Source organism: Scomber japonicus, chromosome 4 (genome assembly GCF_027409825.1).
Source record: "Scomber japonicus isolate fScoJap1 chromosome 4, fScoJap1.pri, whole genome shotgun sequence".
Lineage (NCBI taxonomy): Eukaryota > Metazoa > Chordata > Actinopteri > Scombriformes > Scombridae > Scomber > Scomber japonicus.
This window is the reverse complement of record NC_070581.1, coordinates 21190080-21334258: the sequence shown is the minus strand read 5'-3', so window position 1 is coordinate 21334258 and position 144179 is coordinate 21190080. Positions and strand designations below refer to the sequence as shown.

The window sequence follows — 144179 nt, the reverse complement described above, 5'->3', positions numbered from 1 at the left end:
TGTTTTGTACACACTAGGTTATTTTCTATGATCTGGGAACACAACAATATCACAAAAAATAAGCCCAATTTAGCAAAAAAGGCAACGATAGTCAGATGATCATGGGTTTTAAAGCTGAAATAATCATTTTTTTAATGTTAACAATGGTTCAAATTACTATATGTAATGTGAAAGGGGTCATGGGTACTGATGAAGCCATTACAGTTTGTCATCTGGCCCACAAGTCCCCTCTTATCAAGTTTGTTTTCAACGACAGCAGGTAGCTGTTTTTAGAGTAATGGTCTGACAAAACCACTGTATACCTGCTACTTGCTCAGCACAAAACTACAGACACAGTTAGTGACCTGCTGGTGAACATAGTTTGAGCTTTTAGCAGCTAAAAAGTAAGATATTTCTCCTGGGAGTTGATGGAGACCAAAACAGAGCTGAAATGGGGAGTGGAAATGTTGGACTGACATTCTTCAAGTGGCCATGAATACAATTTCAAATGAATGAGTTTCTCTAGCTGTGCTTGCTGGGTGTGTTAACAAGCAACTGTTTGTTATCTCATTGACCACCACAACTTAATGAGATTTTCATATTGTAATAATACATTTACAGCTGGTTCTACTACCCTAAGTAGCCAAAAACTCAAATACTGCAGCTTTAAAGCAAGCAGGAAGCTCCAGGTCTGGAAAAGTGAAGCCAAGGTGGAAGTGCATGGCACCTACATTTTCTCTAATGGCCATCAGGCAGTGACTCCACTTACTACAGAAAGAAGTGATGAGAAGTATGAGAAAATGATACTTCTCACTTGATTTATTACCTCAGTAAACAATTTCCTAAGTTTATGGTCTGAGTCGCTAGTTTCAAGTCTTCTTTAATACAGCATGATGTTCACTGTGTAAATTATGGTTTTAGAGTAAAATAAACAATAAAGCTGGGTATGCCTTAGGGTGTGGCTACCTTGTCACAAGTCACTATTATGGCAACAATGTTGGTTAAGTAACATATACTTGCATAAACCCTTATTCACAGAGTAGAACGCTATTTCACAGTGTATTTTCAGTTCATTGTAACATTGTGGTTGCCTCATAAGTCTTGTTCAGCATTTGGTTGTACTAAAACTCCCTCTAAGGAGTCAGATGTTCAGTTTTTCTATTTTGATGCAGTTTTGAGTTTTTTTTTTTCCTAATGACAATTAGCATCAGCATTATCCCAGTTAACTACAGACTATAAATTTACCAACCAAGCTAGCGGCTAGTTTTCCAAAAAATCCAAAATGGCGACGGTCAAAATGCCACACTTAAGGCTTCAACACAGGAGTCCACAAACCAATGAGTGATGTCACAGTAGCTATGTCCTTTTTTTTTTTTTTACAGTCTCTGCTTTAAACAAAGTCACATATTAGCCAACCTTTTCTATAAGAAAAAACAAAGTTCTATGGTATTATTATTTCTGAAACTGTCCATTGAAATTTTTCATCACAGTTTACTTCCTGATTCACACATTTTTCTCTTCAATAAGGTGTGATCACTTAAGATTTGAACTCCAAATAAAGTGGTTTAGACTATCATCATGTGTAACCTTGATGTAGCTCTGTCGCCACATTCTTAGAACCTAACAAATGTGTTGATTACAGTGTTGTAAAAGAAAGGATGGGCAAAAAACAAAAATGAGACTTAAGTAGTAATGAAGATTATTATAATTTAAGGCAACACAGCTTTAACCCTACGTAGATGGATTTAAAAAATGTGAGTGTTTGTGATTTTTCTGCATCTTGTGACTCATATTTAGATCTATGGGGGTGTAAATACTGTATGTGCATACATGTGCATGTTTGTGTGTGTGTGAGTGACAGGGTTCTCTCCGCTATTTTGTTCACTGTTGAGTGAGTGTGAGGCCGAGTGAGACGGCAGCATTGCTGGCCCTTACTGATAACTAGGCACAGGCAGAGCCCAGTGTTTCTATTCAAAACACACACGCACGCACACATACATGCACTCACACACAAATAACACGTTAATTAATCCAAAAACGAAGGGAAATAGAAAAAAAAACACTGTCTCCACTTTTAATTGGACTGACTGTCGTCCAACCATAAAGGGAAAACAAGCTCAATCATTCTCCTCCATCTTGTCGCTTGTTGAATTATTGATAGACGGCGCAAACTGCACTCGAAAATGAAATAGGGAAGGGGCACTGGGCTCGAGTGTGTTTGAACGTAGTGATAAAATTTGATTATTCATGTGTGATGCATGCTGTGTGGATTCTTGTAACAGAGTGAGGAGGAGTACTGAGTTTCTCCATGGTGACTGTAGAGAAACTGTATGTGCCAGACAAGCCAGCTGGTATCTTGTTGTCCAAGTACACAATGCTCTAGTAAGTAAGAAAGAAAGAAGAACTGATGTAGATGAAGTAGTTAGTCAGTAGACATTCATTATTCAGTCATATTTAAACCACTGTGTAAATGCTGAGTTACAAACCAGTACACATTATATTTCTGACCCACTCCATTTCTGCTCTGCACACACAGAATATCTGCCCTGTATAAACTCTCTCAGTATACTGTAATCATCATGCAATCATTTTCTGCACACTGAATTAATGGGTCCTGGTGAACAGCTTGGTACAGTAAATTCAATCAGATTGGCTTTTTTTCCCAACATTCACTCTGGGATTTTTTCAGAGATTTTGGCATGTGAGCTTTCTATTTGTCAAGGTATTTTCCTTCTTAGTGACAGGAACCAGTGGAGCCTTTCATCAATTTAACTGAACTGTAATGCCTCTTTAAAACCAAAATGTAGTTAAAGCCTGTTTAGAATTGGCAGCAAATTATATTATGTAGGTGATCTTTAATGTGGCACATTAGACATACCTTTATACTCACATTATTGATAATAATAGCCATATAAAATGAATAACTTCATACAGTTTCATGGCCTTTTTACTGCATAGTACCTTCAAGATGATTACATTTTTTGCTCTGTAATGTTTTGATAGCTCCACCAGATAGTGCGAATGGTGTTATCTCTGAATATTCTTCTATGCTTTGACAGTGAAAAAACATGTTCAACTTAAACTTCTAGAGGCCAAATAGAGACCTTGAAATATTCCCCTCATCAATTAATCTCCATTCAATGACACACTGCTTTACTAAGCCAACCATTCAGCCTCCTCTGGCTGCTATAATTGTCCCAGTTAATTGCTTTTCAACTCTCTTTGATTACAAGGTCGGCCCTGAATGGCTGGTGTACATGGCTCAAAGTTGGGTGCCGCTCGCTCTTCCCTTTGCCCTCCTCCCTTCGCATTCACTTCCTTATGGCCTCCCTCCCTTCAGTGACAACAGGTCGTACCTCTTCTCTCCTCTCCTCTCCTCTCCTGTCCTGTCCTCTCCTCTCCTCCTACCTTTCCCTGACCCACTAACTCAACTAATCAGTATTGCCCAAAATGTGATTTTCATGAACCTATTCATAACAGCAATATAAGTATAAAAATAGTGTCTGTTAACCTTGATATAAAGATATAAGGTTGCCTAAAGTAGAGCAGTATAAATGAACCCTGAGTTGCATGATGCAATTAGCCTATTACAGTAATAAAATAATAAATAATCTGCATGTTAATCGATAATAAAAATCATGGTTAGTTGCAGCCCTACACAGGAGAATTTAAACACGAATTTATGATGTGTAAACAGACTGTAAACAGGGTTTCAATGGCTCTACATATCAACAATGATAGTTTATTATACTCATTTTTTAGAATAAGCAAACTGTGAATAGGACAATGTGAAGAAATAAAGATATATTGCTATTGGCTTTTGAAAAGAGCAGAGCATGAATGTCCCTGATAATTTGTGATGTGTTGAGGTTGGTTAAGGAAGCAGAGTCCATGATTGAAAAGCAATGGAGGTTGGTGTATGTCTGTGTGTGTGTGTGTGTGTGTGTGTGTGTGTGTGTGTGTGTGTGTTGCTCCTGAGTGTCTCTCCTCTCCCTCCACAGCTCACACGGAGGCGACAGAGTCCCTCTCATTACTAAACAACACAGCCCCCAAACAAAGGCTCACGCACCGACAGTGTCGCGTGTTCAATACCGATAACTAGTATGGCCTCTCATCTGAATTAGTATGCCATACAGGCCTTGACACATATTCACAGCAAACACACACACACACACAGGCATGCATTCGAGTCCAAACAGACAAGAAAACACCACATACGTGCACACATGTTCAAAGGCACACCCTTATGTGCAATTGTTCAGCCATACACACACACACACACACACACACACACACACACACACACACACACATGCACACACACAAACACACAGACACACTCATTGAACAGATAGCGATTACCGGATTACTCTGCAGCAGCATCTCGAATATGCATTCAAGCTTTGCGTCGTCAGCATTGGCTTTTGTTCTCAATGTGGAGAAGAGCCGCACAAAGCCTTCTGACATCAAAGCCACAGAACAACAGGAATAGCAACTTGCAAAATACTAACTGTAGTTCTGAGGGACGCTGGCGGGTTGCTGCACAGAAGAACCATGCAAATAGGCAACACAGTGTTATTTCTGCTCCACTTGAATGTAGCTTTCTCCTCATCTGGCCTTGTGCATGTTTCACACCTGGCTGGTTAAATGTGCCACTGGGCCTGGAGATGTCTGCTGAGGGGTGAACAGCAATGAGGCTCCCAAACAGACACACACGCACCAGGCTGACCTTTGCTTTTTAGGTTCATTTTAGACTAAATCTTCATAGTGCAAAACGTTGTAAAATGCAGTGTAAGATAATCAGAAAATAATCATTTAAATAAATCAATTGTGGAGCTCAGTGGTATAGCTAAATAAATACCTCTCTCCTTTTGTAGAGACCATGTGGTAAAAGCAGGCTGCAGACACGTTACCACCTGTTGTGACAATTCTGCAATCTCCCTGTCTCTCTGTCACACACAATCACAATGGCTTGTTTATCCTGCTGTCATATTGCTTTGATGCAATGTCGCATTCTGCTGTGATTGGGCCAATGCTCCTTACATATAACTAGGTGCAATAACAGCGGGGAGGAAAATGGGGGGCTTTTAAAACATTTTACGTTCCTGTGGATGCTGCCATACACTTCAATAATTGTATATTTCTGCTGAGCACAGACGGCTTTGCCCCTATACACTGCACACTATCGATATTTCAAAGGACACTTCAACGCAGGTGGCAGTGACCCGTTTTGCAAATCAGTTCAGGGTTGAGGAATATTTACCGAACAGGCAGATAGCATGTCATTTCTCATGCTGATAATGAGGGGGAAATGTGAGGGAAGAAAACATAGAAGAGGAACGGAGGAAGAAAAGTGAGTGAGAGGTGGAGAGCAGGAAGGGAAGCCTAAAATATGCATGTCATCATGTGGATGACTGATAGCTTTCTGTGAAAGCTTCTCTTTATGCGCGCATGTGAGGCATGTCTCTAATTGAGCTCTGCTGCCAATCAAGTGCTCATAGTGTATGTGTGTTTACTTGCAGTGTAACATTTCCCTGCTGAAGCATTGAACGAACACACAATACACACACTCACACAAACACACACACACAACTCTGTGTCTTTGATCATCTGAGTGAGACTGTTCTCTCCATGTTCTAATTAGCTTGGTGTTAAATGTGAGAGAAAAGAGAGATCAAGAAGCAAACCCAACAGATGATCACTGCATAGTGACAATGTAACCATCACCCTAAACTATCAATACTGTTCTGCAGGACTCCATGGACTATGTTACGTTACTACAAAAAGATGCACTGGTGCATTCTGTTTTTTGTACCTTGTGCAAACATGCCAGTACTTTAAAGATGCAGGGTGTAGAATTGAGTGGCCTCTAGTGGAATAGACTTGGCAGAAACAAAATACAATATTTGTGTTTTAATTAGTGTATAATCCCCTGAAAAAAAAATTGTGTTCTATAACTACAGAGGGCATGTTGTACTGCCATATTTCTACAATATTTCTTTAGTTCTACAGTATTACTGTATTTCTACAGTGGCCCAGAATGGACAAAACAAACGTGGGCTCTAGGGAGGGTCTTTCATGTCTTCTGTAAGTTTCTTGGCCACAGCAGGTTGCATGGGAGAGGGAGAGGGAGGGGTACTCAGTCGGTTGCATTCTGCAACCTCACCTCTAGATGCCACTAAATCTTACACACTGGTCTTTTAACACATCATCAAAATAGCCTGATAAGTGCAGACAAACACACTCTGAAAATAAGAAAACAATTAAAGAAAATGTGAATGGTTTGTCATCTCTGAATGTAAAATTTAATTCATACAACAAACTACAGCAACCATTGTATGTGGATTTATGTATTTTAGCTCATAAAAAAAATGTAACAGGCACCTCAAACAAGCACAGCTTGCTCATCAGAGCTAGTTAGAAGTTAAATACCTGCAGTTAAACCTCAAGGCCTTACATCTTTTTTCTGATGAAAGCTATTAATATGAAGTAATACAATGCAGACATGTTTTAGCCATAATTCTCTTGACCTCTATTTGAAAAAAAAGTTTTTCCATTTGAATGACATACAACAGAATTATTCATTTTTCTGCACCTGCAGACCTCTGCTGTTCTTCATCCTGCACTTCCCCCTCTGCTGGTCTACAGTCTCAGCTCATACAGACACAAGCAGCTCACACAGGAGTAATATCAGTGTCTTCCACCTCCCCGCCATTCCTTTATTACCCCTCTTTTTCTTACTCTCTTTCTTTCTCTCCCTCATGAATAAACATCCCTTACATTCACTCAGTGCTGGCGTGAAATGGCCACACAGCCCCTGGCACACGCAGGAGTAATGCCGCAATCATTATTCCACTGCAGTGGTCCCACACAAGCATATTTCACCAATCATGTGGCTCTCTCCCCTGGCTTTTGTTTGGATGACTTAAACAAATGATGTGGCAGTGAGGAGGGCCTGCGTACCACAGCTCCCCCTGTTAACACGGCAACCGTTGACACGGACACAGCGAAATTTGCATAAGAGTACGCTTGAGTGGTACTGGCAATTCCAACAGGGGTCCAGAGATTTTTCCCTCTCTTTCTGTGAGAGGGTGGGGTTGAGGGTGGGGGTAAATGGGGCGGGTGGTGGTTTATTTTTGGTTCTCCCGCTTTTCTCCGTCCTTTCATCCTGTTCTCCCTCTCTCCTGCTCTCCTCTCCGACTGCCAACTCCTCTTTTCTCTGGGGTTTAGTGTTGAATTGGAAGTAATGAAAGATGCACACATGCCATGAGACTGACTGGGCATTCAGCAATAGAGATGGAGGAAGTCTATTTGGCAGTGCTGATAAACACATGCAAGACAATGGTGGCATCTAAGAATCAGCGCAGTTACAAATGAGTTTGATGGTAAATGTCACATATACCTAGCTGTTTAGGATCTGTAATACTGATGACTCAAACAGGCGGCTAGCTGTGTATGTATGAGTAGGAAGAAATAATTATTTTTAATTAAACACATCAGTAGTATGATTATATTGTGAGTCTTCTTGCAGCAATCACTGAAGCATTTCAGAATAATGGCTGTGCTAAAGATGATGATGAGAGAATGAGTAAAATGTGGAAGATGTTTAATATAGTCTGACATTTGAAGAGGGGGATGACAACTACTTTGACAATGAGGGCACTGTTACATTTAACAAGGACGGCACTGCTGATGAAGGTGAAGAAGAGGAGGAAAATCATGATAATGCTTATTTCTGTTTTGCCTTTTTGTCGATGTTAATATCTGAAAATAGAACTAGGAGTGCTGCATTCAGAGAAGTTAATCAAGCAGCCCGAAGGGCCACTGCTCTGTCCTTTTATGTGCCTATCTCTCTCTATATTTCCCCTATCTCTATCTCTTTCATTCTCCTTATCTCACCCTTCTTTAATCACGGCATATCAATGTGACTGATACATCTAAGAGATCACTTTGTGAGAAAGTTCTATTTGAATTCCATGAATTCACTCTCCCTTGACTTTCAGACTTCTCACAGTGAGAGAGCAGCTCACAAGAATACCAAACAATGAAAACAAGCAAAAATACCTTCCCAAATGTTTATGCAATGCATGTGTGATGCTTGGGGTGTGTGCATGTGTGTTTTAATGTGTGCGTATAGACACCAGTGACTCTGCTGAGTCCTTAAAGTGGGTGTGGCACGCTGCCGTGCAAAGGTTGTCTCCATGGTGATAGATGTGGGGTCATCTCCATGACGATGGATTGGAGGGGGTGTTGGCCACCAAGGTCGTGGACCAAGGACAAGGCAAGAGTGATTGCAGCCACCCAGACAGGAAATCGAAGAGGAGCACTCCAAGGGGGGGGGGGGGGGGGGGTGAGGGGGGGGTCGAGGAAAAAGGTGCAATTTCACAAGCCAAATTACTTCTGGGATGGAGGAGAGAAAAATATCACAGCAATAACGGCACCAGGGAAGAGAGGAGGGAAGGAGAGGGAGGTGGTGGGGAGGCAGCAGGAAGGAGGAAGGAGGAGGGAGGTCCCAAACAAAAGAAGCAGCTCAATTATCAAAGTCATCAAACATGTATGCTCACATAAGCAAACAGACTGACAGCCTATTAGCTTGATGCCACACAAACTTTCCATCTTCGTGTTACTAAGAGGAATTTTCACAAGTCTCTGCCAGAGTTCAGCTGTGTTTTTTTGTGTGGTTTACCAAGCATGGTTTATTTCTGAGACTGATGCTGGCTGTGACTAGAAAATATTGATTGGATTGTGCAACATGTTCCGCTGCAGCACTACTGATTTCTTTTTCTGTTCGCTCTCCTCGCTCCTCCTCCACTCTCTGGCTATTCCACAACATTAGTATGTGGAACAACAGCACATCAGTAAATTGTTTACTAGAACAGGCACAGTGAATAAATGACGACGACAACTTAAAATTTCTGCCTCGCTGGCTTGTTCTCCCCCCTGCCCAGGGTTTCCCCCATGCATTTTCTGTCTCACTCAGTATAGCCTCTATTCTTGTGTGTGTGAGTGTGTGTGCTCGTACACGAGTGTCTGTGTCGGCAAGCTGAGTGCATAGAATCATTAAGTCCACAGTGCCACTGTGCCCATTGCCTCATTGCACCTAATTAAGCCCCTTTTGTTTCCTATCAATTAACATTGTAATTAAAACTAGTCGTGCTTCTGTTTACCTAGAGTCTGCTGATTCAGGGGGAAATAACTCACTAACTAACAGTGATGTACAGGAATTCATCCAACAAATGCTTGCATCACACATGCATACAGTCCATACATGCACACATCAATACGAATACAAATATCAAGGAATGCACAGCACATACACACACTCTCCGTTACACTTCTGCAACATCGAAGCTCAACTGGGCCTCTCAATTCACCAGAGAGTGTGATAGAACAAGGGGTGCTGATGGAGCTGGGAAATGGGAGCAGGATCCTTTGGCGTGTGTGTTTTGTGTGTGCGTGTGTGTGTGTGTGAGTCGTTAAGAGAACCAAGGGATTCACCTCCAGATAATCTCACACTAATCACCTAATCCTCCCTCCCTCAGGTGAACAGACGGAAAAAAGAATTCTTGACATCAAGTGGAAACCTGTCAACAGGAAACTCACTCACACACACACACACACACACACACACACACACACACACACTCACACACACACACACACACACACATACACATACTCGCACATACACATACAGTGTATCTATGTGCATGTATGTGCACAGAGGAAACTCAAACAACTGAGTGCCACTCCATCCCAGAGTCTGTTTTGGAGGCCAGTCAGGACCCAGTGAATTTGGTGGCTGAGAGGAGAATGTTGGTCAAACTGCTGTCCATCATGAACAACGCTTCTATTCTATTTCATGACACGCTGGCCAAGCAGAGGAGCATGTTTAGACTTCTCCTGCCTCGGCACAGGAGGTCCTTCTTGTCCACTATGATCATACTCTTCAACTCACAGACAGACACACACCGTGCACTTGGATATTTGCTATTTTGCACATCCAGCTTTTTAATAGCCTTTGTGTATTTCCACATTTGTATATTTAAATCCTGTAGAATTGTTTGTTTATTTTTACTTTTATCATTATTCATTTCTAATTGATATTGCTGCTGTAACAAAGAACCCCCCCTCGCCTGTGCATTAATAAACATAACTACCTATGTAGCCCACTCCCCACCAGCCCAATCCTCCTTTACACGCCAATGTACATTTCACCAAAAAAATATACACCTTATCCTCTTGTTTCCATGACAACTGACCGTAGAGCTGTGGGTATATGAGGCAGTAGGCGGCAGGCGAAATCACTGGAGTGAGAGGCGTACCAGTCTGTCACCTCAGCCTCCCCAGAGACAACACATAATACTGTACTACTGTACTTTCTCCTGTACTCTTTCCTTCTCTCACTGCATCCATCGCTCTCATTTAGAAGAATACACAGATTTATCCTTTACATACATACACACCATCCTCCATGATGATGTTGCTCAGGGCAGATAGCACTGGTGAACCAAGGGCTTCAACACTAGACATTTGTGTGTAAAATATGTGTGATCTTCTTACTAAAATATCATCATGAACTGCCACCCAAACAAACACTGCTCATGCACTCTTGTCCTCCTTTCCTCACATTCTCTTTTGTCGTCAGGGGTGACTGCTGCTGTTGCTGCTGCTGCTGCTGGTGGAGGCCAACCTGTCCTTGGGTGCAGTAAAGGATTACAGCAGCACACACCATGTGACCTTAATTCCCCCTTGCCTGCTTCTGCCACGCTCAGCCAATCAGGAACAGAGATGAGTCCGGCATGTATATGTGTGTGTATGTTAGCATTTGCATATTTGTGAGAAGTGTCTTTGCATTCAGACTGCCATGTTTGCTTAGAGTATTTGTCTCTAGTGTATATGCACTAATAGATGGATTAAGTGGATAAGGGGGAATGTCGTGAGGTTTTATTGTGTGTGCATTTATGCATATGTGTGAGAGTGTGTGCGTGTGCCAGCTTGTGTTTTTAAAAGGGGGGGGGGTTGATAGTGTGAATCAGCAGCAGCAGCAGCCGCCCCGGCACGTGTCACACATTCAGACGACCTCATTCATCCCCAGCAACCCCAAAATCCCTCTGCTCCTTCCCCTCATCCACAAACAGACCTCCACCCCCACACAGCCGCCGCCGTCAGCAGGCTCAGCTGGTGGCTGTGGGAGGAGGAGGGGTGAGCAGAGAGATGGATGGTTGGATGGTTGGATGGATGGATGGATAGATGGAGGGCAGGTGCTCAGAAGACCATTTAGTAAACAGTCTTTCTATGTCATCGGTTGTGTTTTTTTCTGCAAAGATAGAGAAGCAGAGGAGAGTTGTGATGAAAAACATGGATGCAAGATGTAGACTGTGTGTTTGTGTGTGTGTATGTGTAGTGGGGGTAGAGGTCAATGTGTGTGTCGGGGGATGTCAATTAGATATGGAGATCAGACATAACATGAGCATTACATCAGGGGGGAGTCGTCTGGCTGTTATGTCGGCTTGCACCCGCCAGATAAGGCCCCTGAAGCTTTGTGTGTGCGTCTGCATGCGTGTGCCTTTGTGTCTGTGACGCAGCAGACTTAACAGACGCAGCACCTTGCCTCATAAGACACCCGCAGTTGTTGGTGACCTTTGACCTTAACCAAACCTTGACCCTAGCAGAAGGCAACTGATTTACTCAACAAAGACAGATGACACAGAGGACCATGAAGCCAGCGCTAAACTCTGACCCCCAACCCTGCAGCCTCGACCCAAACTCCATCTGAAGCCAAACACAACCTGCCTCGTCAACACATGCGCACACTTATACAATGAAGCAGGAGGAACATTGCACTCATCCATCAAAGCAGCAGAAAACCAATACCATCAAATAACATACATATGCAAGTGAAGCCATTATTATTATGCTAATTGATTTGCTCATTGTTAATGGCCTGAAATCAGACAATTTATTTTGTCTTTCACAGCTGAGGTTGCGGAGATCAAATTACAATTTTAACTGAAAATTTAACTGAACACTTTGGCACTTCAGTATATGAGCTTTGGTAAGTGTAAGACAAAGACAAAGTGTTAAGATAAAATACTATTTATTAATGTCTCTATTACTTTAAAAGCCTTGTGAAATCAAATATTTGATTCAGTTCACAATTAAAAATTCTTTATTCACTCCTAATGGGGGAAGCAAGTTTTCACAAAAACACACAATGTATGAAATGAAGGCATACAATCTAATAATGCAAACTATGATAATGTAAAAGAAAAAATTGAAATACACCAGGGTTACTATTTTGACAGTGGCCAACAATTTATGACACTGCAAATAAATGTGCATCTATACGTAAATTAACCATGTTTTAAAATCAAACTTTTCTCTTTTTGCTTTATATACAGTAGGGCTGCAACTAATGATTATTTTTAGAATTACTTGTTTAATAAAATAAAACATAAAAAAGACAGTAAAAAAATAGCTCTAAGATATGAACAATCTAATGCATTCCTGATGTCATTAGCTTTAAGGAGTCATAATGGACATGTGTGGCATCATTAATGATCTTAAATGCCTTTTTAATGACTTGTTGGACTTGACACTGTGTAATCTGGGAATAGAAATGAGCAAATAAGTGAAAAATTTAAAGTGCTTTCAGTAAGATAGGTATACAATGTGCAGTTTTATAGAGATTACTGGTAAGAGTCCAGGCTAATCAAAACTAATACATAGAGTTAATGTAATTCAGTCAAATAACGTAATAGCATTCACGCTACTGTAGCTAAAACAAAAAAATATCAGCGATGTTTCAAAGTAGTTCATTGATTTCCCTTTGATTTGAAAGTAGATGTATTTCATGTGTATAGAGTGTGTAGGCCTGACATGCATATTAACTACATATGGATTTTTTTTTCTGTCTGCGAGTCATGTGAAGTAAATGTCTGCCCCCTGCACTGTGCCTGTAACAGATGGTGTGTGTGTGTGTGTGTGTGTGTGTGTGTGTGTGTGCGTGTGTGTGTGTGCGTGTGCGTGTGCGTTTGTGTGTGTGTGTGTCCTGCAAAGTCTGCCAGAAGCACCTTGTCGCTCTGTGGTGAATCATGCCAACTGCTATCGGCCAACCGCACAGCACCTTCCAATCTACCGTGCTCTGTAATGACGAGGAAAAAGGATATTGTCTGATTGTTTGTTGCACTTGTTCAGTGATATTTCACAACTGTCCTCGTAGAGATGACTAAACAAGAGGTTTGACATTTCAGATTTTTCACACAGAACCGTGGTGAGAGATAGTAAGAGAAAACCAGCTTTTGACAGATAGATAGATAGATAGATAGATGGATAGAAGGATAGAAGGATAGAAGGATAGATAGATAGATAGATAGATAGATAGATAGATAGATAGATAGATAGATAGATAGATAGATAGATAGATAGATAGATAGATAGAAACAATCAACAAAGAAAGAAACACAAAAATCACATTTTTCTGGTAATCCAGAACAGATTGGGCCTCAAACTTATCTCAGCAAACTTTCTGGATTCATTGAAAATGTGATTGAAATGACAAAAAAGGGAACGAGGGGCGATGAGAGGAGAGCGTGCAAGAGAGACCCGTTCATGCCTCTGAAAATCTGTCAAAGTAGTTTGGAATTCATGAGTGCTCCTTGGGAAAGCCGTGCACATAGATTTCATTTCATAAAAGCAGAAAATGCAATACCCAGCTGACGAGCCACGGCGCTACAGAATTCTCTTTGGCAACGCTTTGGTACCATCAAGAGCTGACTACAAACAGCACAGAAACATTGATTTGACACGTGTCATGGGTGTTTTGTAAATGCTTTGGAAATTTTCCTCCCCCAACATTAGACTATGGCTGCCACCTATCACAGTGTTACTGCTGTGACAACAGTAGTATGATACTCCAAAGCCAACCTTTCTCACAGGTCAAGTGGAAAACATTTCCAAGGTTTGATACGGGCGTATGAATTTTCCATTGATTAATAAAGGCTGGATGAATTAGAAAATTATTATTTTCAGTGTACAAGGCAATAAAAGTACACAGCATGGAAAGGGAGTTGGTGTGAAGATAAGTAGGCCCACATCTTAGAGCATGTCTTCGTTCCTCTCTCTCTTTTTATCTCTCTCTCGTCTGTATTCAGAGTCCGTCTCAGGGTTCTCATGCCGTGCTGCTGCTACTGCTTGCTGTTGCTGCTCAGGGAGGCAGAGGTAAGCGTGGGGTGGGAGCAGCGGGGTGGGTGACAGGGCAGCATCCATGCCCGGACAGACACAACCTCTCCTGGGCTGATGCTACCAGCATTCCTTACTTCTGGAGACACGCACAGATGAGCCCTGTCTGAAACCCTGAAACCGCCACTGCAGCCACAGAGTGTCAATGTCATGAAGTGTGTGTGTGTGTGTGTGTGTGTGTGTGTGTGTGTGTGTGTGTGTGTGTGTGTGTGTGTTTGCTCTCCTGTGTGCTCATACTAGTGGTGGAAAGTAACTAAGTATATTTACTCATGTATTGTACATTAAAAACATTTCTGAGGTCCTTGTATCATACTTTTAGGTTTCTATTTTGTACAACTTCACACTTTACTTACTCTGTAGATTTAGATTAAACATAAAAACATATGATAAGTTAATGAAATACAGTGCCTACAGTAAATATTCACACCGTTTGGAAGTTTTATTGCTTTACTTCATTGAATCAAAGTAGATTTAGTGAGTCTTTTTTATAATGGTAAATAGAAAAAGACCCTTTAATGTCAAGGTGAAAACAGACATCTATACAATGTTCTTAATTCATTAGAAATTAGAGATACAACATATGTCTTTGCCTATGTAAATGTTCATCCTGTTTAATAGTTAATCCTCTCTGGTGCAGCCAAATGGTTTTAGAAGTCATACAATTCGCTAAATGTAAATCACATGTTCAGTCAAGGAGTTTCAATCGTTTGTAGTATAAAACACTTGTTTTACTTACTCTGGAGGTCTGACATTTGGTGAGTCAGTAGCAAAATTGCCATCATTCTTCATTCCCCATGAAAGCTGACAGAGCTCAAGCAGTTTTTGCAAAACAGAATGAGGAAAAATTATAGTGTTCAGGTCTGTAAGGCTGATAAAGACTTCTCTGCACACACTGAAGGCTTTAACTGCTGCCTGAAGTGCATTTACTAAATATTCATTTGGAGGAGGTGAATATAAAGATATAGTTATGTGTTTCATATGTAATTGTAGCCCTAACCCTAACCCTAACCCTAACCCTAACCCCAACAATATACTGTATTAAGTAGATCAACTAAGCTCCACTTCAACCAGCTAGGGTATAAAAGTGATGTTTACATGTTCATGCATCAATAAAAATAATCTGTTAATATAATATGCTGGATATAATAACATAACTGTCTGACATTCTGCATGATGAGTATATGTATGTTTACTTTACCACATTGTATTTCTATGTGGTATTACTACTTGTAAAGGAGCTGAGTACTTCTTACACCACTGGTCTGTAGATTAAGATTTTACATACAAACATACACAACACTGTATTAGGAACACCTGTGCAATCGAATGTCCCGTAGACAAAAAATTGGGAACGCTTTAAAATATAATCCACTGATTATATGAGATGTAGCATTGGATTGCATTCGATTGCACAAGTGTTCCTAATAAAGTGCTCGATTAGTGTATATCAGTATAAAAATGATTTCTCCTGTAGATTACAATATACAGTATAGACAAGTATATACCAATCTGCATAATAAGAGCTTTGGATATGTAAGGACATTATGCTGCTAATATGTCTGCAGAATTTTGAATGCAGCACTTTTGCTTGGAGTGGAGTATGTTTATATTGGAGCGAAAACTTTTCACCCCCTGCATGGCTACTGCATGCTCCTGTAGCTTCCATGTCAGCACAGCAGGACAGCTGAAACTCCAAGAAGCACTCAGTGAAGGCGTTTGTCCAAAATAGTCTGTTCATAAAGATAATCAACCTCTCCAGTGCATCTCTTTGCACATGAATGGTGGAACTGCATAGGTGAGGTGTTTGGGGTGAGTCGCAAAGAGGGTAGGAGAGCAGGGTCACAGTGAGGAAAGAAAAGATGGATACAGTGCCGCGGGGTCTTGGCATTGCCTCCTTATAACGACATTACAGTGGAAAGAACAAGCGCCAATGAGCGACACCATCATTAACCTCTGGCTGGGCTATAAATCAACAGCAGTTCACGCAAATTAGACCAATTCCCCTCGATCTGCCTCCGAAGGCCCTCGCTAGGACTACACTATTATAAATCACATACAGAGGGAGGAGGAGGGACACACACACGCACGCACACACAGATACAGGGAGAGAGCATGCAGACACTTATTGGTAGTGTTTTACAGTGAGTCATATAAGCTAAAAGAATTAAATTTCTCAGGCTTGCCCTTGGTGACTCATACATATTTTCATCATGGCTGCTTATTACAGATAGCTTTTGATTCTGTCTAGGGGCTCAAAGAAATTGAGGTTACTTGTACCCATGTTACAGGAGAGGATACGAGAGGAGCTGCTTTCAGTATGAAGATGGCATAGGTTATGCAATTTCAGATTATTATTCTGCACAGTGCAGCCCTGGGGATTTATTTGATGTAAATATGAAAGCATACAGCATCAATTTTTTCTCAAACAACAAAGAATGGCTTCAACAGAAACCAAAAATAAGTTTGGCTACAAATAGAATACTCTAATTTGTCACAAATATGCCCAAATTTTTCCTCTATTTTTCCCAATGATATGAGGTTTTGCTACAGCCATGATTTGACTCCAAACATGATCTTTTTCTCTATGGAAATTTTTTTGCTGAATTTGGATTGGGCTGCAGATGAACTGCGTGTTCCTCGCAGGGCGGTATGGGGAGAGGGATGGACAGCTGCCGTCTCTCTGTGGTCGTCTGCAGGAAAGAGTACATATTGCACGTCACTCGGAAAGGTAACAGATATGGCAGTGTGTCCCAGCCATCTGTCACTGGAGCTTCACACGTCCACACAGACAAGGGAGAGCCAGGCTGCCGAGACGGCAACAAGGCCTCAGACTGCTATTGTCCTTCAGGCTTGTGGGTGAATGTGGGGCCCCTTATCATCAGGGTCCACCGCCCGCCACACTGATGCAGCCTGGCTACAGCAGCATTGTTCCTCATACTCACCCAAGGGGCCAGACAGACGGAGGGCTTGTGAAATTATGATTTTGGGATACAATTCATTTCTAACATCTCACATTAGAGCCCCAAATCCAAGGTTTTATGTTTTATTAATCAATACAAACATTTAAAAAAATTGTAGTCAGTTTGACATCTTGTCCCTGATTCCCAACATTTGTGTTTGCCCTTTTTATCTCCTGAATAACCTCTCAGACACACTCCATCTAGTGCAGATCCCAATAGATAAGGCCCCGAGCTTAGTGGCCAGGGTCGATTTTCCATTATGGAATTTTATAATAAAGATAAACTGTCACTGCAATCAAAGCATCACTATCTTAAAGCAATGCCAGGACCTCTTTTTTCATCTGCAACCTCCACCCCATCCCCAAAAATAATCAGCCTCAATCCTCCCAAACACTGAAGACCTACCAACACTCCCATCTTTTCCTTTATCTCTTCGTCACAAGAAAGAAAAAACGGAGCGATGAGGAAGGTCAAGGATCTGTCAGAAGTAGATAAAGAAGGATAGATGAGAGAGGGGATCGATAGAAAAATCTTAAAACCCTCGCAGATTTTATATATTTTTTCCTGAAAAGAAAACAGGAAGATAAACTGCTGTCAGACTCTATATTCTCAAGTTTCTGGCTTTCTCATTATATGAGTTGAATTTTGACATTAAAATGCTTATCCCTTCAAATAAACTGTTTCAGTAACGTATGGTCAAATATGTATATCATATGTGGGATTTTGTGTATAAGTGTCTCTCTCTGTGTCTGGGTACAAACAGGGGAGAAAAAGCCTCACTCATTCCTTTTTTTTCGGGCAGCATCTTGGAGCAATGTGTGAGATGACACCACCTAATCCCTGTGTAATCTCTGTGTTCCTCTGCTGTAGAAGCTGCTTCGGCATGAAGGTCCAGTGGCTTTGCAAATCAGGTCTTAATACAGTAATGTAGAGTAGAGTGCAACAGAGTGGAGAGTAAGCAGATATCAGGGCAAAATAATAATTTCCAAGAAACTTGAAGTGTTCAAATTGCCAATGTAAACATGCTGCAATCCTCTAATGCTTTGTGGGGAAGGGAAAGGTGCAAATGAAGGGAACTGGCACCATGGAGGTCAAGGTCTGACCCCTCAGATCGCAGCTCACTGAGCACGAGAGCAGTTCCTCCATGTTTTGAACTCGGGGGTTTCCAATCAGACAGATTGGTGTTGGGGCCCCATTTGACACGAGGGGCCCCGTGTTGCTTCAAATCCTGGTGGGCCAACTGGCAGCCTCTCAGGAAACCTATTTCAATTACCATAAGAGCCTTGGCTTGTTTCCCTTCATCCTATTCTTTAATGGACTATGCATGTACCATCTCATGCAAATGACTTACTGCAAGGTCCTCTCCTTTTAGTGGCGTTGTGTACTTGGTGTATCTCTGGAAGTGTCTTCATGTACATATCTATACACCAGTTTGTTTTGGTGTGTGTGATTAACTAGAAAAGATATACCAGCCCTTATCCCTGGCGCATCTCTGACCCTGTGGCGGCAATGTTTTGGGAAAGTCGATGAAAACAAAGAACTCCAAAAACACATAATTTTCTCAGGCAGGCTGGGTTGACATGAACAGGAGCGATATCTATAAAGCGAGTGAAAAATTCAGTGGAGGCTGGAGATCAGACACAAGTCGTATCTGCTTTCTCTTCTGAGGCAAGGGGGGAGAGACCCAGCGAGAACGACAGCAGCAAGAGAAAAGAGGTGGGAGGAGGGTGTGTGAGTAATACAAAGTCAGTCAAAAGACAAGAGAGGAAAAAAAGTTGACTTCAAATAATAATCTGAGGAGTGCTTGCTTATGTTTGTGTGTACATGTTTGGCAGATAATAATACAGTGAATCTGGTCATCGCCCAATGTGATTTTCCAGCCTGCCTCCTCTTGTTTCATAACATCTTGTTCCTTGTGATAAAGGCTTCCTTATCCTTTACAGATGGTAATAGTAAAAAAAGGAATATTCTATTACTTTTGCCTCAGGACTGAAGTGAAACATGTTGATAAATGATGAAGATTTTACTGTTAATAGAACAGCTCACCTCCATGTTTTGAGAGAGAGGAGGCAACAAATGAGAAAACGTTCATCAGCCTTGCTGTACTAAAAAGGCACCATGACACAAAAGGGCTTTTTAATGGGGGGAACTTTGACTTGTCATCTCAGGAAAAGCATGTGTTACTAATAGCATTAATAATGACTCCGTTTTTATATTCAAGTGCCCCAGTAAGCTGTGACACTGTGACCATGAGGCAGTATTCAAAATACTAGGACCCTGAATCTGAAGCAGCTAAATGGAGTTCAGCCATTATTAATTGTGTTATTTACACCTGTGCTTTTCCTACTGTGACATGACAAAATGTCTAAAATAATAATCATCTCTGTTATCAAGCAACGTTATTACTGATGACATGACACATCATTTGGTGGTCATTTTATACAGTTCTTTATTCAACGCTATATAATAAAAAGTAAAGTGTAGAACAACATAAATAAAGCTAATTTTTTACCATGTTTACTACTTTAAAGATCCCTCCCAGCTGTGTCTTGAGACATCTAAACCAATACTAAAAAAAAGGCTTGAAGTTTTCACATCACACTTGTATAAATTGCATGCTTGACCACAGTTGGCTGCAAACTAGCTGTGATGTCAAAAATCATGCTCTTAGGAACACACCTTAAACTTTTCAGTTTCAGAGAACCCTAACCCTCCCTCGTCATATCAATTTGAAAACAGATTTCCAGCATCAAACTCACATACACATACATCATTCTGCACAGTGAAGTGCAAACATCACAGTCTAGTGATAATCAGAAAAACTAATTTTAGAGAGGAGGGGGAATTTAAGAGTATCACCATGCTAATTAGCACTAAACACAAATTACAGCTGAGGCTGATGAGAATGTCTTTACTTTGCAGGTATTTTGAAAACCAAAGTATTTAACAAATTGAATAACTCACCTGATCATGGAGCAATGAAATGTCCGGTGGTCAACAAAGTCATGGATGGGATGTCTATATCAAATGTTGTGCCAATCCTTAAAGTAGATGTGGAGAAAAACTTGACCTGCTTACGGCACATGGCTTATGGAAGAACAATAAGGGGATAAACAGAGTAATATATAATTAGACTACAGTAAAGAGGAATCTGATCTGAATCTGTTTGCTTGTGTTTCAGTTGCAACCATTAATTAGAGAGCCAGTCTAAAACATACCATATTCTCCATGGAGGGGATGAAGACAGTTGAACGTACATTCAAATAAACTCACAATTAATTATGTGTATGTAATCACTAAAAATACACGCTGGGACTGTACAGAATGCACGCAACACTCGTTACCTGTCTTGTGAAACAGGGCACTGTGTACATAGTTTAATCTTTGTTCGATGCAGAGGTGATAACTGAAGTGGAAGTAAACCTGAAAACAACTTTGGACTTGTGTGAGATCCAATTATGAGAGGTGGAGGGGAGCTTCCTGCTGCTCTCCCCAGGATAAAAGTTCATCTGCTGGGGATGAGCTGTGAGATTACCTGGCCCTGGGACTGGTTCCCAGGCCACAGGAAAAGTCCATTAGCAACTGGGTAATCTTCCCTCGATTTAAATCAGTGGACAGGAACATGTCGGAACAGAGTGCAACCCGTTCAGTGTTTATATATATGTGTGTGTCTGTGTGTGTCTGTGTGTGTCTGTGTGTGTGTGTGTGTGCGCGCATCCATCGAGTGTCTCTTATTAGTATGCTTGGGCCATGAGGCTACACTGACAGTGGGGCCTCTGAGAGCAGCAGCACCATGAATTCTTTAGCATGAGCTTGCATGTACCCTTGCTCTCATCACGCCTGAGAGGACAAGTCCAGTCAACGGGAGACAAGAAGACACACACACACACACACACACACACACACACACACACACACACACACACACACACACACACACACACACACACACACACACACACACACACACACACACAAACCTTCATTTGGCACACACATCTATGCCTGCCAGGCTACTCTGAGCTAACTGAAGGTTCCTCTGGCCTACATGCAACCGCAGTCTGCATTTAACCATCTCATCAGCACACTCAACACATTTCCTTCTGACTCACAGAAGTGGAGCCAAACATACACATGTCCACACACACACAAACACACACACAAACACACACACACACACACACACACACACACACACACACACACACACACAGAACAGAAACACAGGCATGTTCAAAAAAAAAATCTGAGGGAATTTTCAATCTCTTCTTCTCCCTTTCTCTCTCCCTCTGCCTGTGGAGAACACTGGCAGGAATCAAGGAGAAGAGCAGGGTTGCTAGGCGACAGGTTGTGGTTGCCATGGTGAATTTAAGTGGAACAGCTGGTCCAATCAGCATAAAGTGCGGGCAGGCGGGGGCAGAGCCAGGGAAGCTCATGCCAATACAGACAGACAGGAAGGAGAGGCTGCTGAGGCATGCAGGATGCAGGAAGAGAGGAGAGGAGAGGAGAGGAGAGGAGAGGAGAGGAGAGGAGAGGAGAGGAGAGGAGAGGAGGAGAGGAGAGGAGAGGAGGAGAGGAGAGGAGAGGAGAGGAGAGGAGAAAAGGAAACAGAAGAAGAGAAAGATAAAGTAGGCTAATGAGTGAAAAAGAATGATAAGAGGACACTAAAAAAGGAGGGATGAGGAAATAGAGGTAGGAGGTCAGAAAGACAGGAATAGCCTCGATGAGAAAAAACGTGTCTGGTCAGACGAATTATTTTGGACCAAAAACTAAAAGATAAAGATGAGAAGAAACCACAAGTAAAGTGGGATTTGTTCAAGGATATATTGACAAATTTATGAAGTCAAGGATCTGTTTGATGAATCTGGTTCAAGACACAACTGCTCAAATATTATCCTCACCATCAGAGCAACAACATGAAATGTATGTTCTGTTTGTTTTACACAGCAACACCACTCAAAACCTGATAGAAAATGTTTAAAGGCACAACAGACTGGAATGAAGAAAGAAAAAACCAGCAGAGGCACCCCCACAGTTAGATGCAGCTAATGATGACGTGGTGATAACATGGTGATAATGATAATGGGCTGGGGAAACGTGTAGATGTGGGGATCAGGGATTTCACAGGCCCATCATCAGCTGTGTGTAATGGGTGTTTGGGGTTTTGTTCTTTTACATTTCTAATATGTGTCTGGGGTGTAAAAAGAGACTGGGGTGTAAAAAGTTTTCAGTCATGAGAAAAAACAAGGGGAGGATGGAGAACTAGAGGAAGACCCTATCCTCTACTTTATCCTGATACTTGATTTGTTTTTTAATTTGCTAACTTAAAATGTAATGCATATGTGCGCATTTATTGATATCGTCATTTTTATGTCACCTTGTTCCCCGTGATGACGTTACTTTACTCCGAGCTGCTATTCTGCATGAAAGTGAAATTGTTCGAGAGATATATTGATAACAGGGATGTGCAAAGCTCCACACAAACTGAAACTGCACTGAGAGTTAAACTACATATCAGGACGACCTGACAGGTGCTCCCTGGAGTCAGTTATTTCTGATTTTGCTTATCTGGTCAGTGTTCAGGAAAAGGTCTGTTTCCAGGTTCACCAGTGGACAGCACTGTCTGCTTTCTGATACTTTATCAGTTATTGGTTTCCCACTTTATCAGGCGTCTGAGATTGAACCCTACCCTGCACTGCAAAGACACAGACACACAAACATACATACACGCACACATACACACACACACACATACAACCACATTTTTACATTTATTTGAATATTTGTACAGTTACACTAACTGTAATTAAATTCCAGAGTCGATTGTAGACTGTAAACTACAGCAATCTATACTGCCCTTTAATGAAGCCAAGCACACTTTATCTTACCTTTTACACACTAGGATCAGAATTACACACATGCACATAAAACATACAATACACAGACATACAGTGCAAAGCTACGTTCAAGTCTTGCACGTATTCAGAGGAGAAAGCAGACTTATATTCTCAGGACACATACCCATGTTTTCTTCAAGGAGGACACACTCTCAGATCGTCTTGCATGAGCAGGCACAGAGGGGAGCGAGATGAACACAGGCTGTCACTGCTGTAGCCAATCATGGCAGCCACTTATCCTGCTCATTCCCCTCAACAGAGAACAAAATTATTTTGCCGCTATAGTCATAGAATTTGCATGGGGTTTTTTTACGTCGTGAATAAGAATTTGAACATGGGAGGACCAAGATAATTACAACATTATCTTTAATAGTCTCTCCATTCAGCTTGGACAGAGTGCCTGTACAGAATTAGCAAGGTAAAATAATGTTATTGATAATAATAAGAATGTTTTCAGCACATGAAAACATGTGAGGTAAACTGTCGCACATCGAGGTGCAGCCGATGAATAGAAAAAGGCTTTAGAGCTTGTCCAGCTCACAAGATGTCCATTCACACAAAGCTCTCACTCTGTCACACCTTCCTCCTGTCACTCACACAAAGCATGCTGGGAGGCATGGTTTCCAGGGCGACCGAGAGGCACCTTTCCTTGACGACGATTCAGAATGCGGAGATGGAGGACATTAGCTTGCACCTCAGGTGTGGCAATATTGGTGCCTATGGCTCGACCACAAGCAGAACAAAGCAACCATGACCGCTTTGCTGGAGAGGAAAAACATAGAATTTGATATAAAACATTGGGATAATATAACTGAATAAAAATGAGAAGCAGTGTATGTATAAAACAGTAGATGAAGTAGGAAGTGAAATTACCAACAAGCAATTGTTCCTCGATGAACTTTGTAGGTTTTGCTTTTTGCGGCTAGTTAGAATCCTCCAGAGCTCAGTGTGACAGAGGAAGTACTGGGAGTTGAAACAGCTCTCTGGGTATCTCGTCTCAGTGATAAATGAACTAAGCTTCTTCACACTTATAGTGTGAATTAAAATTTCACACACACATACTCTCTCAAAAGATCCTCACACACTGTCCTAAATATGCAATAACACACTCCTGAATCCCCCTCATGGCTCCAAAATACATCTTCAAAGAAACCCTCAATCTGCTTAACACATTTTACACACTGCACACACACACACACACACGGCTATAGCTGCACACGTGTGCACAGACACACAAAAGAACACATTCAGACCCAAAGCACACAGATCAACACAAGAAATGGTTAGACTTTGTGATATTGTGTTAGTTTCAGTGAAGGCCAAACCCATGAAATTTACGAAGAGGAGACACAAGCAGAGATGGGTGTGTCGTGCGCACGAACAACACACTATACACAGCGAACAACACACATCTCAAGAGAAACACACAGCAAGGGGAGAGTGAGAGAAAAATGGGTGCGTGCGTGTGTGTTTGTGTGTGTAAGAGAGTGAGTGAGAAGGAGACTGAGTGCATAGAGAATTGAGTGCAGTTAGTAGTGTTTCCCCCTCGGCTGAGGCATTAACAAGCCTATAATGGACCCTCTTAAAAAGCTGACTAGGATCTCCTCCAAAACTAACTGATTTAGAGTGGCCAGGGCCCCCATGGGCAGTGGCCAAGTCCCCCTCTGTCCCTCCCCAGCACAGCCACAGCCAGCCCCGGTGGCAGGCGGCACAGACACATTGTGTTTGTCTACTGAACCACAAGCAATAGCAGTTTATAACACAATAAAACACCATGAGGAGGCATTAATTGGATATAATAGCCAGGGAATGATTTAGATGATTTAACACCTTTTCTCCAAGACGAGTACATAAAAGAGGGAGAAAAGGAAGAGAAGGATGAAAGGGAATTAGAAATGGACTGACACACCGTTTCCGACTCTCATTTCAAATGTTTGCCTGATTCAAGTTCCCACACACACACACACACACACACACACACACACACACACACACACACAAATATATACATACAGAGCATAAATACAGATGCAAATATATAGCTGAGCACACATGCTTACCCAAATGTGAATGTATACAAGTCAAATTAAGATGCATTTAAAATATGTTTAGCTATTATATGAATAATCATTTAATCTAACAAGTGAGTCAAAGGAAATAAAATCTGTGCTGCATTAAAATGAAACCAGTGTAATATTCATGTTTACTGTCATTTAGTAACCCTTGAAGTGATGGCAATAATCAGTCCGTCATAGATGCAGCTGATGCTGATAGGATATGACAGGCTAGCTGGTAGAAAAAAAAACACCCCAACGTGACCCCCTTTATCACTCATCAATGTGTCGATAGCGTTGTTTTATTGACAATATATGGATCAGGAAAATAACAGACTTCAGATTCTTGAAGCAAATTATCCTCAAGACCCGCTCGCTAACCTGTCAAGATATTCAGTCACCTTATCTCTCCTCTCCTCTCATCCTCACCTCCCTGTCTTTTCACTCAACACAGAGGCTGGAAGGAAGCAGGGCCTCGTATGTATGTACATAATTGGCACTTTACTGTCATATCAAATTCATATCAGCGCAGGGTCCTGGACAGGGGAGAACAATGAGGGCCAGACAAAAGCGTGGCTCCGTGCTCTGAGAGTCGCCCTGATAACCGCAGCATAGGCCAGTCAATAAAACCAATCATCGCTAATCTTCTTATGGGGGGACTAAACAGTTCCCCCAGATACAATGCCCACTAGACACAATGTGCACCACACTGTACAAATATAAGGACTGCACCGACAGGGAGGAAAACAATGGATGAACCGTAACCTCAGCGCACGACCTCATCAACCTTATCTCTGGCTGCATTATTGTCATTTCTAGACTTACAAAATTCTTTAGGATGTGAAATTAAGAAACGTTTATTGCAACATTAAGTAAAAAATAACAGTTTAATACACCAAGATATGGTTAAGAAAATTAAATTTCTATAAATAAAATGTGTCAAGCAAACCAAAGAAGCTGTGCATTCAAACCATAAATCTTGAAATAGCTGGGATATATATATTACTAATGTATACAAGACAACATATCTGATTGCCCTATTTTCAGTATGGAGTAGAGGTGTTTTAATAGATTTTATGTGAGCTGCATCCTCTTATTGTCTGCCCTGGGTTACAGTAATGAAGAGTGATGTAAAGAAACACCTTCATCTCCTGGACTCCACTCTGCTGTTCCTCTGGAAGCAGTTCCTGTGACATACAACAGAGATGATTAAAGGTCAGCACCCTCATTTTTTAACATTTAGCTTCCACCATCTCACCCAGGAGCAGCTTCTGATTTTCATGCAGTCTTATCATTTCTGCTATTACGGCCATAACACCAAAATAAACACTGAAACAATAATGTTAAATGATTTTTAAAAATTATGATTTTTAAAATATTTTTCTTATGTTCTCCATCAGCCTGTCAGTGGCGTAACCCCCGACTTGAGTACAGCTGTATGCAAAACCTCTGATGCTCCAACGCCCAAACCTCTTGACTGGGGCCTACCCAATCTGCAAAAAGGGGAAAAAAAGTGTGGGGGATGGGAGAGGTCACAGGGGTGAGCTATATGGTTAGTGTAGCTTAATTTTTCAGTATGTTGGTTTTTTTTTTTTTTTAAAAGAGATATAATTTCATATACTTGGCAAAGTATAAAATATAAGTCAGACAGAGAAAAAGACAGCAACATTTACAAAATGATACAAGTGAAACAAAAAATATGAACAATATTAATAAGACAAAATTATAAATATAATTATAAGACTTCCTTTGGTTCTTTGTAGTTTTTCATGTTTAAATTTCCAATATATATGCGTGACGAGATCACCATTTCTCGCTCTCTTCTTTTATCTGTCTTCTTTCTCAATCTCTCCCTCTCTCTCTCTAATGATGTTTGGCTGAGGTGCGGGTTAATTGCGGGGTTAACTGACAGCGTAGAGGAGCAGTGTGCTGTGAATATGAGACCAAAGCGAGGTTTAGTCACAGTGTGGATGAGAGAAAAGCTGCGCATAAGTTTACTGAATTGTTGCAGGTTTGCGTGCTGTGCGTGTGTGTGCGTGTGCATGTGTGACAGACTAATAGAAGGACTTGTGTGTCTTTGTGTGACTCCACATGCACTTATAAAACAGCATCAGCTGGGCATGAACGAGCATCAGTAAGAGCAACGCTTTGAAGGGAGGTTAAACGCGCGCCTTTGTTTTCACGTGAACGGCTGACACGCAGGATTTGTGTAAAACTCACCTCAGCAGCGGTGTCACCTCTGCTCTCTGTCTCAGCGGAATTAAAAAAAAACTGTCTTTACTGTAAAGGTATTACACTCGTTGGAATTTGACTTGTTTTACAACAGAAAGTAATGAATATCTATGGAGGTAGTTAGTGTTCGTATAGTAACTCAGTGTGTTTCCTCTCCAACCTCCTGACTGCTCAGGCTGGAGGACCAGACCGAGGTGCAGCTTCAGTACAAACTCATGATAACGTGTGAAACTCTTCTCCAGCCATAGACGCTCAAATACACTATCAGGTTGAATTTTGCACCACTTGCATATACAGTAAATCAATCGATGCTGTTCCTTCATAAGACATCCCATGCATGAACATTGAGTGTTATCAGTATCCTCACACCAATCTAAATCTTCACAGTTCAGGACAAGATCTGAGATTCAACCGCGGTTCAAAACGCACAATAACCGTGCAGAAACAGACAGGATAATGACCCTTTTCTGCCCACTGTGTCACAAACAGATCAATGCAAACAGCTCATGACATTTATCAGATAGAGTCAAGGACCTCCACATTAGTACTGATGCTCACCTCGTTGGTCAAGTGGTTCAGCATTATTGATAGGGAGTCCACAAATCAAAGGACAAATGCAATTCGTTCGTCTATTAAACATCCAAAAATGTGCGTGTGTGTGTGTGTTTGTATGAGTGTGTGTGTGCGTGTGGACGAGTCATTGCGCTGAGACAGACAAGTGACAGTCCATCTCTCAACAAATGTGCAGAGCAGTTTTTCTCATTGTGAGATGATGAACGGTGACATGATGGGATTTTGTCTATTTCTGTTGTGCGGTCAAAATTCAACTGACACGGTTGTCCTCTACGCACAACAATGACTTTCAGTGCAACTTTGAACGGATAACATGCAAACCTCTTTTCTTTTTTCTTTTTTTGCATTTATTTTTTGTGTGTGGACCTATATTTATAGATGTATCAAATCATTTATGTTTGTTATTCGTTCTAAATTAAGGACATGAGAGCTTATATTAAAGTAAAATTAAATAAAACAGCAGTCACTGGAATATGTAAATGTACAAAAACTGTTAGCAGGTTAAAATACATTTGAACTCATTTATTACTGAACACTTCACCTTCTTATAGCTTCATTTTATGAGCTAGCATCCTATTTCAAACCAGGTGATTACCTTGAGAGCCTAGAAACAATTATAGCAATAAGAGAAGGCTGTTATGTATATTAATGTAGATTAAAATGATTTTTTTTAGGATAACAAATGTGGCTATGGTGGATTTTTTTTTTTTTTTTAAGTAATTTTAGGCAATATTCCTTCATCAATATACGCTTACCTGTGACCATGTGGACCACATTAGCTTTACTGAGGCTCTAAAAATTCTGATGGCAGGTGCAACACATCCAAAGTACAGTAAACTTTGCCTCCAACTTGCAGCTTCCAGTGTGTGTGTGTGTGTGTGTGTGTGTGTGTGTGTGTGTGTGTGTGTGTTTGTGTAGGACTCGGTAATAGCCCGATTGCAAAGCTTTTAATATAGGCTAGTGTACTGTTTGTTATATCTTGCCATATATTACCATTTCTCCTTGGAGGGGCCCCTTGCATTCAAATCAGCGGCCGGCTGCCTGATCGTAGAGGACAGCTTACTAGGCCCCTTGAATTGTTCAGAAGGAACAATGGATTCCTTTGTCAACGTGTTTCTCTTTCTCTCCGTGGACAATACTAGAGGGTCCTTCTGGCTCTCTGCACTTAAGAAATGTTTGCAAAATTACACCTCTTTATGTGCCTCTCAAAACAAGTAGCAGTGCCAGTATAAAAGTGTGGGAGGTTTAGGGAAAATGCACCGGAGACTTGTTTCTTCTTCTTCTCTTTTTTCTCTTTTCTTCTCCTTCTCCTTCTTCTTCTTCTCCAGTGTTTTAAAGTGGGAAATGACACGCATTTAGTATTTAATGAATGGCTTAGCAATATGTTTTTGTTTTCTTAGAGGTCTTCACTAATTTGAAATATTTTCGACTGTTACTATGCCAAATTATATATTAATTACAGGAAGAAAAAAAGTAGTATACAAAGGTAACATAATTATTTTACAAAAAAAAAAAAAGAAAAAAAGAGAGAGAAATATCCAGATGATAAGAGAGAACTTGTGTGTAAATGAATGCAAGATACGTTAAACTAACATATAAGATGTTATATCAGTACCTTAAATCCCTGCCACGTTTTCTGGTCACCTGATGAAGGACAGTTAGCATCAAGGTGTCTGTGTTAGAGCAGAGTCCTGTTATAAACTATAAGCTGTGTATCTGCATAACGAGCTTATGGCGCGGAGCTGCCCACCGGGCCGCAGCGCTGACCTCTCCCTCCTCCTGATGAATAGACCCATAAGCAGATGCCCAGCTGTGCCTATTCGGGCCTTCAACAGCATTTCGGAAATCGGTATGATTTCCCTGGGAAAGTTGGCTCCCAACACCGGGACAATTTCCCCTACAATATTCATTATTACAATCCGGTATCAATGTTATTACATTATTATTATTATTATTATTGTTATTATTATTATTATTGTTATTATTATCATTATTATTATTATGATTAGTAGTAGTAGTACTAGTAGTAGTAGTAGTATCGTTGTTGTTGTTAAGGCGAATGTGGTCAATTATTCTAAAACATTCAGAAATAATTTCTATGAGTAAAAGCACAACAGAGAAGGTATGAATCCAAATTACGTTGGTTTGCTTGCATGTTGTTTACAGGTGAAGCGAGCAGCATCAAGGTTGCACAATTACCTTTAAAACTATTTTATAACAATTCAATTCATCTTTGTTTTACGTGTGTGAAATTTCAGGGGATATTCTGCAGTTTGTTTTTGGGGTTGTTTTTTTTTAACAAATGCATGGTTTTAGACTCAATTGTATTTTGCATCGCTTGTGTGATTTTGCGCGGAGATATATAAACCAAACTTCCCCTGGTGTGTGCGTAATTCTGCAGGTTCCTGTGTTGAGCCTGGCCCTGCACCTCTACCGCCTATGTCTCGCCATATTTAACTCAGCAGTTTGCGCCAACTTTGTATTTCATAATGCTAAGGCGGCGCATGTGTTGACTTTACGTGCACACAGCAATTAAATGAGACTTTTTTGCATGTTTCATTGCACCTTAATTTTTATGGCCAACCAGGCTTCGCCTGCTGCAGAGAGAGAGAGTCCGATGACAGGCAGTGAGAAATTAAAAACACAGCACATATTTGTTTTGAGACACTTTTGGTGACAACTCCACATTAAACTCCACCACGGCACGCTCCTTAATGTAATTCAAACGCACAGGAATATTTTCCCAGCGTACCTCAAAAGTCCAGGGGCCGCAGCTCGCACAACTGGGGCCGACTCTCCTCTCTCTTTTGTTGGGGCTATTGTGGGGGGCTGCGTGTTGGGATTGGGGGTGTAATGAGGGGGCTGCGACCCCCCGATGGGGGTGCATTTGCTGTCCAAAGACCGTTAGACAGTGGCTGAATGAATGGGGCCTGAATGTCATTGTAATGCACAGGGACAACTCCCCCTTCATTCAGCTTAAGATGTGGAGGCCGCTCAGCTCGGCAGAAGGAGAGATGAGGGGAAAAAAGCAAGTGCAATTCAATTCGCAATCTCGCCCTCTCCTTGCTCCAGCCTGCGTGAGGAGAGAGAAACGGAGGCTTTTTCCACTAAAGTTAGGCGTTACTCGCATGCGTATTCTGCACAGATGAAGGCCTGCGCTTGCACAAAATGGAGAGGAAGATGTGATGGAGCCACAGTGTGGTGCATAGCTGGAGGATACCCGCAACGACGACAGTAAGAAACTGAACAAAGGATTTTGAGTGCAAGCTGGCGTGGATTTATCAGTAGGCTATCTGGACAGAGGACTCTTCTCCTGTAGCAGGTGGCCGCAACTGTCGGCTGGGTTATCACGTTTTTCTCTTCTTTTTTTTTTTTGGCAATGGGAAACCAATAGAGCTATAGGCCTAACAAATGACTTGCACTAGTGAATTGACTTGGGTTAATGCAGATGCAGGAAGCTCGTTTTGAGATGTAGATTGCGACGGAGGCTGAAGTGAAACAATAGGCACCCCTGTTAAAATAGTTAATAATTGCATTTGTTTGAAAAAGGGCCACATTTGCGATTCTATGGGCTCAGTTATGGAGAGTGAAGGGGCAGCGGTTTCATCCTAAACACCGCTCACGGTTCCTCCTCTCCATCTCTTTGTTCAGCCAACAGTGGGAGGTAGACACTAGCCACGATAGGAGGGAGAAGCATTTGAAAATCCAGTGACATTTTCTTCCGGGACAGAAATCAGTATTCCTGTAGTATTTTATTAGGTGATGGCGATTAAATGCATAATGTGAATACACGTAGATGCATGACAGTGCTAACAAGAGGCATTTCTTCAAGGAGAAGATTTCAAGAAAAAAAATATTTAGTTGGAATTATACAAATTGATGATGTCCTACAGTATACAGATCCATTGGGGTCAACTTACAAAAAACAAATACTAAAACACTAAAATAAAATAATAAATAATAAATAAAAAAAGAGGCCAAACATTTTAATTGACACATTAGTTATATGAAGTAACATTAAAACTATTTTTAAAAACTTGGACACGGAAAATACACGCAAAATATCTGTTATACTTACATCTAATATGACAGACAGCATGTAGTCAACACTAATAAAATAATTGTGTTATTCCAATGTCAGAGCCCAGAAGGGATCAACAATATTTATCATATAATCAATTAGGCTAAAATGAATTTCCTCCAACAGTGCTAAGTGAAGGCAATTCAATATGCAACAAAATGTGCATACGTGTGTAGCATATTGTGTAATAAGAACAAATACGCACCACATAAAGCACGTATTTTTAAACCGTCACCTTCTATGCAAAAATATTAGGTGAAGCACTCTGCAGCAGGCAGCATATGCTGTACGTCCTTACCATCTGGGATCACAGGCCACAGGCTTTATAAAAATAACAGTGAACACACTCACAGTGCTCTGCTGCAGATTTGTCAAAGATACAATTCTTTGAATGTTGCAGGAAACATTTAAAGCCAAAAAGGGGAATGGTAAGATGATAGCCTGCAACAGAAATGTAGTGGATAGTTAGTGTAGTAGTCAGTACAACAGTGTTTTAATTGCAGAGTCTATTCATTTTCATCTTGGCACAACTGAAGTGTATAGGCCATTGGGCTGTAAGTTGAGTTTTTTGACGCGAGTGAAACTTTTTTTTTTTTTTTTTTTTTGAGGGGGGGGGGGTTTGGAAACGAGGTTTGCGTCACGATGGCCAAAAAAGAGGAGGTTATGATTGTGCCTGCAACATTAGTTTGTGGCAGCGGTTATACACTGGACATGCACCTGTCTAGGTAAAAGCCTCAGGGTGTCAGCATTCAGGTTTGTGGAAGTGTAATGTTATTTTGGTGTCCTCGGTCCAGGCTACACTGTAATTGTTAGTGAATGCCAACCATCGGCTACAACTATTAGATTTGTGAGCGTGAACAGTAATTCTGCCCCGATGCATGCATGCATGACGCGCTGCAGAAAGTCAGGCCGGTGGTTTCAAGGACATTTGGGGCTGATGAGGATTTGGTTTTAATGGAAGGAGGTGAGGAGGAGGAGGGGGGGCTTGGGCCCCGGGCCATGACGTCATTGTGCGCCCATGTAATCCTCTTGCGCTGAAGCCCAATCAGCAGAGACTCGCAATTGTCTTGGATGGGAAGAGAGGGGCGCTCTAATCCGGGAGACAGTGGATCACACAGCCCGAAAGAGAGAGAGGAGAGCGAGAGAGGGGGGCATGCATCCAGGGTTGGATTGTGTCTGAAATGGGTCAGATTAAAAAGACACCATCCAAAAGGAACCGACTGACTCTCGGTGGAGAGAGGACCTTTCTGAAGACGACGAAGCTTTTTTTTCCACTTCAAAGACGACAGAATCATCCTCTCGAAACCAGCTTGTAGGGATCTGCTAGAGTGCTCTGTGGCGCATAGAAGAGCGACTTGCCTTTTTCCCAGATATACAGTAGCTTGATGTAAAACTAGCCTTCTGTAGATTGTCAGCTGCATGAGAGGAGAGAGGAGGCATCGCGCGTTTTGTCCGAGGGCGTTGATCATGGACAAGTCGGGGAACATTCAAGCCAAGTTAAATGGAACATACAGTACTCTTCGCAGTGGGATGTATGACTTCAAACAAATAGCATTGTGGTTTGCTGACATCGTTGCTTTCCTCTGCCTTTCACTCTTGCCTTTGTGTTTTGGGTCAGGTTAATGTTGTAAGTTGAGTGGTTTTAAGGAAGGACAAAGCGAGAGCCTATATCATCTCAGCTGTCATTGTGTGCGAGGTAACCTGCCAAGAGATGCGTAAAGACGCACAACCACAGAATCTGAGCGTAGAGATGTTGGTAATGCGGCTTTTCAGGGGCAAGCTTTGTTTCACATCCTTTGATTATGTGTCGTATGCTGATTGGGGTTTACCGCCGAGCAGTGGCGCAGTGATATCAATATTTATTTGCGTTGAATCCAAAGATGCGCAAGAGAAGAATGTGGCCGCGCGCATTATTGCTGGTGTAGGCTATAAATCGGCTTTAGATTTGACTGCCTACATGCTTGTGCGCGCGCGTGACTGTGTTGCAAAATCGGCTTTAGATTTATTAGTGTGTGTGTGTGTGTGTGTGTGTGTGTGTGTATATGTGTATATGTGTGTGTGTGTGTGTGTGTGTGTGTGTGTGTGTGTGTGTGTGTGTGTACGCCCGAGCGCGTGCACGGAAGCGGGAGCTGTACTTAAATCGCAGTCATGCAGTCCTGCATCCTCCTTGGCGGCAGATGCTTGAGGTTTGGGCGCGGGGAAGTCAGGCAGGGTCAGAGGCTGCTGGCTTGGTTTCATTCTGCACTCGTCAGCAGGGTGAGAAGGCGACTTCTTGAAGGGTTGTCACTCTGCGTGTTCACAGCGGACCTTGATTTAATGTCCATACAATTAAGGCACGCGGTGAATGCCAAGAGAGGAATCTAAACAGCATCACGCTTCAGATTTGATCACTTCATTGTTTCATCAGCTGCCGCAGGTTTCACTTAACTACTTTGACCCTTTACGTTACAGGAACAGGCCCTGGCTGGAAACCAGAGCAGCAGGGTAAAGCTGACTGCTGTACTGTCACTCAGCTGCGCGCGAGTGTTTGCGTGCGCACGCGCAAGCATGCGTATGCTTGTCTATGTGTTTGAGTGTACTGCTTTGACTAGGCGGGTGCAATGCGTACTTTAATAGGTGGTTAGTATGAATTTCCGTTACCGCCAATTAACTAATATACAACGTCTTTAAGGTTTTCTGTTGTTGTCGTTTTAAATGTCTGTTTAGTCCGAGTTATGCAAAAAATGTGCAAAGTCTCACGCAGAATACGACACAGGTTTACGAAAACAATTGGACTTGAGCCGAGTGGGGTCAGTTGGCGTGCCTCTTAAGTTTTACAAAAACATTCAAGGATCATTTAAATTTAAGGTGTTATTTACTACATCTTATCTTTATTTGGAGGATCTGGCCAATGGCTTGCTTCATTTTCAAGTGCGCCACTTTTCACTTCGGAGTATAAATCAGTTTATTGTCAGACGTAACGTCAGTGCTTAAAACGGGGAGCGTAGACTTAGATGCACACATAGCCTGATAAAATAGTATATTTAAAATGTACACAGCACTTGTATAGGTAAATGCTGCTGATGCACCGGTCGAAGAGCCTGCCTGCAAACTGAACAGCCTGACCGTGTGTGTCCGATGAAGGAAACATTATTTGAGCATTAGTGCTAATTTCTCACTTTTAGAAGCCTTTGTGGTATAGTCTATAAAACGTTAACGCGAAGGCTCTGTGGACTGTGGTCTCAGCTGTGGCTTCAGTTGTTAATACATGATTTCATAAGCAAAAGTAGGCCAACAGCTTCAATCCACCACACCAGACCTCGGGCCTACAGCAGAGGCTGAAGAGCAATTGAATGGATACAAACTGACGACGGCTGCAGCATTTAGGCGGATAGAGTCAACGTATAGAAATATAAGTGATTTAATGCCACCTACAGGCGTCTGTCTGACAACGCAGCGTTGAAGCTGTAACCAACTAAAGGCCATAGGATTTCATATAAGACTAGTCTATATAGGGTAACAAAATTCCAAATAGTTACTACACCAGCTTTGATTCTGCAGTAGTTGTATACAGGCCAGTGTTTAGCATTATCACAAGTAGACTAATATCCCTGGTGATAATTTAAACTATTAGGCTTTAATTTCCACTGATGTCTTTTGTTATTTTAGATTCAGCTCAGAGGAAAATAGCTCTCATGACAAACCAAAGACCTTTTATACATCGGCTCTGAATAATAACTGCATTAAGTATTAACCAATCAATCACATTAACCACAAATAGAAAAGTTAATGTAGCTGTATTAATAAAAAGCGTTCACTTAAATTCAACTTTCAGGTCCTTGGAAGCCTACATCCCCATATTTGGATAATATGGCGCTGATATACATAGACACACTCTATATCTCTTTTCAATTTGGACATTTAGAAATTTGACAAAAATACAAATATCTGTGTTTATGCTACAGTGAGCTCCAGATAGATACTACACACCTACATAACAGAGAGATTGTATGTGATGTTTGTTTATTCTATGTCTCAGTTGGATGCATGCTTTGTAATGATGTGACAACCAATAAAGCCTGACTGCACTGAGTTTTCTTGTTGTTGTGATTATTTATATTGTGAGCAATCACACATTGCTGAATCCTGAATTAAATGCAATTTTTCATTTACAAAGAGGAAGAAGAGAAAACTTCTTTTTTTTTATGACGTATTCAGAATCATGTGAGGCAGATTTGTACCAGAGATGACACATTTCTTTTGGAAGTGTATAAATCCTTGTGCAGCATAAAATTATATTATATATAATATAAATTTCACAAAATACCTTCTATCTCCATTTCATATAAGATCACTTACACTGTTTTTATTCCAGTTCTTTGCGCCGCTTTGTGACTGGAGCGTCCCACCAGCAGTTTCTCCAAAATCAGGGAATCAGCACCATGGAGAGCTCCTGCAAAGGAAAGAAAAGAAACTCTCTGGAAAGCTGTGGAGCAGATATTATATTGCAAACCTCTGGTGAACACTGAAACTTTTTGTTTTGTTTTGACATTTTCAGTAGCCAAAACAGGATGTTTAAGGGGCATCTCAGGCTAAAGAATTAGTTCAGCAGGATTATCAAAAAAAAGAAAAAAAAGAAAAAAGGATTTGGCAAACATGTAGATGGATTTGGACCTAAATCCTCAGCATTTAATTTTCCAAGTAATTCAAATAGCCACAAAAATATTCAGTCCCATGCACTTGCATATGATGGATTTTAAATCTATTTAATACATCTTTTAAATACGACAAAAATTTATCCCAGACAGCAGCAGTCCAGCTGTGTGATTCTGTTGTAGATCTCAAACTTGTGGAAAAAGAGGCCTGCGTAGAGAACAGTATAAACAACTGCAGTAGCGTGATGAAATGAGACAAGAGAAAGCAACAAATCCAGGGGAGTAAAACCTTTAAGTGACATTTAAGCACTGGCGCTGTCCTGCAGAGCTTCCTCTCTATATAAGGTCACTATATGTGGCTGTTTAGTTCCTAACAGATAATTCAGATCAAGACAAAGTAATTTCTGATTGGACAGTTTATTAAGGCTTGATTTCTTCTATAAAGAAAAACCAAGATAGATCTTTTGAACAAGTTAATATCCCCACTGCAACTGTGGTCTAGAAGATAATCAATTTTTATTTAATATCTCGTGCCATTAATCCTTTTGTACTGTCAATACATACACTTACATGGCTAACTGGACATCTCTATTGCAGCAAAAGATACTGACAGTTATCATTGACATGTATGCAAGTCCTGTACTATCATCACGACCAGTTCATGCTTCCTGAGTGACTCAGTCTTCAGTGTCATCCTTTAGCTCCTCACCCCACCCCCGACTCTATGTTGGATGGACAGAGCGGCGTTGGTGAAAGGCAAACATGTGAAGGGGCGTTCACCGTATTGCTTGGATCTACTTATCTATTGATTAGTGCAGTTTTTTTTTTTTTAAAAAGGGTGATGAAGAAGAGAGGATGCTGTTAAGAGGTCAGTTCTCTAAATTACAAAGGGACACCCTAGCTTGGTAAAAATCTAACATCTGGAAATACGGTGGTGAAGCATACGAGTCATACTAGTGACCTCAGCAAAGTGCGGTACTTCTGCCATCTCAATGTTATAGGGGGTGAAGTTATGACACAATCGAGATAGATCATAAAGTATAAACACTGTAAAGATCAAACAATTTAACAGAAACGTGTGAATTGGGATTTAAAGATTTGATTTGGTTATCACGAGGCTGCATCAGATTTAAACACAAATACACAAATATGTCAAAATGAGAAAAGATCCCTTAACATGAAAAAGTGTTAGCAGCATTCCTCTCTGCATCATGGTTACCTTGGAAGGAGAACAATTTCAAACCTTAAAGAGAGAGGGAGAGAGAACCCGCTGGCCTCAAAAAATAATCTGCATCCTGGTTCTGAGCGCCCTGAAATGACACGAAAACAGGGGGACTATCCTTTAAAAAAAAGGGCCATTAACTGAACATCATCATCACCACCCTCACCATACAGTCAAGCTGCAGGTTGGATAACCGCTTCAGCAGACTTACTATATTCCAGCTTGCCATGCATGGGCACACACACGTCTATTAGTGACCGTTTTGCTTTTAATATCCAATCTTTTTTCTGTTAACATACCTGAAAGTACTTTACTGTATCATAATGGTTTCAGTCTAGAACAAACTTTTTTTTTTTGCAACAACAACCAAAAAACACACAGAAACCACATTTCATTCTTATTTTTTTCTTACTTGATAGTAAATCGGTTACATTAAATTTTAGGTTATACATTTTTAGGCTTTCTCCATGAATATATAGGCTCCTACGTTAAAGCTTAGCATTACGACCAACATGATAGACTTAGCAAAACCAAATTCAAGGAAAGAAAAAACAAAAAAAAAACAGGATTAAGACAGAATGATGGTGAATGGACAAATATGTGAACCCTCCCCCAGTTTTTTTGTGGAACAAAAATGCTAAAGCGACAATTCATTCAATGTAGCAGTTTACATCATTACATAATTCTGATTATAAAACAATTTAAAATGGTGGATGCGACAATTCTCTCAGACTGGCCTGCGTACACAAGCAGAATCTCCTGATGACACATACAAAAACCCCGTCAAGACAAACATCAAAAAGAAAGCAAAGCAGAGGGGTGTGAAGGATGTCAATAGTACAATTTTTGATTTAAATGGTGAGAGTCCTGGTTGTGGAGGACACATCCGTTATTTCTTTCCCAGAGGCCTTTGCAATTCCTCCTTTGAAATGTTTCAAGTCCCGTGTGACTTCACACTATCCCTGATTTCTCCAGCAGTGTCACTGTTTGAGCAGTTCTTTTGAGAAGTCACCAATAATTAGAAAAAAAACATTAAGGCTCCAGAAAACAGGTTTCTGAAATGAAAATTGTCAGTAGTAAGCCAAAAAATAGAGATTTTGTCAATCTGAATGAAAAATAGATAAACCATTGAAGTTTTATTATCGCGCAGTTCCAAGTCCGACATTGCCTTTGGGATCCTCCAACTCTGTTGGCACAGTTAAACCTCTGAAGCATGGCAATGTTGCCCCCAAATGGACAAATAGGGGCAGGACACATCCATTCCTGATTGTACTGAAATATAAAGTGGCAGATTTTTTTTCCCTCCATGGTGCAGTCAAACCCTGATTCAATTGGAAAGAGGAGGGGGTGGGGGCAAGAGAGAGAAAACCAGTCTGGTGAGAGAAGAGTACGAGATGGTAAGAACGGGAAGAAAAAATATATATAAAAAAAACTGAACTAAAGTGTGGTGATGGCTAGGTAATACATGAAATCAGCTTGTTATCCCTGCACAAGAAGTGGGTGGTACATGGGGCAAAAAAAAAAAGCACAAGTCTCGACAATGGCAGAGATTCACCAGGATTAAATAGAAAAAAATGAAGGGCTTGGTTGCATTTTCATATTCTTCTGTCTCTTAAATCAAAAGTCCTAGTGTAACTGTTGATCAAGCCAAGGATAAACGTCTTCTATTGTTTATTCCTGTTTTGGCGCTCCTGTTTGGAAAAAGACGAAAAAGAGATTACATTACACATACACACATTACATAACAGCACAGTGAACTGCAGATTTTCATGATCAGAGGTTTACATTTATCCATTTAAGGCAGTGATCAAATATTACAATATCTAAAATCCTCACTGTGATGAATGACTGTCAGAAAAAGACCTGAACACTCCTCGAACAGTCAATGACACTAACAAGAAAAATATGACAGTTCTTTACCTGATCCAACCGAGAGCGGTTCTGTATCTGAGGAGGTTCAAAAGTCTGTCAAAATGAGCAAAAAAGAGGAAAAACAAGAATTAATCACAACTCAAGTCAAACAATCAAAAGAAAGTAATGCGTAGAAAAAAATGAACACACACTCACACTTTTAAAAATTTTATTCACAAGGTGCCAAACACTTATTTCTGATGCAGTCAAAGTATCACAATGAGATGACTGTACCCACCTTGCGCACCTCCTCCTCTTCTTCCTGCCTTTTCTCATAATGGGAAAAGTCATCAAAGATGGAGGTGGTGTGTTTGTAGGTGGCAATGATCTTGAGCACCTGCTTGGCCTTCTCCAGAGGAACCTCCTGGGTGTCACGGGAGTTGGTCACTGGCTTGTTGTCGTTATTCTCCAGGCGAATATGGCGCAGCTGGCTATTAGGCACGTCCTTAACAAACAACCAGTCCACGTCAAACTTGCCCTTCCACTTGTCCTGTGCCCAAACACCAGCACTGGTGCCATAGTCCACTGGTGAACGCATCTCTGCCACACCGCAAAAGTGACCACTGCCATTGACACTGAACAGCAGGTACACAGGGCCTTTACCATTCATGGCCCGGAAGGCTGAGTCCAGCCGCTTGTTGCCGTGCTCCGTGCTGCACCAAATGGAGTACTTGATGGAGCGATGAATATCGTCCTCGGAGTAGCTCTTAATGATGAAAACGCGACCGTTCTTCAGGTTCCATTCAAAGTCCTTGGGGTTGTAGCTGTGGGAGGCACGCAGCTTCTCCAGCACTGGGTGGGACTCCACGCCAGGTCCCTGGCTGGCAGAAGTTTGGAGGCCGCTGTTTCCACCACCAACCACACCCATCACACCACTACCGTCCTGGCCAGGGCCACCTTGCCCATAGCCTTGGTTACGGTTGCGTGGGGCAACCCAGCGGGTTTGGGGTTGTGGGGGCTGGGTGTGGTTCTGGTAGGGCTGAGGTGGTGGCTGATGCTGATGCTGATGCTGATGCTGATGGTGCTGGTGCTGGTGCTGGTGATGGGGGGGCTGTAAGGCCATAGGCTGCATCTGGGGCTGGACCAAAGACTGTGGAGGGGGTGGCTGCATGGGTCCTTGCTGCATGGGGCCTTGAGGTGGCATTCCATGAGGCAGGCCAAGAGGCTGCTGCTGCTGCAGTGGGGCTGTGGCTACTTTAGTCACTGGGCCCTTATCCCAGGTCCCAATGTTCATGTTGTGTTTGATGGGTGGTGGGGGCAGAGCTCCCCCTGGATTGGGCATCCCTGGCTTCACCTTAGTTTTCAGCTGCTGGGGCTTGGCAGGTTTGCTTGCTATAGCAGCCCAAGAGGTGGGTTTGGGTGGGGGCATTCCAATAGGTGTGGCTCCATTCCCTGTGGCTGCCACTGTAGGTCCACCAATCACAGATCCCACAGCCTTGACTCCTGAACCCTGGCCAGTGACATCCCCTCCGATCTTCAAACCAACCATACCCTGCTCCAGGCTGTTCATACCAGGGGCTTTGTTGAGGGTGTCACTGTGAAAGCCCGTCTGACCATCAGGCACCAGGGTGCCCCCTAGGGAGCTGGGAGGATAGCTGTAGCTGCCACCATAAGCTGAACTTTGAGTCTGCTGGCCCTGGGAGCCACTTGTGCCCCAAGCAGAGAAGGCAGGGTTTTCTGGGAAAAAATTAAACCTATGCGGATAAATGCTGCTTCCCAAGCTCCCCGGCTGGCCAAACACTGTGTCTGGCATGAAATGATGGTCTCCATTACTCAAGGGTCCGTAAGGGGTGAGGTATGGAATAGGGGGGTCTCCACCTGTCGACCAGGGAGCCTCACTGAGTGGGTACGGAAATCCGATGGAAGGGGCGTAGTAGCTGGACAGGTAGGGGTCGGTGATGGACTGGTAGCTGTTGTTCTAGATGAATAAAAGTCAGCAGAGCCACAACATTAGCAAGTGACTTACAGTTTGATTTACTAGTCTATAAACTTACTACAATTCTGCTAGCGCTACTTTATGTACAATAGTACTTTTAAAATTATTTTTCTGATCTTAGAGCTCTGCAGTAATTCAACTTAATAGCATCAAAATAAAATTTATAATTCTTCAAATTTCTTTGTAGATTAATCATTCAAACAAAATTCAAAACCAGTTATTATCCATGTAATAATGGAGCACAGGTCAATAATTATTATATAGTTGAAGGGTCACATTTACCATATTGTGACATACATTAATATCAGAAAATGTCCTAAATAATACAAAATGTGATTTGGATTCTTACTACATTGTCTCATCTCAATTCATCTTTACTATATTAATACGTGTTAATTATTTACAAGTTTCTTAAAATAGAGATACCGAGTGTTACCTGGGTTGATTGACCAGTGAGGTATGGCTCAAAGTCATTGTCATGGACAGTCTCCTTCTGATGCAGTGAACCATTTTGCACTGCAACAAAACAAAATTACATTAATGTACATTTAAATATAAAGGTACAGTGACAGAGTTATTTGTCAGAGACCAACAACCTGCTTGAGCTATCATATTTCCAGTACTGCATAAAATAGATTTAAAAGATAAATCTGAGATGACACGCTGGCATTGTAATAAATTATCCACATTCATTCATGTGAACAGTAATACATCTCCTGTAATTTGTTGTTTCACGTCACAGTAGTATATAAAGACATAATCTATACAGGTCCAATCCTCAGTTACTGTTTTTATTGAGTTCTTATTTATAACAAAGTCATTTATTGTCTGTGCATGAATGTGTGTGTGTGTGTGTGTCTGTGTGTGTGTGTGTGTGTGTGTGGGGGGGGGGGGGGTCCTTCATCATGTAAAGGACTTTGTGCTACATTGCATTTGTATTCAAAATGATATACAAATAAAGTCTGATTGACTGACTCATTGATATAAAAAAAATAAACAATTTTCATTTTTCCTACTCAAATCTCAGGTCTTGTTTGCATATGCATTATGTTATTCCAAAAAACGAATAAATAAAATTGAAAACCGATAAACTGAAAGAGTCATTCAGGCTTTCAGCTGAAAGCCAGGCCTGCAGGTAAAAACAGACTCCAGGTCTGCCTGTTACTCCACCTCCTCCAACAACTTGCAACAACAGTAAATCACACATGACTTGAACATAATAAAAAATACAATAATGAGGCCATAATAACAGCCTCAACACTAATGTTAGCGAAGGACAAACGACAATGAATAACCACTAAATCATGCTGACGGTGAGTGAGAAAATATAAATGTAGTATATACTGAACTGCTGATTTATGTTGTATGCATCAAAATGTCCATTGAAGCTTCTCAAACCACTCAAACCTGTCTTCTGTGAATGGTTCAAACCGTCATATTTTTTCTGCGGTAGCGTTAAAGTTGCTGCATCTGGGTAAAATGATTTGTGCATATTAAAGTGCTCACCGGCCATGTTTCCGTTGGTTAGGAAAACTCTCTTTCCTACCTCACAAACCACTTCTACTAGGAGGTGGACTCTCTAATGTGGGCCAACCAAAATGCACGCCCCTGCTCCTGGGTTCAACAGGGTGAGGATTGAGAGAGGTACCCGTGTATTTATCCAAATCTTGGAATATTATTGGAACATTCATGTCAGCTACTTGAGAATTTTCGTCACTGCTCTTTTGATACTTGATGATTTTGCCTTGGCTTCAAGTCGCACTGGATAAATGTATCTGCCAAATGACAAAATACATCCCGATAATGCAGAATGAATTCTGGTTTGAGAAGTTTCTGTTATCCCCCGTCCCCCAGATAATCCATCCATCCCACAACCTCCATTTTCTATGAAATAGCTATTACAAACATTTTAGAGACACCTTTCTGGACTACAGGGGTTAAGTGTGTCATGCTTAAAATACAGAGCTGGCTCAGATATCTGTATCCAAACCTCAGGAACCAACAATTTTACTTCTAAATGATTACAGACTGCACCAGCATGGTGCACGGAAAAGTCAGCATGAGCACCACGGACATCTAATCATGGACACTATCAGTAAACAGAGCAATAAAAGTATGTCCTCTCATGAGCAACTGTGTCAAAAATTCAAATTTATAGACAATGACAAGTAGTTTCTGAAATTCACTTTCCCTTTTACTGACATGGAAGATGCACATACTGTATTATTATTCAACCCCTGACCCAGATATTGTTTGGGTCATAATCAGTTTCTGAAGAAAATCAGTCACAGTACAGTCAACCAAATGATCAAATGAAAGACATTCCCCTCCACATATGACTAGAGTGTCAAGGCCACTTCATGTAATTTTGTACCTTTGTACCCAGCATACAGTAAGCGTTTTCATCAAACGCTTGTGTGGCCTGACAGAAGTATAAATCAGAGCCAGATTAACAGTCCATGAAAAGCTGGTGTATGTAAGGCTGATTTGGTATTAAAGTGAAGGCCCAGACTCAACAAACATCCAAACTGTCTATGAATTTATGAAGCCAATGCTCACCTTTAGATGCTTGTCCCTTTGATCTCTGCATCCACGTTGGATCATGAAAAAGAGAAAAAGCAGACACGGTTATTTCCTGTCGGGTTGAGATTTCACAGATTGGGACAAGTACAGTCGCTCAATGTTACTTATTTGTTTTCCAGAAGCTAAACATAAGACTACTTCCTGAAGAGAGGCAATACCAACAATTTAGCTAACGTTACTCTCAAGTGAAAACCGTTAATATATTTACAGCTGTCTAAAGGAGGCTACTGACATTTAGCACGTATATAAACATAATTTAAAGTGCGACTTTAGTTAGTTAATTAACCAGCTAGCGCTCGCGTTAATTCACGCACAACTTCGCTAGCTTAACGTAGCCCCCTTCAAAATGGCTTTCTAAACGCATCTTATAACTTTAGTTTGTCACAACAGGCTGGGGGTATTTGGGGCAGCTTAAACACATGCAGAAATAGGTGTCACCTCCCGTTAAAAAGTTATGATTTACAAAGTAAGTTAGCCTCTTGTGTGGTTTTTTCATAACGCTAGCTTTAGGTTTCACGTATTCAGCCTTTGTAAATAGGGAGTTTTTTCTTGCTACGTCGGTGATACGATCATATAGTTTCAGTTTGACAACTCTCTACACGTTAATGTACGAGTGTCATTCGTCTAAAACGTAAATTAAAACATTTTCACCGTGTCTCGACAATGTGGCTAACTCGCTAAGCTACATGCACCGGCCACCAAGCTAGCACTTCCGAGCAATAGCCATAGCCCAGTTAACTCGTTAGCAGACGGCTAGCGTGCAAGCTCGCTCTCTCTCTCTCTCTCTCTCTTTACAAGGCGAGGTGTTTCGTCCTTCCTACCTGAGGGTCAATGCTTGTGGCAGACATAATTCATTAAGCAAAGTCCTTCTGGATTTCTCACGGAGCCTGAGCTTTGTGTGGACTGGATTTTCAAAGCCCCGTGATTGGAAAAGCAAGTTCACAGCTCACAGTTAGCTCAGTGAGGCTAGTGGTTGTAGCTCAGGCTCAGCTGTGTGTTTTCCGCTGTGCTCGGATCCCAACTTCCAACAGTTCAAGTCTGTCGCCTCGGATAGTCTATCCGAAAGCCCCTGCACCACGGAGAGGGGGGGAGTTCAAGTTAAGGTTATGTGTCGCCGAATGGATCTTGAGTATTTCTGTCCTCGGTCGTCTTTTACTTTGTCTTTTTTTATTCCAGGGAGAGAGAGAGAGAGAGAGAGCACCTCCTCAGTTACGTTAAAGCCCTGTACACTTCCCCAATGGCTGCTGCTCCATCCGGGCTTTGAGCCGCCGCTGCAGTTCACATCGCTCGCCGCAGGGGGGCGGGGGTAAAAGTTAGAAGTGTCCCCTCTGTGTAATTAATTGCATAGACAATGTATGCGATTTAGAGACATATAATAACTAATACACCCAACTCCTAAACACTGATACTTCATTGGGAAATTTTTTTGTCTCCTGCTGAAATTGCTGCTATTTTCTGCAGTCTCTGTGGGTGTAAACAACGCCAGCGGGATATCAGCAGACTGTGTGTGGTTTTCTGCAGGGCCCCTCAGATCTGATACAGTTTAGTTCAGCAGTGCTCATGTGAGACTTTTCCTACTGGAATGTAAAAAAAACATGACATTAGGTACAAACAGACCACAGTAAATATTTCAAAGTCATAACTAAGACATCAGTCAAATTCCTACTACACTCCCCCTTGCATCCAGCTCTTTTATTGGCATGGGACCTCTTCAAATGTCAAATTCAAACTTCTTACACACACACACACACATATAAAAACAGGAACTACTTGTCATGAAGTGGTTAACTTGTGGCCTGCAGAACATAAAATTAAAGTAGTTACTCTCTGCCACCAGCAGGAGGCAGCAATGATGCGTTCAAAAACCCACTAACTCTGTCAATGGTCAAATATATAATTTAAGGCTTGTAGCTATTTAGCTATTTAACGTACAATGACGTGGTCTTGGCTATGATACTCAATATTTATTACACTAAACACTAAAGAGCAGGTCATTTCCCATTTTGTGTAGATTATATTTGGCCTTGTCTGATCCTATTTGCAACCTCAATGCCTCCCTGACTGCCCATTTCAAATGTTAACAAACTAAAATTGTTAACAACCCCCCCCCCCCCCCACAAAAAAAAAGGTAAATACAAATTTGCGTAAAAGACCACACTGCATACTACTGTATTTGTATCATTAAGTAATCAACTCTTTCATCACAATTAATGTTAAAAACTCAGGTACAGAAGACAGAGACATCACAAAGGCCCTTGAAGGCACAAAACACCCAGCAGAGGGAAAGGTCAAAGTCAACACCCGTAGGATTTACAGGGGGAAAAAGCCACTTTTATGCTTGTTATACATTAAAAGGTCAAGTTTTCTTTCCTATATGAGATTAAGTCTACTGGCATTTGGTGCTTTTCCATTTGGGACAAATGGATTTCAACACAGTATTCCCTCTATTCCTGAGCAGTATATAGGTTAAGATGATTTAAAAGGTTAAGCTTAAAGTGACCTTCTGCTAAATGTTAATTTTAACAACTCTGCTATATCCATTTGTTAGTCATATATCTGTTAATAGCACACTCTGAAATGATTTACATTGTTAGCCTTATTCCTAAGAGGCGGAGCAACATGGCATGTTCAGGCTGTCATTCATTCAAGGATCAATGAGCATACATTCTGGCATTTGGTGGCTTTTCTGGAAAGCAGTCTCCTGTAGGCCGCTGTGCAGGCCCCCACAGCTGATCATATTATTTCAGCTGGTGTGCTGCACTCACCTTCAGTGCGCGCTCCACTATGGACCGTAAAAGGGATGACTGGCACAGGACAAAAAGAGAAAGGAAAGCCTACATGCCACAGAATGACGGATGACAGGAGTACTATGCTGCATATTCTTGAGGAGCCTCAGATGCGAAGGGAAGGGGAGAGACTTCGAACTTTTCAGAACTGGCCGGCAGATGCACCTGTCACATCTGGAGACCTGGCCAAAGCGGGTTTCTTCTTTCTAGGCCCTGGGGATAAAGTCCAATGTTTTTGCTGTGGTGGGATTTTAAGATCCTGGGTACATGGGGACAGCCCAGCTGCTGAGCACAGGAGGCATTTCCCCACCTGCAGTTTCATACTGGGTCAAGCTGTGGGAAATATTCCACTCCAGGTTGGATCCTCTGACTCTGTGGACGGCCAGCTGTTGAGTCAACTCCAGAGGATGACCATGGACGACCAGGGGACAGCTGGACAGGCAGTCTACCCTGAGATGGAGGCGGAGGATTCCCGGCTCACCACCTTCCACAACTGGCCCACGGAAGCCTCGGTCCAGCCAGATGTTCTTGCCAGAGCAGGATTTTTCTACACAGGTGCTCATTTTCTCACTATAAAACCTTATGCCCATATCATCTGCTTTCTTTAATATTTCGTGAGCAACATTTGAGTATTATCAGTGAAATATTCAGCACTGACCCAGTCACTGCTAGAGTGACCTCTCTTTGTAAGCGAGTTCATGGTACAATTGTCCTGCTGAGTCATGATGTTGTGGACAGAACAACCTGGACAAAGCTGGGGCTGCTAAAGAAGTAGAGTCCCCACAGCGTCACGCAATACACAGTGTGTGGAAACAATATCATGAAAACCCATAATGCAGTCAAATAAAGTAACATCGTGTCTTGTGAAGGCAATAATGTTAGTTTATTGAGACTGTGTCAAAGATATTAATTTCACAGGTTGTATTTAGTACATTACATTGATTCCTAGTAAAATGACATATAAATAACTTGATTTTGTTAGTTCATTCTGGACAAAATGGGAGTATTAAGAGATTTTCAGGCTCTTTACCATTAGACTCTTCTGACCATAGTCTCGTACATCCTGTCAGGTCACGGCGACAACGTCAAATGCTACTACTGCGATGGAGGGCTGAGGAACTGGGAACCAGGAGATGACCCCTGGCAGGAACATGCCAAATGGTTTCCACGGTAACAACAGGGCTTATCACAGGCTCATATAAATACATCAATTGAATACATTATTTGCCTCCTTTTGCATGGACAAATTATTTTACAGTGTCTTTGCTCTCTGTTATGCATTTGTGCTTTTGCGGATTATGAAATTGCATCTTTATATTGTTCTCAGATGTGAGTTTTTAATCCAGTCGAGGGGGCAGGAATATATCAGCAACATACAAGATGCTCATTTCCATCTGGGTGACACTGTGGTGAGGACCTTTATCCCTCTTAACTGCTCAGTGTAAAATCGGTTTGCCAGACGTCATCATCACACATTAAGAAATGACAGTTTGTCATTACTGTATTGAAATCATTCATGGCTTTCATTGTATAAATTCACAATATGGTTATTTTTCTAGGTTGGCTCACCGACTTCCACAGGCAGAGATTTTGGCTCCAGAAATGGTAAGTCAAATAAAATTTAAACAAGGTGAGGAATGATGTGTAATAAGCTTTCTGCTTTGATGCCAATAATCATATTTATGCACCCTGTGGTGCAAAACATCAAAGTGTCAACACCCACTCTTGTGTGTTCAAAGACAAGGTGAAAGGTGGTGCAAACATTGCGAGTTTGCACTGCAGGATGTGCCAAGTGCCGAAAATAAAGGCTTTAACCTCTTGATTGAATTATTTGTAGATCAACCTGGGTGCACCACCTTGGTTGAAACATGCACTTTAATGATAGAAGTCTACCTTGCACCAGCAGTACTTAAAATCTCAAATTAGACACTGAATGGACTATTTGAGGTAGAATGCAGGACTCACAACTTCTCTTTACCCGTCTGCTGAAAATGAAATAACTGCATGTACAATTACCTGAGCTAATGGATCGCAGTTATTAGGGGGTGCTATGGATACCATTTGACTGTTGCTCATGGTTGCAGGGCAGTCATGAGAGGGCAATTATTCCATACAATGAAAGAATCATAATTATAATCCATTTCAGCAGATTTACAGAAGAGGTCTGTGCTATGAAATGTTAAAATATTTGGCAGACAAAGGTAAGCCGCTGTTTATTTTCCCACTTATCAAATAGATTTTTATTACAGCATGTAGTGTAAAATGGAACCTAAAATCCAGTATATAGATGTTTTTGCCTTTTGTTGAGTCTGGTCCCTGGACTTCTTCTCTTGTCTTGTCTCACTTCTCCCTTCCTTGCATTTCTCCCAGATATGGTTGGAGGTCTGGGAGCTTCATCAGTCATGCTTTCCCCTGTGGTGCAGACTGTGCTCCAGATGGGTTTTGAAGCCAGTCTGGTAGAGAGTCTGGTCCAGACCAAGTACCTTTTGACAGGCCAACACTACACTTCTGTGTCTGACCTGGTCACTGATGTACTGCAGGCAGAGGAGGAGGACAGACATAGGGGGTCACAGAGCAGAGGTAACACAATAAACTCTTCAAATCCAATTTTCTCAGACCCAATTAGTAATTTCTGACTGTGTATATTTGTATATGTAAACCTGTAATGTAATGTGAAGCAAGTAATAACCCAAATATCTATGTTACCATGGATTCCTAAGCTCATAATGTATGATTTCTTGTCATATTTTTGTCCCTCAGAGCCAGAGATGAGGCAAGGCTCCAGTGCAGGGAGTGTGAGGACACAAACAACCATCAGAGAGAGAGGTCAGAGGTCAACATTTAGAGAATTTGCAAGAGGAACAGTTTTTTTTTTTTGCCTTTATATGACAGTTGGTGACAGAGAGGCCGACAGGAAATAAGGGGAGAGAGAGAAATGGGTATGAAATGCAACAAATGTCCCCTGCCAGACTCCAACCAGGCACCACCACTTGGCTACAACGATGCTCCGGAACAGTTTTTTTTAATGCATAATGAATTACAGCATTGAACTGCTAACATATGATTGCTCTATACAATAGTTTAATTATCTGTTTTGAAATATGCGTTTCCTGCGTTTTCACAGTGAAGGACCCCACTCCAGAAGAGCTCCTGAGGCAGCTGCAGGAAGAGAGGACCTGTAAAGTGTGCATGGACAAGCTGGTGTCCATCGTTTTCATCCCCTGTGGTCATCTGGTGGTGTGCGGTGACTGTGCTGCCAGCCTGCGTCACTGCCCCATCTGCAGAGCTGTCATCAGAGGCAGCGTTCGTGCCTTCATGTCCTAAGGCTGTAGTGAGAAGCCACCCCTATACAGGTGTTGCATGAGTGACCTTCAGTTTTCATCTGTACTCATTTTCCCTTTCACTGGTGAAAATCAACATTATTTTAGCTATTGCAGGTTGCTTGTGTTGTCAGAGTTTACAGATAATTTTCTATAATAAAAATTTTAAGCTGTTAAATATGTGAATGTGTGGTCATTGTTAATGTGGACTAACAGTGACAGTTTTCAACACACAAGATGACACACAAGATCATTAAAAGAGCACATTCTTTTATTAATAAACACCTATTTACATGAACACAAAGCACAGTTCTGGATAATTTGGATTACACAATCAGATCACATGGGGTTTAGGGCCACACTGGACACAAAATAGAAGAGAGAAATACAAAAAAAAGAGAGCTTTTCCACTTTCTATACAAAGAAAAAGAATTATCTACAAAGAGGTGGAATCTTTTTCAGTGGAGACTAGCACAGACACAACCATAACAGGTTTAAACTAATTCCAGTCACCGGCGTTTAGGAAGAGGCTGTATTGCACTGAGAGGAAGACTAGTTCTTACATAATGATTTTTAGTAGCTTTTGCTACTAATAGTGACTATGTTACAATATGAGGTGCTTTGTGTTTTTTACTAGACACACAATTTTGACTACCAGGAGTTTGTAAACTTTAAACAATAAAGACAATAATGACATATAAATTATTGCATCTTGCCAACAGAGGAGAGACCAATCAGATCAAAAAAGTTTATTCACATCATACTGAAATTAGTGGTCACGTGTCCAAGTTGATTTTCATAATCATTGCAGTTTGTGGACTCTCTGTCTGGCAGTGAAGAACATTTAATATCAGAGAGAAATCTGACCCCCAGCAGGATATTTTTGGGTGTCGATAACAGACAAAAATGAACAAAACTTCTTTGTTCGTAACTTTTTGATAAAAAAAAAAAAAAAAAAAAAAAGCTAAGCAGACTGCACCAAAATATGTCCTGGATTCTGATTAGTGGGTGACAAAATATCTTAATCTAGAGTGAGGGGGGCAGGTGTAACTTTGAAAACATGCAGTAAGTAAGCGCTGACTCCTCTAACATGAGAATTAGAAATAACATACTGTTTTGAGATTTAATGTTATCTGCAAACAAAAAAAAAGAATAGCTTAAAACAAAACATGGAGATTTACAGAAGAGCTGACCCCCACTTTGTACATGAACGCTTTGAACACCAGAGGGCTGTAGTGATTCACAAACAGTGAAGCAACTGGGGATCTGACTCAGACTGACTTTAGTTCTGATTTATGAAACACAAAGAAAAGTGCTACCAATCAGTTCAGGAGATGTGACCCACGTGTGTGCACTTTTGTCTAAAATGTTGCTGGGTCAAAATGAAAGAGATGTAAGCAGGAAACGACTTACAGTTACAGTATAACCAGCTCATATGTAGCTAGTTGAAGAGTTTTGCTACTTTGTCATCATTTTAATATGTTTATACACATAATTACAATACAAACCCTGTAAAAACATGCTATAAAACAATCACAATTGAGACTATCACCATTGAGAATCCTAACTGTTGAACTGATCTGCTCAGGTATCGCCATGCTACGTTTACACTGAAGACCATACCCATACAATTCAACACTGCTGTTTGCAATATGACTAGTAAAACAATTCCTATTGTTCCATCAAGTTAAAAATATGCTGTGTAACCTTTTCTCGAGTGTGTGTAATGATCACCCCTGTCAGCAGCCAGCTCTGCCAGCAGTTTAGAGGATGAGAACTGAAGTGAAAACAAAGCTTTCAGCACATCGTCTAACACAAACACCTGACACATCTGAAACAATGACTTGGCTGTTGGTGAAAACAGTCACAATAACAAGACTCCAAAAATAAAATGTAAGACTCATACGCCATTCCTCATGTTTGAACACCTCTCACACACTCATTTGCAATCATGATAGTTCACATATCACACTCTAAATTGTGAATTTTTCTTCCCCTTGTTTCATTATTTACATTTTCTATTTTTGACAGATGCCCCTGTAGGTTTGGTTCTTTTGTTCCCTCCTCTCCCTCCGCCTCTCCACTCCCCCTGCCTCTTCCTGCCTTGCTTGTGTATTTATGCACACAGATCCTGGCCTAAAGTAAACAGGCTGTGCACAATAGCTCATTCCACAGGCCCCACTGTAATTCAGCCCTCCGGCCAAGATCTGAGCCAAACCAGCAATAACATGCTAAATCACTGCATCCTCTAAGACACAGTACCACAGACTGGGAATACTGGGCAGCTCCTGATTACATACATAATTTGATTTACATGCTGTATGTGTTCTATACAGTCATGTTCTTGGGCAGTATTAAACCTTATGGGCAGGTCACAGCAATGGGACCTCAGCAGAGAACTCAAGACAAAGAAAATGATTGATACTTCCCTAAATACACAATATGAGGCTTTGTTACACTGTAATCTCCCTGTTCCCTGAACCCGTCATCCCTCCCTGGAAAACAATGAACCCTAACTGAGAAGTGTTGCCTTTTCTGGGCAGCACACCAGTAAATGACATGTTTAAAGTACTGAAAAGATGAAATCAAGAGGGGGAGGAATGTCTGTGCTCCAGCGCACTGGGACACTTATGTCAAAACAGCCATTTTGTCTCCGTGGGAATTTGCTGTGTCACCTCCCTCCTGGACACGCTCCTATTTACGTAGACCTGGAGGGAACAGAAACAGAAAAAGCAAGGTCCTTACTTCTTGTTGGGCAATGCACAGACACGCACCCACACACTCACACACCCGCACACACACACACCATCCTAGATGAATTTATCCAGCACATAACTCCCGGTAGGTAGGGGAAACGAAAACTTCCTCCCATTAGAGACAGAGCTGATTAAACTGTCAAGAGTCTAATAGAATATTCATGTCATGTTGGCAGAGAATTATTACATGACTTACCAGGCTTATTGTTATTAAGTTCCCTGCACAACTTCATTGATGAGTCCAATTTTAAACAGAATTTTGTATGGGTTTTTTTTCCATGTGCATCTACACGGACATACACACACTACACACACATACCAGCAAAAGATATCATGAGAGGCCTTAATGTTCCCTAAAGCCCTCTGACAGGATGTAGCATGTTTCAGAGAGTAGTACTCCCCTGACATGATTCAAACCTCTAGATAATGAACAAGAAACCAACTTTGTCATCTCTACTAGCAAGTGTTGTGTTGTAACTTCCTGGATCCTAATCAAATTATTCTGATTAATGTATAGTTTGAGGGGAGAAAAATGGGAAATATAACCTTGAGGAGGAAACAGTTAGGAGTATTTGCAGGAAATAAAAATGAATCAATGGATAATGTGAATATTCACATGCTCTTACAGTCACATTTAAACGGACATATGATTGGATGACAGCACATTCATACTTACAGGTACATGGGCTTTAAGAGGAGATGGGATGGTTTCTCATTGACATGGTAGAGTGGGAATGGGTCAAATCCACCAATAAAATCGACTGAAAACACATCAAATTAAAAACACATAAATTATGGAGTAAATCAAAAGATGGACAATAAGAATAAACAAAAGGACAACAAAAGATAAAAGTACAAGCTAAATGATGAATGAAATGGAAACAGAAGACACAGTGGGAACAGATGTAATGCAACGATGTTGGAAGGTAGGCAGCTTGCCAAGAACAGTACAAGCTGTAAGTCTTTTTTTAGTTTTAACTTTGACAAAAAGTCCAACAAAAAAACCCCAAGATCTCTGCTCTAACTTTTTTCATCTGTGCTTTTGCCTTGAGCCGGAGGGAAAGCTCGGGAACAGGTGAAATCTGGCCAGCTGTCAAAATAGCCTAAGCCTTTTTATCGCTCTGAAACAGAGGTGACCTTCAGCCACAAACTGAATGTTCAACCCCTTCTGTTTATTTTCGCACTTAAGAGTTCAGACTTTGGGTGAGGTGCAGATGAGCGAGAGAGAGAGAGAGATAGGGGGACATGCTGGTACCAAAGCACTGTGTATTTTTCACAGATGAAGAGACATATTTTGGTGATGAAGGGAGAGGCTTGCGGCTCTTGAGGGGACACAAAAGCCGAGTGGGAGAGAGCGGCGAAAGAGAGGGGAGGACAGGGGTGCGTCACGCCTGTCTGTCCGACTGACAGCAGGCCAGCAAGATTAGGTTGAAGGAGTGCATGTGAAAGAGGTCAGTATGTACAGGAGCTGTGATCCTTCTGTAAACAGTGTAAGAGGGTGAAACTGATTTTGAACCTGATTCAGTGGAAAAAGATGCCAAACAAATAGCAACTTTGAGTTCAGGACGCTGAAAATAAAAATGGGCAGATCTGTTACTTCCTTGACAGCTGTGCAGGAGGGGGGACAGACACAATCCATCCATGGAAACTTCTGTAAGGCCAAATCAGTTCCATCCTGATAAGAGGAGGCAGGGTGGTCTGCTGAATGCTGATAGGTAGGCAGGATGACTGCAGAGAGCCACGGGGGGCGATGGAGGGGGGGGGGGGCATGTTCCCTTCCTCTGACCCTGCCCTGGTTAAACTGGGATTGTCCGTTTCATCTTCACACCAGGTACACACACACACACACACACACACACACACACACACACACACACACACACACACACACACACACACACACACACACACACACACACACACACACACACACACACACACACACACACACACACAAAGACCTCATCCCTGCTCTTTTCTGTACCAGTGATTTTCTCATTATAAGCAGGTGGGAATCCATTCCCTGCAATGATAAACTGTGCTGAGGAATACAGTGAGATGATAATGATGGTTGCCGCTTTTAGACACACGAGCAGCTCAGGGGGATGGCAATGCTGGTCTGTCAGTCTATCCGTCAGTTTGGTCCCCAATGAAATATCATGACAACATGCATACTGTAGATTTACATGAAATTTCACACAGATGTTCTCCAGAGGATGAATCTTAATGATTTTGGTGATCTCATGAGTTTTCATCTAGTGCTACAAACAAGTCATATTTTCCACTTGTGAGACATCAGAGAGTCCAGTTCATGACAGGATCTATTGAAAACTAAAAGACAAATTCTGTCACATATGTCATAATTAGCATAGGGAGATCTCTGCGTATCCACCATGTTACAGTAAATCTGAAGGCTGGTTAACAGGTGCCTCTAAATACCACTACCCACACACTATATGAGATATAAGAACAGATTATGATGCACTCCACGTTGTTGGGACTTGCTGAGGCAATCTGTTCTTTAAGCATTCTCTGTAAACAGCAAACAACACTTTGAAAATGAATGTGAAAAGCTGAAGTGGTCTCAAAAGATGATTTCACTTTTCTAGTGTTCTGGTATTTCAGAGTGGATGGCAAATCTGAAAACACCAGTTAGGATGGAACATTTTCAGCATGAAACAGTGCATTTAATTTGTCTTCTCTAATATGGATGATGTCCTTGGAAACAGAAGTTGAACTGCATGTGACTCTTTAACAGTAAAAAGGGGCTAGTTCAGTTTTTTTCCAGGCAGAGGAATCAAGCTGGTTTTCACTTGTGTGGACACACGCAAGAAAATGAAAGGTATGTAGGTCAACAGTTAAGGCATCTATGCGGTGCCCCTAAACAAGCAGGGAGTAATGTAAGATGATTATGGTTCAGCTCAAGTGGAAAATGGTTGAAATCAGGGGACCAGGACTGAACCAGAGACAATTTACAATGCAGTGCTGCATCTACACGTCTGTGTGGATGTGTGTATTTGTCTCTGTGTGTGTGAGGGGTTGGCAACCTGACAGTGGAATGAAACACAGGCACTGAGATAAAGGGAAAAAGACCAGGAGGGAGCGACACGGTTGGGAGAGAATAAAGGAGTCTAGTGTGCGGACGATTGAGAAAAACAAGGAGAGACAAAGACAGACAGGAGATAAAGGGCAGATAGACAGTTCAAGATTTCAGAACCTGTCTGTTAAGCTGGAAGAGATGAGATAGGAGACTGAGTTTTGGTCTCTCTCTCACTGTCTGTCTCTTACACGCACACACACACACACACACACACACACACACACACACACACACAAAGACAAACACATGAACAATATTTTGGGGGGGCTCCTTGTGGTTAGCTCAGTTCTGCTATACCACATCTCTCTCTTCATCTTCTCTCCTGGATTCATTTCAGAAGTGCAGGCGCCAAAAGTGTTTGATCGAAATATTAATCGAAATATATATATACATATATGTATATATAATTACAAATCTCTAATTCATCATATGATGTCCAGTGCTGACCTTTTTCTGTAAATAATTGTGATATTCAGTCATTCACTGACTCGTTCACTAATTCATTAATTTGTGGTTTTACATAATGTCACCAAACTCCATGTTAGAATAATAATGACATAGGTGTAACTTATCCCGCCAGCAGAAATGCAACATCAGTATTAGGAGAGTGAGGGAGATTTCAGTCAAAGAGGTCTTATCAGGAATCATCAGATAGAATCACCTGTGTGGATGGACTATTGGTACAAATACAATGATGTAAAAGTCAAACTGTCATTAGAACAGTTTATTATTTTGTGCGCTAGTAATCAGAAGATTCTATATGATATATTTGAATAGAAAATCGATCGAAAATCTCTCATAATCAAATAATATTTTATAGACTTAATAACAAACAAAACAATGACGTTAGAGGATATTTTTGCTGTGTAATTTATTTGTTATTTTTTCACACCAGACATTTTGACTTGAGTTTTAAGGAGGAATAATCTGTGCTGTGCTGTGATGTCAAAAATAAGCATTGACTGACATTTGAAGAAAAACGTTCTGTCACAGTCAAAATTATGCTGAATTATGTTATATCTCATTTTTCTAGAAGCTGGTTACACAGTTGAGAGCTGCTATTCTTCCTCTGGACATTGAGGTTGGTCGATTCAAAAATATTCCAACAGATTGTGTGAGCTGTGTAATTTGAGTGAAGTGGAAAATGAGTCCCATTTTCTGTTATACTGCACCAATTATAATGACTTAGGAGAGTTACTGTTCTATGAAATTGCTCGACAAAACGCTGAAATGTTGTGTAGTTCAGATGAAGAAAAACTGGAATGGCTGTTTGATGTGTTTAAACTTGAATTTATCTTAAAAGCCTTGAAAATTAGGTTATTGATGATCTGAAAAATGCTTCAGCTGTTTAGTTTCTCTCTGTGTTGTTTGACAATGCTACACTCTGCTTCTGTCTTGTTTGAATTTATGTTGTGTTGTAAGCCTAGGCAGGCTGAGCATGCTTTTATATGTATGACACAATAATAAAATTCATTCATTCATTAATCATGAACAGTTTGACAGAGAGTCAACATGCATAATACCAGAACCAGGAAACTGAAGCAGGTAAATAGATCCATTGTTAATTTTATTATTTATATCTGTGCTCAAAATGCTGTATGTGAAAGATTCAAGATTCAATTCAAGATTCAATATTTAATTGCCATGTCGACATAGTCGATTGGAATTTGTTTCAGTGGGTCTCACAAATACACCAACATTCACTCTCAGCATTCCACCTCAAAAAAATCCTAACTACGCGTCACGGCATCGCGGACATAGAAAAACAGTACTAAGGCACCTGCTGAGGGAAAGCAGCAGCAGCTGAATGAAGTGCATAATGCATGTTAAAGTGCACAATGCAATAAACAATAATAATTTAAATCATATATAAAACTATTGGCTATTACAAAGTCGTACAGCTTGGGGGTACGTGCTTTTATGCTTCTCAGTCTTTTATGAGAGGGGAGAAAGTCCAGTAGGCAGTTAGCTGGGTGGGAGGGGTCCCTTAAAATCTTTAGGCCTCTTTTCTGCAACCTGGCCTTGTAGATTTCTGAGAGCAATGGAACCTTACACCCAGTGATTTTTGATGCGGTGCGCACCACCTTGTTCAGCTGCTTCTCCTCCTCTACAGTCAAAAGAATATTCTCTAGTGAGCTTTCTTTAAAATCATACAAGTATTGTCCTTCCATTTCAAGGTGGACATGATGGTCCTCCCAGAAACTTAAAGCTGTGTACCCACTACACTTTTTGTTGATAGTCAAGGGTGGGTGGTACTCATGTTTAGTACGAAAGTCCACAACCATTTCCTTGTTTTTACCAACATTGAGTTCCAGATTGTTTGCACTGCACCAGTCTAGCAGAGATGAGATATGGTTTCTGTACTCTGATTCCTCATTTGTGGTAATTAAACCCACTACTGTAGTGTAATCAGCGAATTTGATCAATTTAACTGATTGATGATGTGAGATACAGTCATTAGTGTACAGTGAGAACAGGAGACGGGACAGAACGCACCCCTGGGGGCCCCAGTGCTGACAGTCAGGGGTTTTGATGTTTTGTTGTTGCACTTAACGACCTGCACTCTCCCTGTTAAAAAATCCAATATCCACCGGCACAATGACTGATCAACACCCATATGAAGGAGCTTATCATGAAGTCTAGATGGTAGAATCGTATGAAAAGCTGAACTGTAATCAATAAAAAGAACTCTTGCATAGTTACCAGGACCCTCTATTGCAGAATAGAATGTAAACACAGAGAAACAGCATCATCAACAGACCTGTTAGCGCGGTATGAAAACTGATATGGTTCTAGAGAGATACTGGACAGATGGTTACAAACCAAGCGTTCAAATATTTTCATTGTGACAGATGTTAAAGCCACAGGTCTATAATCATTCAGACAGCTTGGATTGGGTTTCTTAGGCACAGGTACAATCACAGGTGTTCGCAATCTTTGAACGTGTACTTGTTTGATATCATTTTAATGAATGTTATGAGGTGAAAACACAGTGTGACGTCTTTCATTATTTCACCTTTTTACACAACCTGAGGATCACCTGTCACCCACCCATCATCCACCCAGCTACCTGTCCATTCCTCCAGTTTCTCTGCCTGCTGTGGTGGATTTTCTGGGGATGTGACTCAGCACAGAGCAGCATAATTAGCAGACATGCTAAAGCAAGCTTATCCCGGCGCTAGGCAGCTAACTCCATGACCTACTTTACAAAGAGGATTTTCCCCACCACTCACTCTAACGATGTGTCTGCTCACCAGCGATAACTCTGTAACAAATTCACACACAAACACCTACACTCCAACAGCGACACAGTGCTAAATATTCACCACACACACAAGCACTGGCAGTGTATAGAAACATACATGTACAAAATGACAGAGGAAGGGATGAAGTCACATCAAAAGGGATATCACACACACACACACACACACACACACACACACACACACACACACACACACAGTATCAGTTAAAAAGCCTGAAAGCCATGTCAAACCCTGAGCTGATGGTACATGATGCTTGTTATTCTGTCCATTGCTTCTTGCGTGCGCACGACATTTGTGTATCATTCTGCTATTCTTTATGCAAGTCTGAGCACTCAAATCTAACTCATCCCTCTCCCCAGAGAGTGAGAGAGTGCTCAGCGTGAGAGGAATTCCTGTCTTATCTCCTTATTCGCGAAAAGCTCATCTTGTCTGGTGTTGTTTGTTCCTGCATATTACCCTGTCTCCTTTTCCCCCCTCTTCAGCTTGCTCCTGACAAACACCTCCCACTGCTCCCCTCACGTACTCCTCTTCCTGTCTTTCCCCACTCTCTCTCTGTCTCCCCCAAGGACTCTTCCTACCTTTCTTCTCTTTGCAAGGTGCAATCAACTGTGGAAGTTATTGACCAGCAAAGCACTTAATGAGGCTGATACAACGAGTGACCAGAGACCTCTAACTTTTCACAAGCACACCTCATTAAAGCCCAGAAGCAAGAAGAGATGGGAAAAGAGAGAGAGAGAAGGAGAGAGCCAAGATTTCATGAAACACAGTAAAATTGGATTCTGATATGTGATTATTCCATTTACCTGTGAAGAGGCCAGGAACGGGGAAAAGAAGCATATGAGGGAGAAGTAAAGAGAAGGAAAAGTTCTGAGTAGGAGGAGAGATGCTGAGGCAGCCAGGGAGCTCAATGCAGAAACTTCCTTTAATCTACACATCAAATGAGAGGAGCAAAAAACGAGAGCAGCAAAGTGCCTTGTCTGGTTTTTGTGTTTGTGTGTGTGTGTGTGTGTGTGTGTGTGTGTGTGTGTGTGTGTGTCTGCGCCTGTGTCTGCATAAAAAAAAAAGAAGTGTGAATGTGTGTGTGTGCGCATGCAGGCAAAGGGCTGATTACAATAACAAAGAGCGAGTAGTTGGAAGCGATGTAGCAGCGTTTTACCCTGGCACAGCCCGGATCAGAGAAATACTAGAACATAATTAAAACCAATAAAAATCACACCATGTTCCGTTTTGACCCCAAGATTTATTTTTTTCTCCCCCTTATTCCTTATTGCTTTCTTGTTATTTTTATCTTGTTTTGTGGTGAAAGGATGACTACCCGCTATGATTTTAAACAAACACAATCTGCACCAATTATCCAGGCACGGAGTGAATGGAGCAAAAATAAAAGGGAAAAAAAAGAAGTTTTTTTTCTTTTTGACTCTCCTGCTGAAATGGTATTGCCCTCCAGGGATTACTTAGGGGTGACTGGTGATTAAGTGGTACTGCCCAGAGCTGGGGGGGAAATCGTCTGGGTGGTGATGCTAACCACTCACAGCCAGTGAATCTCTGGTATGTGACCACCGAAGAAGTGCTTGGACTTTTGTGCCACTGGTCTACATGAAAACACAAAGAAACCACATCAGAATTCCCCTGAATTACAAGAGACTGCTGTTTAAGATGCAATTAGTGCCTGTAGTGCTTTGTTCATTACGTTGTTTTAAAATCTAATTAGACTTTGGGTATCTCACAAAAGCGTCTGACATGATTACAGCCAGAATCCATATGCTTCATAATTAGTATTCTAACAAGCGTATGTGCATAAATACATGCTGTATACCAGAGAAACTCCATAAAGTCTCAGCTAATCCTCACAAAGAGAGCTTGTCCATTCAGCCATTACAGATCTAGCACCCAGGCCTCTCTCCATTTAGTTTACAAGCATTAGCTAAAATTCACAAGGTACATTCTCATGCATGTGGACATCACTAATCAGATATTTATGACTCCCATGGACCCTAGATGTCAAATATTTCCTTCCCTCTGATTGGCTAACCTCCAGAAGGACCTCTGACCTGCTGCCTATGAGGTCACAGCAGCTGGGACACTTATCACGTGTCCGTGTCCGTGTCTGGTTTCTCCGTTTTCTCTTATGACTCATTTCATGACCCCCCGCTGTCTTTTCCCACACCTTTTTTTCAGAGTGCTTTATGCATGACAGAAAAAGATGCTAGCACTTGTCCTCATCTAACACCGTGTAAGAGGTTTACACATGCCAACATACACTGACACAGACAGGAGCTAGAATAACAAGATGGCACACAGTGAGGAGCCACTTCAAAAGGAAGGACGGACATGTTTGACAAGCTGCAAGATAGACAGACATGACCAGGGAAGGTGTGTGCGTGTGCGTGTGTGTGTGTGTGTTTGGGAACAAGAGAGTGGGGGAGGTGCGATCCTGGCTCATAAAAACACCCACCCCACCCAGGAAACAGACAGCTGGAACGACAAACAAGGGGCACATGGAGAGAAGAAAGTGAGAAAAGTGAAAGCCAGAGTACATTAAAGGAGGCGAATAACAGGTTTACAACAACAGCGAGGACCACACAGAACGATGAGGAGGAGAGACGAGGCGACTAGGGTACATGTGAAAGAGCGAGAGAAAGGGAAGAAATGGGCTGAAGGAGGTGTGCAGAGGGAGCACATGGCTTTCTTTGGTTGTGAAGGGAGAGAGAGAGATCCCAGCTGGCGTGGGGGAGGAGAGAGGAGGGAGACAGGGAGACCAGAAGTGGTGAAAATGTAGGGTGGGATAGTGAAGAGAGGGAAATAAAGAAAGATGTGGCCCTGTTCTCCTCAACTCCCGTGTTTTCCATCTCATCTGTATGAGTGGGTCTGGGTGTGATTCATTCATTGTTGAATGGCTCTGTTTCAAGAGTGACTGTGTGTCCGTGTGTGTGTTTGTGTGTAGATGTGAGGTGAGGCGACTCACAGCTGTCCTCCTCCTCAGTGATAGCGCTGACAACATAACAGGCGTACACGAAGCCCAGGAGCTGTGAACACACAAGCAAACAAGAGAGGTTAGACTACACAGAGCTGACAGTGTGCAGTTTATACATAGTATGTATGTCAATACAGAACATTTAGAAAAGAGTGAGTTTTGTGGGGACACAGCCTCTATTTAAGAGATGATGGCTTTGTATTGTCAGGGGACCCATCAGTGGGTGGATAATGCAAGATTGTGCAACGAACATTGCAAGAGCTGAAACAATTTGTGATTAATTGAGCAAACAATTAATTTAAAATTAAAATAAGTCTTAGTTATGTCTTTATAATGAAAATAGATCAAATGATGATGTGTGAACCTGCAGAGGATTATCACCCGGCTCTGCAGCTCCCCTCAGCTCTAAAGAGCTTTACAACATCTTTTATAGCATTGTTTTCTTTAGTGCATTGGCTCAGTCTCACTCTCTTTAGCATCATTTTTGGTCACAGGAGGCGGGAAACCCAACTAAAAAAATCCCACAGTACACTATCTTTCCAGCACTGAACGGCAAACAGACAAGTTAGTGACAAACTAGTGAACATAGTGGAGAATTAAGTCACAAGAGAGGCAGATATTTCACCCAGGAGCAGGCAGAGACCCAAAAAAGGAGAGTGAGTGTTACATTTATCAGGTGAGCTTGATACTGAAGCCCATGTGCATTGCATCCAACAACCACTAGATGCTCCAACTGACTCTTCAAATAAAGTCAGCTTCTCTCTTAAAAGTCAATAATTATTTTATATAAAAAATGGGCCTTCTCATAATTTGCTGGTGGTCATTTTGGAAATTAGTGCTCCTTTAATAAGATTTGACTTTTAGTAGCTTTGATGTCTGTCCTGTGAGTGTTGATTGGCAGCTGTGATTAATAGTTTGCTCATCTGATGCTCTGCCCAGGTCCAGGACTCACACTGAGTCAGCATTAAGTTAAATGTTACTTGATTATGATAACTGCCCTGTTAGCACAATTTAGTCAGTTCACTGCTGATGAAGTGGCCAGGAAAAAAACAAACAGTTATTACAGGTTTTAACACCACCATATTTAAGCTGCTGATAGCAAACTATAAATAATATCAAGCCAATCATGTTCTAACCCACATTAATATTTGTGTGTGCAACTGCTGGAGTTGACAGGGCTTGTAGTGTGTACATATAGTAGCTTGTACGCACAAACACAGCAGAGCGAGCACACGGGTGACTCTGACAGACGTGCAGGAAAACACACAGTGCTGAGAATAGCCTGTGGAACTGGCAGATGGCTGTCATCGACTCAGAAACAGACCCAGTGAGAGACAGGGACTGAGCCACAGTCTCTCCCCACCCAGCCATCCATCCATCATTTGGCACTCTGCCATGCCAATTAAAACAGCGTCGGGCACGTTGCCCTCCATGCATGCTGGATACACAAACACAGAACCCAAGGGGGAAATGACTGTGTGCCATGGTGGCTATTTATATAACATTCACTCAACCTATAACTTAGCTTAGTTGATACAATTATACAAGATACAAAGAGGATGTGCAGTTTGGAGGTTTTACATCTTTATCAGTTAGGTTTTATTTCGTTTTTCATTTGTACAATATATTTGGCCTTTAGTGAAGTTCATGCAGATGTAGATTAAATGTTTTATTTATGAATGAAACACAGGTGTGGAGTCTAGTAGAAAAGGTAATGGGTCTGTCTCTGTGTGGGCTAGATAAGATACACAACTCTTCTCTGTGCTTCTCTCTCACTCAGCTTTTTTTCTTTAGTATCTAATTCCTGGTCTCACCCCATCTATTACAGTGGTGGTGAAATGGAGGTGAATTAGCATATGTATAAAGCCAGTGTCAAACACAAGATGGTGCTAACAGCAGGGGGGCACACCCTGTATTTTAATTGAACTGTATGGGTGTGTGTGTCCGTGTGTGTTTTTCCTTTAAATGTGTGCACCGAGCGCATGCATGTGTGAGTTAATATCTATGCATGAATGCACGTTTGTTTCATTTTTATGACAGGTGGAGATTACTGCTGTGGTCTGGGATTGACTCAAATGTAGTTCAGCTAACATATCACAGCAGAGGAGGCTTGAGGCCGAGGTAAAAGCAACGATTTGACAAATTAAAGGGAAAAAAAACAACACACAATGTCTTAGAGAGCTGTTGAACCATTACCAGCTGCTCTCTGGTTCAGTGCTCCTTGGCAAAGATTCTCCAAGCCTGTGGAATGTAACAGTAGGGATGAAACACCACTCTTCCTAATGATATTCTCTCATTTGCTGCCTGCTATCAGAAATATAACTCTCTGGCTTCCTCTTGTATTAGCATTCAGTGGTGCTCATGATCATTGTTGTGTACCTCAGGCTCTGATATGGAGGGGGGAATTGCAAGCTTATGGACAGCCTGTATCCATAGGCCCCTGGATTGTATTTCATTGTCTCGCTGGTACCTGAAGCAACACGCCCAGAATAATGCAGCCTCTTACATTTGTTTTGTTTTTTGGTCTGAAAACCCAGTAAGTGACCAGTAAAGCATTCTACAGAAGCATTTAAATCCTTATGATGCATTTAATGAGGTTTTTCTGTAATTGGTCACCTGTTTGTAACATGTGAGTGTGTGTGTGTGCACACATGTGACAGAGAGAAAAAGAGTGTAGCTCTTCTACAAGTATTTTCATCAAAGAAATGTAGTCAGCGAAAACACAAACATGTGGAGGTGATGATGACAGAAACAATATGAAATTGGATTTTGATCTAAAAACGTGCTATCACCTCAGGGATAAAAACCACACAGTACAACTGACACACTGTAGCTACTTTTAGCTGCAACGCACACTTAAAAACAGCGAAGAGACAATCCAAAACACCAGAGATTTCAAACTGAATACCTTTACTGAATATACATCAAAGCTTGGGATTGTTGCTGTACAGACTAACTATAGATAAGGACTATGAGTAATATGCATACTCATATCTGCCGATCATGGGCTGATCTTAAATCACTTTGACTGGTAGTTTTCTTTTCTAAGGCTTTGGTACATTACGTGTGATGTACAGGAAGCTAATAAGATCAGAGAATTGACTACTAGTGGCACTTTGCTGGAGGCATTGCTGTCCTCAACCAATATAGGTCAGTGTCCTAAATAACAACTGACAATTCCACTTATATCTCCTTACATATTAAAAGGGCTTAAATCATGCTCATAGAATCCCTGACTCTCTGACACACGCAAACGCACGCACGCACACACGCACACACACACACACGCACACACACACACACACCTCAGCTTCTTCTCTGACTCCCCCTGGCACTTCTGGAGTTCAGGGGTCATTTTAGAAATATATGTCGTATTAATTACGCTCATAAAGCTGACGCCTGTCCCCTGATAATTGAAATCTGTCTATGAAGACGTGCCCCACTAAAGACAGATAATTTGCCTGCCAATCTTTTTTTTCGTTGCGCTCTGCATTTATTAGTGATTTTGTGTCCTTAAATATATTGCTGTTCGGACACAAAGTGAGACCTCCACTGCAGGTTGTTGGTCAGTTATCAGAATCATAACAACTGACAGAAGAAAGCACAAAGGCACAAAAAGTTTAGTGCTGGAAGTGGGAAAAAACATCAAAAGCAAAGCTGTCCTCCAGCAGGCCTTCATTTACTATTTACTATGTTGCAGAGGAAATTAAAGGATGTATTTATGATAGTGCTGCATTATCTGTGTTTCTCCTCTCAGATAATGAGGGTGAAAAGAAGTTCAAGGCTCAGGCATTTGTCTGTGTGCGTGTGTGAGAAGGCTGCCAGCTGCTGAGATAGAACAAAAAAAGGTTACTTTTATTTGCATAGGCTAATGAAGGTCTGGTTTATACTGAATGTACCACTCCAAAAAGATGCATCACTACTACTGGCAATAGACACTCACTTATAAACATCAGTCCACTGGGTGTGACTCAGTAATTCTGGACAACTATGTTTGGATTGCCAAAACACAAAAAAAATGGAATAACACACTCACTGGTTACAGGTTCTCAAATGTGAGTATTTGCTGCTGCTCTCTTTTTTATCTCATTGTAAATTAAACATCTTTTGGTTTTGGACAGATGGTCTGACAAAATAATCAATTTGAATATGCCATCTTGGGCTCTGAGAAAATTTTTAATGAGCAATTTTGACACAATTAATCAATCACTTGAAAACATTATTGACAGATTAATTGATTATGATGATAAAAATAATTAGTTGCAACCTTATATCCGTCTGTTTTTTAGTATTCTGCTGCCGACTGGTCTGTGCATGAGTGTGTGAAACGATAGATATCTGAGTCCATCTACAAGCTAACTAACACAGTATCGATTGTGGCTCAGTGTCAGGAATGAAACTCACTAAGTGTGCTATAATGAAGGGAATTCGTAGGTAAAATATATCACAAGAGGAAGAGGGAACAGCACGAGAGAGAGGGGTGCAGATGTCTTGTAGGTTAATACACAGGACATTCTGCCTGACAATAAGGCTCAGGCTTTTCTGCACAAAATAAGATGTGTGTGTGTGTTTGTGTGGAGACAGCTGCATGTTTAATGACAAAAAATGATGAGATAGGGACTGCTGAGACCTCACCCACCTGTTTTTTCTTTTCTACCAGGCCCCTCTCCAAATGTACACACACTCACACACACACACACACACACACACACACATACACACAGCATTGCTGATTTGCATCTTCCACATCAAATAATTGCAAAAGGGACGGCGTGCTAATGTACTAAAATACAACACATGGACACAAGAGGCTGCCTATGCAGGATAAAAGCTGCATAAAGAAATAAAACACAGCTTGTTCTTCACATGCAGCCACATATGGAACATTTTGGATAGTGTCTGACTGAGAAGAAGGGAGAGAAATGGTACTCTCTGGACCAAGAAACAAATGGACAGGCAGGTAAATAAAAAGACCACAACACACTCAACAAGCAAAAAGAAAAACAAGCATGCAGCAAAAGAAGGTTTACTGCTTTAATGTTGCTTGTTTTTCACTTCCAAGTCCTCCTGTGTTCCCACTCCTTCTCGCCTACTCTCAGAAGTTTAAAAAGAACCAAATATTAGAGTAAAATTATTCTGAAGAAAATCCATTTCCCCGCAAAACAGATTAACAATTAAAGCTCTTGGCAGAGACAGCCTTTGAAGTACAATGGTGGGCAGTCGTGTTTTTATGATGTACTGCGAGTAGCCTGACATAATATTCAGTGGCCAGCTGGAGACTAATTCTCTTCTCTGGTCTTGAGGTTTTTCTCTTCTTCCTCCATGTTTTTGGCAGCAGCCAACAGACCTAATAACTGCTCACTACTGCATCATAAGTCTTTTAATCCTGGAGATCTTAATAATCCTTTGAGGCAGATGCTGTAAAACTCTGCTCACAATGCAGTGTCAGCACTGACACATTACAGAGGGGCTTTATGCTATTATTACACTACACAATGCATGGCCATTTACTAATTCTGGACAAATTACTAGCCTTCAAATACAAGCACATCAAAGATCTATCTAGCCGGCTCCCCATGCAGCACACGCAAAAATAAAATAAAAAACATATTCACCCCAGTGGTGATGGTTGTTCAGCATGAGAGTTTGAAAACACAACACAGACTAATGGACTTATCAAAGAGAGCACGCTGACCTTAGTTGGATGAGGGGGTGAGTGGGTGGGTCATGCTGTTTTCATGCTGAACTGAGTGAACCTGGAAAATCCACAAAACACATGCCCTGCCCGATAGGCAAGCACAGCCTCGAGCAATCATCACAGGGGTCTGCCTGCAGTAGGCCTGCTCAGGGGAGCCCTCTAATCAACCATTGTTTCATCCCCCTACACTACCCTGGCCCCTGGCGATGAACAAGTCACACTTTATCGCAGGCGAGTGACTGACATGACAGAGCCATCTAAGCTCCAGAGAAAAAGAGAGATGGAGTGGAAGTGACAGTGAAAAGTGAGTGTGGAAGGCAGGGGGAGAGAGAAAACTGCATTGTCATTTTAGTCATTTTAGTTGGTGGGAATATGATCGACATGAAGGTCAAACTGTGTGAGATCTGGGCAGGAAAAGGAGACAGGAAGACAGAGTTGAGGGATTGTGATGGCGGAAAAATAGATGAAAAAAGAGGAAATAAGCGTGGAATGACGCAAACTGCTGCTGTTCTTCCCATTATCAGCTTCCACACAAAAATCCCAATGCTGGTTCCCAGGGAATAGAGAGGCAATTGAAGAAAGCATTGCCTGTGGCAGCAATAACCTCTGCTAAATGATATGATATCTGTGTGTGAGCCTGTGTGTGTGTGTGTGTGTGTGTGCGTGTGTGTGTATGAGAGAGTGAGAGCATTTTTCTTTGACTGTTTTATTAAAAGCTCACCAGCCCTGACATCTCTTTTTACTTCCTTTATCGTGGAAGAGTTGTGTCTACTGATGTAAACTGAATATCACATCTTGCACATTTTTTTCCCTTCTCTCTCATACCTTTCTTTCTAACTACCCTCCATCTCACCGGAGCGGTTTTCTCAGACTCAGACTGTTTTATTTAACAGTCAAGGCGGCACGCAGGAGCAAAAGAAAAGAGAATGATGGGAGGATTATAGAAAGGGAGAAAAAAAAATGTGTGGATTTTTCACACATAATGCCAAACTGTCATTATGATAGTAGCAAAAAACCAACTATTCAATAGCAACATGTACTGTTGGATGGGTGGTTGGGTTTCAGTGAAGGCAACAAAGAAGATAAAGAAGGGCAGATGGAGCAAAACACTCTCAGTGATAAATGAATAATGTGTTATCCCAGTTTGAAAAGGTTGCCTCCACTTCAAGCTCACCCTGTAAACTGCAAAGTTACTTTTTGGCTGAATGTAGCCTGCGGTGGCAATAAACAACAGCACAGTGCTGAATCTACCAAAATTACAGCTTCACTTCTGATTCATGATGAATCTGAGCAGATAGATGACAGTGATGCCTCCATTACTCGGCCAATGGATCCACATTTTTCATCTTAATGAAACATGCTCCTTGGAGCCCAAACTAAATATTTAATGGCCTCTCACTGCGACCTTGAAAACCCCCATTACAAAGACAAAGGGACACCCCACTTTCTTCTTTTTCTTTTTATTCATTCCTTTAACTCTTCCCTCAATACTCTCTCTGTCTGTCTGGCCCTCTCCCTCTCTTCCACTCGGGGAAAAAAAAGGATGACAGGAGTGGATATCTCAATGGACTTTACTTTCCAAACCAAGTGATCTGCTTTTAGCTTGAGTGGAAGCAAGCATTCAGGGAAAATTATGCCATTTGTTACATGTCTAGACTAGAGCAGTTCTCTCAGAGATGCTGTTGATTCGGATGCCTTGTAAAAATGCAGGCAAATGGGTGTTACCATTTAAAATGGAGGAGTAGAAGACCAGCCTTAGCGTGGAATAAACCAGTTCAGTCTCGACAGTGAAAAGGCTAATGAGGTTCAGTGTGAGACTGGGGGCTGTAATGTGAGTTCAGCCATTTTATTACCTTTCTCCACGGGGGTGATGGGATGAATGGTACAATCCAGTGCTTCATGATGAATCTGAGCAGGGTGGCTCAGATTCAAGGTGGCACCCCTGGGTGTCACTCCTAGATTTCTACTGTGTAGTTAACTGCTTTGACAGTGCAATCCCTGGTGGAAATTAGTCCAAGATTAGATTGTAAGAATGGAAAACCAACAGGACTCCGAATCCCACTGATGCACTATAGTTCATGGCTGATGAAGCAGTTGTATATTATTAGCTCTCTTTCTCGGTCACACAGTGCCACCATTAAGTACACTCCACATGTATTTACGTGTCAATGAGTGTGAGTAATAGGTGTAAGTATTTATGTGTGCATTGCAATAGAGTCAAAGTGTGTGGAAGTGAATACTGTTGTGTGTAAATGTGTGTAATGTGCATGTCTGAACCCTACTACTTGCTGAGTGAATGCTGGCAAATAAGATAGTCCTGGCCACGGTCCAATATGAGGTTAGTCAGTCATACATGAGTGTGTGCAAATGTGCATACTGGCAGAATGTGTGTTTCTGCTGTATTCATACAGAGCTGTATAAAGAAGACAATAACAGTCCTTCCAGTGTTTTAGTAACCTGTTAGCAGCTGGCAGGTCTGAGTCTCAGCCAGACAAAACAACAGATCAATGTTTCATTCAGAGACCGGGTTAGAGGAAGGGTGGTCACAATAGACAAAATAACAGCCCGCTGTGGAAGTATATTGAGAAAAGTGCTTGAAGGGAAACAAAAACATCACCTTCCTTTCTGTCATGTTCACCTTTCCCACACATGAATCTTGCAGTAAGTGAGGCTGCTGCTGGGCTTAAGGGTGTAATATGTAAGTTCCTGTGACATGTCAACACATGTATGTCTGCACATGAGTTTGGCAATGTTAGAGTCATGTGTGCATTTGCTAACTTATACTCACAGCAACAAGAATCTGTGTGCCGCTGTGCATGACCTCGATGTACTGGTACTCCATGAGGCAGCCCATGACTGTGATGTAGGAGTGGCTCTCTGTGGTGTGAACCCTTGGAGCTTGTGGCACCTCTCTCCTCACACAGCCCGGCCCATGTTCGCTCCACCAGGAGTGATGGGCTGAGATGTTAAATGTCAGCAGGTCGCTGTCCTGAAATAACAAAAAAACCCCATATTAACTTGGATTGTAGCCATTACTTACACTGGAGTATTTATTCTTCATGAAACCAAAGATAGATCACAGGTCAGTACGTGGAAGCTTATCTCTAGACACTTTTAGTAGATACAATTATGGCTCTTTTTCTTTTGCTCAAAGGGTTGGTTCATCCAAATGACAAAAACACATAATCTTACTTACTCAAATCTCAAATCAGCTGTGTAGATAGCTTTGCATTTGATTTTATTGTCCAAATGGAATGGAAATTATGTTTGTGAAACACAAAGCACTGAAAAATGACAATTTAACAGCAATGTGTCTTTCCAGAGACAAAATCCTGTTTCTCAGGATAATCCACAGACTTCACAGTCAGGCCTCAACAGTTTTCTTTCAAATGACTTTTTCAGTGGCACAAAATCAGCAAATAGCCTCTACGAAAAACAGTTCACAATGTGTTGTATAATTTATTTACTGAATTTTTAAATGTAGTTTGGTCATTGCTGTGAGTGCTACAAAATATTTTCCATTCAGATTCATTGTATTATAGTAGGACAAATAAACAAACCAAAACTACATGATGGATAGATACTCCTAAGAAAATACAGTTTTTCATCATTTGGGCGAACTAACCTTTTCATATTTTTAACTGACTTGTTTTTGAGTTTGTTGTTTCTGAAGAAAGTTTCTCAACTTCTTAAGCTGTACAAGAACACATACTATTAGTGCCAGGATTTGATAGACTTAACTGTTTTACAACCAGATGACGTCCAAATCTGCATACCGCAATATAAACCCACACATACTGTACAGACGCACAGAAGCTCACACCAATCAATACCCCAATTCAACAATCTAACCCTGCATCTGCCCCTGAGTGACAAGACATGCATTATTAACAGAGTCAAGTGCTGTCAGGATACATCTCCTATCCCATCAACCCCCACTGGCACATACATGTACATATCAACAACAAACACACACACACACACACACACACACACACACACACACACACACACACACGTACTTTCAACAACAGATCTGTGCAGTCAGTATAAAGAAACTACAACAGGACTCATGTATATGTATATTATTCATTTCTCTTCTTTTTGACCACTCATCATAACCCTCTACCTCTTGTTTTTATTCTGTCATTCTCCTCACACACAGGCACAAAAACAAGGGCTGCTGAAGGTCAATAGGTAGGATTGTGAAGACTAATGACTTGACAGATGCCATGAGATCACTGAGCCTGCGAACTAGGGAAACCATCTCTACCCAAGCTGCAGCCGCTCTCATGCCTGGAATACGTCAGCAGCAGATACTGAAGAGGCTTTTGGCAACTTACTGTCAGGAGTGTTATTGTTATGCTCTCATGCACCCCAAAGCACAAATCAATCCCTCCATATCATGAATTCAAGGTTAGTCTACTGATACTGCTCAAACTATTTTCTTTAACAAAAGTCAATACATATTTGGAGACAATCCTGTTTCTGGAATCACTGGAGACATAAGTCATTCTATAAAGATAAACATCAGATGATTAGAATATCATTTCTCCTGATGTATTGTTTCTGAAATACAGAGAAAAGAGTTTATGTTTGTGTGATCACATCGGGGAGAAAACATGAGCAGCTAAATGGATGTCACAGACTCCTCTGGCTCTGATGAGACTCACATATTTACTTAGATTTCACAAAGGCGTGCATGGACAGTGGCTGCATATTGATTCATGAGCTGGTGAGAATATGTAAGTGTTGTCTGCTGTCATGTGGAAAACAATGTCTGCAATCACTACGTGTGGGGTGAGACAGGAAAGACAACAGATGACTCCGAAAAGTCAATTTACACTGTCTCAACACTGTCAGTTTTTGGAAGTGTGAGTAGTAGCTGCTGGTTTCTGGAAATATTTCTCCCGTCTCTGAATTCAAAAATGTTTGTGGTGAAGTGCACATCCAGAAAGATGAATAAAGTAGGTGCTGGACTAAAACAACAAATGAAAAACAAGAGAAAAATGCAGGTATCTACAGTACTTGGATATCACCAGCGTGACGTTTTGAGCACAGTGTCTGAAGAAGATCATTGTGCTCTAAACGTCACGCTGGTAATATCCAAATAGATACCTGCATTGGGAGCTGCCTTTTCTCTTGTTTTCCCTACTCTGAATTCCCATGTCAAATTTTTCTCTTTGTAATATTCAAAACAATCATACAATAACGATCCTACAGGTTTTCTCATATAGGCCATCAATGATAATGATTTGTTTTATTTTTATGTATTAATTTTTTCCGTCAGTTTGGCTTGATAGATAATATAATGTGCATCTATAAATTTACTGACTTAAATTCTAGTACAGATTAAGAGAATAAACTAATAAGCAAGTGTGAATAAGAGCAGCAGTGGATTCAAAATGCTTCTTTGTTGAAGCACAGCTGGTGAATTTCTCCAAAATTTAAAAGTCAATTAATTTATAGATGCAGATTATACTTTTTAGTTTTATACATAGTATCATCTTTAGCTTTCACCTGTCATTAGCACAGAATTTTACACTCTGTGATTATACCTGATGATGGCACTAAATTAAATCAGGGAATCACTGACAGGCGCATGTATCAAATATAAATGGTGCTCCAGTCAGTCGCTGTCAAGAGAACAAAACCACAAATGTCAACCTTATAGTGTTGCTAGAGGAAAAGTCAAAATACATTTGGATTCATGATTGTCTGTACAAAATGTCAAGGCAATCCATCTAACAGTTGACATATTTCTGTTTGGAGTAAAGTGGTGGACCGACTGTCAGACCAACATTAACATCCCAAGAGCTGTGCAGCGAGCATGGCTACATTTTTATATAAGAGTTTAAGTAAAAAGATTGACATTCAAATAAGTAAAACTCCTCCCTGATAGATAACATGTCTGTTTTTCACAATGTTTGTGCGTCTTTCTTTGCTAATATTGAAAGACAGGGGAAAATTGAGCTTAAAGAATGCAGGGATTTTATTTACTGGGGAGCATTTAAAAAAAAAAGCTCAGTCAAGGAGAGTGAAATGTCGAAGTGGCGAGAAAATTAAGCATTTTCAAATGAATTTAGCTTAGTGTGGATATGACCAGTTACTTTGTGTGCAGGTAAAGAGAGAGAATTTTTTTAAAAAGCAGCAGTGAACGACTGGGAAGCACTTTGCAGAGAGATGTGTGTAGAGTAGCAGGGGTCTGTCTGTCAGTCTGTCTTGCACCATGGGGGAGGGGATAAAGGATCAATAGGAGGTGACAGAGCATGTGGCATATGACTCTGACAACCTGCCCCCCTACTTGGAGGGCTTGGCTCGCCTTTACGCACGCCAATCACAAACACACACACAAACACACCCTGCAGAACAGTCCTGTCAACATTGGACAAGGCAGGCCAGACCGAATTAGCTGACTCTGTTTTAGGATCAAATGTGTTGGAGACCTCTCAGAGAGATATCTGTCAAGTTTGGTCCTGCATGTTTGTGTGTGTGTGAGTGTGTGTGTGCGTGTGTATGTGTGTGCGCTCCATTAGCCAGCTCTCCTCCTGGCCACCATATGCAGAGCCGGGAGCCCAGGCTGGCTCCATCTGTTGGGTTAATGCCCGGCCTCAGCCCCCAGCAGCTGGCCCCTACAAGCTTCATTATTCTAGCAGGAACACACAACCACACACACTCACAGTGGACACACATAGACATATGTAGTGAGAGACGGACACACTTGATGGAGCCAAGGTCTATCACACAATGACAAAGTCACCAGAGCTTGGGAAGGTGTTTCTGAAATTCATTTTGGCTGTCTAAGCTGGTGTGAGATGAATGTTGCCTGCATGAATTCATTATTCTCAATGGTCAGGCAGGCAATTGGGCAGAATACCCATCAATAGCTAGGGGAGGAGGAGGGAGAAGAGGAGAGGAGAGGAGAGGAGAGGAGAGGAGAGGAGAGGAGAGGAGAGGAGAGGAGAGGAGAGGAGAGGAGAGGAGAGGAGAGTGTAATATAAATGGCAGAATTTGAAACTTTCAAAATACGAGGAATAAATTAAAAAAGATCAAAGGAGCAGTGATAGAAAAAAAATTGGGAGACAAGTTGACAGGAAAGAGGAGGGTGGATACATTTACAGGGTGAGAGGTGACAACTCAAACACTCCTCTTTGCCTGGATAAATACACATCTAATCTGCACTCAGGAGCCACTGGGAAGGCCTTAAGATTTAACAGTGCCTGTATGTGTGTGTAGGTGTATGTGTGTGTGTGTGGTGGTTTGAGAGAGGATTTATTTCTGGTTATTTACCTATTAAATTGTAAGCTTCCACTTGAAACTCAACAAGGGAGCTTAATGTCCCCCACAGGTCAGCAGACGAACCACACAAACAACACAGAGGAACGCAGACATTCTTCAAGGGCAAATTATACATCTCTGCTGAGGTGTTGCAGTTGTGGGTGTGCACGGTGCAGATTCCTTCAGCTTTAGGAGTGATTTATAGCTCTGTGTAGGATTCATACTAGATGTCTGTGTGACACATTCATTATATATACCGCAAGAAATTGTGTTTATTCAGGCTGCACTTGTTCACACCAGGGCATTCAGGCTTGACGTAGGCAAACAACACCTGGTGGAGGTGCATCACATTTAATTACAGCTTAAATATATGCTCAGTGCTGACAGAGCTCAAGAATGCTCAATTAAGCTTTAATATTTTACAGCAACTCTAAGTGGAAAAATTATATTTAAAAAACATAGCACAAATTCAAAATTAAAGCTAAATAATTTCAGAAGAAAAAACACACTGTGATTGAGATGATTTTACCTGGCATAGATAAGGATACTGTCCCTGTCCTGTTGAAAGCTGGACCCATTTCCTTATTAACTTTGTGAGTGACAACTATGGAGGGGAAAGTTTGTACTGGAAATGATATAAAAAAAAGGAATGGGCCTCCCACTATAACTGTCCGTAGGAGGAACTAGGGAGGTTGTATCCGACCATTTACACCCAGTTACTGCAGTGATTGGGTTTCAACCTCTCTCTCATGCCCATATTTTTCATTCTTCATACAATATTTATGTCACATTTTGTTTGAGGTAACAACACTGTAAACTGTCTGGAAATTCCCCGGGGTTTACCAATTACTTCATCTATTATGACTGACTTTTCATTTTTCTTTCCAGTGTGACCGTTCAGAACATCTATTCACACGTCCAACAACACATCTCACAATTATAACTCAACCATTAACCTTCTTCAACCTTCTCCACTGTGTCTTAACACCACTGACATCATATTCAGACAGGGGAGAATACAAAACAGCTCACACTGAACAGGTAGACATGAATGCCAAAGTTTCATTGTCATTAACATAAATGTATTCTGGAAATTATTATTTAATCTCTCTGTGTATTATCACTTTTTTACAATGGTCCCTTCTCACAGGCATAAAGAAGATGAGATCAAATACACTTTTTTAAAATATAGCCAATTTCAATCCGTTTAATCCCTGGTTCCACATATAAAATCATAGGTGACCTGTGTGAATTTAGAAGTTATTCAGTTTCAAAATCCAAGTGTGAAATTGACACACACAAAAAAACAAAAAAACGTATTTATATTTCTGTTTCTGTGTTATTGCACAAGTTTATAGGGAGGTAATGCAAGTTTGTTTATTTCCACCTTCAGGGCACCTTTCAGGGCTACATGGTAGGTGGCACAACATTTGGACACATGAGTATAAATCACCCGACTTAGCCAACAGATGCATGACGAAATATTGGGTGAACAGCGGACTGAAATTTTGAGAGTCTCACCTTGGACAGGCCTCCTACGTCCAGGTAGAAACAGATGATGAAGACATTCCAGGCCACCCACAGAGCTGCCCATACCGTATACTGGACAGCAAAGACAGAGACAGATTAGCTCCATGGAAAGTAGATGAACTGAACAGAACAGGATATGACAGCGACTGAACAAATGGCAGGTTGAATGAATGAGCTTGTACAATAGGTAAGGCCGGTGGCCAGTGTCCTTCCACACACATATATTCATACACATACCTTAATACACGCTCACATTCTCTGTTTGTATAAAAACACACTATACACACGTATCATTTAGTTAATAAGTTAGACCTAGTTTCTGCAGGAGTGCCAGTAAGTTCAGCAAGTGTATTTGAGCCCTGAGGGAGCTGCAGGTTTTTAAATTGCTGAGGCTGAATGAAGTTCATGACTTCATAAAGCTGAACAGTCAGACAGCCAACTGTTGACAGACACAGAGTGGTATTGAGTGGTATTCAGTGAGAGAGAGACATCGGAGTAAAGGTTGTGAAATGCTCTGACTCATGATTAAGTGTGTATTTAAAATGTCAGAGGTGTCAGAGGAAAGCAGAGGGCAAAAAAGGACCTTCGTAAAAACATACATGTTGAATCATGAAACCCCTCGAGCTTGCTCTCTTCCATTTTCCACACAAGAAAAGACAATAGCTCTACTTTCCCTCCTTCCTCTCCTCCCTTCAATTCCTGCTTCCTCTGTTTCCTCTTCTCGTCCTGTGTGGTTCCCGTTTGTCCTCCTCCGTCTCCCTCGTCTCTCTTTATTTACTCTCTCTTCCTCTGTACCTCTCTCTCTCTCCCCCGATCTTTTCCTGTCATTAACATCACCATCTGTGCTTCAACTAATGCTGCTCAGAAATGGCTTTTAATGCCTCAAATGAACGTTATGGTGTCGAACAAAAATTGAAGTATATAAAAGCACATTTATGCAGCTTCATACAGGTGCTTTCAAACAAAAGGACTGAAACAACAGGCAGCACTTGCTTTGCACTGTGTTTCAAAGAATGACCTTCTCTGTCCAGAATCTTGACGTGGAGTATAAATCTGATGAGCTCCTTACTTCCCCCAGTCCCCCACCCACTTTAATTAGCCCTAATTACCATGGGATTAGAGTGATTTAAGGGTGTCGCACAATGCACAAGAGAGTGCAGCATACTTTGCAATTAGAAAGGAAAGGCAACAACATGGCCAATCCGCATGCACAGGCAGAGGACTAATGCAAAGTGATGTGACACTGCTTGACAAAAACCAAGAGGAATAGGATTATGTGACAGACTGTCCTAAGTTTCACCTGAACCACAAGTCAAATGTGATTTCAGTTGTGTGTACTCACCACCACAATGTAGCGCGGCCGGTACTGGATGGTGCCAAAGAGGCCGAGGATGACAATGATGATGTGGAAGAAGTTGGCAAGGATGGGGGCCCACTGGTATCCAAGGAAGTCAAATACCTGCCTCTCTAAAGCCAACACCTAAAGGACAAGAGGAAAAAGACAAATGTTATCAGGTTCACATCTGCTGCTAGCAAACAGCATCTCCTGCTGTGACAGTAAGGAATATTGTGTGGTTGCCAAAGTTACACAGCCTCAGAAAAATGGCAACACACAAACACACTGGCAACATGTTACATTTATAATTCATTGAAGACTATATCTATTCACCTTACAGAAAGTGGCCAACAATCCTACATTAAGGGAGTTGACATGAACAGCTTGAGCATTTAGCCTCCGACGGCAGGAGTGCCCAGAGGTGAAGATTGGAAGTTTTATAAAATAAACAATGACAGATTTATTGATTCAACCCCTGCTGAGCTAAAGAGAAACTCACAATTTCCAACCTTCCTGCCAAACAGCCTACAGGAACGAGAATGCTCTGGGAACTTTATGGGAGGTGAGAGCCTTCCTTAATAATACCACTGCAGAGAGCTTAGGCGCTTACTGAAATATGCATTCACAAACAATGTGTGTACATGCACATGCACATAAACACACACACATTCACATGTAGAAGGAAAGTTAAATCCTCCACAGTGAAAAGAGAAATTCCAGAGTTTTCCCAATAAAGAGTCACCCTTCCCACTCTTATGTCTTATGTCACAATAGAGGTTTCAAGACTTTTCTTATTACATGAGGATTCAATTATTCATGATGTCCCTTTTAATGTTTATTAATCGTCATCCACAAATCCTCTTTCTATTTTACATTTTATGCAACATAAAAAAAAACAACAACAAAAATACAAACCAATCTGAACCTTTAAACTGTGAGTCCCTATTTGCATCAACTCAATTAGAATGCCATTTGGGGGGAAACATAGGGAGGAGGTGGGTTTGAACCATTTAATTAAAGTCCCATTGCCAATCCAATTCATTTCTATTCCTAGGATGTGTGTGGATGTGTGTGAATGTGTGTGTGTCTCAAGCAACGATGTGCTTCGTTGTGTGTCGACATGTCATTTCCAGCCAAGCGCTTGAAGATGGATGAGGGAGGGAGGAATCTCGTCTCTGCCGCAATGATAGGAACGCACCACTGAGCACATTCACGCAAACACACATGCAAACACACACGCAAACACACGCGCAAACACACACAGACACGGTTGGTGCACAGCTGTGGCTGCTCTTCTTAATGTAATGGAAATGTTACTAGCAACCCAATAAGAGATTGTGACAGGCAGAGGAGGGAGGTGATCAAATACTGAGTGATAATTAAAAATGAACACTCCTTCACATAGAGTGTGAGGGCAATGACTCCACAGACAGGGTGTGAAGCTGGAGAGAGCAAGGTGAGCAACTGCAACCTGCATCAAATATTATCATACCAAAGTCCATCAACTGCTAAGCAATCTGAAGATAAAGACACACTCTAGTGACACGTGGAGAGAAAAGAGGGTGAATGAAAAATTGAGATGGATGGTGAGAATATTATATTTTATGAAAAAAGGTGACAAAAAACAGATAAATGAAGAGATGAGAGAAAATGCTTGGAAAATCACAAACGACATAAGCTAAACGTAGAATGACTGAGCTCTGAGCCCTCTTAATAACCTGTCTACCCCTTGGATAAAGAAGGGGCTGAAGGAAATGAATAAAGTCAAAAGAGTCATACATCTTCCACCCGGTTGTGGGTCATGGTTAGAAAGCTCAATAAAACTGAGGCAGAAGGACGTCAACAAAGATGAGGTACAGCTAGGCTGCAGTTAAATTGGCTGACGTGCTCAAAGGTCTGCCCTGTAAGCATGTCAGTAATGACTTAGAGCTCTGCATTCCTGGATTAGCATCAGTTTATTCCGATTTTCTTAACACTTAATACGTTTACAATCAAGGTGAATAAAATATATATTTAAGTCACACTTTTGTCACACACACACACACAGACACGCACACACACACACACACACACACACACACACACTCACACCTCCATCCTGCAAGAGACAGTTCAGTGAGGTTATTGATCCACATCTGTGCCAGGCAGAGAAAAAAAAGGAACTGGGCAAGAAGTAAATTGCTTAACTAACAAAAACAGCTTTTCAGACGTTATCTGTCTCACACACATCTACCAGAACAGATACACATCTATTTTAATTGATAAAGTTGTCTACACAGGCTGTGTAACAGGTCATATTTCACTCATGGTATATGCTCAAATTTTCAGCTTCAAGTCTGTTTTCTTCCTTTCTATGTGCAAAATTACAGTCATTGTGTATTGGGCTCTGAGCGCATCCAGAACACATGCTCAGTGCTCAACACTGTCTGAATACATTATGTGTAGACACCGATGAAGCACTGGTACTGCTGTTGTTCTGCTAATGTGCTGCTCAAGCTACGCCAGACATGCTGTGACTCTGCTGCAGAGAACAAAAAAGCCTACTTCCAACCTAAGCAGTTCTAGTTTGCCAGTAACTCTTTTTCTCATGATGATGTTGATGATGACAAAATAGAGTTACTCTTGAACCTGTCACATTTTTTAATCACCCAGAGAAAAACATAGCCCAGAAAGAGCACAAGTCTTTTGCAATTTTCAAACTGCACTGTGTTGCATACAGCACTTTTTTTTCTTGTCAATGAAATGTGATTATCATTCAGCAGGAAAAGATATAATGTAATTAAGGCTGATCATAAAGATAAATTGAGATAGAAAAAGTTGAGGGGTTCATGTCTATGTTAAACCACACTCTGCCCCAACTTATCATAATTAAAAATTGAAAACTTGCAAATGGTCAATTGGGCCTAAGTAGGCCTAAATATGAAGGAAAATGTAATATACAGTCTACATGACATCTTATCAAGGTCTGTAAAAATGTAGCTCCCTTTACTCAACAAAACAAAGATGATAGCATGCTGTTTATCTTCTTGTGTTGAAAATAGCGGACTTGTGCTCAGAATGTCCTCTGTAATCCGAAAGCTCTGCAAAATGTGTTTAACAGCTTTTATTCTATTTGGCTGGATAAATTCAAAATACCACAGGGGTCTTAACTACACTTGGTGCAGTTTTTACACTGCAATAATGAAAAGCCTAACAGAATAAAGATATTTTAGTTTGAGGGGCAGCTCATTCAAACATTTTCTTCACCTATTAGTCAACTGTAAAATATCCTTGATTTGTGACATTTTAAATAGAAAACGCTTAAAAAATATTTGTCTCTATCATTTGTCTCCTTCCCTGTTTTAATCCAGCACTACACACTGCTCACTATTATTCAAACATTCACAGAAACACACACAATAACCTCAGTCAGCGCACATGCAATCCTACATGGACTGCTGCCTCAGCAAAGGGCAGTAGTCATGCTGATGAGCATGAACCTATATCCCTGCAACACACAACCTTCAGATCCCTTGATGTATTCATTACATTGAGCCATGGACCCTTTCCCTGAAATATTTCCAGCGGTCATTGCATTAAAGAAGTGTGTAGGCATGAGGGACATGTGTGTATGTGTGTGTGTGTGAATTCTCTCCTCTGAGATGCTGTAGTAAGCCTATCACGTTCGCTACTAACTCAATAATCTGCCAGGATGACAACAATCAATCAAGGATAGAAAGGTCTCTGCCCACCCACACACATGCAGGCGCACATATACACACACACACACAAACCCATATGGCACAATTAGCCCACAATTCATAGGAAGCAAGTTACTGGGGAGTGGGGTAGAATTTGATCAAAAGATAGCAATACTCTTCCAGTAATAGTGAGCCGGCTACATAACGGCCCGTAAAAGCCTCCCACTGATCTCCTGTATGCACAAATGACTCCCTATAGGGTGATGGAATCTCTTAGTGTGTATTTTGGTTTGGGGTGTGTATATGGGGAGAAGCTTGTTGCCCACACATACCACTCCGCCCACCATAAATACTAAGCAATTAAGGGGTGGGTACGACAGCAGGATGCAACAAGCACCTCCACTACTACCCAGACTTCCTCGATGGTTACCTCTATCTTTCTATCTCTATGTTCACTCCAGTAATTTTTTATCCCAAGCTCTCAGAAACCATCAATTACTCTCTCCTTGCGCTGTGTGATACCAGATTATTAACAACGATCGTAGAAACCAATCCTACCACTTATGTTACATGCTCTTAGCTGGTGTAAATTCATTCCATCTCTAGAGGTTTGCATAAATGAGAAGATACAAACACAGCAATAAAGAACACATGGACACAGCCCTACACTATAATATCTCCATCCTACACGATCAAATTAAGCATATCAAAGCCCAAAAACTTTTCAATCATATCCACCTTCTCTAACACCATGAGGAAGAAGAGACGGAAGTAAGCTACAGATAAGAGTGATGAGAGGATCAGAGTAAATGTGTTCTGGAGAGAAAAAACATTTAATCCACATGGTTTGATAGCTTATTAAGATGTGCATGTCTTCCCAAGATAAGTGGCTGAGAAGCATGACAGTTTGACGAAGCATCCAACCGGAAGATAACAGAGACCAAAACAAGTGGCAGGTTGGCTTGACAGTTATATGATTAGTAACTCTACTGCACTGTCACAAGTTAGCGATACATAGTAGTAGGACGCATTTCTGATTGGATATGAAAGGGAGATAGGGTGTAAAAACTGACCTGATGACACTCCCCCAAAGCAAGAGGATGGAGGTGACTGGTGACCGTCTCGTTTCCACAGCTCCCCACCTTAGCCTCCAGATACTATAAATCACATCAGTGTTTCTCGTTCTCTGTGTCCTCTGTGAAATGTCCTCTGATAACATGTTACTGAATGTGTCATCAGGATCTGTGGCTTTGAAAAGCTGCTGTGTGTGTGTGTGTGTGTGTGTGTGTGTGTTAGTGTGGGTGCCGGTTCTGTTTTACTCTAGGCTGCATGAGTCAGTGTTCAAGCGTATCACTCTGACTCAGACAGTCAGGCAGAAGGGCGACATTGAGGAGTGCCAAGAGATGTGAAGGGTGAATTATAGAGAATTCCTACGGCTACATTTAGCGTCTGTTTTTTTTTTTTTTTCTTTTTTAAATCTCACTGACTTTGACTTAGACATAGAAACACACATTAAGCAAGGATTGTAAGCCTGATACAATCATAAGATTCAGAAGAGAAATTTGTATGCAATATCCATTACCAGCGTGTTTGCTTTGCCCTCTAATGGGTAGACATACTTTACTACCTGCTGGGAGTCACACAGTGAAGACAAGCCAGGGCAAAGCAAGGCATATTATAAAAAGCCAGCCAGCCTCTGATTCATGCTTGTCTCTTGTACTGTCTCTCTTTGTCCATTTTTGACATAGAACAGTTGTTTTGAGTTTCTTCACATATATGGAAATTACCTGGAGTAAATCCAGGTCTACAAGTGCTTGCATAGCCCTGTAAATCTGTGGTTCCCAAATTGTGTGTTGAGATCCCCCCCAAGGGAGTCAACACTAGTCTGGGAGTCAGGAGATGGTTAGCAGATTAGACAATCAGAAAAGCATTTCTGCTACAGAAAATCTGCTTCTTTTTTAAAAGATTTTCTTCTTTGCACTTGTTTTTTTGAATGTAGGGCTCTAAAAAAGATATAAAACAAATGGAGAGGAAATAGTCACCCTTTGGCCAAACTGGTCATCCACAAAAGATATATGCAACCTTTTTTTAAGGGGTCATCGGCCCAAAAGGTTAGAAACCCCAGCTCATACCCAGCAGTCAAAAGCTAGAAGGGCTGCTGTGATAATGCGAGAATGCGTTTACATACACTGTAGTAACCTGGTCACAATAAATGTGTGTTAATATGCAGCAGGTCATTATTCAGATGCTTCTCATACTCCTGAATCTATTGTGGACAAACAGCTTGATTATTTTAACAGTATTGATAGACGTCGCTGCTTCCTGACTGTTTTTTTTGTGGTGTGTCAGTCACACGACCGGCAGACAGACAGAATGGAGTGTGTGAATGTTTAGTAGGGGAATGGCTATTTTCACCTCTGGAGGCTACTTGCTACTAGCTTTAGTTTTAATCTGACATCATTATTTTAAATATAAGGGTGTTCAAGGTGACAAGGTGTAATTTCCTCCACCCGCTCTGCTGTTACACTCCCTGTCTGCTGTCTATGTTTATGCAATGCACAAAACTTCATCGACCTACAGTAGGAGAAACCAGGTTTCCTTAATCCCCTATGCCGATTGCACTAGCCAGGTTCCTTGTTAACATTACAGTTAGGAAAATGGCTTATCGGAAAAAGCTGACCATAATCAGGTTCCTTAAGTGCATGTAAAGGAGGGGCTATTTGGGAACTACGCACATAGTGATAGAAATGGTGTTGCTCAAGGTAAAAATCCAAATCTAAAAGAAGGGAAAGACAGTAACAGAGACAAGCCATGAATCAGAGGCTGGCTGGCTCTATTTTCAATGTGCTTTACCCTGGCTTGTCTTTACTCTGTGACTCCCAGCAGGCAGTAAAGAACTCCTCAAAAACTTTCTCCAATCCAATTTTTCACCTCTCGCCTGGGTTAAGTCATTATACTCTGGTGCCTGCCTGCTCCTTGTGAAACTAATGGTGCCAATCTCAGCATGTGTGTGATTGGGTGTGTGTATGTGTGTGGTTTTCATTGGGTACATGGAGAGCTGGATAGATAGATAGCCCTTGGTGGTGCCCGGTCTAGCAGAGCTGAGACACGGATTAAGAGGCAGGGTGCCTTCATAAGCCACTTTCTTCTTCACTGTTAGAAATATGGTCTGCACAGTCAAAAACACAGGAGCTCGTTCCTTTGTAGTTGTCTAAGTAGCACCCGTTTTACGTAGCAGTGTTAAATCGACAGTGTTGGAAGTGCTTGTTGAAGCTGTGCTTTTGTGTGACTGTTCTAATTCAATTTTTATTTTGGACTCATGAGAGGGTCCATAACATATAAAAAGAAAAAAGAAAAACAGAACCATTCATCATTTGATTTAAAAAACACTTCATATGTAGGCTATCATGTCAGTGTTTTCTGAGCCTGCATGCGTATCGAGAACAGTTCTTCTTAGGGCTGGTTATGATGCTGTTTTCTGATTCATCCAAGTGACAAAATTGTACATCAGACGTCTTAGAAGTGCCTCATATGTAGGAACACGAGAGAATTTTAAACACTTGACTGGCACTATGCCATCTGGAAACCAGAAGCGGCAACCTCATACCATCGGTGTAAGCCACTATGAGCCTCTGCATCATGCTCCTTACCAGGAGCAACTCTAAAGATGAGCTATACGCAGAGTTGTGCAGAAAGCTCTAAAAAATTAACATTTCACATTGACAGATCACGTACTAAACTTGTGAATCAACATATTGACCTGAGCATATAGTTTACAACACTGTCGATAAATATCCCTTTTATCATTCATCATCCGTGAAGTGAAATACAGGAAAAACTGCACTGTCTAATGAGCATAACAGGAAAGTGATATTCTGAATACTTTGGAACACCTCTAGCAAGCAAATTAAGCAATCATTTTTTATGATTAATTCTGTCAAAGACATTGGATGAATCAATAAAACACAATACATGTATCATGTATTCGTCCATGTAAAGTAAGAATAAATATGTGTTCTGAGTTTGACATACCACAAAAAAGTGTTGTTAACCACTCTGCCAAATTTGAATGATTAAAAAAATTGCCAAATATATGAAATTAGGCTTCAAGTTGACTCCAGACTCTTTCTCTGCTCCCAAACGCTGTGGGCGTGCCCACCGAGTTCGCTGAAACCCCGCCCCCTACCAAGTGTCACCTGTCAATCAAAGTCACCACCTCTACCAGAAACATGGACGCTTTGTCTGAGAGCTTTCTGCTGCTAACTCAGCTGCTAGCTCGGCGGCTAACTCGGCTGCTAGCTCAGCAGCTAACTCAGCTAACTGGCTAACTGTAGACTGTAGTAGTAGTAGTGTGTGCTGAATGTATTTATACGTCTACAGCAGAAGGGGCGGGTTTAACGCAGCAGTGATTTTCAGACCCACCCACTAAATCCTGAACATAGAAATCTTGAAACACAGTTTGTGAAGCCTAGCTCCCCAATTCAAATCTAAATGGTTAAAATGCTTTTTACACCTTTTTTAGAAATACATTCATGACCTATTTAATGTGTTTAGAAGAAAATGTCTGAATTCACTTTACACGGTCTTTAAAGCCATACTAATTATCAGTGATAGGACAAACATTTCCAACATTGTTAGCAGGATTCTTTCCAGCACTTTAGAGAAAATACTGACAAAGGCACCAGGCCTATAATTATCTATGCTATTTAATTTACCTGCCCTGTACATAATGACAGGCACTAACAATACAGAGGTGACATAATCTGGAAGGACACCAGAAGCTATGAGACCAGTAAAACACATGTCAAGCAGAGGGCAGAGCCTTCTTTTACAGTAATAGATCCATACTACATATATACCACATTTCACCTAGCATCAGATCTGGCATCATAAACATTACCTGATCTAACTATGATGTTTTCAGAAAAATACATTACTTTTAACACAGTTGAATAAATTCAAGAAATGCTCCCTCATGCATCCTCAATTTTGGATAGTGAGGGAGTTTCACTATTACTCATTACTAACACTGACCTCTTTCCAAAAGTCATAATGGCTATTATTCTGCAGCTTTCATTCCCATCTAATTTCTTTTAATAAAAACAAGAGCATATTTCAATCTTGCATTGTTTTTTTATGTTCAAGCAATGTCCCTTGTCTAGGCCTTTCTGAGTCTAAGTTAATCTGAGTTTAAAAGCTTCTCCAGCTGAAACATGTTGCTCAGCCACAAAATCATTCTATATGCACCTTGTTCTTATGTTTACAAAAGGGCTTACTAGAGGCATTAAGAGCTGTCACAATATCATCATACAAGGCACATAGTTCAGTACTATGATGTGGGTTTGTACAGTTCATTAAAACACATCAGAGCATGCAGAGGAAGTTCAATCATGTCTCACAAGTTGTCAGTTGTAGTGGGATATATGTTAATATCCTCCTCAGTAAGATTTGTTCAGTCTAGCTTCCCTGTATTAACATTATTATTAATAATGGCAACCATAGGTATATTCTCAACATTTAAAGAAATAACAATTGGTAACTGGAGGTGGTTATTCCATAGTATAGATCTATATTATCCAGAGAGGCATGAGCATCTGCTGTATATGCTCAAGCCAAGAGGTTGTGTGCAAAGCTGAAGTTAAACTATTATCAGGTATGATCATTTTACTGGATAAAATAGGACTGCTGTTATTACAGATCTGAAACAAGTGTTTTTGAAAATATTGAATTGCTATCTGATGTCTGAAGTCAGCATTAAAATCCCACATGACAAAACCACAAGTTGAACCATTGCCTTCAATGAAACAATGAATAAATGCTAATCTGTTCAAAGATTCATCATTAGACTAGTGAGACTCATAACGGTGTATATATATTTATGATTGTAGCACCATAACAATCCTTATGTAGTGCATTCAGTTTATCCAGGTCTTGTTTGTCAAGCCACATCTCTTGAAGGCACAGGATGTCACACCTCAAACAGTGTTTAAACCACCAAACGTCTTGTTTTATCTGCAGCACTGTGCCCTACTCACAGGCCACATGCATCATACGCTATAACTTATTTACTTTTTCTGTTAATTCCCTTCAAGGGATCTACTGTCCAACGATCCCTACCCTAACAGACATGAGACACACCTGAGCATCATCACTAGGCAGTGGTGAAAAGTTTTAAGAGGAGTTTCCCTCTTGACTGAGCGAGACACTGACTGTAGCACCTCTCAGCTGGTGTGTCTCATAGAAGCGCTGTACAAAAGACCAGACTGGCCAAAGCTGAGGATCATACATTTCGTCTACTTCATTACATTCAGTGATGATTTGAAATGAGCTGAATCTGCTATGTGCCAACTCCGTCTTTTGACACACAACTTCCCAATGAAAGCGTATTAATCAAAGTACTCTTGGTGCTAAAAACATGCTAATCTCTCAGTGCATTTGGGGGCACGCAACACATAAATCCATCCCAGTGAAACAAACACAATAACAGCCAGTGCTTTGAACTGAGTCTCCCTCTGGACACTGGCAAACTACTTTTAACTTTTCACTATTGTGGTCTGTCGTTTGCTCTGTTACTGTTAGTCACTTTGTAATTATGAGCAGCCATGAGCGTCCTCTGGAGTCCACCACCATTGTCAGTTCAATTTGATCCACTTCAATTCGGTATGGTTGATGTTAGTTAATTTGAGTTTAATCAGTTCAGTTGAATGCTCTCCCCTGTCCGTATGTCCAGACTAATTCAGGGTTCTTGACCTGTCTGGTCTGTCAACTGGCCTCATTACTTATTAAAGTTGTCCCACTCTAATGCCCCATTTGGACCAAAATAGTGACACAGGTCAAATCCTTGTTGGGGGCCTATCTGAATGGGTCCAACTCACCCCAAAAAAAGAAAAAGACAGTCAGTTGTCGGTCTGACAGAATGGATACACTTCTATTTTAATCAATATAGCTGTCCTTATGGTTTGTGTAGCAGCTCATGTTTTACTCATGGTATTCACAAGTAACCACAATGCAAAGTGTATTTTTTATGCTTATATTTTCCTACGTTTTACATGTGTAACTACAGTGATTGTGCGTAGCGCTCTGTGTGCTGCCAAAAATACAGGTGACCTACATTCAACCTGGTCTAAATAGTAGGGGTGTAACGGTTCATGTATTCATGCTGAACCGTTCAGTACAGTATGTTCGGTTTGGTTTGTGACTTTCCTTGGTTCAATATGCTCCCAAAGTCAAACAATTACTTTCAAAATACTTTAATAATCCATTTATGTCTGACATGCAAATTAATAATTCTTTTGGCAGTGTACCACTAGGCTGCAATGTGCTCATGGATATATGCTAGTTGGCCAAGTTAGCCTGGTTACCCATGCCTGTAGTGTCACTGCTGTCATTATTATTAAAATATATACTGTTATTTCCGTATATGATTGAATTCACGTCTCCCCGTTTCCCTTCCTCTCTCTGTGACGGATGGCTTTTCACTCCACTTCTGAGTGAAACCATTTGGAACAACCATAAACACATTTGATTTTAGATGTGGTTGGACAGCATGTCGTAAGAACCAGTTCTGATTAACCATTAATCATCATAACACAACTGTCAGTAGGTGTCCTGACTACTTGCAGGAAACAGAAAGGTTGTTTTCCTTTTCCACTGCAGCACATCTAAACTGTTTCAGTGATAGTTATGATCAATGAGTCATTGTTGGATGTTCACATTATTAAAACTAAAGGACCAGTACTATAAGTATTATTTTCTACCTTTGTTACCAAGAATATACCAAACTATGACCCCAGAACTGAGGTATAAATCAGACTGTCAATTTTGTGTACCGTTACACCCCTAGTAAATAGCTATCATTAATGTTATTAACGCCTGTGCTTTTCCTACTATAAGTCAAAGCTGAGCTGAGTGTGAAATTTGCTCATGTTAAGTGTGGGTCAAATGATTAAGATCAGAGAGGATCATGTCTTTATGTATAAAACAGAATTAATATGAAAGGAATCTGTATCTTTACCTATAACTAATATAACATTTTAACAGTTAAACTGTCCCACATGGTTATGTTTAACTTATTTAATTATTTCTGCTTTCTGAATTACAGAAGCCTGAACAGAACTGATCAGAAGGCATTTAGAGTATTTCTGCACTAAATCAGCAAGCTGACTTGATGATGAAGCAAAGTTCACTAAGATATGACCCAAATTCATACACTATGACAGTAAAACATCCATCCTAACACAGCTGGCTCTTGTAAAATGCTTATCTCTTTAAGTTTCTCTTCCTCCCTTTATCTCTTTTCCCCCGACTTTGCTGTCAGCCACCATTTCTTTTAAGTTTATCTGCAAAGGTGGCGGCAATGTATGGATTATTAGAGGCTAATTTAGACTTTGCTGCATCAACTTGAAGAGGAATGCTGCAGAGCTGGGATGTGATAATTTCAGTCTCAAGGGATTACTGTCACTTGTGAGGTTTTGTCTCCTTTTCTTGTGGCTCCAAATTGGAGATGCAGCTGTTTGTTGAGTGGGTGTTGCATGAGAAAGGAGAGATGAGACAGCAGACCGGTATCACACACAAATGCACATAAACAAGTAGTATAGCAGGTAAAACTCAGAAATGTTAATCTACACAAGTACACACAAGAAGAGGGAGGAGGAGGAGCTGACAGAAGAAAGCAGGACAAGAAAACAGCAATGGATCAAACCCAAATACACCAACAATGGATGGGATGTAAGGGAAAGTGACGAAATGAGAGCAGCTGTATCAACCAATCCCATCTCCCTTCCTTCCCCTCTATGCTCCGGATATAACGAAAACCTGTTTAGGTTGCGCCCCAATTAACAAGTAGGCAATTTAGCTGCAACAGAGGAAATTCTCATTATGAATACTCAGTCAAGAACAGCAAACAGCTGTCAGCAGTTGGTACCCTCCAGCTCTACTTTCCATAATTGAGTCAGTAATGTTGCTCTTTTCATCATAACACCATCACTCTTAATCTTTCATCCACTAGTAGAGGTAGTTATGCTGTGTGCATCCCTGTCATGTCGACTGTTTGATCACACAACACAATTAGACAAAAAACATCCATGAAGTAATCAGCTTGTAAAACAAGGACTGAATGCCAGAAGTAGTTGGGGGGGATTGAGTGAGATGAATATGCTTTGCAGCCACTCAATTGAGTATGATATGTCAAGATAGTCATCCCAGCTGTGGTGCTCCCAAAGCAATTTATTGGATGCCACAATATAACAAATGACACCGCTGGAACCGTTGGAATGGAAAGAGAGAAATGGGCTTGCAAATAGTTCTAGTTTTATCTCCATTATAGCTTAATATTGCCGGGCCATTGATGTGGAACACACACAGACACACTCACACAACTTTGTGCATGGATGAGTACATGCACACGCACTCAGATTTGCCTGCACAAGGTTTTCACCATAACCGCATAATTAATGGTCTGTTAAATTGAAGACATTAAAATGGTGAACAGTTGTAAAAGGGGCCATCAGGGACAAAGAGGAGATGTTTTTTTCCAAGAGCACACATTTTATTAGAAACCAACATGCACACAGAAAGGGCACAGTTCCAAACTCCCAGGAAGGTCGAGAAACAGCAAAGAGGTCACCGCCTCTTTTCAGTTAGCATGAAACCTGGTTGCTTTCATCTTTTCTTAACAAGTGACTTCAGACAAAAAGTATAAAATAAGCACATTTCAGTCTCTAAGCAAACCACTCTGCTACATCGGTCTGGTTGCTACGTAGCATTTTGGGTGGGTCGGTTTTGTGGTGAGGTTAAAGGATATATGTAACTGGAGCTATCTTTAGAGTGACAGTTGTCCAGAGAACCCCATGCTCTAAAGCTCAACCCCCCCCCCCCCTCTCCCTGAAATGGTTGTCCACCAACACTAGTTTCTCTCGTCAGCGGGCTAGTTCTGATTTGCATCACCCATTACCATGTCTGCTTTTGACAGGTTGGTTTTATTTCCTGCAGGCTCTTCAGCATCTCATTGTATACATCAAGGTTTCCTTAATAACGGCCCACCCATAAGAGGGCGGGAGATGGGGGGAAAAAAAGAGACAGAGTGGAAAAGCTAAACATAGAGGTCTCAGGTCTCTGGGGTCGTGCTCATAATTGGCCCAGAGTGAGAGGTCGAACCACCTCCCATCCCCCCTTTCCCTCTCTATTTCTCTCCACCTTTCTATCTGCATTTCCCCCAAATCTCCAGAGGCTCTGGGCGTGTTGATAAATCAGATGGTAATCAATAATTCAAACATATTCAAACCTGGGATCCAAGCAGGGGGAGAAAATGGGGAAGAGAATGAGTGGATGGGGGGAGTAAAGGAAATGGAAAATGGAGATAGCACAAAGCCTTGCTGTGTTTCAACAAAAGATACACGTTAGGGGTGGAGCATGAACATTCATTATACATTCAAGTAGTGGTTCCCATCCCTAAGTACCCAGGTTGTATTAGCCTCTCAGGTGAGATGACACAGTGGAGGGAGCTCCAAAAGTTTGAGTTGTGAATGTGAATTTATTATGCAGTCACCTTGCCTCGTGACCTACAACACACGTGCACGTGCACACACACGCAGACATACACACACACCCACACACTTTCTCAGAGACCATAGGCTGTTGTTTAATCAACTTTTTTTGATGGGGCTGGTACTTGTAGCCAAGGCCAAGCAGGGCCTGTCAGGGTCCTGTCTTCTGTGGATGAGGGCTGCTCAGGCATAGCAATCAACACAGCTCGGGTCAAGACCACAATCAGCACTAAATACCAGGGGTCCATTGGACAGCACAAGCACACACACATACACAGTACCTAATTATGGCGACCTGCATGACTTTCAGAAAGAAAAGAATAAATGTCCAGAAACAATGTAAGACAGGGTTAAGACCTTAATTTCTAAAAACACATGAATTACTCGAGCTTCTGTGGCCCACAACCTTTTGCACTACATCTCCCACTTTCAAGAAAACAGATTGGCCACCAAATGAACCCTTTAAAAAGGACTTGAAAATTAAAATATGTACTCATTGGTTAATTTAAATAGAAGATGTGTCTTAAAAAGCACAGAGTTCTTGTTAGCAGTTTGACTTTCCCAATTGTCTGAACAGCTGCTGTTAATTAGTAAGTCTAACAAGGTCTAGTAACAGAATTTTTAAATCAATAATCTATTCATAGCTACTGAACCATTGTAGCCAGCAGGCTTTAGCTGGCTTCCCAACATGGCTGTGTAGGCTGCCGACACGGTGACTTGGGGACCATGAGTAAAAGGTTTCTGTTCCAGCACATAGTGGGCTACTGTCAATTTAACATAGATTTCACTGCTTTGTTTTACTTTATGGTCTTACTCAGCCTGACAAAGAGTTAGTTTAGGCTTGAAAAGGGCACATTACAAACCCCAACACCAGTCCACTGGTGAATATGACAATCAAAGTGTATGATTGTCATATTCACCAGTGGACTGGTGTCTTTCTAAATGTAATAGTAATGTATTTTCAAAACCTTACATACAGTCACAACTCATTTTATATCTACTTTCCCAACTATGAAATTAACAAAGAAGTGTATAAATATATTGATACATATCTGGTCTCCCAGAGAGCAAGCTGTGTCTAACACTCGCAGACACCACATTTTGTTTCTGCATGGATAATTCAGATAGTGAGCGCTATCTTATTCTGCCACCATCTGTGCAAGCCAAAGCAAATAGTGAGAAAACCCCAACAGGTTTCTGCTCACATTGATATGAATCACAGTCCAGAGAGGCTATATGAAAACTTAATAGCGGGCCCAGAGAGGCAAAGACGAAGAGAAAGAAACGGAGAGATAAAAGAGCTGTGACCATCCACTCTATTCCCACTGGCCTATCTCCTCCATCAACCTGGCAGTGCCAAGGAAATACAGTTCATTATCATTGATCACACTTGACTTCACACTCATGTAGACACACTAAAGAAGTTACACATATACACTCAACAAAATACCCACTAAGCACGTTACCCTGAACAGATGTCTGGAGCATCTGTACCTTGTGAAACTGAAATCTTCTGGCTTTTATCAGCTCACAGTTTTCATATTTCACTGTTTACCAGGTTTCACCTCTCCTGGGAATAGGCAAGACAGAACAGGATTATATAGTGGCAGTAACTCTCACACCCAGGTTTGTTGGTCTGATAGCATGCAATAGTTTATTGCCATGCAATTTGCCCATTGCCATGCAATTTGCCCAGCTGCAGTAATTATTCTTAATTACAGCCGTGTGGTGCATTAATATTAAAGCTATGGGCCAAGACCTTGCATGTGTGCGCGTGCATGTATGTGTGTGTCTGTTAACACTGGCGCATGTAAACTGGTGAAGTGGGAGAGACAGTATGTTGATAGACATTCAGCATCTCTACGCTCATGTATATTCAACAGGAAATTTAAATGTTAGTGCTTCCATAAAGCAAATTAGTTAGCAGTAGAAGCAAGGGAAAAAAACAATCCTTTATAATGTGTGGGAGATGACGTGATGCCTGCCAAGGGATAATGTCGTGCCTTTAGAGATAACACTCTTCAGGATGAGGCGCTCTGCCTCTCAGATGAAACTTTCTTGGAAGCACTTTGGTTGAACCTAGTCTTCTTCTCTGAAGCCTTCACTACAAAGTTAGTATACTCTCTAGCTATGTCATCAAAAGAGTAGAGGAAAAGTGGGCAGCGTGATGCATTAGACACATGCACACTCACATTGCTCTTATGGGTAATTTAATAGTTTTTATGGGTGAAAATTAGGTAAATTGTGCAGATCTCTACTCCATCCATACTGAGGGTCACTACATTGAAAGCACTTTGTCCTACATGGGCACAATTCAAGCCATTATATGAAAACATGGACATTTTTTTTCTTCTCCTCGCCTCAGATCAAATAAAACCCCTTCCAGCTCTTTCCGTCATTTCTCTCATCTTATCAGAGACCCACAAAGCGATATTTCCTGCCCTTATATACAGGCTGCAATCTTTACCCAACACTAGACCTACTAACCCATAACTCACAGTTCAGAATGTGCAGCTGCGTCTGAGGGTGTGTCTGTGTGTGAAGAAGGGTGCATGAAATAGTGTCTGTGTCTCTGTGAGGTTGCATCCATCAGTGCTGCCAATGTAGTTATGTCCAGACATTTTCAGGGTCAATGTTCAGTTCTGAACTCATTACCCTTGTTCAGTGTGATTATGAGTGTGTGTGTGTGTGTCTGTCCTTTCATGAAAAACCAGTATGACCAACGAAGAGGCCTCCTTCATCAATCACCCACTGTCCACAGAACTGCATTGACCATCAGCTCCAGTCAGAACAACATCCTTCCTCATGGCCAGTCGCTAACATTCACAATATGTCTGGACCGGGTCCCTAATCTGTCCAATCGAAACACTTCCATGCCAGGTCAGCTTTAGGTCAACACCTCAAACGGCCAACCCGTTGAGACTAAAACGAGCTTGTCTGTTTCTCTGAGTACAAACAAATCATTAGACAGACAGGGCTTCCTGCCAACGCTTGCCATTCTCTAGGGTTGATCGGGGTTCTGACAACCATCCAGCCCTACTGTCTGGAATAGTTAGGCTGCAAAGGGAAGAGGGAACAGAGGCGTTTCGATCAATACAGCCTCATTATCTGCTGCCTTCTGTCCCAGAGAGATGAGTCCCACCGCTCGGCCTGTTGATGAGGAAAGCGCACCACAATTCAATTAGGGGATGGTCGAGATGCCAAAAGAGGTTTGATCAAAGCACTCTGCCTGGCTAATTAGCACACACAGCGGTTCACAGGGGCTATTTTTACATCTGAGGAGCAGAGTATGTTGTTTTGTTAATGGTAGTTTTACCCTGTAATGGACTGGGAATAACCTGGCTCATTGTCAATGCATAGATTTCAGCCAAAGGAGAGTGGGGCCCCTTGTGCTGCTCCACACTCATGCGCACATATATATTCATGTGAACATGCACACATATGCACACACGCGCACATAAACCCACATGCCTACAACCTGATGACCTTTTGAAAGGTCATGCAAGGTTTAACATGACCCCACTTGGCAGGTTAAACTCATCAGAAACGTGCAGGTGTGTATGTGTGTGAGTGTGTTTTTCTGCAGACAGGAAGTGTCAGGTCATCCAGAAATAGTGCCGAGGGAAAATAAAGCTGTGGGACTTTTTAGGCAGCCTGCTGACAGCTTTATAAACCTCTTAACAAATGGTCGACCTCCTTCTCTCTAATGAGGCAAAAAGGTCCGAAGTCTGGGAAGGGAAAACAGGTGTGTCCCTCAAGGTGAGTTCATAGCCTCCTGTGTTTATGTGTGTGTTATCAATGAGTGAATCGCAGTTTTAACAGGGAAGCAACACTAAGGCCATAGTGACACAAGCATCGTCTCTGTCTAATGTCTGAGTTCAAATTTATAGAGCTGAAACCTGACAGATACACAAGTGTTACACACAAATACACACCAGCCCTCTACTCATTTTGGAAGATGAAGAGGGGAAAGGCAGCAGGGTCCTATGGCCGGATGCAGCAGTGAGTCATCCAAAGACAGCAAGGAAAAACTCAAAAAAACTGTTTTCATCCGAAAAAACAACTAAACTCCATGCAGGAAGTCTAACGTTGGCTTACAGGAATCCAACATGATGAAATAGAAGAGCAGATGTTATTACTTAGTCCAACCAAACTTGGGTTTTGTTTTCAACAGTTATGGCTGCTACCAACCGCTACTTCCCATCATATTCTTTCCTTTTCTGTGTTGATTTGATGACTAAACCCACCAATGTTTCCTTGTTCTTGGGTTCCCTCATGCGTGATACAATACATCAGAACTTTCCCATTTGACTCTTCATCTGGAGAAGATTTTATTGCCCCCTTCGCTGTTAAAAACGGTTTGTGTTGTGAGCAAGCTCAGTTTTAATACTGCCATAAATAACATTGTCACACCCTATAAGGTAAACTCTACTCAGTGATAGCAGGAAGAAAAGCTTGCCTGGGAGTCAATAGGAAGCATCATCTGAGACTGCACAGTTACCATCAGTAAAATGTCACATCCCCACACTTCAATGATCAGCAACTGAAATGCTCCAATGAGCTATAAGTCTCTGCATCCGCTGTGGTTTGTGGATCACTACTTTCCGAAATACAGCTGATTTAAATGATAAGATTAGAGAGGAAATGTATGTGTTGTTGGGTTTTTTAGATGTTTTACATTGTGAGGTAAGAGCCAATCTGGATGTTAATCTGAGATGCACACAGTGGCTTTGATGGCTAATGCCTCCAAATTAGATGAATTGGTGGACTGTATATGAATGTGTGATACGTCTCTATTTCAGTCTTCAAATCCATACATTTGTTGATGGTCTTTCATCATGCATCACACAGCATAGTTACCCCTAATACTGTCCATCTCGTACTGAGAGGACCTGACTTCCAAACAACAACAGCAGCATATGTTTTCTGTCACTGGGCCAAATGTCCTCATGAATAAGGTTAAAAAAACCCCACTTCAGCACAAAACACAAAATCTAACAATCCAGGACCATAATTTCTAATTAAACACAATTTGAGCAAATATCAGCAAATGTGATGGGCACATGTTTATAAACAAGTGTCCATCACGTTTGCTGATATTTTGATAGTGTGTAACTTTTAGGATCTATTGTGACAATTCTAAGTCCCGATATCAGTTTTCAACACTCCAAAAAACCATACATGTAATCTTACCCTGTGGTATTTCACTGTTAAGTCATTATAAAAACATGCTTTTTAAAAAATATTCTAAAAGCTGTTTTCTCGACGTGTTGAAACTTGTAAAACAAGTAGAGAAGTCTGGGTCAACTCACCAACTGTAAAGTGCAAATGAAGATGAGCGTGCATCGTCCACTGCAGCAGCCCATTGTGTTGGCGGTGGTAACGTGAGTGAGCCGGGAGAAATGGACTTGGAAACGGGTCGGATGAGCTCGAATGTGCCGACCAGACTCAGTCCTGATCCAAGCACCGGTGTCCCATTCTCCTCGTCGGCTCCGGTGTCTCTTTGCTCAGCCGAAAGCCGTGACAGGATCGCTGTGGCTGGCTCTGTTTATTTGCCTGCGCTCCAGCCGGCCGGTCGCAGCTGAGGTGACTGACTGGGTGAATGGTTGCGAGCCGGTGTGTAAAAAGGAGGGTGGGGGGTGTTAGTGGTAGTAGACCGGGGGGCTGGGATGGGATGGGATGGGGCTGAGGGCGTCAACTGGTTTCTTGGAGCTTGTTAATTTAAAATGTTTTAACAGAGACAACTAATTTATTGTCATGGTTACAGAATACATCTATATTAAGCCAATTTAAAAGGTCGGTGTATCAATTAGACGCAATAATAAAGTGATTTATAAGGACTATTTCGGGCATTAATTTGTGTGTGGAAACATTTAAAGATCTATACTGGTGTTAATTAATAAACATTAGCTTATTATTTTTGAGATTTAATTACTTTTCGTGCGCGCGCGTGCTGGTGTGAGGGAGCGTGCGCGTGAAAGAAGCATGGGGTTTTTAGTTGCAATTGAATGATGCTGAAGATGGAGAACAGGCGCCATCTTGTGACCATATCATGAGACACACGGATATGTGTTTTTGTTTTATAAAGCACCGCACTTTGAATAACATCATTTTACAAAATGGAAGCCGGATTTTTTCTCAGTTTAGGCTCGTTTTAGCTTTTAAAAAAATATTAAAGTCAATACGCCTACAGATAAACAATGCAATACATGTGCTTCCTGATTATAGTTTTGGTAACTTCAGGTTAACATAGCAAATGTTGCCTCAAGACAAATGTCATCCTGTTATTAAATAAACCAATTGAATACATTTTAGTTTAGCACATGCACACACACATGCACACACACACCACGCACGCACACACACACACACACACACACACACACAATATTCTATTAGTGTTTAAGGCTATGTCAAGTGTCTTTATTCAGCTACTTTTGTTCACTTTCTATATGTCTTTTGCCCCCCTTCTTCTCTCCAAATCCTCTTTGCCCTGCCTCCCTTTCTCCATGCAGACCTTTTGTTTGGCTCTCCATTTGCCTTCTGGGTAGCCACTGCTCAGTATGATATATAATAGAAAAGATCTTAAAAGCAACTCTCTCAGTCAGTCACCCTCCTCCTTCTCCTCCATACACTGTCGGAGTGGATGGAGGCAGGTCCCACCTCTCCCCTCACCAGCTTGATAAATCTTTTACGCGTCTGCTGGCTGAGTGAGGGAACACTTCACATTTCATTTCATCACGCACTCCTCCGCTCCTGCTCCTATAAAGTGCCGCCTCTCCTCTCCTCTTCTCCGCCGTCCCACGCCACTCTGCCCACCTGCTTCCAGCAGTAGCCGGGCCCAGGAGGAGCTCCTCCTCCATTGCCAAAAATAACCTGAGGGTATTTATGGAAGCTAGCCTGCAAACACAAATCAGGCTTTTTTATTTGGTGAATTTTAAAAGGCTCTTTTTTCATCATGACAGCCTATCTGAAAAATAAGTGTCATGATCAGTTTGAAGGAATCATCAGCCCATTCAGCTTCCCCCAACTGCATCTGTCTATACTCCAGTCCTTCTGTTACAATCATATCTTCTAGTCTCAGATAGGCAGACTTGGGCACATACATTAGTGTGTTATGTTATCTATGCACAGCCAGTTGGTGCATCTATTGTATTCCTAAATGTAACACATGTAAACCCATGACTGGACTTTTCAAGACTAGTAGATGTTTTGTGAACTGAAAGCCATAGACTATAGTTTAGCTACCTTTTCAGTCATCATTTTATGACAGTAGAGTATACTGTAAGGGTCACATTCTCAATACAAGGTTTATTCACCACTATTTGTGGGGCTTTTTTTAAAACCATGTCACGCCAACTTCCCCGGCAGAAAGAGTTCGCTCAGTTGTCCACTGAACTTGCCCCACTCACACCATCTCCCACCTCTAAACCAAGGATGAGAAATGTTATAGGAAAAATATCACAACAAGCACTGAGCTTACATTGTCAAACAGTTATAATGAAGACTGTGTGATACTATCACAAGCTTCAGAAAAAGGTAGCAAGTGGACCTTGAGTTGCGATTGTTCTGTCAAAGTAATATTTTCAAGGTCAAATATAAACTGTCATGCTATAATAACAAAACCAATAATAATAATCCAGGACATCATGTTTCCATAGCTACCAAATTACAATAACAAATACTAGATATCATGTCATATTATACACATTTTACCCCAGATTCAGACGATGAATTTGTAATCTTGTTGATACGCTACAGGCTACACAACCTGAGTTTGTACCAGCTGGTCTGAAATGTTGAAGCAAGTCAAATGTGGGAACTTCTGTTTTATTCTGTGCAGTCAGAGGCATTAACCAATTTGCTTGTAACAGATGTCATCTTTTAATGTTACACATCAAGCAACTAAGTGCAGGAGCTACTAGTAGAATACATTAGTGACTGTTCTGAACCTCTTTTGCATGCATGAAACTCACTCATTCACAACTGCATTTCTTATGAGCGCATGTTTTCTGAATGTGTGTCATGTGTGTGAGTGTGTGTGTGTGTCTGGGTTGGTGGTTGGTAGAGTAAGGACTGAAAGAGGATATCCAACCCTAAAATAAGGTCACTGTTATAGTTCTATTAGCAGCATTGATGGAGGTTCTCCTTGTGTTCCCATTTTTGCCCTTTTTGCTCAACACCTCCTTATCGACTCACTGTGTGTGTGTCTACGTGTGTGTGTCCAGAGGACTTCTTTCATGACAAGTGTGTCCAGGCCCTCAGGGGCTGCTGTTCTCCACAAAGACACTAATGTGAAGTGACAGGACAGCCAGTGGTGCGCTGCTCTGTGGGGACCTGCATTGTGGAGGAGACCCAAGAGTCTGGCTCGTAGTGGACAACAATAGAAAAAAGACCTCAAAAGGACAAGGCTTTTCTCTCTTTGAAAGCGTCTTAGGCTGTCGCTTCTAGTTCCCACTCTCTCTTCCTTTTTCTGGTTCTCTTGTGGCCTCCATCTCTGTTTCTCTTCTCTCACATTTTTACGCTCAAACACACAACAATTCTCTATGCAGGAAACACAGTCACTCTGTTTCACTATTATCTAAGGGATAATTCATAATTTCTGAGGCTGAATGAGACCTGAGAGCAAAATCAATCTCACCCTTACATTTACAGGAGTCTGAATGATTTGATTTTTTCCAAAAGTATTATGGTGCAACAGTAGTTTGCATACACCATAGGCTTACAAATGATGCCATTATTCAGGCTGTAATACTGTATGCTACCCAGGGAACTAGTTTGGGCATCAGAAACAGCACAGAACTCTCACTTTGCCAAACACCCTTACACAACAACAACAACCTTAAATCATCAGCAATATTTGTATTAATTTGACAATTTGCTTTAAAAAGACAGATTACATGGTTGAAACACCATGTACATACATAATAAAAAGACCAAAGACAAAAAGTCAAAGGATCTTTGTGATTGTTGTTATAGTTAGATGTGGTGGAAGTGTGTGCATGGAGATAGTGGAGTACAGCATTAGTGGCATATAAAAGCACCAAAAACATAATTATAGGCTACATAAAATATTCACATTGGCCACTAACAGGCATTATTCTGACAAACCATTGTTTCAGTTTTGCCTAAAAAATGGCTCTGTAGTCTGTTTAATGCTATTAGGAGCCTTGTTCCAATCCTGAGCACCCACATCTAAAAGGACTTTTATCCATCTGACTACTGATCCCCACAAGCTGCTCCTTTCAGCTCTATGCAACATCTATAACACAAACTAGGCTAGCCTACATAGCCACCACTGGCTGTCCAACAAGCATATGAATGCTCTCTTTATTTAGGCCCATGCTCATAAAAGTTTAAGATTACGTGTGTGCCCTTGAAGGCAGAGTTTCATCTGATTTTGCATTACTATTTGCCATGAATAAAATTCCAGACTCAATAAAGAATAAATACAGAGGCTATTATGTGGAGCATGTCAATAATAATTTATAATGAGATTATGCTTGCTGAGGAAATACTGGTCCCCACAATCAGTTTTTGGCAGTTGATGTTATTCCAATGCCTGCCGCTTAGAGGCGCTGGTCTGTGAGGTCGACTTTAATTGAATGGATGTCTTCACAGCTGTGTCAAGCTAGCAGCAAAGATGAAAAATACAGGAAACTTAGAGATTTCTCTCAAATTAAAAGCCATGATTAAATGCATGCTCCTTGCTACAAATACAGGTGTAAAACTGCATGCAGGCCTATTGTGAAAACCTGTGAATTATTCTAATAGTCTGACCAGTTTGGTTTATATACATGAATTGGATGAGGGGAAAAAGAGAGAAATTAGAAAGCTCTCCAGGTTCTGTAGGGTGTGTTATCCTACTGTCTCTATGTCTATATCTGAACCAAAGGCTATAGAAGGATGGTGCAAGTCTGAGTTTGATATGTCAACTGGCTAACACTGTCCCATGTCCAGAAAGATCCTTCATAGCTGGAAAAATCTCATCAAAGCTATTAAAAACAGTGACATTGTCAGGAGGGAAAATTTTTAAAAAGGTGATTTTTTTGTATCAACCCCCCTTCAAACAAAAAAAAACAAAACAACAACAACAATGTTTTTTTGTATGAAAAATTTACAAAAATCATTTAAAGCGTCCTTAGTAAACCTGAACTTGGTGAGAACAACTCTGTTCAAGGCCAGCACCGATTTGAGCAAGCCAGACTAATAACATGTAGGCTTACTATGAAATGAAACAAGTATGTAGGTATTTTTAAAACTATATAATACATAAACTATCCTGGATCTTAAAATAATAACATATTAGCATTTTAATTATTCTCTAGACACTTCAGATATAACTTATTTGCTAGCCATTATCAACAATATATACTCAGTGGTCTCTTTATTAGGTACACCTGTCCAATCTAATTCAATCCAACAAGTCCTCCATAAATTCTACATTTATGAAGTTAATACATTTTCAGTGTCTGTTGTCATTGTCAGGAAGGTGATAATTCTGCTTTATATTTATTATTGATCCTAATATTTTGTCCACTCCATTAACATACATGAGATGGGCAAAATATTAGGAACACCATTCAATGTAATGTACCCCAGTATGCCACCACCACTTAATATGACCTCAATAATAATCATAAAGTAAAATGTCAACACAAACTGAACATGTCTAAACTTCAAAATAGTAGAATATAGGCAGACAAAGTGGTAGAGCCAAGGGGTGAAGAATTTGGACTAACCTTAACTTCATGCTCTCTGTTTCAGTTTGTCCTGTCTTTCACTGACTACACAAACTGGACGGTTACTCACAGGGAACTTTGTTTCAGTTGTATACTCTTTCTCAACGTACAACGTAAACTCCAATTTTCGCATAACAACAACAACTGCGCATGTGCGGTGTTTCAGCTAATAAAGTCCGTGTGAAACCATATTAAACAATCACATTGTTACACTCTCGTTAGCTTGCAAAATTTTGAACTTGTATCTCAGTGCTGTGCGGTGGGTTAATGTCTCTGGTATAGCTTGTCCAATTAGCTTGGCTTAGCTGTTACTGAGAACATTGACCTGACTGAGAAACGATTCATTGCACTAAAAGTCTCTGTAGCTATTTTATATAATTTCATATACATTATCTATAGGCTATACGCTGTAAAATGTCAGGATAATGTTTGACATTAGTGGAAACAATATTTTGACAGTGTAGGTTTAAAGGGTTAAATTTAAGGTAATGAAAACACTTCTTATTTTCAAGTGATTAATTAGTTTAAAAAAAAATCTGCCAAGTCTGTTCGGCTAGATGCTACTAAATTATCTATTCTATCATGTATTATTTAGAAATATGTGTATTTTATGTAGGCTACTTATTATTGTATATAATATTTGATTATCATATGTGGAATAATTTTGTATATATTTTGTATGATAACCATATTATATAAAATTTTAGATTCCATATTTTACTACAGACTTTTGGACAAACAAGCTACAATCTCCTTGCATTTGTCAATCATGCAGGCTATGATTTTGAAAGCTACGACCGGAAACTAAACGTGCTGTTCTGTGTGTTGACAGTGGTTTCAGTCACATGGTGCCGCCTTGCTGATGGAGCCAGATGAGAGAGGCAGGAGGCGAGCCCCTCCGGTTGCGCGTCAGCATCCCCTCAAATAGGAATCCGCTGCTGTCACTTCTGCTCTGCATGCTGAGAGAGGGACGACTGTCACCCTGAAACAGCAATCAAAGCCCCAAATTCACTGTGATGTCAAAGAAGAGGAGTAACGGGAGACTGTGAGGAGGCTGGGGCTGTTTTCCCTTTTTTTTGTTGTTGCAAAGAATGATAGTGAGGATCAAGGCGCGCTGTCCCAGGAGAACTCATCCGAAGAGCTGGCCGTGAGAGACCGGGATGCTCCTCTAACGCACCGGGGGGCGAGTGAGTACAATTCATCCAATCTCTGTGTCTTTGGTTTTGGTTTCCACTTTGCTGACATCTGGACAGTTTTGGACAGTTCCGCGTCGATGTCCCTCTTTAACGCCTCTGAATTATTCCCCACTCGATCCCACCTGTCTGATCAATCATTCATAGGTTTCTTAGTAAAGTGCAGCATAACCGGTTGGTCAGCGATGTGTGAAAGTTGCAATTTGAAAATGGTGCACTTCTCCCCCCCCCCCCCCCCCTTCACCTCCTCCTTGCACACACCCCTAACTTAATGCATGCACGCATCAAGGTTTAATATCATGCAGTGCATTACAGTGGGTAATCGGGAGGTCGATCTTGTCCCTTTTTAAAGTTTTGATTAAAGTGAACATGTGTTGCACACTGCGTCCACAGTGTCAGAGTGAGCCTAATTAATAAAACCTTTGTTTGGGGGCTCTCCTATCACAGGCACTCATCATTAATCCGCTGATGGCCTGGAGGGCGTGGGTTGCTGTACGTGATGATAAGAGAAAGACACCAGTCCTACTTACACAGCGGGGTCGATTAATTATGGACTTAGAACTGATGAACTCAGTGACTGTTTGGAGCACAAGAGGAGATGTAGACATGTCAGGCAGAAACAGCGGCTGTTAAAATCAATTTCATGTTTAATGTTCACCATTAGTGAGTTGGAGGATATTTCCCCCCAAAACACATGCTGCAGATGTATACATGAGTGACTTAAAATAAGTTCCACCTGGAAATGACAAGAATTCCTCAGTGTTAAAAAAATTGGTCTTAATGTTTTCCGCTTGACTATTCATATCTGATTCAGTGTGTAATGATTTTCTCACCTGTAATAACCTATGGAGTGAAAGACTGGCTGTGCTGCTCAATGTGTGGGTGTGGGTGTGAGTAGAACTTCTACAGCAGGCTCAGTGCATGTAGATGAATGAAATGCACTTACTATGCAGCTAGGGTTCCCATCTCCAGTGGTTTGCGTTTGTGTGTGTGTGTGTGTGTGTGTGTGTGTGTGTGTGTGTATTTCACCTCATTACACTCATTGTGTTGACTTAAGCAGGAGGGTCACCCCTGAGGCCCGTTCTCCAGGCCTTATTGAGGAGTGATGCCCTGAATTACACACTTGCTCAGATTGCAGAGACACAGGAGCACTTTGGGAGAAGAATTTTAAGCTTGCATGTGAAGTTCACGACTGTTATTTTAAAGCAGGCATCATGTATGAGTGTGACGTATACACCTCTTACACAATCACCAGTATGAAGCTGCACTTACTACAAGTGCGTGCTGTTGAGAGGTGCTTAACTCTGAGATCTTGTGTATTTCAAATTTGTGATGGAGCTCCAGCTCTGGTTCAAATCCCGAGCAATTATGTTCACAGTCTGCCCACGCACACTTTGCACAGGAGGTCCTCTATTCTTGGTTGTTCTACAAACTGACAAAAACTCCCTTACAGGCTGTGTGCTGCATTTCTCTTGAGGCGTTCTCAATATTCTCCCTGTGTATGTATTAAACATCAAGCTTGTCGAACTGCAGGCGTGGGGCCGAGCACTTTAAGGCAGAGTCAGCCTTCTGTGGAGGGTGACAGAACAGTCAGATGGCCCCCACAGGGCAGAGAACAATTCCTGCTGCTGATGCACCCAAGGCGACAGGACTGGAGCACTCCATCCTCCTCCCTCTCCTTCCATCCACGCTCCATCCCATCATCCTTCTCTACCTTCATTTCGTAGAAATAAACACGCTCTCTCAGGTTTACGTGCACACCTGCAACACAGCTTCAGTACTCTGTCTCTCTTTCATCTCTGGTGCTTGCATGCATACGTATATGTATAGTATATATATGTATATTCTCTCTTTCATAAACACACGTGCAGACATGTGCCTAAGAAGCAATATTTATGAGTGGCTTTGTAGGTCATCATACCTGCTCACACGCAGCATTTCTATACTTTCCTGTACACATCACCAAACCTTCTTACATCCACTATCATGATTTCTTGTGCTCACATCTACTCAATCATATCACATCCACTCAATCACTCCACATACATTACTATTCCTTTGAGCACATGTAAATAGCTTGAAGTATCTTCTATACACCAGCACAGTAACCTACACACCTAACTATTGTCTCTTACACATGACTATACTTTTAAGTATCAAAGTGTTCATATTGAATGCAAATTTTAAAGCTGGCAACCTGAAAATGTTTCAGCTGTCAAGCAAACATATACACAGTTTGACATGTCGCTAGCTAGCAAATGTACACATGTTACACTCAGTGTTTAGGGTGTGTACACACTGCACAAACACAGTGGTCAAATTTGCATAAAGACAGACATATTTTAAGACAATTATATGAGACTGAGAAAGGTTGTGTGACTAAAACAGACTGATTGTATATATACGAGGAAATAAACATTTTCAGTTCCTGGATGTCTTTAAGTCCTTTAAACCAAGAAGAAGAAGTAAATAATCGGATAAATCATAATAACCTTGCTGTTGTTCTGACAAAACTTGTTCTCATATCATCTGTGACTTGATTTAAATTCTCCTTGAAGCTGAAACATTGTTAGCAATGCCACTGGGTAGGAACACACTTTGTTTCCAAGATGTCTGTTAGCCAATCAGGAGCTGAAATTGCCTTCCTGTTCATTGCACTGCATTTCTTCTCAAATTAAATCTTTCTGAAACATCACTATTTCCCATCCGCCATTCTTTCTCACACACAATCTTTCGTTCTCTCTGTCGCATAGGTTATTATACTCTGATTCACGCACACACAATTTGTCTCACACACACTTCTTCTGTCAGACATATTTTCAATCTCACTCACACAACATCATTCTGTCTCATAAACAATGGTTGTTTCTCATACAAACAACCATCTCACTTACATTATAGAGGCTATAGTTGCATGATGGTGTGAGTGAGTAAGAATGATAGTGTTTATACAGGAGGACAGTGGCTCACAGTTATTGAAAAATGTCAGTCATTGTCTGTGGCCTTTGGTTGTTTGTAAAAGGTGTAAAAGTGTGGTGTGAGCTCCACAGATCAGAGAGGAAATGGTCCGTGAATCCAGAAAGTGTGAATGCGCACGTGCGTGTGTGCATGTCAGCTGTGTGCATAATAGCTCAGGGATTGGGGGGCCGTAGATTGGCCAGTCAGCCAGACAGATGTGCCCTAGCCTGGACTTGGAGTGCGGGGCCTCAAACTGGCCTGCCACCCAGCATTAGTGCCATGGATCCGTGACCAAAGGGCTCGGGGCACCAAAACTCACTGTCTGCATAAAATGCACTCAATTATTAATGCTGTGTATAGGGCAATACGAAGCATTGCACAGGCCAAGGAAGGAAAAAGGGAAATGGGCACTGAAGAAAGAAAGAAAGAAAGAACATTGAGGATGGCTATGCAAGGGATTACAAGCAGCAAGAAATGAACAGAAGGAATAATCTTTAATTAGGACTGCAGCTAACTATTATTTTCATTATTGATTAATCTTCTGATTCATTTTTTAATTAATCACTGGTCTATAAATAGTGGACAAATGCCATTTAAAGTTTCTCTAAACCCAAAGTGATGTCTTCAATATGCTTATACATCTCTCTCAGATATTCAATTTACTTTTCATTTCTTAATATATCATGAATAAAACAGCAAATCTCCACATTTGAGAGGCTGAAACTGAGAACATCTTGAAATTTAGCTTGAAAAAAAAAGACTGTTGGTTAATTTTCTGCTGATGAATACATTGGGACGTAATGCAATAGTCACATTTTTTATGTCTGTTGAATACAGTTGTGAACAAATATATAGTCCAGCATATTGGTGACACTCTCACCTGCTGTCCTCTTAAAACACAAAAATAAAAATGACACTGAGCATTTAGACCTTCATCTTTTCACACTACAGGACATCTCAAAATTCACACAGGTCTTTGTGTCGCATGTCCTGGCTTTTCAATCCATACATTGAACACACAGTTTTACAGAGACCTCCCCATGAATTGTTGAGTGCATGGGTAGTTTAGTATCCGTCATATCACAATTCACTAAATACATTTCAGGCTTGTTACTGTATTGGGAGTAGCTTGCCATTAGAGCGGGGGGCACTGTAATTCATAAGTATTGATTCATGTCTCAGCAGCTTTACGGCATAACGTCCCTGTAACACAACTATATACAAGAGGACACACAATAAATAAAACAGCAACTACAAAGCAGGGATTTACATACTTAGGCTGTTAACTCCTCATCATGTCTAATGTGATACAATCATATAACAAGAACATTAAATTATGTGCTCGCTCAGAACACTGCAGCTTCATTATTACATGTAGATAATGTACTGCATCCACTGTTCCCATTTAGCAGCTGACCACGTGAGCTCAGAGCTAACGTCCTCTCCTCATCTCTTGAAGCTTGTGACAACTTTTGGTGCTTTTTAAAGCTAAGATTTTTAATTCAAACTTTATTCTGCATTATTTGTTGAAATAACAAACTCACAGGTCCTCATCAGGTAATGTAATGTAATAGAAAGAATCCCACTCAGCACCCCGTTTGAGCTAATGAAAACGGTTTATTACGCTTATTTAGTTTACAAGTCCTCTCTCTGTTGATTTATTATTTAGCCTTCTGGTGATTGTGAACCTTGTTTAAATATGCAGGTGTGTGCTGGTGTGGTTTTTCAGTTACCACTTATCACAGATACTTTGATCTATGTCCTTTTGCTTTTATCTTCCAGGACTGTTGAGGTGCTACTACAGTTTCAAAGTGTAAAAAATTGTTCCAGGAAATTCAGCCTAACTGCGGTTGCAAAAAATATTCAGTGTGGTTCCCATGTCTAAAATGTCAGTCTAAAGCACAGTGAGATGTTCTGTATTTAGACAGAGACACCACCAAGACATTTCTCAGTTTGCAAAAGCACAATTTTCAATCTTTTTTATTTTTATCGACCTAAGGAAACTTGACTTAGCGTGACATTTCTCAGCACTGTTTCTGCTGTTGGCTGTTGAACTGTTCCACTTAGTGTTCAGCGCCTCACTGGAAAAGCCTCACAGCTACAGTACAGCAGGGAACTCTGTGTGTATGCTGACATAACAGACTTAAAGTTTGAGTTTGTCATTTTCTGTGGGTGGAGAAGTGTTTATACCAACAACAGTTTAATCTGCGCAAACAGAGCAAATCACCTGGGTCTCATTAACGAGGATGGGATGCTCCTCTTTCTCTTCCGCACATTCTACTTTGTCTTTTGTGCTTTTAGGTGTTTTTATGGGGATTTTTTTTACATTAAAGTATCGCCTCCTATTGCTATAAGGAATGGGAGAGTGTTACGTAACCACTTTTTAATACTCCCAATATATGCTGAGCTTCAAAAAACTGAAGTGATTTACTGGCTACAGGTGTGGTTCTTTAGATTTTGCTTCACACTTTAATATCAGCTTCCATGAAAATACACCCGGTGACAATAAACCAGAGAAGCAGCTCACAATGCAAAAAATACCATAAAGTAGCATATGTAATGGGGCTATTGCATTTTCAGATAGAGATAACTTAATGACATAATCTTCACATATGCAGCAGCTACGTTAAGGTATGATGACTGTCTTGAGAGTGAATGTCTTAGGTAAGAATAGGACAAAAAGAAAAGACATTCTAGTGCAGTTTCATCTCTCAATTCAATCTGTTGTGACTGATTATATATTAACAGTATATAATGTGTATAACGTGCTTTTGACTGTCTGTGTGCAAGGATGTGTGTCTCTACATCCTACTAAGCCATCTGTTTTTATTTGCATAGTATGTATTTATTTATATGTTTTGCCCTAATTTGCAACTCAGTTATGGCATAAACATGAATATGAGAAGTGTTACTCCACCATAAATGTCTCTTCCTGTTCAAGACACATACAGCCAGTGTGTGGCCGGTGGGCGAGTTCACCTTTGCAACAGTAGCTGTTTATTGATTCCGCCTGACAGTCACACAGGTGTTAGCGGTGGAGGATCAGCCTCTGCACTCAAAGAGCACGGGGACAGCGGGGCAATCATGCTGACTAGTGTGTTTATTTATTCATTAACAGGCGGTTTGCTCCTCAGCTTTTCCTCAGAGGACCATTTTCACCTGTTTCACCTCCTCCTGAGGTTTGAGATAGTGATGCATTTGACATTAGATCGGTCTTGTGTATGCGCACGCACACGTACACGTGCACAGTAGCACTTCCACACTTCAACCCTCCATGCCTACCATGAATGAGCAAGACTGTTGGGACAGTGGAAGCTGAAGGAAGAATTAAGGGTGGAGTCGAGGGCTCTGGGGACCGTGGCAGGGCAGATCCTATATTGATTGGTTTAGTAAGAGAATCCTCAGGCTTTTAGTGGTGCTGCTTAATAAGAGCGGCTTGTGGAAAGAGAGATCACATCAGCATCGGAGGCTGCCTTCGGCCATAAAGAATAGTTCACAGCAAATCAAAACATCAGCAAGAGGGGGCTAATCCATTTAGATGATGTTTTTGGCATTCAACAATGCCCAAGATTTGGAGAAATCTCTTTACATGAGCTCTTGCATCAGACTCGACATTTTCCCTGCGAGGTCAGTTGTACTGTTCATGTTTTGAAAACTGAAATAAAGGTCAGGGGTTTTTGTCGCGAGGCCAGATGTTAAGCACGCTATCCCAGCTGTGTGATCTTCCTATATTGAAACCCTAGCAGTCAAATCTAACTGTGTACCTATCTCATAGCACATAGCAGGATCACACAAAATGAATCTCAAAATCTTGCAGTGGGTTTTGTGTGCATGTCGCAGCAAAGATATTGTGGTTTATGCATTGACATAGTCTTTTTTTTTTTTTTGCACACATCCTATCTGTCTAACTTGGTGTTAAGTCAAGAGCCCGGCTTCAGAGAAACTCTGAGCTATTTTTGGAGGCAGCAGATTGTGTTAAGCGAGGAAGTGAAGTGACACAACTGGAGTTGATATTTCTTGGTGCCTGAAAACCTTGAAAATATCTTTATTTAGTACATCGCTCCCCTGACACCTTACAGATTGCACCTAACTACCATCAGATAATGGGTAGCTATGGAAGCAAGCAGCACATCAAAGCCCGAAGATACACAAGCACACTACAGACAGTTATTCTTTTACTCCTTAATGTAAAATTACATTTTTAATCAGGGAGACTGTCATCTCTATACCTAGATTGTGTAAATGGTACATCATTTTGACATTTTAATACACTGATTATGAAATTTGAAGAACCAACAATTTTAACTTTGAAGAATGCGGAACATATGATACTCTGTGTGTGTGTGTGTGTGTGTGTGTGTGTGTGTGTGTGTGTGTGTGTGTGTGTGTGTCTGTGTGTGTGTGTGTGTGTGTGTGTGTATTATTGGGAGTAAGGCTGGAACTATTTTGGTCTGTTTTTGATGATTTAATTTTATTATTTATGTATTCACCTCCACATGAAAGAGAGCTGAGGTCCCAAGTGGTCTCTGTCTTTTTCTCCCTCACACACTTTTTTCTCGTTCATGCAAACACACACGCACACAAATCCATATTTATTTAGTCATTCTTGACCATTTTTGTGAATACCCGCAGGACTTAAGTATTTAGTTTGATGGGATCCATACACTTCCACCATGCATCTGTCAGAATCAAACCCATGCTGTCCCTGTGTAATCTGACACATTTGTGTGTATGTGCAGTTCAATGTGTTTGCATGTACTTGCACTTGTTTAATGAAAGCACCTGCTGTGTCGGTCCCCTTCATTCACCCATCGGATCAATAGCAAGCTGGGTCTATCGGCATTGTAGCTGTCATGGAATCTCTGCTAACCCAATTAACCGTGCAATGCGCTAACCCAATTAGCAGAACCACTGCACTATATTAGCCCAGTTCACACTGTCGCACATGCACATCTCACTGCAACATCAAGGCCAGCAGGTCAAACACCAAGTGAAATCACTACTGATATCATTTGCTTCCCCCATACTAAACAGCAATACTTGTAAAATATTGGACTATAATGTTATGTCCCGTTCAAGTTTCCCTTATTGAACTCAGTTGTTTACATTTTGTCAGTTTGAAAGGAGTCAGTGATTGCTGTGCAGAGGATTCATTTTATACAAAGATGTTTTTCACTGGACACATGCTTATATTGAAATTTCATATCATTTTGAATATTGTTTTTCTCTTCAGCCGCCAGAGTTATTCTTGTGACGTCACTCATCCACTATGAAGAAAAATCACTTACTGACACAACTAACTTTAGTCCTATATACAGATTATGGTTTTTATAGCAGACTGTGACTTAAAATATAATGCTATTAAGTCATTTTTTATAAGAAAAAAATGCAAAAAGGTTTCTGGTTCCAGATAAATTCAAATTCATAGTTTCTAGTTTCTAGTGTCTTCTATGGCAGTGAACTTTATATCTTTTTCTTTGGATAAAAGATGGTAAACAGTGATCAATATTTATTTTACAATTTTCGACATTTTGTAGACAAAACAATTAATTAATTACTTGAGTAAATAAACAACAGATTCATTGATAATGAAAATAAGCATTAGTTGCAACTCCAGATCTCATGTAACTTTATGTGTTGTTGGATAAGTCTAAGTCTGTTATACGACCTAGCACAATGTCAAATTTTAAAGTAATATAATTTATCTGCAGCTAGCTACCGCAAGATATGTTTTTGATATTAGCGATAAAAATGTTCCCTGCTTAGTGGCTCTGATTTGAATAGTTTTGAACTGGATTACTGGCATTGTCAACCAGAAATAGCAGTGCATACTGAATAGCATCACATAGACAACCATAGTGTTACAGTGACACAGTATGCCATTCTTATAGTCTAACTCAACTATGCCAATTACATAATTTTAATCTTATATACTATATATAAGCCAAACTGTATATGTTTGCTTTAAGCCTTAAACATCACATATTTTCAGTGTAGCAGCAGTCATTTTGAGCTGGATCAGATTAGTCATCTGTGACTTTTCAACAGTGTCAGAGGCTGTGAGTAGTGTAATGGATGAGCAGTCATAGTAACTTGGCAGTAGCTGTGCTGGAGTGGAGGTGTAAGGTAGGTGGCCTTGGACAAGAAGTGTAAAGAAAGGCAGCATGACTCACCTAGAGAGGAGCCTGCATACTCCATTGAGAAACAACCCACAGAGCTCTCTCTCCTGTCTCCTCTTCATCTGCGGGGCTGTGTAGGATAGTCAGAGAGACAGAGAGAGGGAGGGAGATTGATCGCAAACATGCATATAGGTTAACATTTCAGAATTCACCTGAGGTAATGGTTTTTCCATAAGCTGCCATTGTTGAGGCTGACCTGGCTTTTAAGACTGAATCAAATCGATGGCTTCTCCGGCTGAGGCTGGGAGGAGCAGGGGGATCCTCTCTCTGTCTGCACAGCCACGATAACACTGCTCAATGGGCACTAACCACCTTTCAAATGGAAATGGAATATCCAGTGAAAATTAGACACAGTCATCTGGATGGTACTTACTGGGTACTGAATGGGAGATGGTAGCGTGACGGTTGAGGGGTGTGTCACATTTTGCCTTTGTTGTGTCGGAGCATAGCTTTTATCAGAGAATTTGATGTTCACCTTTTTGTGCACACTCAAACACACACTAACAGAAACTGTGTTGCATATCGGGGCATGTGAGATTGAAAGCGAGCTTGCAAGTGAGTGTAAAGGGTGACTCACCCAAACCATGGGGGCGTGTGTTGAAGACAGAATGATAACTTACAGTATACACTCATCACAGTGCATGTTCGTTCTTCCTGTTTGTCCCCTCCCTCCTCTCTTCACATCTCTACTTCCCACCTCTTGCTCTATCCCTCATTAGCCGGCTTGCAAACACACATGCACACCCAGACAAACTCATGCGAAGGGGGTTAGATTCATGAATTTGCTGACATAGAAAGTGATTGCTGTGATCAGATTGAGTACCGGCTCAATCCTGTAAAACCCCTGGGGAATGGTTTAAAATAAATCACTCAGATTCTGCCTGCCCTATGGATTAAAGTGGAGGAAAGTGTGTATGAATGCATGGGTGGGTTGGTGATCTGTCAAAATTTGATAGCTAAATGTCTTTGTGCTTGTGTGTCCTTGTGTTTCTGTGAATTTACTACATGTACATATAGTATGTTAGTGTGTGTGTGTGTGTGTGTGTGTGTGTGTGTCTGTGTGTGTGTGTGCGTGTAAGTTACAGAGTGTAAAGTTGATGAAAAGAGCCACTGGGTGGGTGCTGTGGTAAATGGTTGCATGGAAGTGTCGACATGTGTAACTGCTCCAATTGGCTCTCTGGATTTGTCCTCAGGGAAATAAGAGCAGCAGCACAAGGCTGCAGAGATAGGATGCCAGTGACACAGACTTACATGTCCATCCTAAATGTGCACGACTCCTCTTGTTTTACGTTTAAGATTGATGTCACGAGGTGCAGCCAAAGTGTACAGTATGCAGATATATATTTTAAAAAACAAGAAACGTGTCTGTTTGTATGTTAAACTAGATTGATTTTTTAAAATCATATGTCTAATAATCTGTGTGTGACTTATCTTTGTGTCTGCAATTGTTTTAACATAATGTGTACACATATGTGTGTCTATAGGCTATGTGTAAGCAGCATGTTTGCTCAGGACCGCCGAGGACTCCATCTGGTGTCAGGGTGATAAATGTGCTCTAGGGGCAGCACTCAGCAGCTGTTTGTGGACTCACAATAGTAGTAAGGGTGGGACATATTTCAAGAACATGTAATTGCAACAAAATAAGTGTCATAGCTTTTATATGCCAGCATAAACATAACAGTTTGCCTTCAGATATTCAGTAAAAACTCAAATTATCTCAATCACGACAGACAGTAATTTATTGAACATGCATAATATGATGAAAATGTGAAAAGTATCTGGTGATTAGACCCCATCATGATGTCATCACATTTATAAGGGTGAAGTAAAGGCGAGAGTAGAATAGAATATCCCCTGATAGAGTCTAGACACTGGTGGTGGTGATGAATAAGGGAATTGGGATCTGGATCAAGAGAAGAGGAGCGGGCTTCTGGTGATTTTTGGACCTGGCGCTGACGTGATGAAGTGGAAGTGAATGGGGTTACTGGGAGGGTTGAAACAATTCATGCTGAAATTAAAGCTGACAGTGACAGAGAGAAGAACAGATTTAAAGTTTGGCGGTTAAGTTATGATAAGCTGATAGAAAGCGAGGCAGAAGCTGATTTGTTAACAAAGATTAACGCTCCTAATCAGCTGATCCCAGAGTAAGAGAAGCAAGGGAGAGAGAGAGGAATGAGAATGAATGAATGAGTAATGGATAGTCTTCCTGCTTGAACTTGAAGTTCCATCTGTTGAGCTCTCCTCATGGGATTGTGGCTCTTCTCACACTCAGCTACTTCTGCTTAAGGAGGTGAAATAAGTTTGTTGTATTGTCCCCTTTTGTTATTACAGTCTTCTTGCACTTCTTTACATATTAGCATGGGTTGTTGTACATCTTTATAACCAAAGTGCTTTTCACATTACTGATGTTGCTCTGCTATTTGGAACTAGCTCCTCTACTGGTTACAGTGTCACTTTTGTTTTCAGCTTTGCTTGTTGTTGCTGTGTGTTACAGTATGACATCATTACGTCAATAATTCAGAAAATTACCATTATCATGATGTGATTCTTTTATCATATTAAAGATTATACTGGATTAATTATGGACGATAAGATATGGAACTCCTAATTAGCATTAGACTCTACCATGCAAATGTCTGTGGCTAAGTTAGCGTCTACCCACAAACCCAGAATGTGTCATGCAAAACAACCAGAAGGTTGCGGGTTTGAATCCTCCCACGTCACCCTCTTGGTCACATATCACGCCTTTTTGCTCCCCTGTCATTTATGTCATTTTCTTCCTGCACTTATTTTTGAAACAAAGTAAAAAAAAAGAGAAGAAAAACATAGTGTTATGCATCTGCAGAAAGAATTTTAAGAATGAAAACAACAGGTGTTGTATGCTTTAGTCTCAGACCACAGGAGCAAGACTGCAAAAGGTGCTTAAAATGCTCTTGTGCAGTAAGGTTGAACACCACGGTAGCTGAGTTTCAGTTTTGCTGGTAATTCAAAAAGTATTTTTCTTTGTAACCGTTTATTGAGCTAGAGAGGATTGGAAGGTGCACAGTTAGCTTAGAGAGAAGATAACGGAACTAATTCCTTCCCTCTTCTCCTACTGCTCTTTGATCCTCACCTCCCGCTTCATATCTCTTTGATTGCCATGTTTATGACAGCCCCTTTTCCTTCTCTCCTCTTGCCTCTCTCCTCTCCTACTGTGATGTGGCATGTCAGCGGTTCATCTTCCGTCGGAGGCCTTCTCGCATTCGTGCACGCTCAGACGGGCACGACGACACGCACACATGGAACACACAGTCTGAGTGAGACGCACCCACCCTCTTCCTTATAGAGGTAAAGTGAGTGCACCAGCATCCGTGATGAATAATTGAGTTATCTGGCTCCGTGCAGAAATAGCAATCTCCCCACACAAGTGTGAAAACATCACTCGCCACCCGAGACCTGGGAACTGGTGCTGCCATGTGGGTCTACACGTGCATGTGTGTGTGCTTCTGTTTGCATTCATGCTTATTTGATTTTTGGTGGTGTTTGAGAATCGATATAGAAAACTGTACAGGACCATGACACAAAAATACCCTTGGAAACTGAAAAATCTAAATGTTTCTCAGTTAACTTTTCATGTAGCTGCCATAAATGATTTGTTGGAGACTGTGATTCTTCTGAGTCAATCTTGAGCAAGAAAGACACACAAAACAACTGTGCATACACTGCCTAAAGATTAGGAAATGTGTCTCATATGTATTGAGTTACTTCATTAGGTACACCTGTACCTCGTACTAAAACGATCCAGCACAATACACCTGCAATATTGTCTGTCTTTTATGATGCTTACAATGTGTTTGACAGTGCTGGAGAGGATTCATTCTGTCATCATTTTTGAGGCTGTATTTAGTAGTGAATAGTGTTTTTTCTAATATTTTGTGTAGCGCTGCAATGATGGACAAAAAAATGTCATTCATTAAGCAAAAGTGCCACATATTTGCTGGTTGCAACTTCTGCAATGTAAGGAATTGAATAATTTCTGTATTGTACATGATAGGGAACAGATTTCTTTTTCTTTCTTTCTTTTGTGTGTGTGTGTGTGGGCGGGTCATTTTTCACAATTGTCTGGCAATATAGACAAAATAAATAATGGAGAAAATAATCAGCAGATTAATTGATTATTAAAATAATCATTAATAATTTATCTAATTTTATCTATCTGCATGTACCTGAAATTACATTGTGTAGGTGCGCATGTAAGGCAGTGCAGTCACTTTTAATGTATTTATACACTATGTTAAGATGTAGAACAGTAAAATTCTTCGTAGTGCAAATTAGCAATTTTCCTGCACCTCTAATACTAAATAGTTTAAAATAAATTAGCCCTATTTTTACAGCCCCATTTGATTGTGATGACAGCACCTTCTGGAGATTATCGTTGCTGTTTAAATCCTTATAACTAGTGTTCCTGGTGGAGCTTAAGCATTCCGTCTGTTTCGGCAAGGACTGACCTGATGTAAATCAGCTACGAGGCCTGGCATATACCCTCCGTGTGAGCGACTCCCAGGAGCTCTCTGAAGCAATCCGAGTGGTGACACGACAAAGCTGAGGGAGCAGAATCACAGCAAACTGACAAATAAGGCCAAATCTGACAGGCGAATCCTCAGAGCAGCTCCATGCTTTGACAGATCCTTCAGGAGAGGAGTGTGAGCCAACGCCCTTCACAGCGGCAACATTTGTTAATGCTATTTTATAACACTACAGTAGAAATGATCAAACAGTAGCATGTCTGTGAGAAATTATTAACTAAACACATCAGAATAATTACATACATTATTGTACAATATGAGTTTAAAGTGAAGTTAAATAGTGAGGTTTGTGAGGTGTCTACAGCCTGGCAGTTTTCTATGTAGTGCAGAAATGTGGGCAACCAGCTGTTAGGTCTAAAAGCTCCCAGCTATGTTGTGGGGAGACGGTGGCAGATTAAACAGCAATCCCACTGATCCAGCCCACACACTTCCCATCCCCACTCCCCCTCCGCTTCATACACACATACACACACATTCATCATAGTGAGGAGTCGCTGCTATGAGTGACCACTCTGTCTTCTGTCAGACTGTGATGTTAAAGATCTGGTCTGTACGTGTGACAGGCTGCTGCCATAATAGGGAACAAACCTGGAAACGGGGTGAGGGTGAGACGGAGGCTGAATGTGTGGGGTTAAATCTGGGGCAGGCTGTCCCAGGATGGACAGCTTCAGAAGCTGCCAGTGTGTATACAGGGAGGGATGCTGGGATGATCCTGACAATATCAAGACACTAGAGATAGCAGGAGGTGACGGCAGAGCATGCAATGAGCAAAATCGGTGGATCCTGGCGTCATCTTGCAGATATGAAAGTGCGTGTTTGCATATGTTTGACAGCATGCTTGCACTGGCATATACTGCAGCCTGTATGACTGCAATTCAGCAACAGCAGGCAGTTCGGTTTTAGGCAAAACGAAGTGAGCTCCAGGCCCATGGTCTTTGCTCCCTCTGTGTTTTCGACAGGCTTAAGAGTCTTTAGCATGGAAATCGTCATTAATCTGCTCTGTGCAGACAAGTTGGGCAGAGCTGGGAATATCAAAACATGTAGGGAGAAGTCTCCCTGGATCATTTGAAATCTTGTTTGGATGTTTCACTACATTGCAGCGGAGAGATTGAGCCGTTCTTTCTCCCGCTTTTCTGCATCTGTCTCACTCATTCTTTTGTTCTGGTGTTTTCCTCTCCCCCTCTCCTCTCCCTTTTTCAGTCTTTCTCTTTTTCTGACATTCTTGCTGTGACTTCTTTCTCTACAGTCTGCATGTCTCTCTCTCTTTCTCTCTTGCTTCTCCTCTTTTTGGTGCTAGCTGGGGGATTGGGAGGGTTCCTCCAAATTGGCACACAGATGAATAATGTATCTAAAGCAAAAGCAGAGAACTGGGGTTGTCTGTCAAATTCTTTCTCTGTATTACAGTTATGTGGAGAGTTAGGCTGATACTTCAGAGGAGAGAAAAAGATGTTTGTTGCTATTTATCCAGCTTTGCATTTACTTTTCCTTCTGTCATTAACTCTTTTTATTGTTGATAAATGCATGCATGGTCGCAGAGTGCTTTGGGCATCATGCAACATGCACATAAATGGAGGCTGTGAAGGATTCTTGGATTTTGGAAGTTTTTCAGCAAGGTTGCTAGTTGTTTTTGCTACAACACACATCCATAATGCATGTGTGGGATTTTGATTTTATTTGATTCTCTGTCGCTGTATGCATGAGTTTGTGCATGTGTGTGTGTGTTCGTATTTCTTGCTATTCCCAAATTGCAGCGTTAAAAAGCAAACTGCACTCGTGAGCATAAGCTCACAGTAGCACCATCATTAAAGTAATGAGCAGGAAGTTGGCACTGAAGTCAACCATAAACAGAAAGATAGAAAGAGAGTGGGAAATAGGGAGATCCCCAATCCCATAAGGATAAATCTTAAATCCTGAATGTTGCTTCTGACTCATTCTGGTTAATTAAGTCGAGTCAAGTGAGAAGAAAATGGGGTCTTGGCTTGCCTGACTCTGTAGGATCAGCACTATACTGAATTTGCGGCTTATGAAGGAACTGGAACTGTCCTCTGTGCACTCAGAAAGCACTGATAGAACAAACTGTATCAAGTCTATTCCGCCTATTTTATTAGCTTGACCCACACAGCCTCTCACACACACTTCCCCTCAGGTTTTAAATTTACATACACACACCAAGAGTAAATGCTCCCATTCAGCATTTGGCTTCAGGGTATGTACACTAAAAGAGTTTTGTTCATCACACTTTATCATTTAGTTACTGTTTGTGGTAGATGTTAATTGCACATATCCCTACACTCAGCAGCTAAAACAGAAGCATGCATCAACCCTGAAAACAGAGAGAAACAAAGAAATCTGTTCAGCAATCTTTGGGATGTTCTTTGTTGTCTTATGGTGGAAAGATTTCGCCATGCGACACAGGATGAGGCAAACGAGTGAAATGTCAAAATCCTGTGTAACTCTAAAAATAAAACAACACAAGGGTTTGCCATTTGAGGACATCACACGCGCACGATCGGGTGTGGAACAGATAAGACAAACAGTTCTTTATACCCAACAGCAACCGAAAGTGGAGCTGCCAACTGTCCTCTTCTGAGAATAGAAGAGAGTGGATTTTTACAAATGTTTATGTATTTAGCATTTTTAACCAAGCCCCCCCTAAGATTATGAATCTTTTTTTTCTCCTACCCATCATCATGACTGATATAAGCACGGCAGACAGACAACAAAGGTCTTTACATGAGTAAAAATAGCATCAAATGCAGCCATTTCAAATATACAGCCTAAAATATATTTATATATTAATGACATAATACTCTTTATGAGGCAGTACAGATACAGATGTGGTATTCATCAAAAGAAAAACAAACGGACACACACTGCTTAACTTCAATCCTGTCTAGACAGCTTTAAGCAAAGTTAAAACTGTGGGGATCTCTAAATGGATACTTTCACAAACTATTACACCTTCTTACAAACAAGCATGGTCATAGATGATCTCACAATGACTTGAAAACAAGGACATCCTTCAAGTTAAGCTCATCTAGGTTACTCATGACGCACACAGTTTCCCAGACAATAGGCTTAAGGCAAATATATCTTTAGCCAACCCCAGAAGTCAGTAGACACCCCTCAGATAGAAGTTCAAGAGTTTAACTGGCCTAGGACGGGAGTAGTATTTCTTATACCACAGTGCCACAATGGCATTATTGTAAGTTTGAATTGAGAACAAACATTGACCCATTAGTTTGGATCCAGCATTTGTTAAATATACATACAAGAAATGCATCAAATGATGACCACCATTTAAATCTCTCTCACAAGTACCCACAAACCCCCAGATGTATATATTTTTCATAACTTTCTCAATCAGTTTGTCCCTATTGACTTCATATCATTGTTTTCCGTTTCTGTTTTAATTTCTGCTTTTTAAAAATACCAATTCATTGGGGTCCTGGAGCACCCCAGTCGAAAGCACCCATTCTGCCTATGTAGTTTTCATAGATGGAACTATTTATTGAGTCCATGTTTGCCTTTTATTTATTTTTTTATTTTTTTTACACAATATGCAAATTATATAATCTGTGTTTTTTTCTTCAGATGACTAAATAATGTTTGGAGAAGGAATAAGACATCATTTTGCTATGGTGGTTATTTCTTATAGTTTATTCCCAGTCACTAGTCCTTGTATGTTAATAAAAACATACTAGAAATGTGTTTTTGAAGATTAAAAAAAGCAATGTGACTAATATTACATTAGTATTATGACTACTAGGAAAGCAACTCTTATTATTAGTTAAATTATGATACAATAATAAGGCCAGCATTACTCTACATTCTTCTTATTGTCAGGTCAGCAAATGCCATGTAAACAGTAAGAGACTAATGATACAGTGGTCTCTCTCTGAGTACCCAGTATCCATGCATATGTAATTCCTGCTGAAAAACCCCACAGAAACTGGTCACAATTTTTTTTTCTTTGAATGGCCAAGTAATTTCCTGAAAATAGGCGTGGTAATTTTTGGCAAACATTTCACAAACAGGAGTAAACAGTGCATTTGTTGGGAGCTATTTTAAGCTGCAGATTACAGTAATACGCATTTGTTGCTTTAGTGGTTATGTGCAGAGGCAAGGTGGTATATGTGGGGTTGATTTAAAATAAACTACAGTGCCATTGTTTATCATAATGAAGTAACATCTCATCCAGTGCAACAGTGTGACTTATTGACCTTATTGACGCTGTTTGAACATGTTTTGATGGGTGTTTTTGGACAATAGTGGAGGTCTATGACACAGAGGACACACAGACAAACCATGTTGATAGGATTAATCAGTTTTGATCCTTAAATTTGTTGGCAATAAAAAAAATAAACAACCTTGAATTTCACCATCCAAATGCTTTAAAAAGTGTGTATGTAATGTATACAATCACATTTAACTATTTGGGGATAATTGTACACTTGCTACTTAATACTCACACTCATTAAGAGAGGGATGTTGTCAAAAGCTTTGAGCAAAGTTCAAATCATATTTGCTCTTGCTTATGAGATTAAAATGTTAGTCCAGGACAAATAGCTCAGCAGGTTATGTTCACTTGATTTGTTATGTGACCACTTGTAACGGGTCGCTCTGGGATAGGCTCTAAATTGAATTTTCAAGTGCCGATGGAAGGTCTTAGTCCTCAGTGAGTGTGTCTGTGAAGCTTAGAGATAGGCATTCCAGCTGATGGCAAAAATGTCAGAGGGTTAAGCTGTAACCCCTCCACCCCACCCACCTCTGCCTCTCACCTCTGCCTTCCACTGTCTCTTTGCCTCCCTTGCGCTTCTTTTTTTTCCCTTCTCGGTCTCCCCATCACTCCGTGTTGTTATGCACAGTGCAGCAGTGTCCCGCGGGGCCAGAGATTGCCATGGACATGATGTGATTTCTCATCTCCTCTCAGCTGTAATGTGCTGTAGTCCGGGGCCTCTGATGAACTTGCCTCGCAATCTTTGGAAGACATGTTGTCCTCCACACACTCCCATATTTCCCTCTATCGTCGTCATTTCTTTCTTTCCATCACAGATTATGTGTCCATCGATTACTGATCCTCAAAAAGAGTGATGATAGGTCAAACAGAGGGCTGACTGCTTCACAGGTTGATATCCAGGCAAATATAATTGAACGTTTTTCATACATCAAATAAGGACCGTTAACCTGTAACTTGGTTGTTCAAGTCTTGCAAGTGGCATGTACTTAGTTAATTTAATTCATTTATTAAGCAAGAGTTGTGCTATACACCCCCACCCACCCCACACACACACACACACACACACCAATCCTCACATCTCGCAGTTTACTCCATTGTTTTTGCCCTTGATACTAATCACTTAGTTGGATTTGTCCTAATGTGATGACAGAGACTGAAAGCTGCGCTCAGGAACATGACGGGCACATATCAGCCTTGTGAATCTCTGGCTACAATCAGTAAAATTGCACAGATGCCGGCTTTGTTAGTCCAATGCAGAGAGGGGAAAAGAGGCTTTTTGGGAAATCTTTATGTGAGCCAGCTTTAGGGTGGGAGATACAAGGAAAAGTGACTATGTAAGTGCAACACTGAATTGGAGGAAGTGGGCTATTCTCAATTGAGGAGGAACACAAGGTCATATGGGTTATATTCTCACAGTGAAAAGTTACATTAAATAAGCAACTGCGTATTGTCTTTGGAACATATGATATGACTGTTTTACTATGAACACTTTCTCTTTTGGTGTGAGCTGCATAAAATCTAACCAGAAACTTTCCATCCATTTGCATCCAAATGTTGAACTAAAATGTCTCTGTATGCAACATTTAACCTTTAAAACTCTTGTTAGTCCTGTCATTTGACTTCAATGCTGATAAACATGCTGACTTGAATGCTGACCGTGCTTTTCTTTAAATGATAGGAAACACTTGAACTCTAGTGAAACCACTTTGTAAAAACACATTTTCACACTCACCTGTGCTGCTATCTATCCAGGCAGATGGTTTCACTCTTATATTCTTCATCTGTACCCTGACATGTTGCTAAAACTAAGGCAGGTGAATAGAAGTTAATCTTGGCTGATGTACGTTTTGAAAATTCAACAGAACAGCCACTGTCAACAGTTTTCAGAGGGACTATTTCTCATGTTGGAACACAGTAGGTCTAATGAAAACTGCTCTCACCAAGGCTTGTGGGTTATGTAACTGGGACATTGTTTCAGAGAAGACAAGCTCATTTGGAGTAAAACAAAAAGAAAAGAAATTCCACTCACATCCATTGTATTGGGTTTGTGACAGAATTCAATATCTCAAAACCTCAGCGCATTAAACCAGCACTCATCTGCATGGCTGGATCATACCAGTTATCAATGAAAGAATATGAATATGTACCTGAGCATTTAAGGCCCATTAAGAGACACCAGCTTGAACTTGGTTGACGCTTATTACATTAGTGGTTATAGTGTTTAATTTAAGATAGTTCAGTTTCTCCAGTGGTACTCTATAACATGCAGGTCTGTGAGTCTGTTCCAAAAGCTTACATGTTGGTTTCAGAAAATAATTAAACTATGCTGAAGCTCTCACACATTTTTCTGTGCTCAATAGTAAGAGCTTAATCAATGTATTGGTCAGCCAACATTTTTGGCTGATATTGGCCTATCACAGATATATTGATATTGGTCTATATGCTGTCCAGTATATATTGATATATATTTTAAAATGTTTTATATAGGTTATACAGGCAGCATTTTATGTATATTTGATCCTTTTTCTTAGTTCAAGTTTAATATACACATAATTTTTTATAATACTAAAAATAATAATAATAATGTATTCCTAATTATCAAATTCTCAGTGCAGTTTATTGTTTTGGTGCACTGCTGTCATTTTATACAATTCATGTATAGTGTATATTTTAAAAATGTAAAATATCATGCGCCATTACATATCTTCATCACAAGTGTTTGATAACCACATTTAAGGAATGATTGCAAAAAATGTGTTTATGTATATATTCCGTATAAGATTATTGTCTGATATATCGGTATTGACATTTTTTTACTTCCTAATATCGACATTGGCATCGGCCCGAAAAATAAAGTCAGACCCGACTTAATAGTTTTGAGGATTCGCTGCTTTCTTTGTGATGTGATAATAAACTGAATCTCCTGTTGTTTCAGACTGATGAATACACAAAACAAACATGAGAAAATCATCTTTGTGTTCAGGAAATGGTGATTGTCATTTTTGATATTTTATAAACCAAACAATTAATCAATTAATCATGAAAATAATTGCCAGATTAATGTATAATGAAAATAATTGTGAGCATCAGCCCTAATTATGAATTGTTATAATAGAGCCTTCCAGCATACAAGAATGAACACAACAGAGATTTCTTTCATTTTAGGTGAAATTGCACCTCCTTTATTTACATTATACACACTGAGCCTCCAGAAAGCTGCCCAGTTTATGCTTTGTGCAGCATTTGGCTCTGTTGGTATGGAAGTCAGTTCTGTTCAGCTGTTCTTCTCTTTCAGTAAAATCAAGCCTAAGCATGAAGCTGAACCAACATTTCTTGACATCTTACAGCATTATTAATTTAGAGTGACTCATGATGTAATCCAGAATGTAACAGTAACAGTAAATGTCATCTCTGAAACGTAATGAAATCAGGTTGCGCTTATTTTTAAACCTTCAAAAAATGCCCCACTTTTGAAGCAGCACTGCTATCCACAAGACCCCAGTATGATATTTCTATCATCAAACAGGATTGTTCCTGGTAATTAATTACTCATTTAATTAAAACAGATGACACATCTAATTAAACGCATGACACTTTAAAAAACACTATAATTTACTGTACATTGATTTGAAAGCCGGCATTATGTTATCAGGGACTGTGGATGACTGTTACCAGAAAAATGTTTTTGGATTTAACCTACATGAGATGAGGCTGCCTGATCAGATCTGGATCTGACAGAATTGTGAATAATTAACAAATTCCTTAAAGCAAAATGCTAAAAAACAAAAAAACTGGGGTCTGGTTAAGATGAGATCTGGAAATTACAGTTATAAAACTCAGATTGTGTCAGAGTTTGTCTCTTGTCAACAATCTATTTTAAGCATAACTGAGAGTAGAAACTATAATTAGCTTTTGTTGAGCAGATATTGAATAATAAGGGAGCTGTAGAGAATCTGTAGCTGTAGCTGTTGAGACCCCAATTGCACAATGGAGAATTAAACACTGTGCTGGTTTGACTTTTCATTGCAAAGTGAATAGATTTGCAACACAACAATCTAGCAATTTATGCTGGTGTGTTTTCTTCTGTACTGAGAGAACATGTGTGTGTGATCTCAAAGGAAACCTTCCACCCTGTGGTTGCACTGCACTGCTGCATCCTGCTTGCTGCTCTGCTATTTCAGCTGCCTGCATCCGCCCCTCGACGCGTCTCCGCAACTCTCAGTTTGACCTCATTACCAACATCATTACAATCTGTATTAGTAGCTGCACCCTTCATCGCCGTCATCATCATCTGACATCTTTATTATAATCATCACTGGCAACAGGCATCAATACAGCTATCACCACCGTCATCATAATTCTCAATATGCTGTTATTATCACTGCCATTATTTTACTTGTGATGTTGTGAAATGAAGACAGATGCTGGAATAAACATTCTTGCACCCGAACTGTGTGTCGTTGTTGAGCGTGCTGCAGGGGCGTTGTGCAGAAACTGCCTCTCCTCCTCCAGAGTCTTGTTCACCACTTGTGAGCTTCAGATACTGTTAAGTATGCTGCGAGACATGTGCTCCCATCCTGCATTGTGTTTGCTGGCGTTTCAGAAACGCACCCATTGTATGTGTTTCTCCTCTGAATTTTTCAGAAGGGGCTGACAAAATGCAGGCAGAAACAGACCGCTGATGACCTCCTTCTCATCGCCTCATCCTTTTTTTTTTTCCTCCCTCTGTTGCCCCCCTCCTTCTCCCTGCGCTCATCGCACATTCTCCCAGGCTTCCCTGCTATTTCTCTCACTGTCTTCATCTTCTTCGTCTCATCACTCTCTTTTCTCTCTTCCCTCCCCCACTGTTTATCACACCCTCCCCTCCTCGTTCCTCCTTCATGTTTTAAGTGCACTCCCCTCTTCCTCTGCCTTCTTTCGTTTCCTTGCATCTTCTCCCACCTGTCTGTCCTTTCATCCCACTCATGTGTCTCATCACCTCTCTCTTACCCTTCCCTTTCATTCACTCCCTTCCTCTCGTTTTCCCTCTCTCCACACCGTTGTTCTCTGCCTGCCTGCCTACTTGCCTGTCTGTCTATTCTATAAAGGGCTGTCTGAGGCCTCTGCTCAGCTAATTCATTCGCTGTGCATCGCGTCACATATCTGCAGGGTCAGGCAGACAGACAGAGAGAGAGAGAGAGGAAGAGGGAGAGGGAGCGGAGGAGGAGGAGAGGAGATCTGGAGGAAGAGAGAGGGGGTGAGGGACCCAGAAAAGAGGACATGAAAAAAAAAAGATGCAGTTTTATCTCCAAGAAACAGAAAGCCAGAGCCAGATCATGTGGTGGTATATTCCAGAATTGCTCTCTCCCGCAAACACAATATATACAGTATCTTGCCATGACCTCTTTCTGCTCGCTGCTTGCTTTGTCATTTGGATCCCGGATGTTCAGCTTTTTTCTCTAATCTAATACTTGAACCACATTGCTGCCATTGTCTCTGTTTATAAAGGAATTCATGTTGTATGTCGTGTAAGCATGTTTTTGTGTGTTGTTTTGCAAATTCCAAATGTCTTGTGCTGATCCATCAGAAATTATGAACATACCTGAAACTGAACATATTCTCTGTTCAAGTGAGGTTTTGGAGGCTATGCTCTGGGAGCGACTTGTACCAACTCTTTATAAATTCAAACTGTAACTGTTGCATAGCTAACTTAACTAATGCTAACAGACAAAATGATTGTGAGCTTCTTAATGTATGAAATGTTCAAATGTGCAATCTGAAATATGGTCAGTTGATTTAAAATTACCAAACATTATGCCATTAATGTTAGCCTATCTGACCAAATAGTTCAGGTTCAATTTAATCGGACTTCACACCGATTCTAAACTGCATGTATACATCTTGAACTCTAAAACTATTTCTTCATGTATTCATATAAAAAGCACTGCTAGTTAAGTTTAATATATTGTTTGCCTTCAAAAACTGAGGGTTATATGGGTTAGCTTTGTTACAGCTAACAATGCTACAGAGACTTTAGATTTATGATTGCTTTTGATAGGAAAGCACAACAGATGTCTCAGCAAAATGATTTACACATTAAAAAGTTTATTGCTTTCTTTCTGAGCGTGAGATGAAACAACTTGTAAGAATGTAATGATTTCTTTTTAAAAATTAATTAAATGCAACTGTCAGATAAATCTAGTGTAATGAAAAGTACAATATTTCTCTCCCTTAAATGTAGTGTAGTGAAAGATATTCAGTGAAATACCAGTACTCAAAAATGATTTTTAAGAGTATTTGTGTATGCTTATTATACCTCTCATGCTATCTGATCTTAACCACAGTTTATCTGGAATGAGGTTTTCAACAAAGAAGTTGGTTTTATTGTTTTGATTAAAAGGTATTTTCAAAGCAGTATTCATATCTGTCACAAACTGACTATGTGCAGTAGGTGGTTGTGGAGGTTTTGTTTGCCCTTGTGTGTCGAGTAGAAGGGCTTCAGGTAGAAGAGGGGTGAAAGCACTGCCTTGTTTGTAGTACAACACTCACTGCAGTATATACTACTGTTTTAAAAATTGAAAATCTTGTTGGAAGTGTTTGAGCTGCTGATGATTGGAGAAAGGGGAAAGTGCTCTGCCAGGAAATGAAGTGTAGCAACAGTGGATCTGGCCCATCCGTTAGTAAGACACTACTCTGGGGAACTCAGTTGGTTTTTCTTGTTAAACTAATACAAGAACCTCTCTAGCTAGTCAAATTAATGATACAGTATTATTTGATCTTTTTTTTAACAACAAAAAGATGGTGATGAAACCTTTTTGGCATGCTCATTCTGGCTGCCTTGTAAGGTGTTCTATTTTCTGTGCATTATTCTCCTAGTGAGTCAAAAATAGAAACTGATATGTCAGAAAGAGACAGTGACAAAAAGCTAGAGGCAAACCAAACACACACACACACACACACACACACACACCATTTCTCACCTAACTCTCTGCAGCATTTCTCCTTTTTGTTTTTATCTCTCATGTCACTCATATGTTGTGTCTTTTTTCTTCACTTTCTTCCTCCTCCTGTGTCTCTGCAGGTTTTCCTGAGCAGACGGTCTGTGTGGCGGAGTTTGAGCTCGAGTGGAAGTGAGCGAGAGGGAGTGTGTGTCATGGATACCGGGACAAATTTAGAGGACCATCCCTACCAAAATTTGCTGCTCCTGGGAGCCATAGCAGCAGCATCTGCCTTTGTGGTCACCATCCTCATCGTTCTTGTCTGCGTGGGCTGCCAAAGGTGAGAGGGTGGTCACATGATTTGAAATGTGTAAAAAAAAAAGGAAGAAAAAAGTTGGGTGTGGGCAGGAAAAAAACAACAAAAAAAAAACAGCCAGATTTATATCATCTCCACTGCCATTTTCCCATGCCCTCTCAAATCACTCTTATTATCCACTCCTTCTTTTATGTGTCTCCACTTCTTCTGAACTCTTCTCCACCCTTCTTTCTTTTCCCTCCATCCGTTCTCTTCGTCTCTTTTATCCCCTTGCTCTGAGCGAAGTGGCAGTAATGAATGTTAATGGCTGTGATTGTCAGATCAGATGAAATTATGTTTACAGGACACTGATAAGACAGGCTGGAGTCAGAGAAGCCTCACGTCACCCCTTTTAAGCACACTCCTCAGTAGGCAAAAGCAATGGTGCACCCCGCGGTTTAAAGAGGATCAGACTGTGAGCTAGGCAAGAGCAATAGAAGCGCCTATGGTTCTTTTTTTATTTTTTTTCAGAACCCTTGGGGACCAATCAGAGGCTACACTGTGGCTTTGTTGCCATGGGATACACAGATAAGGATGTAGAGAAATGTCAGACCAGCTCATGTCATGGAAATAAAACCATACTATGTTGAGACCTAAATAATAAAATATATGTCCCCCACTGGTTTTGTTGAGGGACTGACTGCCCAGTAGTTCACCAGTTTAAATTCACTTTGTCATGTAGCAGTACAATAGGTCCTGGAACTAATATTGATTTAAAAATACCTCCCTGCACTGATTCTATTCAAAGTCAAGGCCTACAATAGATATCCTGTAAGATCCAAGCTTAAAACCTACAAAATAATTGGTGCCCTCCTTTATACGTCTCAATGCCTCCCTGTCATTTTTACCTTAAACCCCCTCCTGTGGCATGTTATTATGAATATCTCCAAAGGGAGCCCTCCTCACCTTCTCATGGTTCCCTTGGGTTATAATGGCCATATGTTTGTGTGAATAGGATGGAGTTCCAGCTCACTAGAGGAGACAATAGCTAGCTGCGGTAACATGGATCTCATTGTGGTACTTTTTATATTCAGTTGTATTTCGGGCAACTTGTGTACGACAACATTATTGAGATTTCTGCACCTGTTTTGCAACCAGCCATGCTATTTATTGCTACACTGTGTTTTGCAACACAGCAGTAAGATCTCACATATTATGTGATGTAGAGCCTCACCCTCCAAAGTGAGGGAAACGAGATGGGCGTAGATTGGTTATCACATTCACACCTGCACACTGGAGCTTTATGTCTTCTAACTTCATCTCATCACTCCCTCTCTACATCAGCAGTTTCCTGTTGCTACAGCCTCCTTCAGAGGTCCACAATGATGCGTAACTCTACTCTAGTCACATTTATTACACAAGACAAATACCAGAGGACATTAAAGTAAATAGCAAAGGGAATTAGCATGAAGAGAACAACATATTAATGATGGTATGTGAAAAAAACGCAAGAAAAGTTTCTTAGTGGAAAATATCCTCCGCTTTGGCAAAAACCTGAGTCACGCTCCACTCACTGTTTGACTGGGCTCTTGTTATCGACCAAGGACTTTTATGCCCTAACCAGAGTTGGATGCTGATAGTGTCTATCTGCTCTGAGTGTGTGTATGTTCTTTCTCTGTCCATCGGCTCCATTTGACCTTCCTCACTTTGATGTTGTGTCAGAAAAAGCAAGAGCAAGCACCCCCCAGCCGGACAGAAAGGGACATCTGTAAATATGGTGAGACATGCTTTCATTACTCTCTCTTTCCTTCCTTCCCTCCCTCTCCATCTCCTTGTGCTCCTTTCCCTCTATCCTTCCTCCCAGAAAAGCTGGTTGTATACACAGATGCACATGCATGAGCATGTGTTTGCATGGTTTATACTTGTAGTAACATGTTCATGTGCGTGTGACAGCAGGGCACCCTTCGACATCCTAAACTGAACTCCATGAGCAAATCTGACACCAGGCTACATGAGATCAATCGCTTTCCCTGCAATGGAAGTAACTGTAAGTGACAGTTTGCATATGACAATCTACAGAATGGCAAGCTCTTATATGATATACAACCCAGAGCTGTTACATTATTTCAGTGCTGCCCCCTCCCTCCTCCTCTCCTCTGTGCAGCTGTTAGTAAGAGCCGTCCAGCCAGTATGGACCTCCTGCTCCTCCACAGCCGGCGCTCCCAGACGGACCTGAGGCCCTCCCACGGGCGCCAGCTTCCCCAGATCCCCACCAGTCCCCAGGGATCTGGTCAGGGGGGAGGGGGGGAAACAGTAGGAGATGGGGGAGGAGGAGGGGGAGGAGGAGAGGCCAGAGACCACACCTACACTGAGGTAGGCCTGCGGAACAATCCAACCCCCACCCATTGCCTGGATGACGGCCTGTATGAAAGTGTAGGTGTCCGGGAATGTGACGCGGGTCCCAAGGTACCGTCTGCTCCACCACCCACATCAAGCAACACTCCGGTTTCCATCAGAGCTGCCCACAGCCCCCAAATTCAGGCCAACGGAGCCCGTAATGGAAATGGGCATGGAAATGTACGTACATACACACAGCCCCAAAACTGTAAGCCTTTATTATGATACAAATGTGAACTGGCTTGCCACTCATACATCCAGTGATTCATATTTGTAAGACAGCAAACTCTCCACAAGGGGGATTCAAGGGCTCATTTCCAGACCAGCGCCACACATGCTAATCTGTGCTGATTACAGAAACGAAAAACACTTTAAACCTGCAGATGTAGACAAGATGAAGTCTTTTGTGCTGTTGTTTATACACTTGTGTATGAACAGCTATTTCTTTGTGTGCCCATGTATCAGCTCTGCGATTTGATGATAGCTGGGCCCTTTTGTTTTTTCTTTTTTTTGTATCAGAGATTCTTATTTTGTGTTCATGGATTTGCGATCGTTTCTTTTTTTCTCACAGGGTGGCAGAGGGAACGGCAGAGGGAATAGCACCATTAACGGACCAATGACAGGAAGAGGTAATGGGGCGAGTGGGGTCAACAGGTCCCCTGTGCCCTCTGTCAACTCTCTGGCCATCCAAGATCCAGCTGTAGCTGAATATGCTTCCATACGGAAATTCATAAAGGTAATAATAAACATATATTTTTTAAGTTATTCAGAAGTCAACTTACATGTTACCTTGTTTATTCAGTTAAAGGGGAGGTTTAGTTTTGTGGAAATTATTATTCATTAAATAATTTGTCTTACTGAACCACACTTGGATAAACTTATAGATAGTTTATTGCAGGGTCATACACAGCAACAATACTGCAGTATTTCAAACAAGAAATCAAACCAGTGCTAATAAAATATGCTCTCACTTTGTCAAACAAATAATGTCATATATTGGTGATTGGTTTGAGAGGTATTTACTATGCGTGCTGGGGTGACAGGTGACGGTTATCCATCCTGTCATGTGACGGTGTCTGTGGCTGCTATCATCACATTAGTGTGATCTTAATCAGTCTTGGCACTGAGCTCAAAACATCACTTAGTCGTTTGTGATGACAACCCATTTTTTTGCATTGGCAGCTTGGTGTTTGTGATATAATGAGCTGCGGTTAAAGAGTCAATTGCTGCAACATATTTTTTTAGTTGCACAGGGTAGAAGCAAGACACCACAAGGAAATATTTGACAGCAAAAACACTCACACAAATATGCCTGTTTGGATTTTGTATATATTTGTCAAAATGTCTTAGGAAGAATTGTTAAAGTTAGGATAATGTGTTAAGTGTTAGTTATCAAAATTGAACTATATCAGTCAACTAATATCAATTTGCAATCTCAATTTAGGTCTGAAATACTCTTCTGACATGCATGAGAAGTCCAAATATACTTCATCATGTGAACACTGTGCTGTGTCCATTGAGCTTTGTTTATAATGTTTTCACTGGTGACTCAATACCTCAAGGTTGACAAGACGAACAGGAAGGAAAATAACGGGGCCGACAGTCAGTCAGACAGCCAATCGAGCGTGAGTGATTCACCCTCTACTGCTCCTCCTCCACTACATCGCAGTCAGGAGTTGCCACGCAAATCGCTGGAACCATTTCACCTACACTCCTTCCCAAAGGTAAAGGAATCATTGAGTAAAAAAAAATATATATATACTCTGCTCCAACCTTATGTGTTGTATTACCCAACCATCCTCCATCCAGTGTACATCTGTCTTATAACCACCAGAGGGCACTGTCCACAAACACAATAGCTCCCCATGTTCAGACTTGAGGTTTCATACTAAGTCACTTCATCAGATCATACTGTACCATACATTTATTCGTCCTAATTGTCAGTTTATATGTGAGCGTTATGTTTATTTGGCAAATATGTTTGTTTAGATAACAATTGATAACACGCCCCCAACTAACCAAACTTTAAAATATGTTTATTTGAATTCTTTACATTTTAAACCCCATAATGAAGCTGTATGAGCCAGCTGTGTTTATAAACAGCCAAGGCCGCAGTTTAGGGCAGTGCTGAGAGGGAAATAGAGGGACAATGATCGGATGGTGATCAGCCTTTCCTGTGGTTTTGCTGGCACACATATCTGTTCTTCATGTCTGTGTGTAAGATTATATATAAATGTGTGTCTGTGTGTGTGTGTGTGTGTGTGTGTGTGTGTGTGTGTGTGTGTGTGTGTGTCCAGGTATTCCTCATGTTGTGGGGACATAAATCTGTTTACACAGTCGTGTTTTGGAGACTCCCCTCCCTTATGTGGACAAAGAGGAGGTCTGCTTGAAGTAAATGATTAATTTAAGGGAGAAGACTTGGTTAAACGTTAAGGTTAGCTTAGGGTTATGTTAAGGTTAGGGTAAGGTTTTGAATTAGGTATGTAATGGTTATGAAGGTTAGGATAAGTCTTCAGGAATTTAATGTAAGTCAATGTAATGTCCTCTGAAGTGATGGAAACATGACTGACTGATGTGGGTGTGTGTGTGTGTGTGCTTTACAAAGCATAAAACAATGACTTGGTCTTTACAGTTTAAGGAGATTGATAAGGTTGTTTAAACAATTTTGTCCTGTCAATTTTTGACCTGCTATATCATTGATAGTATGTGTGTGTGTGTGTGTGTGTGTGTGTGTGTGTGTGTATGTGCATTTATGTGTGTGGTTTTCTTCTGTCTCTTTGCTGCGCAGCACAGTATTAGAGTGGCTAGTAAAGTGTGGAGGGATGGATTATGTAACAGCTTGGCAGGCTGCCAAACTGCTTGTGTGTGTGTGTGTGTGTGTGTGTGTGTTTGTGTGTGTGTGTGTGTGTGTGTGTGTGTGTATGTGTGTGTGTGTGTGTGTTCCCGTTGAATCTATCAGCAAGTCTATCTAGAAACGGCTAACAGGTAGCCAGCCGCCAGTGAGGGGATAAATAATGTTCACATATTGAAGCCATTTACTCTGCCCCGGCTTCTATTACTCACTCTCACTGCACAGGAGGAGCGTATAAAAGTTTAATCATCCTCAGTCACATGTGCACACACCACTACATGCTTTCTAATTGGTTTCTAATTGGTTTTGATCACCAGCAGTGATAAAATGTAACAAGTTGCAGTTACTTGATTGTATATGGTTTATTATGAAGTTTATTTTATTGGAGACCAGGTTTATCTTGTTTTTCAGGACACGATCACACTGAACTCATAATAAGCTTATATACAAATACAATAGTGTAACTCTTTACAGTATGTAACCTTTAACTCTTTCCTCAGTATTTGTGAAAGGCAGTGATTCGGGTTTGAGAAGGTATAATCATTTTGTTTAACACAGATTTCGATGAACCCAGATTTTATTTTAAAATAAAAAAGTTGGAACTCATTAACTATTTCTAAAAAATTCAAACCGAGCAGAAATTCCTTGACACAAGACATTCAGTAATTAAAGTCGTTTTTAATTACTGAATGTGTAGTCATTATATTTCAAAAGATATAAAGTTCACTTTGAAAGGAACATCTTAATAACAACAAAAATAGAAAACTGCTGCAACAAATGATATATAATAACATGTCAGGAGCATCTGATTCCAGTTAGAAGCTGGCTGCAGGGATAATTTCTATCGCCCACTCTCGCCACTTGCCGATTCATTTGTTTGAATCTTGATATGAAAGCTACCCTTTGAGAGCAAATAGAAGGAAAAAGTTGTATCATTTAACATACTGTAGGTGGATATTGAAAAAAAGATGGAGACATCGATCAAAAGAAAGCTTTAGAAGTGACACTTTTATGACCATAACCTTGTTTGGTCAATCATTTTGATAATAGCAGTACTGACCAAATTTGATTAAAGCAAGCCACACCATTCCCACAATACAACAGTGTAATCCCTCCATGCAACCATGACCTCTCACCTTCAAAAGAAATGCACTCGCTTTCTCTCCCTCACACACACGCACACATGCACAGTCCACCCACACTGTGCAACATGGTCACTTTTTACCTATTGAGCAAACACAGCAAATAACAACCAACACAACTCACAAGACAAACACTGATAGAAAATAAAACACAAAACAACCCACAGTCAGGCCCAACAAAATACAACTTTCCTTTTATGGAAAAACAGGTTTTCAAAATTGCTGCCCCCTTCCTGTTTAAAAGTGTGATTTACTTTTATACAAAGACTTCCAGATCATAAATGCAACACTTACCCAAACTCCCCAATTGATTTCATTTACTAGGAGGCGGTGTTCATGGGCAACGGGGAACAGTACATCTGGAAGCCACCAGAGGAGGATGACATCATCACCTTGCACCCACCTCCACACCGCATAGAGAATGGACAGGGGCACCCATCGCCCCCATCTGCAAAGGAGGTAGTACATTTAATAGTGTGTGCATGTGGTTGGGAGGAGGGTGGACTTCTCCACAGCGGACTGGAAGGACTACAGGCAGACAGACAGATGGACAGCTCTCTGATTTGTGACTGCTGTGTTTACCGATCGGGGCGCCCATTTGATTGGGCATTCCGTCATAACACTGCTGCACTGTGACCTGCCTGTCATACGAGGTCTCTGCTTACAGCCAGAGGTTACGTTACACGCACCCAGCGCCCCTGCCCCCATGCCTGAACTCTGACCCCAATCTCCCAAACCCCCACTCATCTATCTGTCTCCAACGCACGTCTCACCAGACGAATCCAACATTCATATCACCTGTCACCACTTGGCATTCATAGATATGTTTGTTAAAGGTTAGATTTTTATGCATGATCAGCCCATGCAAACTGAATGTGATCAGTCCTGCCTGGGACGTGAGCTACAAACTGACCTATATTGTATAAATACATCAAAGTGTATGTCTGGGTGTGAGAGGGGATAAGTCTGCACTAGCCAATCATATCATAATGTCACATACCCCACCACATGCGCTTCCACATGCAGCACTCCACCCCTACTTCTCCATTTTCAATCCCCTTTTCTTCACTCCCGGCTGGACACAGTATAACATACTGAGAGAGTTACAAGGAGTTGGGGAACTTTTGTCATGTCTGTGGGGCCCAGGGAGTCAATCTTAGTGGATGAACGGATTTCCCTGAAATAAACTGTTGTCTATTGTTAGTATGTTTGACAGAGCTTCTCTTTTCCTCAGTAGTCTTTATCAACTCAAGGTTGTTTTCCATATCATCAACTTAACTTTGCAGCTATATTTGTTACTTAAGAGTAAGTCTGTAAATTTGACCCAGAAACATAACTTCATGAAGTTTTGTGTTTATTTATTATTGGTTTATTAAGTCACACAATGAATTTATTCCTCACAGGATGTGATTAAAGAGCATCTAGATGTGTGTAGAGTTCAGTAAAGCAGTAGTCCTAACATGTTTTAAGCTGGTGAGTTTCTTTTCTTAGCCAGTGTTGAGTTTGACTGCTGCATGTGGAGATTAAGGGGTTAAGTCTATGCTGTTTGGCCTCATGAGTTAAACCCCTCCTCTGCAAATCAGACTGGTAGCAGAGCAGCTGGCCTTGACTGCATGCTGCAACCCCCCCCCCCCCCCCCCCCCCCCATGTATTTTTCTTTCCTGTTTTTTTTCTTACTTTTTCTCTCTCTTAGTTGCTGTTTTTTTCCATTTAGAAGTTCGTTGTTGCCCTAACATGCCCATATACTTTGTATCTTCTGGAGTTTGTCAGTAGCAACCGTCAGTGGGTGTTGAGTTTCCACTCCCACCTAAATCTCCTCCTCTCCTCTGGCGCTCTCTCCTTCTGCTCCAGTCCCTTCGTGGATATTAGGAGGCGCTGCCTCCCCCAGCCAATCAAGTTGCACAAAGCATGTCTTACCAGATGAATATTGACTGCTAGCAGACCGTTTCGGAAACTTGTGCCATATTTGCTATTCATAAAGTTGATCACACACAGATGCATCTGTCATGCATACTGTTGTGTTTCCATGGATAATCACTGTGGGCTGCAATTAAATGTGCCTTCTCAAAACCTTGGTTTGAGCAGAGAAGTAAAGCAGTATCAGAAGAGACAGAACAGAAAAAGAGCACAAGAGAGGGGAGGAGAAAAGAAAACATACAATGCACAGGCTTCCTCAACAGCTGCAGCCCCGTTTTGAAATCCCCATCATCTTGTGACTTCCTTCCTCTGCTGCAGAGAGCTGCAAATTCTGTGTGCACAAATGCACACACACACACGCTTGCACGCACGCACACACACACTGCACATTGTGTGTGCACACTTGAAGCATACGCCAGGGTCTTTGTTTATCCAAAAAGGTCACACAAGAGATTTGTGGGGGCAGGGTATATGCGTGGCTTGAGGTTTGTCAGAAACAGGCAGAAAGAGATTCACAATTGAAGTTGCTGTGGTTTGCACTTGAATTATTTTCCCCCAGTTTAACTAATGCTATATTTTCTCTAATGTAACACACATACTGCAAGTTACCAAGTAAAGGGAAGGTGAGCACACACATGGAAATGGAGTCTTGCCTGTTGTCTCTATACTCTCAGGTTTCAGTTTTTTGGGAGCAGAACAAAAACCTGGTTAATCTGTGTATGTGTGTGTGTGTGTGTGTGTGTGTGTGTGTGTGTGTGTGTGTGTGTGTGTGTGTGTGTGTGTGTGTTTGTGTGTGTATGTGTGTGTGTGTGTGTGTGTGTGTGTGTTTGTGTCTGTGTGGGAGGGAGGGAGAGAAAGAGGCAGTTTGCATAGCCAGTGTTTCAGGGCCACTAGAGCAGAGCTGCTGGTCTGGGTGTGAACACGGAAGGTAAACATGACCATGTCCCACAATCCTCTGCTCTCGTGTTCCCCTTGTGGAATTTTGACACAGAAATGCCAGAGGTCACTACACTGGTTTATCCGAATTCCCTACAGGACCTCACACATGCCTTTCAGTTGTGAGTTCCAGATATCAAATCTTACATGCCTCACTGTAACCAAACAGATACAATATATACACATGGAGACACTGTATTTGTACTGTATGTCTGTACAGACATATACACACACCTGCAGTAACTGTGGTCCAAAATATATGTGTTTCATTCAAAGAAAAGGAGATGTGAGCAAAGTCCATTAGTGAACACCATTGAGCAGGTTTTTTCTTTCTGCGAGTTGGCTGTCGTCCAGATCTTTCACACCATACCCTGCTGTTCTGTTGCCAAAGCAGTTGTGGTGAAATTTTAACAGGTCCATCCACAGCAAAGCAAACTCTGCCTAGACCTCAACAGACTGATAACACAGTTTACTCTGTCTTATCCAACCCTGTCAAAATAGGTCAGGTTACAGCATTGAGTAAGCAAAGTACTGCACTCACACCAACACAATTCATGCTCACACTTCATGTACACACACCAAATTAGCAGCTTTATATGTTTACTCTCATGTTAAGAAATTGTACCTTTATGTCTGGCATATATGTAGACAGAAACACACACATACATTTAAGTAATCTGCAAATACACATTTTCATAACTCAAAAACACAAGACTTTAAGGTCGCAAACGCAATAAACAATAAACAGAAGGACTGTTCATTTAAGTCCCAGCACACTAAAGCTTGTGTAGGTTACTTAGTTTTGGTTATAGATGTGCACTCATAGAAACAAAGACATGAATGAAGCAGAAACAGTGACCTTCTTTTTCAGGACCTGTCACCCATAGACTGTAGAATACAGAATACACTGATGATAACTGACACCCATACTTTTCTCTCCTCCTGTGTGTATTGTCAGATCGCAGACACCTATTCCATCGTATGTAAATCCCAGAAGAAGAAACCCCCTATGGAAAACAACGGCGCAAAGACCCTCCCACGCTCCTTTGGTGGGGATAGAGGAACCCGGGGCAGAGGCCGAGGGGTCCAGGCCCAGGCGCGTTCCCAGGAGGAACCCTGCTATGAGCCGGTGGGAGACAGGTCCTGGCCCACATGCGCAGTGGCTGAATCCGACCCTGCGTACGCTACTATTGACACCCACCGGAAACGTGAGCAGGCAGGAACCAATAATAGCACAGCTGGGGGTAATGCCACTCTGAAGAGGAAGAAGCAGCCGCAGCAGCAGCAGGCACCACCAGCTGTTCCTCAGGGCTCAGGACCCACTGCCCCACCTGTTAGAGGCCTGCCTGGTGGGGAAAACTTCTATGAGACCATCAGCGATGTGAAACAAGGGGGCAACAGCTCCAGCACCACCACCATCTTCACCTTTAATGATGGGATGGAGATGTACGTCACTGGCCTGTAGCTGGCTGACAGGCAGAAAAGGCCCAGAATCCATGAAAGGGACCATCCTGTTCACTGGCAAACAGGTTGCTGTACATAGATACAAGGCCCTCTATAGACAAACAACATGAGGATCCATTTTGTGTTGACATCAGGTACAAACAGGGTCTTAATCCAGGTTAAGACTTCCCTTGATTGGTCTGTAGTTCAGAACCAGCCTAAGCCTAGTCCAGCCAAAATAAGGACCAAATATGTTTGTAACAACAACAAAACAAATAAACAAACAAAAAAAAACAAACAAGAAAACTGCAATATACATCTTCAACCTACTGTGTCACTGACCATACTCACCTGTTTGTCCATCATTTTCCATAGTATTTTTATTTTTATATGAACACTGCCTCTTTAAAGAGTATGTGAAGTAACTCACAAGCTGAGAAGAACACACTTAAATATATATGTATGTATATATATATACATATATATATATATATATATACACATATATGTTTATATATATATGTTTATATATGTTTTTATATATATACACATACATACATGTGTGTATATATATATATATGTTTATATGTGTATATATATATATATATATATATATATACATATACATATATACTCCATTAAAAGAAATGCATGCATTGTGCAAAACACAAACACACACCTGACTATAGACAGCAGTAGCAAGGAAACTGGCTATATTAGGAGTATGAGGCACACACAGTTAGCTATTGTCACCCACACACACACACACACACACACACACACACACATTCACACACATTCACACCTATGTCTCTTCTTGGGCACTTATGTAACATAAGCAGATGGATGTCACAGAGATTTGCGATGCTTAGCTCTAAGCAAACATCTGAAACAGGTTCTCTCTGTGCAAACTTGGAAACTGACCTGTTGCCTGGCAGAAAGCTCCATGCTTTGTTCAAACATATGCCTATAATTTGTAGGCCACACAAATTCTGCTAAAAGCAGTTATCAATAGCAGCCTCCTTGATAACTCTAAAAAGAGTTTTGCTCAATAACATGACCTTTACATAAATTATAAAATGAGTTAACAATCCACACTCAGATTTGACAAACATCTGTAGCCAGAAGCATGATGACACACCCAAGCACACCCCCACATAGACACACACATACTTGGCAGAGTCATGCAGGGTGAAGCGATCAGGTCAGGGGCATTGAGCGGGTTGTGCAAGAATTTCACCAGAGTGATACGACTGACAGATTTCACAAGACTTCTACTGTATTATTGGGATACATGATAGAAGAATATTTTCAAAAATAAGGAACTGAAACAGTGTCCAAAATAGTACAGGATGCTTCATCCTGAGCAGTTAATATGTCTTTTGGATGCTGTAAAAATGTGATTTTATGACCATTGTAATTTTGCACTGGACAGCTGCAGGACTGGCTGGTTTAATTGCATATTAATATGCTGTAAAGGGCGTTTCTGAGCACAGTTCTGATTCGCTCTGTGGTCTCAAGTCTAAGCCAGAGCTCCCCATAGCTCACTAGACTTAAGTCTGGTGGTTGAAATAGCAACAGAAAGCTTGGACTCCAAGGAAAACAAAGAGCTGGGCATAAAAATTACCAGTGAGTGTCCTTTGGAAGATTGCCCCTTCGCCCTCTCCCCACCCTCCTCTCCAGCCTCTGCACTGAGTTCCCCTCCGTTATAAACAACGTCTTTCCCATGTAGCTTTGGGGAACATTAAAAAAAGAAAAGGCAGAGGAAGAGGAAAACAAAATATTAGAACCTTATAAATGGGTGTAAAGATACGAGATGAAGGGGGATACAAACTGCTCAATGGCTAGAATGATCTCACTGTGAGACAACCATGCAAAGAGAAGACAGCTTTAGAAACAGCAGCAACATACATTTAAAAATGCTACTGTGTGACAAAGTATGTAAAAACAAATGCACTCTGTATTTTAATGCACTGTTTATTTTTTATTACCTACTGACAATGCCGTTGGTTAAATAGCTCATGCCACTGCCATGAAAACAGTAATTTTTATGTTGTTGGTGCAATTTTTTCCTGCTTGATCAAAAAAGTGCATGCTTTGATATATGGAGATGAAACAAATATTGTGGTACTTAATTGATCTCTTGTTTGTTAATCGTTTCTGTTGTACTTTTTTTTTTTTGCCATGTGATGCAAAGCAACGTTCAGTTTTTTCCAAAAGCAACAACTCCGAGGAGGAAGGGGAGAGAAATGGAAAGATAGATAGAAGCCACTGGGAGTTTAGGGCAGAGTGTTGTTTATCCTCTGCTCTGGGGGAGCAAGAAAAAAAGCGATAGAGGTGGGGGAGGGAGAAGAAGAACAGCTAGTATAAAGCTGGATGAGGATCACTGCAAATGGACACGGACCCAAAGGACCCTCCTCCTCCCAATCTTGGTTTGCATGCACACACACACACAGACACAGACACACACCCACGAGGCAGGCACACACACTGCAACATTGAGCCATGTGCGTTTCCAGTTAAGGGGAGGAAGCACATTTTGCTTCCACTTGATCAGCCTGTGCATATACTCCCTCCCCCAGCTGTGTTCATCCTCCAATAACTGACACAGACCTCTTCTCTCTGCTTCACCTCTCTCCCTTGCTGTGCAGGGGAGGGGCCTTTGATGTCCAGTTCTGAGGGACTCAGGGAGTGATATGCGGGTTGAGGGTGGAGGAGGGCAGAGGCTGTGGGTCAGGCCAACCCAAGTCTGATATCAACAATGCACCAGTGGCTCAACTACTGTCTGATATGAGAAATGGCTAACAGCTGAGATGCTTAACAAGCTCTGTCGAGGCTTCCCTTAGACAATGCTGGCTGGAAATCGCTATCACACTTAATCCTTTTTTCTCTGGCTGTCAGTCTGTGTGTCACATTTTCTTTATCCTGAGAGAAAGCACTGATCTGATATATTTTGTTGAACACTGTTATACACTGATTGAGACAGATGTTCACTGCACAAATACAGTATGATGATGTAAATGTGTAAAATACTCTGTTGCTGTTCTGATGTTGTTCTAATGTAACATACAGTATACAGTATATTTGTTGAAAAAAAAAGATGGTTATCACAGGCACATTGTACTTTGTGGATGCAAAATGTTTCATGCTCTCCATGCAGATACAGATGCTGTTTGTTAATTGTCTTCAGATATAATTATGGGCCAATACTGCTGTGACAGCTGTAGCCAATGTTGTATGTTCTTTAAAGCACAGGGTTTAGTTTAAAAATAATGAATATAATAAAAAATATAGTGTGACAGTGCAGATATGCAAAAGATTGTAATGTTTTATATTAACCTTCATAAAATATTAAAGTGAGTTTTTACTTTTCTAATAAAGTGGCACATTATGACATGTGTTTGTCTTTTGCTTTTAGTGTTATTGCTTTTCACAGGCCAGGGTATCAGATTTGGCAGAAATGCTGTAGCAGCCTCCTAGTAATGACTGTAGCTTGCAATAAATGCAGCTTGCTATAATTGGTGTTTGTGTAAAATTAAGCAATAAACCAGAAGTGGCTAAGCTGTGCAGGCATATAGTAGGCTAGATAAAGAGGCATTCAACAACTAAAACTGGGAGAAAACCTGGAGAAAACTAATGTCTGTATACTAGATTATCTTTGAAAAAATGTAGGGATTGCACATTATCACAAAGCACTTATAATTCTTGGTAAAGAAAGCTGTTGAAAAAAGATAATATAGAGGCAGGAACATGTTCAAATGTTTTTCCATCTGATTAAACTATTCAGAGTGTAGTTAGTATACAGGAAGTGGACACGAATAACACCAAAA

General features: G+C 41.1%; 4 protein-coding genes across 13 annotated transcripts; 2 read left to right on the top strand and 2 right to left on the bottom strand.

The window, feature by feature from the left end:
* Nucleotides 1-37840: 37840 nt before the first annotated feature.
* LOC128356944 (YTH domain-containing family protein 1-like) lies at nucleotides 37841-45520 on the bottom strand. The gene is made up of 6 exons (XM_053317132.1): nucleotides 45128-45520; nucleotides 44283-44307; nucleotides 42160-42239; nucleotides 40026-41705; nucleotides 39797-39841; nucleotides 37841-39567 (listed from the first exon to the last, which is right to left on the bottom strand). Exons 1-6 carry the CDS (start codon nucleotides 45152-45154, stop codon nucleotides 39541-39543), a joined length of 1884 nt encoding a protein of 627 aa, XP_053173107.1. The 5' UTR covers nucleotides 45155-45520; the 3' UTR covers nucleotides 37841-39540.
* A 1430-nt stretch (nucleotides 45521-46950) lies between these two features.
* Nucleotides 46951-50430, top strand: birc7 (baculoviral IAP repeat containing 7). Its single transcript, XM_053317141.1, has 7 exons — nucleotides 46951-47647; nucleotides 48163-48262; nucleotides 48420-48501; nucleotides 48652-48697; nucleotides 49463-49672; nucleotides 49853-49918; nucleotides 50217-50430. Exons 1-7 carry the CDS (start codon nucleotides 47107-47109, stop codon nucleotides 50414-50416), a joined length of 1245 nt encoding a protein of 414 aa, XP_053173116.1. The 5' UTR covers nucleotides 46951-47106; the 3' UTR covers nucleotides 50417-50430.
* Nucleotides 50431-51334: 904 nt separating this feature from the next.
* Nucleotides 51335-136483, bottom strand: nkain4 (sodium/potassium transporting ATPase interacting 4). 10 transcript variants are annotated; one of them, XM_053317146.1, is made up of 13 exons: nucleotides 136348-136483; nucleotides 118134-118227; nucleotides 113843-113958; nucleotides 113641-113716; nucleotides 99894-100000; nucleotides 99238-99474; nucleotides 97887-98286; nucleotides 78357-78494; nucleotides 77006-77086; nucleotides 70995-71195; nucleotides 62500-62560; nucleotides 53845-53929; nucleotides 51335-53120 (listed from the first exon to the last, which is right to left on the bottom strand). In XM_053317146.1, the coding sequence occupies exons 7-13, from the start codon at nucleotides 97938-97940 to the stop codon at nucleotides 53111-53113; spliced, it is 630 nt and encodes a 209-aa protein (XP_053173121.1). In that variant the 5' UTR covers nucleotides 97941-98286; nucleotides 99238-99474; nucleotides 99894-100000; nucleotides 113641-113716; nucleotides 113843-113958; nucleotides 118134-118227; nucleotides 136348-136483; the 3' UTR covers nucleotides 51335-53110. The 10 variants fall into 10 exon arrangements, with proteins under 10 accessions (XP_053173121.1, XP_053173119.1, XP_053173125.1 ...); XM_053317144.1 differs by having other exon boundaries at nucleotides 99250-99474; XM_053317150.1 differs by lacking the exon at nucleotides 136348-136483 and adding an exon at nucleotides 129620-129783 and having other exon boundaries at nucleotides 99250-99474.
* Nucleotides 104072-140371, top strand: LOC128357608 (uncharacterized). Its single transcript, XM_053317973.1, has 9 exons — nucleotides 104072-104503; nucleotides 129512-129708; nucleotides 131386-131440; nucleotides 131617-131710; nucleotides 131828-132240; nucleotides 132632-132796; nucleotides 133623-133784; nucleotides 136378-136512; nucleotides 139865-140371. The coding sequence occupies exons 2-9, from the start codon at nucleotides 129584-129586 to the stop codon at nucleotides 140369-140371; spliced, it is 1656 nt and encodes a 551-aa protein (XP_053173948.1). The 5' UTR covers nucleotides 104072-104503; nucleotides 129512-129583.
* Nucleotides 140372-144179: the final 3808 nt, after the last annotated feature.

Coding starts and splice junctions, on each gene's coding strand:
- LOC128357608 (XM_053317973.1), top strand. CDS start 129,584: ATGGATACCGGGACAAATTTAGAGGACCATCCCTACCAAAATTTGCTG. Junction 132,241..132,631: donor ATGGAAATGGGCATGGAAAT/GTACGTACATAC, acceptor TTTTTCTCACAG/GGTGGCAGAGGGAACGGCAG. Junction 132,797..133,622: donor CCATACGGAAATTCATAAAG/GTAATAATAAAC, acceptor CAATACCTCAAG/GTTGACAAGACGAACAGGAA.
- LOC128356944 (XM_053317132.1), bottom strand. CDS start 45,154: ATGTCTGCCACAAGCATTGACCCTCAG. Junction 42,240..44,282: donor AAAGGGACAAGCATCTAAAG/GTGAGCATTGGC, acceptor GTTTTGTTGCAG/TGCAAAATGGTTCACTGCAT. Junction 39,842..40,025: donor AAGAGGAGGAGGTGCGCAAG/GTGGGTACAGTC, acceptor TCATTTTGACAG/ACTTTTGAACCTCCTCAGAT.
- nkain4 (XM_053317146.1), bottom strand. CDS start 97,940: ATGGGCTGCTGCAGTGGACGATGCACGCTCATCTTCATTTGCACTTTA. Junction 78,495..97,886: donor TCATTTGCACTTTACAGTTG/GTGAGTTGACCC, acceptor CTTGTCCTTTAG/GTGTTGGCTTTAGAGAGGCA. Junction 62,561..70,994: donor GCACACAGATTCTTGTTGCT/GTGAGTATAAGT, acceptor GTGTGTTCACAG/CTCCTGGGCTTCGTGTACGC.
- birc7 (XM_053317141.1), top strand. CDS start 47,107: ATGACTGGCACAGGACAAAAAGAGAAAGGAAAGCCTACATGCCACAGA. Junction 48,502..48,651: donor TCCATCTGGGTGACACTGTG/GTGAGGACCTTT, acceptor TTATTTTTCTAG/GTTGGCTCACCGACTTCCAC. Junction 49,919..50,216: donor AACAACCATCAGAGAGAGAG/GTCAGAGGTCAA, acceptor GCGTTTTCACAG/TGAAGGACCCCACTCCAGAA.